The 125,775-nt window shown below is 38.0% G+C and overlaps 1 protein-coding gene across 1 annotated transcript; it reads left to right on the top strand.

Moving 5' to 3' along the window:
- Window positions 1-6,981: 6,981 nt before the first annotated feature.
- Window positions 6,982-118,853, top strand: EFCAB13 (EF-hand calcium binding domain 13). The gene is given in 22 exon segments (XM_044938846.2): window positions 6,982-7,431; window positions 11,392-11,552; window positions 21,556-21,670; window positions 23,717-23,838; window positions 25,059-25,141; window positions 30,382-30,525; window positions 32,267-32,341; window positions 49,583-49,726; window positions 53,207-53,278; window positions 67,266-67,757; window positions 71,235-71,372; window positions 73,239-73,310; window positions 79,873-80,016; window positions 84,112-84,186; window positions 89,115-89,189; window positions 89,192-89,254; window positions 97,272-97,343; window positions 100,858-101,001; window positions 102,242-102,313; window positions 111,147-111,269; window positions 112,080-112,164; window positions 118,717-118,853. Coding segments are annotated over 22 exon segments (2,511 nt in total). The 5' UTR covers window positions 6,982-7,401; the 3' UTR covers window positions 118,727-118,853.
- Window positions 118,854-125,775: the final 6,922 nt, after the last annotated feature.

The raw sequence follows: 125,775 nt of genomic DNA, 5'->3' as shown, positions 1-125,775 counted from the left end.
GACAGATCTGTCTCTAAAGCCCATGATGTTCACCACATGTAAGTAATGGAAAGCTCAGGTTGGATCAATGTGAACAATTTTACCTACATGTTTGTAAAGAAAGATACTTTAAATCGTGGGGTTTTTGGGTTTTTAAAAACACTCTTTGCTTGAAGGCATTTACAACTAGAGTTTAACAAAACTTAAATATGATTAATTTCATCCAATTGGATTTACACAACGTTTTAGGGACTACCTGAGGAAAGCCAGGAACAGAGGACTAACGCTGCTTGCGTCAATTCTTTCACCAATTATCATCTGCAGCCTGCATAAAAAGTTGATTTTCATAGAAAAACAAAGTGTCTCTTCCAAAAGCAGGGTAAGTCCTTTGAAGGCAGGCTGGAACAAACTTCAGTAAGGTTGTGGGACAACGGCTTCGAGCCACTGTCCACTAATAAGTAGTAGAAGCAAAGTTGGATGGAACATTTTAGCAGAAAGGGAGGGCTGGAGGTATTCAAAGGATGGATAGAAGATAACATTGAAATGGGACCAGATGGGGTGGGACAGCATACCAGAAAATGAACGGAACTGCCAGAAGAACAGAGAGCGTGCAGGATGGAGGGAGAAATCCAGGCTTTTGGTGTGCAGAGATGAGCCCCGCCACTCTTGTCCAGGCCGCCGAGCCCTGTCCAGGTGAGGTCACAGGCCCTTATGAAGGTCACAGGCCCTTGTGAGGTGGGGCAGACGGGTGTGGCCGTAGCGCTGTCCTGTCCGCGCTAAGGCGGCGGCGATCAGTCGCTCCCTGGAGCCCCGGAGCCCCTGCAAAGTGGCGGCGGCAGTAGCAGCCGAGGTAGCCTGGGTCCCGCGATTGCTCAGCGCGGGCGTCTCAGTGGACAGAGCATCGAGCGCTGTCAGGTGACCCAGGGGCGGGGCCTCGCTGCAAGGGGCCTCGGGAAGGGAGGCGGAGCTAGAGCGTCGTGCTGAGCTAGGGCTGAGGGGTAGAGGGGTCTGTGTGCGGATGGGCAGACAGCTGAGGGAACGAGGGACAGATTGGGGAGCCATAGAGGGTGATGGTGGGACCTTCAGGTGACAGAGGTGGGGAGAGGAGACCTGCTGAGGCGTTGGGAAGGAAGGGCCTCTGAGGATGAGGGAGAGAAGAGTATCGCGTGGTGTGAGGGACCAAGTAGAACAGTTCCAGAGTTGGGCGAGAGTTCCAGAAAGGGCAGTGAGGGACAAGCCGGACAGTCAAGGTGCAGAGTGAGAGGTGACTGGGCTGGAGCCGGCGGCCCCTCAGCAATGGTGGTGGTTCTGGAAGGGTGGCAGTCACTGTGGTGGGGGACTTTTAATGCTTCTTCTCAGACGGTTCGGCCTCCGTTGGAGCACTTGTTTCCGTCTTGCGGGATGATTTTCTTGTCTACTCGTTTGCTTCCTTTATCCCTGCTGCTGCTAAGTTGCTTCAGTCGTGTCCGACTCTGTGCGATCCCATAGACGGCAGCCTAGAGTAGTAAACTAGAGCAGGGCCTGTTAGAATCCTCTACAGCGCTGGGTTCTGCATGAAGTGGATTTTCACTTAATGTTTGTTATAAACAAAGGCAGCTAGTGGGGGAGGTGTTGATACAAGTTTCATGTTAGTAGCAGCAGATGCAGTGACGTGGTTGTAAGATTGTAGTTAATGTGTGTGTGCCGTCAACAAAACGGAAAGAGTGAGCGAGTGAGAGGCGTCTCGTGAGGGGCGGTGTGAAAGGAAAGAGTGGAAGGTACTATGTGAGGGGTTGACATCCTTAGAAGCAGCCAGTTACTCTGTAAAGATGGTGATAATTCACCAAGGGAGAAGGTGCAACGGTGGAAGCGCAATGTCAACCTAAAGGCACGAAACAAAATTAAGCCTTGTTTTGGACTTTCGGAGTCAGAATCTCTTTGTTTTCTGCCTCAGCTCTGCTTCTTGGTTTACTGAGAAGCAATGGAATTTTGTAGAACTATCCCTGGACGTTGGTTTCCTGGGTGGCTCAGTGGCAAAGAACCTGCCTGGCGATGCAAGAAATGCGGGTTTGATATCTGGGTGGGCAAGAGCCCCTGGCTCTTTGCTAGTATGTATTTTCTTCTGTACTTTGTGTGGGCAAATCAGTCTCTCTCTGTGTTAGTTTTATCATGTGTAATTAATAATTAAGAGGCTTTGTCTGGGAAAGGCACTGGCCCACACTGGCTCTGAACAAAAGAGTTGGACACCACGTAGTGGCTAAATAACAACACAATATTCATGACCTTGCGAGTCAGAGATCTGAAGTTTGCTAGTATGTATTTTCTTCTGTACTTTGTGTGGGCAAATCAATCTCTCTCTGTGTTAGTTTCATCATGTGTAATTGATAATTAAGGGGTTAGACTGGAAAGGTTTGTTCATTCTAGCAGTGTTAGGGATTCTGTGATTTCATGTAACATTACCTGCCCCCAAGCCCTTAATCATATGTGTTTCCCCCCCAAATTCCATTAAAATATTTATTTAATTGACAATATTTCACAGAAATAAGAGCAGTTTTTCTTTAATACAGATAGGTATATTTATTCATATATTTATATTTCTCTTTTTACAAAATTGAAGCATATCAAATTGTTTTCCCTAAAACTAGTGCAAAAAGGAATACTAGGAAAGAAATAAATACTGAAATATGTTCATCATTAAGTTATAACCAAGGGCCTTCTGAATCTCAGCAAGGTATATGATTTGGAGAAAGAACATGAGGTTTGGAGCCAGGAGACCTGGCCTGCACTGTTTACTTGCTTTGTGTCATAGGCATGTTTCTCAATAACTCTGAATCTCAGTTCTCCACCTTGAAAACAGGAATGATATTCATTAGTGTTTTGATTTTCTTAGGACGCATACCCAGCAGTGGAATTGCTGTATTGTGTTATATTTTTATGTGGGGAACTTCATATTGTTTTCCATAGTGGCTGTACCAGTTTACAATCCCAGGAACAGTGTACTTGGGTACCCTTTTCTCCACATGCTCACCAACATTTGTTATTTGTAAACTTTGATGATAGTCATTCTGACAGGTATGAGGTGTCTGGGCTAGAATCACTTCTTCCACTCTCCTAAATTACTGTTTTATAATAATGCCACTCTGCAAACCTCCAGCTCACCGTCTCATCTTCATTCTCTGTTGATTACCTTGCTTCCTGTTTCACTAAGAAGACGAAAACAGAGATGATTTCCACAAGCTCCCATTACCAGATCTACTCACCTATTCTACGTGCAATTATGCTCAATTACTCTGCGTTGTCTTGTATTATTATGAATAGTTCTTAGCTAAGGCTAAATCCTCCCTTATGTCCTAAATCCTGTTTCTTTTCTTCTACTTGAGAATATTGTTCCAGTAATTCCCCCCTCCTATATGATCAGTTTTTGCTTCTCTGCTAGGTTATTTCCATCAGCATATGAACATGCCTTTATTTTTCCCCATCTTAAAACCTCATAGCTGTGCTTACCCCTCAGCTGCTACCTCATTTCTCTTTCCTTTTATAGAATAACTCCTAGAGTTGTCTCATATTTCTGTCCCTCATTCTCTCTTTCAACTCACTCCAAGGATATTATTTCCTTATCATAACACCCAGATGGCTCCTCTTAGGGTAGTTGGTGTCCTCTATGTTACAGGATCTAGTGAATCATTCAGTACTCATCTTACTTGACTTAGTGGCAACATTTGTCACAGCTGATTACTCATTCTTCTTTTGGACTACTTTTTTTCACTTGGCTTTCAGGAACCCAAGACCCACCGGATTTTCTTGTAGAATCCAGAGTGATCCTTTCAGAAAGGACTTTAGGTCATGTTATTTCTCTGGTCAAAATTCTCCTATGGCTTCCTGTCTTCTCAGAGTACAGGCCAAAGTTCCTGCTATAATCCAGGAGCCCTTCATGATCTGCCTCCCTTCCTTCACCACTCTGATCCCCTCTCTCCCCCATTTCTTTCCCCTTTGCAGTGTTTTAGCCTCATGGGTCTTCCTACCATTTCAGAACATTCAAACTCCTTCTGGCTTTGGAGCCTTTGTACTTACTTTTTTCTCTGACTGAAATGCACTTCCCTAAGTTATGCATTGGCTCCCCACTTTAACTCCTTCAGGTGTGTACTCTTTAAGTCTCCTGCTCAGTAAGGTCTTCCTTGGCTATCACATCTGTTCTTTGCAGCTCTTCCCCAACACTGCATTTAATATTCCTCTCACTGTTTTGCATTTTCCCCCTTAGTACTTGTCACAGATAGTATGCTATATATTTTATTGTTTCTCTCCCTGGTTAGAATGTAAGCTCCGTGAGGGCAGTTTTTGTTTTTCTGTTTTGTTCACTGCTGTATCCCCAGAGCCTGGAAGAAAGCCTTGCACATAGAAAGTGTGCAATGTATGTGTGCTGAATTTATGGATGGAGGGATGGAATGGATTGGAGAAAAGGGATACAATGTTTTAAATTTTTCTTGGTTTGCCCTTGCAAGTTCACATATCTGTCATAAGATTCAGAGTTGAGAAACAATTGTGTTGTCACAGTTATGGGGAAGAGACTTCCTGTGCTATCTTTTCTCTTAGTTTGGAGAGGGTTATGTGGTATCCAGTTTATACAGCAGATTGAGACCTGCTAACTTTTTGATAATGTGATCAATATGAAACAGTTCTTCCTTTCAAAGTTTATTTGTCATGCTTACTCTGCTTAATTAAGTACCTTGGTGACCCAAGAGTTCTTGGTATGTAAACTCAGAAGGGACTGAATTCCTTCCTTGCTCCCTCTCTCCTTCCATTTCCTACCTCCCTCCTTCTCTCCCTCCCTTCTTTCACTCTTTCTTTCCTCCTTCCTCCCCTCCCTTTCTTCTTCTCTGCTTCTCTCCTTCCCTCCCTTCTTTCCTACCACCCTTTTTTCTTTCCTTCTTTTCCAATGCCTTTATAGCACTGTTCTTGGTTCTGTGAGAAATAATTCAAAGAATGATGAGATACCAGCCCATTCCTTAGAAATTTAGACTTTAATTGGTGTAAGAGTTATACATATGATAATTAAATAAAAATACAAGGCAAATGATTAATGCAAGTTGAATAATTAAGACAATAAGAATACTGAAGACAGTAAGTGCTATGCTAAGAAATTTAAAGGTGAAGATTGAACTGGTTAGAGAAGTTTTAGAAGAGGTTACGTAGAGTGGTTTGCTGGGGAGACCTATAAAACCTCTAATGTCTTCTGAGATGCATATTTTTAATGTGAATTTATTTTTAACATGCTTTTAACAAGGAATTTTGGACATACCACATTCAACAGTAATTATAATTACATATTATAGAAATATTTTAAAATACTGTCTGCTGTTGCTGCTGCTAAGTCGCTTCAATCGTGTCTGACTCTGTGCGACCCCATAGACGGCAGCCCACTAGGCTCCTCTGTCACTGGGATTCTCCAGGCAAGAATACTGGAGTGGGTTGCCATTTCCTTCTCCAATGCATGAAAGTGAAAAGTGAAAGTGAAGTTGCTCAGTTGTGCCCGACCCTCAGCAACCCCATGGACTGCAGCCTACCAGGCTCCTCTGTCCATGGGATTTTCCAGGCAAGAGTACTGGAGTGGGTTGCCATTGCCTTCTCCGAAAATACTATTAGAGTATTAATACTTACAGTTAAACTTAACAGTATGAAAAAGACACTAATATTTGCAACTAACAATATAATGTAGCTAGCAATGTAATAAACCATGACTCAGATAGGAGTATTGGGTTGGTGGCTCAGACAGTAAAGAACCTGCCTGCAATGCAAGAGACCTGGGCTCAAACCCTGGGTCGGGAAGATCCCCTGGATAAGAGAATGGCTACCCACTCAAGTATTTTTGTCCACAGAATTCCATGGACAGAGGAGCCTGGTGGGTTACAGTTCATGGGGTCACAAAGAGTCGGGCATGACTGAGCTACTAACACACTTGGATCAGATATGATTAAAATATGTTGTGAAAAATTTGGGAAATTTCTAAAGTTGGTTATCACATTTACATAGTGTGGAACTGGATAAAACATTTTTTGTTTGCAATAGTATTGTTTTGAGAGTCAGTGTTGTGTGATGCTGAAGACTTCAGGCTGTTAGGCTGCCTGAATTCAAAATCTGATACTACTATTTGTTGGCTGTGGAATCTTGGGCAATTTGATCTAAGTTTTTATTTTCCTCATTTGTAAAATAGAGATAATGGTAATTCTTTGAAAGGTAATCGTGAGGAATAAGTGAAATAATGCAGGTTGAAGTGTTTATCATAATTTCTAATAGACAGTAAATATTAAATAATGTTAGCAATTACTACCTATGTTAATTCTACTTAACTGGGTTTATTTGAATAAATAAATATTATTGAACTTTCTGCTTTTCATGCCATTCAAATTTGGATTTCTCTACTTGATGAAAGTGAAAGAGGAGACTGAAAAATTTGGCTTAAAGCTCAACATTCAGAAAATTAAGATCATGGCATCTGGTCCCATCACTTCATGGGAAATAGATGGGGAAACAGTGGAAACAGTGTCAGACTTTATTTTTGGGGCTCCAAAATCACTGTAGATAGTGATTGCAGCCATGAAATTAAAAGACACTTACTCCTTGGAAGGAAAGTCATGCCCAACCTAGATAGCATATTCAAAAGCAGAGACATTACTTTGCCAACAAAGGTCCGTCTAGTCAAGGCTATGGTTTTTCCAGTGGTCATGTATGGATGTGAGAGTTGGACTGTGAAGACAGCTGAGTGCCGAAGAATTGATGCTTTTGAACTGTGGTGTTGGAGAAGACTCTTGAGAGTCCCTTGGACTGCAAGGAGATCCAACCAGTCCATTCTAAAGGAGATCAGTCCTGGGTGTTCGTTGGAAGGACTGATGCTAGCTGAAACTCCAATACTTTGGCCACCTGATGCGAAGAATTGACTCATTAGAAAAGACCCTGAGGCTGGGAGGGATGGAGGGCAGGAGGAGAAGGGGATGACAGAGGATGAGACTGTGGGATGGCATCACCGACTCGATGGACATGAGTTTGAGTGAACTCTGGGAGTTGGTGATGGACAAGGAGGCCTGGCGTGCTGCAATTCATGGGGTCGCAAAGAGTTGGACACGACTGAGCGACTGAACTGAACTGAGCTCCTCCTTATACCACAAAGTTAAGAGATTGGATGATCTCCTGTGATTTATGATATATTATCTGCTTTTTCTAGCTTTTGTATATGTATCTGAGTTAGGAAATGTCTATTAGGTTTTGTGCTATAAGTGAGTATTACATTGGAATAATAGCTTCAGGTAGTTTACTTACATCTCCTAAACAAGGATATGATTTTTTATTTTTCTTTTTTTGGCAGGAAATCATTTTGTGCTACTGTTCATTCATACTTGTTCATCAAGTTCTTTGAGTCTTCAAGGGCAGAATTTACCTCTAAACAGAAAGATGGAAACTAAAGGTCATTTATTTTGCCAGGTATTTTCCAAAACGGTTTGTAAAGATTCCTTCCTTTTATTCCTTAAAAATTTGTTTAAATTACTTCACATCTATAATCAGTAAGCAGATTCATAGCAACATAGTCATAGTCATATGCTTAAAAACTGAGGTGACTTTTGAACTGTTTTAGTGGAAATATATTGAACTCTCATCGCAGCAACCCATGTAGTATCAAGAGATCTGAAATGTATGATAAAACTAATTTGGGGGGGAAAGGACAGACACAATTTTTCTGGAGACCAAAGGATTTAAACCTATGTGAGAGATTGTAAACAATGTAATTAATAACACGGCAGTCTAACCAAAAGCTAAAAGATAATTTAAAACATGGGGCTTCGCTGGTGGCTCAGTGGTAAAGAATCTGCCTGCCAAAGCAGGAGATGCAGATTTGACCCCTGGGTAGGGGAGATCCCCTGGAGCAGGAAATTGCAACCCACTCCAGTATTCTTGCCTGGAAGATTCCACAGACAGAGGAGCCTGGTGGGCTACAGTCCACGGAGTCGCAAAAGAGTCAAATGTGACTTAGGCACTAAACAACAACAACAATTTAAAAGATACCAAGTGTCTCTAGTCTTCTTATCTGTGATTCGGGGGATATTCTAATCTACTGGCCAGTATCATGTCAATAAAAAACCAAATCTGGACTTATTATTGAAAGACTTTGTCCAAAGGGATTATTATAAGGGAGGAAAGAGACTACGAAATAGAAGGAGGGGGGACTAACTGAAATAGGGACCACAAGATCTGCAAGCATCCCAAGGACTAGGCAAAAATTTTCCTTTTTAAGTTTTATTTTATTATTTAAAAATGTTATTGTGTATTGGAGTATAGTTGATTGATGTTCTATTAGTTTCAGGTGTACAACAAAGTGATTAAAAGAATGTTCTTTTATTGAGAGTGTGAACAAGGCTAGGTGCTAGAGGTAAAGAATCCACCTGCCAATGCAGGAGAATCAGGTTTAATCCCTGGGTTGGGAAGGGGATCCCTGGAGAAGGAAATGGCAGCCTTCCCCAGTATTCTTGCCTGGAAAATTACATGGACAGAGGAACCTGGCAGGCTACAGTCCATGGAGTCACAAACAGTTTGACACTACTGAGTGAGCACGAAGAAAGCTAGGAAGAATTGGTTATGGGGAAATGGGATGATAGAGTAGCATGATCAGATAAAGATCAGAGAAAGGGGCCATCCTGTTCTCTAGAGGGTCTGCCTGCTCACTGGCTCAGGGTGGTGGTGGTGGTGGTGTTCATTCGCTCAGTTGTATCCAACTCTTTGTGACCCCATGGACTGCAGCATGCCAGGCTTCCCTGTCCTTCACCATCTCCCAGAGCTTGTTCAGACTCATGTCCATTGAGTCGGTGATGCCATCCAACCATCTCATCCTCTGTCGAGATGCTTCAGGGTGAGGGTAGGCCAAAATTCAGGGGCTTGGAGGAAGTAGAGAAGCTTAACCAAACCTTGCTTAGTAAGTGTTTTGTCCTGATAAATTTTGGGGGATAAGACAGTTCAGCTAATCATTTATGAGGCAAAGAAAGAAAAATTTGAAGATGTTTGGCCTTGTCATAGGTAAATGAGGGGTAAATGAGGGGTATGTGGTAAGTCTTATCTAAATCATTTGAGGAAGGGTGGTTCTTTGCAGCCAGCTGTTATCCAGAGCACAAAGGAGTGAGGGAATTCTTTTAAACTTCACTTTTTTCAGAAGCACAAGGCTCAGGTGAAATTTAACATTGTCAATTGAGAGTCTTAATCTTTTAAATTTATTGTCTTAGTGCATGTACCTATACAGTAATCCAAAATATAATTTCAGAACTTCTTGCTCATTACTGAAGGGTGGATATGTCTAGACTTTTAGGCTCAGATGGTAAAGGATCTGCCTGTAATGTGGGAGACATTACATTCAATCTTTGAGTAGGGAAGATCCCCTGGAGAAGGAAATGGCAACCCACTCCAGTATTCTTGCCTGGAGAATTCCATGGACAGAGGAGCCTGGTGGGCTACAGGACAGTCCGTGTGGTTGAAAAGAGTCAGACACAACTGAGCGACTAACATTTCACTTTGGCTAATTACTGAGACATGTAATATATACATTGTTGATGGTTCCCTTGTAAACTGATTTTGAAGATAAATTCTTAAATATTAAAAATTAATAATATTAAAATATCATACCAGTTTATTTCTTTAAGCTATATAGTTTGTATTTTACAGGTGGTTCACCTTTAACAGTAACGTTTTAGAGATTCTTTTCTTCCTCTGTTAAAGTTTCTACTCACTATCTCTTTCAGTTCATCCGAACTTTGATAACAGATTTTTGTTCCCCTCCATCTTAAAATTTTTTTTTAATTAATTTCTGGCTATGCTGGGTCTTCATTGCTGCCTGAGGGCTTCCCCTAGCTGTGGCGAGCAGGGGCTACTCTCCAGTTGTGGTGTGCAGGTTTCTCGTTACAGTGCTTCTGTTGTGGAGCATGCGCTCTAGGCGCTCAGGCTCGGTGGTTGTAGCACGTGGGCTCGAGTGTGGAGGCTTCAGTAGTTGTGGCACACAGGTTTAGTTGCCCTGTGGCATATGGTATCTTCCCAGACCAGGGATTGAAACCATGTCCCCTGCCCTGGCAGGCAGAACCCATATCCCCACACTGAACCGCCAGGGAAGTGCTAGAATTGTTTCTTGGTGTTGTACATTCTATGGGATTGGACAAATGTGTGATGACGTGTAGCCACTATTAAAATGTTATATAGAGTATTAATAGTTTCATTGCCCTAAAATCCTCTGTGCTTTGCCCTATTTATCTCTTCTCCCCCAACCTACTCCCACTAGCAACCACTGATCTTTTCATTGTCCCCAAAGTTTTGCCTTTTCCATAACGTCATATAGTTGGAATCATACAGTTATGTAGCTTTTACAGATTGGCTGCTTTCACTTAGAAGTATACATTTAAGATTCCGCCATGTCTTTTCATGGCTTGCTAGCTCATTTCTTTTTAGCACTGAATAGTATTCCATGATCTGAGTGTACCACAGTTTATCTATCCTTTGATGTACTGAAGAACATCTTAGTTTCTTTTACAAGTTTTGGCCATTATGAACAAAGCTATAAATGTCTATGTTCAGGATTTTGTGTGGGTATACGTTTTCACTCCTCAGGGTAAATATGGAAAAGTACAATTGCTGAATTCTATGGTAAGAGTATGTTTAGTTTTGTAAGACACTGTCAAATTGTCTTTCAAAATAGCTATGCCAATTTACATTCCCACCAGCAATGAATGGGAGTTCCTCTTGCTTCACATTCTTGTCATCACTTGGTATGGTCTATGTTTTTGATTTTGGCCATTCTGATAGATGTGCAGTGGTATCTTGATGTTTCAATTTGTGATTCCCTAATGACGTGATGTTGAACATCTTTTCATGTGCTTGTTTGCCATCTGTATATCTTCTTTGGTGAGGTGTCTGTTAAGAACTTTTGCCTATTTTTTAATTGAGTTATTCTTTTTGTTGTTGAGCTTTAAGAGTTCTTTGTATAGTTTTCAGTATACAAAATAAACATACTTTGAATACAGTCCCTTATCAGATATGTCTTTTGCAAATATTTTCTCCCAGCCTATGGCTTGTCCTTTCATCCTCTTGACAGTGTCTTTTGCAAAGCAGAAGTTTTAATTAATGAAGTTAAGTTTAATGGTGCCATAAGAACTAGATTCAGTGAGTGTTAGATATATTCATGAATGCTACACATTTGTAGCTGCATAGTGCACTAAGGAAAGTTGGAATCATTTAGAATATATATCTAATCCAGATTAATGCATTAATTAGCTCTTTTCAACAAAATTCTTTTTGGTAGCACCATTTTGGAGAGAGTATTGATCTAGAGTGAATGATTTGACTCAGAATATCATATTTAATTTATGTATGCAAAGAGAACATGGCTGACAGTGGTTTTTGATTGCTCTCCAGGGGGAAGAAAATACTGATTCATCAGATGATGACTGTAATTCTGTTGCAGCTGACTTATTATCAAGAGATATTGACAGCAAAAAGTACATCAAGTTTTCTAAAACAACAGAGAAGACAATTTCACCTGAAATTAGGGGTTTGAGCCCAGAACACACAAAAAAGTAAGTTGAACTGTGAACTTACTTAATTTAATTATACTTTTGCCAGTTTAAGAGAACCAAAAATGTAACTCATGTGCTCTTGTAATGTACTAAGTATAGAGGATCATGCATATTGCTGACCATTCTTTTAGGAGCATGGTTTTAATTCCTAATTAACTTCTCATATTTTTCTCACTTCTCTCACAGCCATGTGGAGGCCTATAAGCTATCATAGTTTTCCAGTAATGAGACCATTATCCACATATCTGTTTTCTTTTTTTTACAAAATTGTAATTTATTTAAATATATGGTGTGGTGATTTAATGTATGTATACATTGTGAAATGATTACCCCCATTGAATTAGTTAACACATTCATCACCTCACATATTTATATCATCATCATCATCATTATTATTTTGGTGAGAACAGAAGTTCTGATCTCAGCAAATTTTAGTTATACAGTACAGGATTACTAACTAGTCACCTTGTGACTTTTTAAAAAAAATAATGTATAAGTGACATAGCATTTGTCTTTCTGTTTGACTTATTTCACTTTGCATAATGCCATCAAGGTCCATCCATGTTATTTCCTTCTTTCTCATGGCTAAATGGTATTCCATTGTTTATATTTACCACATCTTCTTTATTTGGAGAAGGAAGTGGCAATCCACTCCAGTACTCTTGCCTGGAGAATTTCAAGGACAGAGGAGTCTGGCGGGCTATAGTCCATGGGATCTCAAAGAGTCGTACATGACTGTGCAACTAACTTTCACTTTCACTTTTCTTTAACTTTTTTTTCCCTTTATTTATTTTTTTAAATTTTATTTTATTTTTAAACTTTACAATATTGTATTGGTTTTGCCAAATATCGAAATGAATCCGCCACAGGTATACATGTGTTCCCCATCCTGAACCTTCCTCCCTCCTCCCTCCCCATACCATCCCTCTGGGTCGTCCCAGTGCACCAGCCCCAAGCATCCAGTATCGTGCATCGAACCTGGACTGGCGACTTGTTCCATATATGATATTATACGTATTTCAATGCCATTCTCCCAAATCATCCCACCCTCTCCCACTCCCACAGAGTCCAAAAGACTGTTCTATACATCAGTGTCTGTTTTGCTGTCTCGTACACAGGGTTATTGTTACCATCTTTTTAAATTCTATACATATGCGTTAGTATACTGTATTGGTGTTTTTCTTTCTGGCTTACTTCACTCTGTATAATAGGCTCCAGTTTCATCCACCTTATTAGAACTGATTCAAATGTATTCTTTTTAATGGCTGAGTAATACTCCATTGTGTATATGTACCACAGCTTTCTTATCCATTCATCTGTTGATGGGCATCTAGGTTGCTTCCATGTCCTGGCTATTATAAACAGTATCTTTAACTATTAATCTGTTGACAGACACTTATATAATTTTAATATCTTAGCTATTGTGGATAATACTGCAATGAACATGGGAATGCATATATCTCTTTGAGATCTTGTTTTCATTTCTTTTGGATATATACCCAGAAATAGAATTGTTAGATCATTTTATAGTTCTGTGTTTAATTTTTTTAAAATTTTATTTATTATTTATTTCTGTCTGTACTGGGTCTTCGTTGGTGCATGGGCTTTTCTCTAGTTGCAGTGTGTGGGTTTCTATTTAGAATGGCTTTTCTTGTTGTGGAACATGCATTCTAAAATATGTGGGCTTCAGTAGTTGTAGCACGTGGGCTCAGTGGTTGTGGTTCCCTGGCTCTAGAGCACAGGCTTAATAGTTGTGGCACATGAACTTAATTGCTCTGTGGCATGTGGGATCTTCCTGACCCAGGAATCAAACTCCTGTCTCCAGCATTGGCAGGCAGATTCTTTACTGCTGAGCCACCAGGGAAGCCCTGTGTTTAAATTTTTTTAAGGAACCTCTCCATACTGTTTTCTATAGTGACTGTACCAACTAATATTCCCACCAACAGTGTACAAGGTTCTCATTTATCCACATCCTTGCCAACTCTAGTTATCGCCTGTGATGACCATTCTAACAGGTGTGAGGTGATACCTCACAGTGATTTTGATGTTAATTTCCCTGATGATGAGTGATGTTGAGCACCTTTTCATGTATTTGTTGGTCATAGGTATGTCTTCTTTGGAGAAATATCTATTCAAGTCTTTGCCCATTTTTAATTGGGTCATTTCTTCATTTGCTTTTGGGTTATATGAGTTGCTTATGTATTTTGAACTCATCAGATATATGGTTTGCAAATATTTTCTCTCATTCCCTAGGTTACCTTTTCATTTTGCTAATATTTTCCTTTGCTGAGGAGAAACTTTTTAGTTTGATATAGTCCCACTTGTTTATTTTGCTTCTTTTGCTTTTGTTTTTGGTATCAATTAAAAAATCATTGCTAAGACTGATGTCAAAGACATTTGTTTTCTTCTAGGAGTTACCCAGTTTCTTTACCAAGATTGTTTTAGCTTTTTGAAGTCTTCTGTAGTTCCATACAGATTTTAGGATTGTTTGTTTTATTTCTGTGAAAAGTGGCATTGGAATTTGGATGAGAATTGCCTCAAATTCATAGTTCATTTTAGATAGTAATGACATTTTAACAATATTGGTACTTCCAAACCATGAACACAGAATATCTTGCTATTATTTGTAATCTTCTTCAATGTCTTTCATCAGTGTTTATAGTTTTCAGTGTACAGATCTTTCACCTCCTTGGTTAAATTTATTCCTAAGTGTTTCATTCCTTTTGATTACGTAAATAGGGTTGTTTTCTTTATTTCTCTTTCTGATACTTCATTGTTAGTGGATAGAAGTGCAATTGATTTTGTATATTAATTTTATATTTTGCAACTTTATTGAATTTGTGTGTTAGTTATAGCAGTTTTGTTTTTGATGGAGTCTTTAAGGTTTTTCTGTGTATAAAATCATGCTGTCTGAAAACACAATTTAACTTCCTTTTCTGATTTGAATATATTTCTTTTTTTTCTTGCCAAATTGCTCTGGCTAGGACTTCCAGTTAAATAAAAGTGGTGAGACAGGGCACTTTTGTCTTGTTTCTGATCTTAGAGCAAAAGCTTTCAACTTTTCACTTTCAACATCACAGTATGATGTTAGCTCTGGGCTTGTCATATATGGCTTTATTATGTTGAGGTACATTCCTTCTAAACCTATTTTGTTGAGAGTTTTTTTTTTATCATAAATGAATATTCAGTTTTGTCAAATTTCTACATCCATTGAGATGATCATGTAATTATTATCCTTCATTTTATTAATGTGGTTGTGTTAGGAAAAGCCTAAGTTCTGTTTATCTCCTTTACTTTCAGGCTACCACACTAACACTTCTGACACCAGATGTGTGGATTTCCCCCCCCACACCAAGAAATTCTGTGACACCAGCTGGGTATCCTACAATTTAACTCAATTCTGATGCCATCTCCCTGTAGATAGTGCCAGATCCCACAGGTTAAGGGTTCAGAGCCATGAGACTGCCCCACCCCCTTTTCATCTTACAGTCTCAAGTGGTAGGTCCTCAGGTTACTTCTGTCTGACTTGGCTATAAATCAGAGGTCCTTATGACCCCTCCTCAGGTTTGATTAATTTCTAGAACAGCTCAGAAAGCTCAGGGAAACACTTAACTTACATTTACCAGTTTATTAAAGTTTATTTAAAAAACGTGATCGAAGATACAGATGAATAGTCAGATAAAGAGATACATTGGAAGAGGTCTGGAGCATCTCAGATGAAGGAGCTCTGTCCTCATGGAGTTGGAGTGAATCATCTTCCCAGTATGTGGATATGTTCAAGAACCTATAAAGCTCTCCAGAAAGGGTAGAGGACTGTAAATGGAGTTAATAATTGATCATGCCTACATGGTGGAGGCCTCTAAAAAACTCCCAATAGTATGGAGTTCAGAGATCTTTCAGGTTGGTGAACACATCCACATACCAGAAAGGGTAATGCACCCTAACTCCATGGGAACTTAATTTCCTGCACCTATGATCCTTCAAGACCTTATCTTATATATCTCTTCATCTGGCTATTCATCTGTATCATTTTTTCATGTCCTTTAATAAACTAGTAAGCATATAAACTGTTCTGAGTTCTTGAGTCCCTCAAGCAAAATAATGAAACCTAAGGAATGGCTTGTGAGAACCTCTGATTTATAGCCAGTTGGTCAGAAGCACAGGTGAAAAATGGGCCTGCAGTTGATATCTGAGGTAGGGTGGGGCAGTCTTGTGGAACTGAGCCCTTACCCTGTGGAATCTGAAAGTATTTCCAGGTACTTAGTGTCAGGATTGAGTTAACTTATAGGACACTATCTGGTGTCACAGAGAATTGCTTGGTGGGGGCAAATCCCACACACATTTGGGGTCAGATGTGAGTATAATGGTAGTGTGAGAATAAAGGAAAAACAGAAGATTGATTTTTCCCTACATAGTTGTGTATCACATTTATTGATTTTCCTATCTTGAACCATCCTTGTGTCCTGGGAATAAATCCCATTGATCATGGTGTCTCATCTTTTTAATGTACAGTTGAATGTGGTTTACAGATACTTTATTGAGAGTTTTTGCATCTGTGTTCATCAGGAATATTAGCCTGATATTATTTTCTTGTAGTGTCCTTGTTTGGCTTTGACATTGGTAATGCATGCTCCATTGCTTCAGTTGTGTCCTACTCTTTGCGACCCTATGAATTGTAGCCTGCCAGGCTCCTCTGTCCATGGGATTTTCCAAGCAAGAATACTGGAGTGGGTTGTCATACCTTTCTCCAGGGAATCTTCCCTGACTTAGGGATCGAATCCACATCTCCAGCTTCTTCTGCATTGCAGATGGATTCTTTACTGCTGAGCCACTGGGGAAGCCCATTGGTAATGCTGTCTTCATAAAATGAGTTTGAAAGTATTCCCCCATCTTTAGTTTTTGGAAAGAGTTTGAGAAGAATTGGCATTAATTCTTCTTTAAATCTTTCATAGAATGCACGAGGAACACTAACTGATTCTGGACTTTGTTGAAAGGTTTTTGATTACTGATTTAATATCTTTACTAATAATTGGTCTGTTCAGATTTTGTACTTCTTCATAATTCAATCTTGGTAAGCTGTATTATTTTAGGAATTTATCTATTTCTTCTAGATTATCTAATTTATTGATATATAATTGTTCATAGTAGTTTCTTGTTCATAGTAGTTTCTTACGATCTTTACTATTTCTCTGTTATCAGTTGTGATACCTCCTTTTTCGTTTCTTATTTCACTTATTTGAATTTATCTCTCAGCAGCCCTAACCCCATTTTGTTTTTGATGTCACAGTTTACATCTTTTTATATTATATATCTATAAGCAAATTGTTATGGATATAATTATTAATACTTTTGTTGTTTAACATTTATACTAAAATTGTATGTGATTTACCTCCACCATTACAATAGAGGTACACCATTAGACACTGCGGATTTCCCAGGTGGCTCAGTGGTAAAGAATCCACTTGCCAGTGTAGGAGATGCAGGAGACCTGGGTTCAGTCCCTGGGTTGTGAAGATTCCCCGGAGGAGGAAATGGCAACCCACTACAGTATTCTTGCCTGGAGCATCCCATGGACAGAGGAGTCTGGTGGGCTACAGTCCATAGGGTTGCAAAGAGTCAGATGTGAATGAGTGACTGAAAGAAGTCAGAAAGTGAAGTCACTCAGTCATGTCTGACTCTTTGTGACCCCATGGACTGTAGCCCACCAGGCTCCTCCACCCATGGGACTTTCCAGGCAAGAGTACTGGAGTGGATTGCTATTTCCTTCTCCAGGGGATCTTCCCAACCCAGGGATCGAACCCGGGTCTCCTGCACTGTAGGCAGATGCTTTACCGTGTGAGCCACCAGGAAAGATGAGTGACTGAGTACATTACAATATTAGAATATTCTGAATTTGACTATATATATATATATATATATATGTATATTTACCTTTACCAGTAAAATTTATATTTTCATATGTTTTCATGGTACTAATTAGCATACTTTCTTATTAGCTTGCAGAACTCCGTTCAACATTTCTTATAAGGTCAGTCTAGTGGTGATGAACTCCTTCAGCTTCTGTTTGCCTATAAAATTCTTTATCTCTCCTTCAGTTCTGAATACAGCTTTTATGGGGTAGAGTATTCTTGTTTTTTTTTTTTTTTTTCAGCACTTTGAATATATCATCTCTCTCCTTCCTGGCCTGCAAGATTCTTGCTGACAAATTTGCTGATAATTATGTGGGAGTTCCCACTATTCCACTGAGTTAGAGGAAAAAGATGAGACAGTCATTTCTAGGGCACCACAATAAGGGGCTTCCCAGGTGCTGCTAGTGGTAAAGAATCTACCTGCCAATACAGGAGACCTAAGAGATGCAGGTTCAATCTCTGGGTTAGGATGGTCCCCTGGAGGAGGGCATGGCAACCCACTCCAGTATTTTTGCCTGGAGAATCCCATGGACAGAAAATCCTGGTGGGTTACAGTCCATAGGGTCGCAAAGAGTCAGATGTGACTGAGGTGATCTAGCATGCGTGCGCAGCACACCACAGTAAAGCTTGTTACCTAGGAAGAAATGGAACGTAGTAGGAGTGTTTCTTTCCTTTCTTTCATTAGTATTGTTTAAAATGGTTAATACCTGGGGAGACACAGTGCACCTAAGGAATGCAATATGAAACAAACGTTTTTAGTTATTTGTTATTTATATCAAATCATTCCTAGTCCCTAAAATATTTGAGTTATCCTGTAATTAAAATAACACAGTTATACTTTTAAAAATGATGAAACGTAAAAGGTGATGTAATGAGGTAGAAGTTATAATTATTCTAGCAATATGAAAATCAGTTTCAGTAAGGATATATAGAAGGGGATGGGGGATATAAAGCAGCAGTATGCTGTAGGTTGTGATTAATTCATGTGTCATGAAATCAACTTAAGAGGTAGCTACTAGTAGTTTTCTAAAAAGAAATTAGAATAGAATCGAAGACATTATAGTGCTTTTCATATAATAAGGATAAGTATTCTTTTGTGAAATTGTTTCATTTCTCTCTCTCTTTGTATATGGGTGTTACATGTCAATAGAAAATGTATTTTATACTCTGGGACATAGTCAAAGTAAAGTTATTGCCTTGTGAGGGGAGGACTGTGGAGGGGACTGACCACAGGGCATCTTCAGTGGGGATAAGAGCAAGGTAATAGGGCTCTCAGGATAGAAGTTTAGGGATTGGATTTAAAGGGGTATAATGTAAAAAGGGGGCTTCCCACCTGGTGCAGTGTAAAGAATCTGCCTGCCAATGCAGGAGATTCAGGAGACATCAGTTTGATCCCTGGGTCTGGAAGATCCTTTGGAGGAGGAAGTGGCAACCCACTGCAGTATTATTGCCTGGAAAATTGCTTGGACAGAGGAGCCTGATGGGCTGTAGTCCATGGGGTCACAAAGAGTAGGACACAATTGGGTGACTGAGCTTGCTCTCAATGTCAAAAGACCAAGGTACCTACTAAGAAAGGGGAGTAGGCTGCATGATAAAAATTTCCCTTATTTCACAGTTTTGCTTAGTGCTAAGTTTATCTAAAGATGTTGTAGACTCAATCCAGTCATTTTTCTATGTATCACCTAAGTAGCCCTTGCATAGCAGATTACTCTAAAAGGAAGGAATCATTTCTGCTAAAGAGTTTTTAGTTTTACATACAAGGAAGAATAGGTGTTACTTCTAAAGTACTAGATTACAGCTCAATTGGTATGAGTTCTGGGTAGAAACAAGCCAATGAGGTATTGCCATAGTGATTCTCAATTTATTCTCTGTGTTAGAATCTAGTATCTTAAAAAAAAAAAAAAACAACCTAGTGTCTTTAAAAAATTCCAAATATCAGCTCAGTCTCCAAAATAATTAAATCACAATTTTGGGGGATTGGATGCAGGCATCAGAATTTTTTGAAGCTCTCAAGTGATTCCATTGTGCAGACAAGTTTGGGATCTAGTTTATCTCAGAATCATTCTTAGTCTACAAGATCCCAGAGCACAAAATAATTTTAGGATTGTTCTTGAAATTTAGATCTTCTTTGGATTACTTAAAGCAAAGTATGAAATTTCCAAAAGCTCTCTTTTTTTAAAATTCATTTCAGGGTTATTTTATTGATCTCACTATTATATAGTTTATGGAGTATATATTTGTGTTACAAAAGTTCTTGACAGTTTAATAAGAAGAGGAGGGAAAGAGGCATAAACAGAGAAAACCAAGAAACAAGAAAGCAGTGTAATTGCTAAAAAGTAGTTCAGAATCTAGCTTGGACTTTAAAGTACCATTTCTTATTGAAAGGAACCATTTCTTTGGAGAAATGTATGATAGCAGGTCTAGGAAGGGAAGTGTACAGATAAGCTTGAAGCATCTTGTCTTCCAGAAATGAGGAAACTAACAAAGACTGCTACCAGAGATGGATCAAGAGCCCACTTGAAAAGGCTCTCACCCCTTCTCAACCCACATTAGAAAATTAAAGCATCAATAAGGATAAAATTGCAGGGAATTAAAGTGAATTTAATATATTTAAATTAGTGTGTTCACAATGATATAAAAATCATTTTGTCATTGTTGAAGGTTCAGTTCAGTTCAGTCACTCAGTCATGTCTGACTCTTTGGGACCCCATGGACTGCAGCACGCCAGGCCTCCCTGTCCATCACCAACTCCCAGAGTTTACCCAAACTCATGTCCATTGAGTCACTGATGCCATCCAACCATCTCATCCTCTGTTGTCTCCTTCTCCTCCTGCCAGCATCAGGGTCTTTTCAAATGAGTCCGTTTTTCTCATCAAGTGGCCAAGGTATTGGAGTTTCATCTTCAGCCTTGGTCCTTCCAATGAACACTCAGGACTGATCTCGTTTAGGTTGGATCTCCTTGCAGTCCAAGGGACTCTCAAGAGTCTTCTCCAACACCACAGTTCAAAAGTATCAATTCTTTGGCACTCTGCTTTCTTTATAATCCAACTCTCACATCCATACATGACTACTGGCAAAACTATAGCCTTGACTAGACGGACCTTTGTTGGCAAAGTAATGTCTCTGCTTTTTAATGTTGAAGGTTACAGGTGAGCAAAGTCACTGTTACGGAAAATGATAAGTAAGGGAAAAGCAATGAATGATCTTGCCTTTCTGAACTGTACTAAAGGGTAAGAAAATAGTACGTGAGAGAAAGTTTCTGTTTATGGAAATATTTTAGCTAATGAGTGAAGAAGGAATGATATTAGATTTAGAATGTAACCATTTGCAGTCCCTGATGATTTACTGCAGATAGTTATTAATAAGTAGCTGCTAATATCACAAATAGAGAGTCACTTGGACATTATATGCTTCCTGATGGGAAAATACCATCACCTATATAACCCCTTCCAACTACCCTCAAAAAAGTAGAATGTTAATCACATCAGGTCTTTAAACTCCTACAATCTTGGCAATAAAATCAGCAAAATCTAGACTGTGAAAAATCTATAAGACAACTGGCAATAATGACGATAATGATAATAAAAGACATGGGGGAAGAAACTATCGGTGGAAAAACATCTAAAAGACATGTCATCCAACTGTAATGTGGGGACCTTATTGAATCCTGATGTAAAGTGTTAAAAAATTTTGACACTTATGAGACAATTGGAAATTTGAATACAGGTTCGGATGTATTTGATGATATTAAGACATTGTTGGGGATTTTTGGTTTCATAACTGTGTTTTAAATATGTTTTTAAAAGAAAAAACACCTGGAAGAAATGCATATAAAAATCCTATGGATGAAACAATATGATACTGGAATTTGTTTTAAAGTCATAAGAAATAAGAGCAGGGATAAGAATATAGATGAAATAAGATTGTTCATTATTGAAGCTGGGTGATGGGTCATTACTGAAACCTGGGGAGATCATCACATTATTCTATCTACTTTTGTCTGTGTTTGAAAATTTCCATAAATAAATGACAAAAGAAGAAGAATCAAGAAAAAAATCAATTCAGGAATTACTCCAATTTTCTGTGCAATTTAGGTATGAAACATCAATATTCCTACTCGGAGAAGAAAAATCCTCTAATTTTTCAGGAGAAAAAAAAGGCAGGAGGAAGAAGAGTTTACAAGTACAATTGTGTACTAAAAGAACTGAGGTAAATAAAGATTTGCAAATATTTTTGCTTTGCTTTCAAGTATTTTCTTTAGCCCTCAAATATTCCATTACATTTTAGTCCAAGTATTGAAATGTCTTAATCTTAAATATTTCTTCTTCTTCCAGCTCCTTTACCCTATTCCTCCTGCATCTTCGCCTCTTTCTTCTCTTCCTCCTTTAAAAATATCAATAGAACATGAAGCCTTTTGAGAAGAATATTAATTTTTCCCCTTCTTTATCCATCAGACCAGTATTTTTGATTAATATGCTCTCTGTTAACGTTTCTGCTGTTGTAGCAATGACTCTGGCATTCCTTGGCATTTGGCAGCATAAATTCAGTCTTGGCCTTCATGTTGTTCTTCATATGGCCTTCTCCCCCTTGTCTATAGTTCAAAGTTTTCTCTTATAAGTACATCATTGTATATTTCATCTTGAAGTCTTTAACTTGAGATTACACTGTAAAGATGATTTCTGCAGATAAGGTCACATTCACATTTTCCAGGGATTAGGATATAGACATCTCTTGGTGGGGTTATGCGACTTACTACATTCACTGTGTATGATATATTTAAGGATATATGCCTTTGTTTCGATATTTGTTTGCTTCCTGAGGCTGAGAAAATTTGTAAAACTCAGCAGTGGCCACAGGAATTTGGTGATGGAGAGGGAGGCCTGGCATGCTGTGGTCCATGGGGTTGCGAAGAGTCGGACACGACTGAGCGACTGAACTGAATGAACTGAGGATGAGAACACATGTCTTCAACTCTGGAAAATTTGAATCCATTATCTTTAGACTATTTTTCCCCCTCCAATCTCTTTATTTTGTTCTTCTGTATCTTCTATTAGATATATGTTAGATCTTATCATTTTGTTTTCTGTGTTTTTTAACCTTGCTTCATATTTTTGATCTTTTTCTATTTTGTTCTGAGTAATTTCTCCCATCTACTTTGTTTACTTTTCTTTATAATCTGCAATTTAACCTATCTATTGAAATTTTAATGTCTATACATTTTACTTTTTGAAGTTTTATTTAGTTCTTAAATTTTGCCTTATATTATTTGCTTATGTCCCATAATTATTTCAGGATTGATATTTGGTAAATCTGGATATGAAGTCATTGGGGGATTGAAATCTTCTGTTTGTTGTTTTGTTTAATTCTCACTCATTAACTCATATTCCTGTCAGTCTTGTATGGTTTGAGAGTCCTCTCTGGATCCTGCATGGTCTTTAAAAGTCAGTGCTCTAGTGAATTCCTTGGGGGTCCAGTGGTTAGTAATTGGGCTTACACTGCAGTGGGCCTGAGATTCCAATCCCGATTGGGGAACTAAGATCCTGTAACCTGAACAGCGCAGCCAAAAAAAAAAAAAAAGGTCAAGGCTCTAGGTTCCTTCCATAGAGCCATGTGAAATTGAAGACACCTAGAATTCAGTTCTTATTTTCTAAAGTGACATTTTTCTATCTACCTAAGCTGTTTACCATTTTTGAACTAGTTTATACATGCAGTCTTATTTTTATCAATGTTTATGGTAGTTTTCTTAACCATAAGAATAATTTAAAGCAAACTTACCTGTAGTATTTAAATAACTGTGTTGATTCTTCACATTACTTTACTTATATAGTCAAAACTTGTATATGTAGCCTAGAGATTGATAGTCTTGTCTTCACTATACCATAGATTTGCCATCTTTTGTAAAACACATTACTATAAATTGACACAGTATTAATTATGAGATGATGTTGCATACTTAAGAAAAATGTGGCTTTGCCAAAGAATATGATGTATTTTATTAATTAAATAGTTTATTTAAAATTTTAGATTTTAAGATTAAATAGTTTATTTAAAATTTTAGATTTTTAAGATTAAATAGTTTATTTAAAGTTTTAGTATTATAAGCTGTAATTTAATTACAAGAGGTAATTTTATATTAGAAGTATAGTTAAGTGAGGAGCCTAGGTATGATTAATTATCTTTTAAGGGGTTTATTGTTCAAGAATGCCAGTTTACCAATGTGATCTGAGACACAGATATGCTTGCATTTGGCTCTAGGTTGCTCCTTTGTCTGTGAAGGAGAAGATGACTAGAAAAGAAAGCTCTTTATGCAAGTTGCCAAGTCAGTGCAGCGTTCACAAGACTCTGTCACCTCTTGATAGATCTTCCTCAGTTATTCGGTATTTAAATCATTGTATTCTTTTTAAATGTTGGATTCGGATTTGGGATTTTTCTACAACATTCATTTCTCCCTTCTACAGAAAGTACGCCAAATAGTTTGTGCTAACCAAGACTGCTGTTAGGAAGGATGGTGTGGCACTAAGAGCCCTGCATGTGGAATTGAAAGACTTAGAGTTGAGTCCTGATCAACTTCACATGCTGGTTTAAACTCTTATAGAATTCACTTTGTATTTCTGGGCCTCAGTTTCCACATCTGTGTAAGAATCTTGTACTAGATGGACTCTTAACATTTTTTCCAACACCAACATCCTGTGATTTCCATGTTATGGAATCAGATGAATCATCTTTTTAAGATGTTTTTATCAACAGGTTATGGGATCTGAGATTCTTTGACTGTTTAAAGATATTCTTATATATCTTATAATGTTGTTGTTAAATCATGTCTGACTCTTTTGTGGCCCCATGGACTGTAGCCCACCAAGCTCCTCTGTCCTTGGAATTTCCTAGGGAATAATACTGGATTGGTTTGCCATTTCCTTCTCCAGGAGATCTTCCCCACACAGGGATTGAACTTGCATTTCCTGTGTCACCTGCATTACAGGCAGATTCTTTACCTGCTGAGCCACCTGGGAAATCTTATAATAACTTTCTATAAATTTTGCTGTAAGTTGAATTCAGTTCAGTTCAGTTCAGTTCAGTCGCTCAGTCGTGTCCGACTCTTTGCAACCCCATGAATCGCAGCACACCAGGCCTCCCTGTCCATCACCAACTCCCGGAGTTCACTCAGACTCACGTCCATCAGGTCAGTGATGCCATCCAGCCATCTCATCCTCTGTTGTCCCCTTCTCCTCCTGCCCCCAATCCCTCCCAGCATCAGAGTCTTTTCCAATGAGTCAGCTCTTCACATGAGGTGGCCAAAGTACTGGAGTTTGGGAATAGGAAAAAGTGGACCACAGCCAAGAGATATTATATATTGACTAAGGTAAATCTGCTCCATAGAGATATACCTAAAACAAATACGTGAGAATTCTAGGGTAAAGAATATGTAATAACTGATTATCACTTGGACAGTTTTTAAAGAAAGGTTCCTATGGAGTGTAAGAGACTGGAGAATTTCAGGCTAAATTTTAATGGCAAAATATTATATATCGCAAAGTGACATAAATGTTTTGTGGGGTTTTTGTTTTATTGCTTTCTGATATGGCTGTTTCTTTGACAGGAAAGATGAAAGACCTTCTAACCTTTACCAGACACTATATGATGAAGTACCTGAAGGACGCTTTTACTCAGAAGAATTAAGTGGTAATAATAGGTTTCAGAATTTTTTGAATAAATTTCCTGATTATATGTTCTGTGTTCTCAAAGAGACAATCTAAGTTTTTTCTTTCCAATTTTGATGGCTTTCTAAAGGGATGTGTTTTTTTTGCTTGATAGTTTTTGTTTTTTTTTTCTTTCAGTATTTTGAGTATATCATCACATTCTCTCCTGGTCTGAAAAGTTTCTGTTGAAAAATTTGCCAGTGGCCTTATGGGATTCTCTTGTCTCTTTTCTCTCCTTGCTTTCAAAGTTCTTTCTTTCTTCTTGACTTTTGACAGTTTAATTATAAAGTGTCTTTGTGTAACCTTATTTGGGTTCAAACTTTTTTGGGATCCTTTAGGCCTCTTGGATTTGATGTCCATTTATCTTCCTAAGTTTGGGATGTTTTCAGCCATTGTTGTTTTAAATATATTTTCTGTTTCTTTCTTTTTGTCTTCTCTTCCTGGAATTCCTGTAATGCAGATATTGTTTCTTCTGATTGTGTCCTATAAGTCCTATAGTATCTCTTTGCTCTTTTTCCCTTTTTTTGCCTGGGTAATTTTAAATGTTCTTTCTTTTAGATTCTTTCTTCTATGTGGTTCAGTTTGTTTTTAAAGCTATTTAATTTTCCCATTCAATTGGCTGTATTTTTCAGTTCTAGGATTTCTTTTTCTTTTCTTTTTTTCTTTTTTTAATATTTTCTGTTTCTTTGTTGAGCTTCTTGTTTTTTGGCTGACACTTAATAGATTTCCATTTCTTTAGGGCCAGTTATTGAAACTTTATTAGTTTTCTTTGGTAGTGTCACATTTATGTAATTTTTCATTATCTTTGATTCCTTATGTTGGCATCTGCATTTGAGTAAGTGACCTCCCTTTCCAGATATTACTGGTTTGCTTTAGCAGAGACAGTTTTTCACCAGTCAGCTTAGTTTCTGTTTCTGGATGTGTTAACTGGCAATGTCCTTGGGAAGGTGGGTCTTGCTATCAGAGTCTATTTTGGGGTTAGGCCACACTGCTCATGTTCTAAGATTGGGAAGGGGATGCACTAGTTGAGAACAGCTGGCTAGAACTTCTGGTTCGTCCCCTAAATGAAGCTATAGGAAAGGTTCTGTGTTGCCTGGGTTCTCTGGTCATTCAGGATTGGGTACTATACTCAGTAGTAGGCAGGGCTATGAATTAACTTCTGAGTTTTGCAGGGCAGTAGAACTGGTCCTAAAGGAATGCACTGCTTATTGTTTAGAAATCCGAATCAGGCTAGACAGCACTGAGTTTCCTAGTTAGATGCCCCAGTTTTGCTCTGTAGACAGGGAAAACCCTGGGCTGGTCTATCTGTTCAACTGTTACTGTAAAGAGGGCTATAGGATGGGTTATACAGCTCCCCATATGCTCTGGTTAAGCCCCCTGGTTTGGCAGGTTAAAGGCTGTGTTCAGCAGTGTGTTGTGACTATGAATTAGGTTCCTTGCTGAGCAAGGTACCATACAGACCCTAAGACCTGCAAGGTTTTTTTGGGTATCAAATTGGGCAGATATATGCACCAAGTTCCCTGGTCTACTGATCTACCATCCTGTCGCAGACAGGTAGGACCAGCAGTGGGGTTCTCCACTCAAGTGCCATTGTAATTGGAGTTGCAAAATGGTGTATACAGATTCTCAGGAGTTATGGTTAGGTTTCTTGGTCAAATTGGACTGGAGCCTTTATTCAGTTTTCGATGGGGCTATAAATTATTTTCCTTCCTGGTTGGGACTGAATGATAGGTCCCCAGGGCTGGCAAAGCTCTTCATTTGGGAATCAAATCAGACAGATCTCTGCACCAAACTCCCTGGACAGACAAGGCCACCATCTTGGCTTTGCAGATGCAGAGTTGCTGGTTGGGTTTTCTGATCAAATGCCAATGTAATAGAGACTTCAGGGTGGGCTACTGAGATTCCCAGGAGCTCTGTTTAGGATTCCTAGTTAATAGGATTGGAGTTTATATTCAATAGAACAGGCTCCAAGGCTGATAAGACTCTTGTTTGGGGAGTTAATCAGGTAGATCTGTGTACCCTGGCCAGATGCAGTTGCTGGCTTGTTTCTGCAAGCAGACAGACCCACTAGCCAGGCTGTCTGCTCAAGTACTGCTGGACCAAGTCATTTCCCAGGTGTTCAGGCCAGGCTTCCTGGTCAGGCGGGGCCAGAAGCTCCATTCAGCAGTGCACTGGGCTGTGAATTACTTCCTCTATCTGGGTAAGCAGGAGAACCAGCTCCAAGGCTGGAAAGGCTTTTTGTTTGTGGTCTTGACTCAAGCAGACCTGTGCCCCAAGTTCCCTGGCTAAAGTAGGGCACTGACTTTTTCTGTGGATGATCAGTTCTGCTTGCTGGACTCTCCATTCGAGGATTGCTGGGCTGCATAGCTTCCTGGGTGTTTTGGCCAGGCTTTCTGGTCAGGCAGAACCAAGAGCTACAACTCGGCATTTAATGGAGATGTGAATTAGCTCCCTTGTCTAGATGGAGTATTAGAACTGACTCCAAGTAGCTTTCCAGGTATTCTGGTCAGTCTTTCTTGAGAGGCAGGGCCACCTATCTTTAATGTCTTTAAAGACATCTTTAGTGTCCAAGTGGTTGATTAATGTAATACTCATACAATACTTTTTTAAAACTAATTATTTTACTTCAATTTCTCTCACCAACCCTGATGTCCACAATTTGATCATTGTTATAATGTTGAAACCTCAGACTTTAATGTCTTGTTCTCTGTTCACAGTCTCTAATACTTGCAGTTGTTTTTATTTTACAATTTTATTTCATAGACTACCTCATTTGGTGCCCCTGTGAATATGTGATTTCCAACCTGAGCTGCCTTTAGCACCAGTTGGTATTCCCTTTTGTTTTGATCAGATCCCTCTCCTGTTTCTTCCTGTACTTATTTCACATCTTCATTGCTCTCTTCAAATCCTATCACCTAGTCCTTCAGTTCTTAAGAGATGATATTGCTTTTTCATAGAGAGTTAATAAAGACAGTTTGGCAGAATCTTCCTGAACTCCTTGACTATAAACAAAATCCATAGCCTTCTGTATTGTCTCATTGAGAAAGAGTCGCTTTCACAAGACCAATCCTTTCACTTCTCTTTTTTCAATTTTATTTTCTTCTGCTTCCTTAGGGATGATGCTCTGTCAGCTTTATACTCTTTCAGAGAAGCTTATTGAAAGAGCTGTTTTCATTAATTACTGTTTACTTCCTGTTATTGTTCAGTCACCCAGTTGTGTCTGATTCTTTGCAACCCCGTGGACAGTAGCACGCCAGGCCTCCCTGTCCTTCACCATCTCCCGAAGTTTGCCCAAGTTTATGTCCATGGCATTGGTTATTACTTCATCCAGGCTGAAGTAATGGAACTGGATGCCGTAATGTTAGTTTTTTTAATATTTAGTTTTAAACCAACTCTTTCACTCTCCTCCTTCACACTTATCAAGAGGCTCTTTAGTTCCTCTTCATTTTCTGCCATTGAGTGGTATTGTCTGCATATCTGAAGTTGTTGATGTTTCTCCTGTCTATGTTGATTCCAGCTTGTAACTCAACCAGCCCGGCATTTCTCATGATGTACTTAGTGAAAGTGAAGTCGCTCAGTCGTGTCTGACTCTTAGTGACCCCATGGACTACAGTCCACCAGGCCCTCCGTCCATAGGATTTTCCAGGCAAGAGTACTGGAGTGGGGTGTCATTGCCTTCTCTGTTAACAGCGGCTAGGCATATTATATTTACTTGGAGCTGGTATACTTGGTGGCAGCCTTAGTGCCCTCGGACACGGCGTGCTTGGCCAGCTCCCCAGGTAGCAGCAAGCACACGGTAGTCTGGATCTCCCTGGATGTGATAGTCAAGTGCTTGTTGTAATGCACCAGGCACGATGCCTCGCCAGCGATGTGCTCGGAAATGTCGTTGACGAAGGAGTTCATGATTCCCATGGCCTTGGACGAGATGCCAGTGTCCAGATGGACTTGCTTCAGCACCTTGTACACATACACGGAGTAGCTCTCCTTGCGGCTGCGCTTGCGCTTCTTGCCGTCCTTCTTCTGGGCCTTGGTCACAGCTTTTTTAGAGCCCTTTTTAGGGGCAGGAGCAGACTTAGCGGGTTCAGGCATGTCTATAATGACAACACCCAACAACACAGAAAGATCTTGAAATGCCTATGATGTACTTAGCTTATAGTTAAATAAACAGCAGACAGCCCTGTCATAGTCCTTTCTCAGTTTGGAACCAGTTTGTTGTTCCATGTCCATTTCTGACTGTTGCTTCTTGACCCGCATACAGATTTCTCAGGAGACAGATAAGATGGTCTGGTATTCCCATCTCTTTAAGAGCTTTCCATAGTTTGTTATGATCCACATAATCAAAGGCTTTAGCACCATCAGTGACCAGAGGTAGATATTTTTCTGGAATTCCCTTGCTTTCTCTATGATGCAGCAAATGTTGGCAATTTGCTGTCTGGTTCCTCTGCCTTTTCTAAACTCAGCTTGGACATCTGAAAGTTCTTGGTTCATGTAATGCTGAAGCCTAGCATGCAAGATTTTAAGCATGATGTTACTAACCCAGGAGATGAGTGCAAATGTCCAAAGGTTTGAACATTCTTTAGTACTGCTTTAGTATTTACTTCCTACTTCACTGAAATCTGGTTTCTACCTCCAATACTTTGGTGGAACTTCTATTAGTAAAGTCATTAGTGTCTTTTTAAAAGTCTTTTTCTGGTATTTATCACTGTTATCTATTGCCTCTTTTTCTGAAAACAAGGTGAATTCAACCCAATTTAGTTCAGTAGACATTTTTTGAGAATCTGTTCTGAAGTAGATTCTGGGACTTGAAGAAGGAAAAATCTTGCCCTCTATTAGCTGACTGTTTAACTGAAGGATACTGACATGCAAGTAGTCAGAATAGCAAGAGCTTTGACTGATACACACACAAGTTATAAGGCAGCAGAGAAAGGTTTAACATGCTCAGGAAAAGTTGTGGAAGCCTTTGCTTATGTGAGCCTTGCATGAGTTTTCTGGTAGTTTCTGAGAATTCTTTAGAAACTCATAGGTTTAGAGGTCACTGGCTCCAGACATACCTAATTAAGTAACAAGACTGATGTTAAAGCAGAGTTGAAATACAAAGATTTGCTCCTCTGTTTTCTTTAGTGACTGTCCCCCACCTGCCCCTCAGCCCCGACCCCGAAGAGGATGGGGAGAATAAATGATTATTCCCTTGAATTAATTAACTGTTTTGTTATGTGTATTCAGCATTTCAGAAAGCCTGTAAAATTTTTAGTAAAATTCGAGGTGGTAAGATTTATGTGAATGATCTGCCAATGATCCATCGCATCTTGAAGATCTCTATAAGTGACACAGAAATGCGAAAGGCACTGAAGACTATTGATATTGCTGGTAAGTTTTTATGTTTTCATTATTAGTTTAGGGGTGTACAGTCATGGACATAAGTTATATGTTGTTTTTGGTTCAGTCACTCAGTCATGTCCAACTCTTTGTGACCCCATGGACTGCAGCACACCAGGCTTCCCTGTCTTTCACCATATCCCCAAGTTTGCTCAAACTCATGTCCATTGAGTCAGTGGTGCCATCCAACCATCTTGTCCTCTGTCATCCCCTTCTCCTTCTGCCTTCAATCTTTCCCAGCCTTAGGGTCTTTTCTAATGAGCCAGCTCTTCGTATCAGGTGGCCAAAGTATTGGAGCTTCAGCATCAGTCCTTCAAGGAATATTCAGGACTGATTTCCTTTAGGATTGACTGGTTTGATCTCTTTGTAGTCCAAGGGACTCTCAAGAGTCTTCTCCAGCACCACAATTTAAAGGCATAAATTCTTCAGCATTCAGCCTTCTTCTCAACTCTCACATCCATGCATGACTATTGGAAAAACCATAGCTTTGACTATATGGACCTTTGTCAGCAACGTAATGTCTCTGCTTTTTAATACACTGTCTAGGTTTGCCATGGTCAGATTAATTACAAATGATAGAAAAGCTAAACTTTAAAATGTTATAAAAAACATCTGTGCACATTTACAATAATGATATTAAAAAATTGGGCCTCAGATACACATGACTGGATTGATTGATTGCTAGGTTGGGTTATGACATGCTGTCATCAACATTTGATATTTTTAGACTTTTAATTTTTGCTAATTGCCTTAGTATGAAATGGCATGGGATAGGGAAAGTTTCTTAAGGCAAAAAATGTTTGAGATTAATATATTTGATATATTTAATTATATTAGAATTTGTTGCCTGGGTTGGGAAGATCCCCTGGAGTAGGGCATGGCAACTCACTCCAATATTCTTGCTTGGAGAATCCCATGGACAGAGGAGCCTGGTAGGCTACAGTCCATTGGGTTGCAAAGAGTTGGATATGACCGAAGCAACTTAGCATGCATATTTAAAAAGATACCTGAAAGTGAAAAGACAGGTTACAAACTTGGGGATATTTGCAGTTCACACAATTGACAAATGATTAGTTTACAAAATGTGTAAAGAATTCATACAAATCGATAACAAATAATGAAATAGAAAAGAGGGCAAAACACATGGACAAGTATTTCACATAAAATATAACACATATAGTCAATAATTATATATGAATAGGTTCAACATCACTCTTGTTTAAGGACAAAAATAAAACCATAAAAATTACACTTTAAGTAGCTAGAGAAATTGGATATGACTGGACTATTGAACAACAACAGAAACCTAGAAAAAAATATATTTTTGCACTCAATGTTTGATACTTGAATCAAAGAAGTAGATAATAGAGAAGGCATTACATTTACAGACCATTCAAAGCTTGTTATTAAGGGATCCACAGGTCATAATAGCCATCATCAAAAAGTGCATAAACAATAAATGCTGGATAAGATGTGGAAAAATGGAACCCTCCTACACCATTGATGGGAATGTAAATTGGTATAACCACTATGGAGAACAGTATGGAGGTTCCTTAAAAACTAAAGATAGAACTACCACATGACTGCTCTTGTGTATAGACTATGGTATTCTAATGTCAGTTAATTCTAGTTACATTTTTAGTTTGTATTTTTATCTTATATGCTTAGTGAATCTGCTGATAAATTTGCTAATGGAGTTTTTTTCTTTATTTTTCTGAATCATTTCTTATAGTTAATGGAATGCTGGATTTTTCAGATTTCCTTAAGGCTGTGAATGATGTCTGTTACTTGGTCTCTCAGGATCCAGGTAAAAATATTTTCTTCAGAATTATAGAAGAAAATTATTTTTGATAGTAACTGATTTTAGGGTGGGGTGGTTATACGAATTTATGTTTTTTCAGAATTTCTTAACTCCTTTTTGCCCTAGTAGTCCAGGTTGAGAAAAATTAGGATGGGCTATTCTATAAAAGGCACTAAAAAACCTGGATCACTGCCATGGTATCCTAATTTTCTGTCCCCAGTCTCCACTTTTTCCTGTACACAACTACAAGACCAATTTTCTTAAAACACAGTTTTTGTCATGTCATTATCTCAAAAATTTAGCTGCTCTTCTTAGGCCAAACTCTTATGCTTCTGGTCCTCACTTCTTCATAATTTTGCTTGCTGCTCTTCCTTTCTCCATAAATCTTTCCCAGGCAAGAACCCCATGCTCCAGTTCAGTTCAGTCACTTAGTTGTGTCTGACTCTTTGCGACCCCATGGACTTCAGGCTTCCCTGTCCATCACCAACTCCCAGGGCTTACTCAAACTCATGTCCATGGAGTCGGTGATGCCATCCCACAGTCTCATCCTCTGTCATCCCCTTCTCCTCCTGCCTTCAATGTTTCCCAGCACCAGGGTCTTTTCTTATGAACCAACTCTTCACATCAGGTGGCCGAAGTATTGGAATTTCAGCTTCAGCATCAGTTCTTCCAATGAATATTCATGGCTGATTTCCTTTAGGATGGACTGGTTGGATCTCCTTGCAGTCCAAGGGACTCTCAAGAGTCTTCTCCAACACCACAGTTCAAAAGCATCAATTCTTCTGTGCTCAGCTTTCTTTATAGTCCAACTCTCACATCCATACATGCCTATTGGAAAAACCATAGCTTTGACTAGACGGACCTTTGTTGGCGAAGTAATGTCTCTGCTTTTCAATATGCTATCTAGGTTGGTCATAGCTTTCTTCCCAGGAGCAAGCATCTTTTAATTTCATGGCTGTAGTCACCATCTGCAGTGATTCTGGAGCTCAAGAAAATAGTCTCTCACTGTTTCCATTGTTTCCCCATCTATTTGCCATGAAGTGATGGGACCAGATGCCATGATCTTAGTTTTCTGAATGTTGAGCTTTAAGCCAACTTTTTCACTCTCCTTTTTCACTTTCATCAAGAGGCTCTTTAGTTCTTCTTCGCTTTCTGCCATAAGGGTGGTGTCATCTGCATATCTGAGGTTATTGATATTTCCTGGCAATCTTGATTCCAGCTTGTGCTTGTTTCTTGACCTGCATACAGATTTCTCAGGAGGCAGGTCAGGTGGTCTGGTATTCCAGTCTCTTTTCAGAATCTTCCACAATTTATTGTCATCCCCACAGTCAAAGACTTTGGCATAGTCAATGAAGCAGAAATAGATGTTTTTCTGCAATTCTCTTGCTTTTTTGATGATCCAACAGATGTTGGCAATTTGATCTCTGGCTCCTCTGCCTTTTCTAAATCCAGCTTGAACATCTGGAAGTTCACGGTTCACCTACTGTTGAAGCCTGGCTTGGAGGATTTTGAGCCATTACTTTACTAGCATGTGAGATGAGTGCAATTGTGTGATAGTTTGAACATTTGACATTGCCTTTCTTTGGGATTGGAATGAAAACTGACCTTTTCCAGTCCTGTGGCCACTGTTGAGTTTTCCAAATGTGCTGACATATTGTGTGCAACACTTTAACAGCATCATCTTTTAGGATTTGAAATAGCTTAGCTTAGCTGGAATTTCATCACCTCCACTAGCTTTGTTCATAGTGATGCTTCCTAAGGCCCACTTGACTTCACATTCCAGGATGTCTGGCTCTAGGTGAGTGATCACACCATCATGATTATCTGGGTCGTGAAGATCTTTTTTGTACAGTTCTTCTGTGCATTCTTGCCACCTCTTCTTAATATCTTCTGGTTCTGTTAGGTCGATAACATTTCTGTCCTTTATTGAGCCCATCTTTGCATGAAATGTTCCCTTGGTATCTCTAATGTTCTTGAAGAGATTTCTAGTCTTTCCCATTCTATTGCTTTCCTCTATTTCTTTGCATTGATCACTGTGGAAGGCTTTTTATCTCTTCTCGCTATTCTTTGGAACTCTGCATTCAAATGGGTATATCTTTCCTTTTCTCCTTTGCCTTTAGCTTCTATTCTTTTCTCAGTTATTTGTAAGGCCTCCTCAGACAACCATTTTGCCTTTTTCCCGCAGGCTCCAGTTAATCATAAATCTCCATACCTGCCAATTGCATTCTTACTTCATGCCTTAGTTCATTTCTTCCCCCTTCTGTTGAAGACTCATATCTGTTTTCTTGTCTACCCTTGACAGTTCTTTTCCCATTGCCTGGAATCTGCATGAATTTCTACCTCAAGTTTTCAGATACTGAATTGTCTCCTAATAGCTTTTAACTTGCACTGCATATAAATTGTAAAGAAAATAGTTGAAAGGACTATTCATGTTAATGATAGAAACAGTGCTTCCAAAGGCCTGCAATCTCTAGTGTTCATGATCTAATTTTAGCAGTCCTTTTGTTTTTCCCTTAGGCAAAATCAAGTTTCTGTGCTTATAGAAGATTACATATATTGGGATTATATATATTTATTGTCAGCCAAACTGTATTCTCTTAGAATCAAGGATAAATGAATGTGATAGTCAATATTCCCGAGTAAGCAAACAAGAGACAAGAAAAACTCTTCAGAGTTTACTGATTCATTAATGTAATAAATGTTATTAAATGCCCACCATATGAAGCCATGATTAATATAGACATGGTGCTTGGTTTGCTTTTCCTTTTTTAATTCCTTACTTCCTACTTGGCATTTTGATTAACTCTTGTGGCGATTGGGATTCTCCTTTGTCTCTTTGGTTTTTGACTTACAGCCTTTTCCTGACCACAGATTTATATGTTTGTTTGGACTTCTAGGTACTGCCTACTTGTTGTACCACAGTTAAGAATAGCTTACTTGCTCTCTTACATTCCTTGGTTTTCAATTCCTGGTTTCCTATTTTGACCTTATTTCTGTTTATTGCCACATGTTCTGAGACTAATCAGGAAGTCCCAGGCTTCTTTTTTTCCTTTTAAATCAACATACATAATTCTTGAATGTTATTTTTATAAAAATATCCAAGAAATATTTAAGTGTATAAAGATGTGAAAGACACTCTTTAATTCCTCCTATAATTTAATGTTGACCTTAGAATCCATTTTGTATTCAATTATGAATATATATCTGTGTGTTTTGTAAGATGAGATAAGTTACCAATTTTTAGGCAGAGGGTTGATTGAACCCAGGTCTCCCACATTACAGGTGGATTCTTTACCAGTTGAGCCACAAGGGAAGCCTTTTGATCTCACAGAAGCTAGTAAAAAGACGAAGAATACATTTAGGAATCAAGACCCTCTAAAAAAGGGAAAAATAGAAATAATCTACTTTAAGAGAAAAGAGTCATGCTATATACATTGTTTTCTAGTATGATTTTAAAAAAATAAGTAATATATCTTGAAAAGTTTTCCATGTCAGTAGATACAGGTCAGCCTTTTATTTTTTTTAATTAAAACTTAAAAAAAATTTATTTATTTTAGCCTTTCATTTTCAAATAGCTACATGGTATCTGAAAATGTAGATATACTGTAATTAACCCTATAATGTTGAATATTTAATTGGTTTTAATTAACTTACTATTGTAAACAATTCCACAAGGATTGTAACTTTTCTTATATTTTTATATTATATATTTATTTGATATTATATTTACATATATATGTGTGCATGTGTCTTTATCATACCTTTATAAGGAAAAATGAGTTATAAATTATTAGGTAGAGGAGAGCCAGTGTGTACATTGGGACATGCCTTCAATACCTAGCCAGATAGTTTCTCAACTCTGCCTTAGCCTTCACTTCCTTCCTGTGTATCTCCTCAAGATAAGCCAGTGGTAAGAGTTTGTTGTTGTTCAGTTGCTCAGTCATTTCTGACTCTTTGCTATTCCATGGACTATATAGCACACCAGGCTTCCCTGTCCTTCACTATCTCCCAGAGTTTGCTCAAACTCATGTTCATTGGAGTCAATGTTGCCATTCAACCATCTCATCCTCTGTCATCCCCTTCTCCTCCTGCTTTCAGTCTTTCCCAGCATTAGGGTCTTTTCCAGTAGGTCAGCTCTTTGCATCAGATGGCCAAAGTACTGGAGCTTCAGCTTCAACATCAGTCCTTCCAGTGAACGTGCTAAGTGCTAAGTCACTTCAGTTGTGTCTGACTCTTTGTGACCCCATGGACTGTAGCCCACCAGGCTCCTCTGTCCATGGGATTCTCCAGGCAAGAACACTGGAGTGGGTTGCCATGCCCTTCTCCACTGCCAGTGAATATTAAGGATTTATTTCCCTTAGGATTGACTGGTTTGATCTTGCTGCTCAAGGGACTTTCAAGAGCCTTTTTCAGCACCAGAGTTCAAAAGCATCAATTCTTCAGTGCTCAGCCTTCTTTCTGGTCCAACTCTCACATCCATGCATGACTACTAGAAAAACCATAGCTTTAACTAGGTAGACCTTTGTTGGCAAAGTGATGTCTCTGCTTTTTAATATTCTGTCTGGGTTTGTCATAGCTTTTCTTCCAAGGAACAAGAGTCTTTTAATTTCATGGCTGCAGTCACTATCTGCAGTGATTTTGGAGCCCAAGAAAATAAACTCTGTCACTGTTTCCATTGTTTCCCCATCTATTTCCCATGAAATGATGGGACTGGACGCCATGATCTTCATTTTTTGAATGCTGAGTTTTAAGTCAGGTTTTTCACTCTCCTCTTACACCTTCATCAAGAGGCTCTTTAGTTCCTCTTCAGTTCTACTGTTAAGGTGGTATCATCTGCATATCTGAGGCTATTGATATTTCTCCTGGCAATGTTGATTCCAGCTTGTGCTTCATCCAGCCCAGCATTTTGCATGATTTACTCTGCATATAAGTTAAGTAAGCAAGGTGATAGTATACAGCCTTGATATACTCCTTTCCCAATTTTGAACCAGTTTTTCCATGTCTAGTTTGAACTATTGTTTCATGACCTGCATACATTTTTCTCAGGAGAGTTTAGGATGTTCTCAAGTCTTTCCTGAGTATCTGTACAGCCCAACCCTTGTGTGTAGCCATCTAGATTTCTAGGAGTATGTTGGAGATTTTCAAAGCCACCTATGGAAATATCATTTCCCAGATTTTCCTCTTAAGTTTGTTTGTTAGCCTATTGTTTGCTCCGTTTCCATTACTACTGGCAGTTGTGATGGTAAACAGTTATCTCTCTTTTTGGTGAATTCTCCCAGGGAAAAATCTGTTTGTACTGGGAAAGCTTTGAGTCAGTTTATATAAGAACAGATTTGAAAGTAGGGTCTTCCAGAGAACCACCAGACAGGTCTAATAACAGCAGTTCTCAGGGAATGGCACTTTGAGGAAGTTCCAACCTCTTTTTTCTCCACTGGATTTTTGATTGCTGGTTTTCATTGCAGTTTTCAACTCTTGGTTTTCAAGGCTCCTGGTAGCCCCTGGGAAGGGAAGGTGGGAATACAGCAAGTTAAAATGCCACAAAGCTCAGTGTTCTTAAGGAGAGTCAGACATTTTTTTTTAAAAAACATTCCTTGGGTTGTTGTAAACCTTTGGTTGATTTCCAGAGTGTTGAAAAAGTTGACTTTGACACTTTTGCCAGTGTTCTCATTGTTTTATAGCATAGAGGATTCTCAGAGGTCCTTCCTCTGCTATTTTTTTTTTTATTGAAGGATAATTACTTTACAGAATTTTTTTGTTTTCTGTCAAACCTCAACATGAATCAGCCATAGGTATACATATATCCCTACCCTTTTGAAACTTCCTCCTATCTCCCTCCCCATCCCACCCCTCTAGGTTGATACAGAGCCCCTGTTTGAGTTTCCTGAGCCATACAGCAAATTCCTGTTGGCTATCTATTTTACATATGCTAATATAAGTTTCCATGTTACTCTTTCCATACATCTCACCCTCTCCTCCTCTCTCCCCATGTCCATAAGTCTGTTCTTTATTTCTGTTTCTCCATTGTTGCCAGTACCATTTTCCTAGATTCTGTATATATACATTAGAATATGGTATTTATCTTTCTCTTTCTGACTCACTTCACCCTGTATAATAGGTTCTAGATTCATCCACCTCATTAGAACGGACTCAAATGCATTCCTTTTTATGGCTGAGTAATATTTCATTGTGTATATGTATCCTAATTTTTTTATCCATTTCATCTGTCAGTGGATATCTAGGTTGCTTCCATGTTCTAGCTATTGTAAATAGTGCTGCAATGAACAATGGGAAACATATGTCTTTCAGTTTTGGTTTCCTCAGGGTATATGTCTAGGAGTGGGATTTCTGGGTTGTATGGTGGTTTTATTCCTAGTTTTTTAAGGAATCTCCATACTGTCTTCCATAGTGGCTGTATCAATTTACATTCCCACCAACAGTGCAAGAGTGATCCCTTTTCTCCACACCCTCTTCAGCATTTATTGTTTGTAGACTTTTTGATGAGGGCCATTCTGACCTGTGTGAGGTGATATCTCATTGTAGTTTTGATTTGCATTTCTCTAATAATGAACAATGTTGAACATCTTTTTATGTGTTTGTTAGCCATCTGTATGTCTTCTTTGGAGAAATGTCTATTTAGGTCTTTTATCCACTTTTTGATTGGGTTGTTTGTTTTTCGGGTATTGTATGAGCTGCTTGTATATTTTGGAAATTAATCCTTTGTCAGTTGTTTCATTTGCTATTATTTTCTTCCATTCTGAGGGTTGTCTTTTCACCTTGCTTATAGTTTCCTTTGCTGTGCAAACGCTTTTAAGTTTAATCAGGTCCTGCTTGTTTACTTTTGCTTTTATTTCCATTACTCTAGGAGGTGGGTCATAGAGGATCTTGCTTTGACTTATGTCATCAAGTGTTCTGCCTTTGTTTTCCTCTAAGAGCTTTATAGTTTCTGGTCTTACATTTAGGTATTTAATCCATTTTGAATTTATCTTTATGTTTGGTGTTAGAAAGTGTTTTAATTTCATTCTTTTACATGTAATCTGTCCAGTTTTCCCAGCACCATTTATTGAAGAAGCTATCTTTGCCCCATTGTATATTCTTGCCTCCTTTGTCAAAAATAAGGTACCCATAGGTGCATGGGTTTATATCTGGGCTTTCTATCTTGTTCCATTGGTCTATATTTCTGTTTTTGTGCCAGTACCATACTGTCTTGATGACTGTAGCTTTGTAGCATAATCTGAAGTCAGGAAGGTTGATTCCTCCAGCTCCATTCTTCTTTCTCAAGACTGCTTTGGCTATTTGGGGTCTTTTGTGTCTGCATATGAATTGTCAAATTTTTTGTTCTAGTTTTGTGAAAAATGCCATTGGTAATTTGATAGGGATTGCATTAAATCTGTAGATTGTGTTTGGTAGTATAGTCATTTTCACAATATTGACTCTTCCTACCCAGTAACATGGAATATCTCTCCATCTGTTTATGTCATCTTTGATTTCTTTCATTAGTGTCCTACAATTTTCTGTGTGCAGTTCTTTTGTCTCCTTAGGTAGGTTTATTTCTAGATATTAAGTTCTTTTTGTTGCAATGGTGAATAGGATTGATTCCTTAATTTCTCTTTCTGGTTTTTTATTGTTAGTATATAGAAATGCCAGTGATTTCTGTGTACTGATTTTGTATCCTGCAACTTTGCTAAATTCACTGATTAGCTCTAGTAATTTTCTGATACTATCTTTAGGGTTTTCTATGTACAGTATCATGTCATCTGCAAACAGTGAGAGCTTTACTTCTTCTTTTCCAGTCTGGATTCCTTTTATTTCTTTTTCTTCTCTGATTGCTGTAGCTAGGAATTCCAGAGCTATGTTGAATAATAGTGGCAGAAGTGGATGCCCCTGTCTTGTTCCTGATCTTAGGGGGAATGCTTTCAGTTTTTCACCATTGAGAATAATGTTTGATGTAGGTTTATCATATATGGATGGCCTTTACTATGTTGAGGTTGGTTCCTTCCATGCCCATTTTTTGAAAAGTTTTAATCATAAATGGGTGCTGAATTTTGTCAAAGGCTTTTTCTGCATCTGTTGAGATTATCATACATAGTTTTTATCTTTCAGTTTGTTAATATGGTGTGTCACATTGATTGATTTGCATATATTGAAGAATCTTTGCATCCCTGGAATAAACCCAACTTGATCATGGTGTATGAGTTTTCTGATGTGTTACTGAATTCTGTTTGCTAGAATTTTGTTGAGGATTTTTGCATCTATGTGCATCAGTGTTATTGGCCTGTAGTTTTCTTTTTGTGTGTTGTCTTTGTCTGGTTTTGGTATCAGGGTGATGGTTACCCTGATACCTCATAGAATGAGTTTGGAAGTGTTCCTTCCTCTGCAATTTTTTGAAAGAATTTTAGAAGGATAGGCATTAGCTCTTCTCTAAATGTTTGATAGAATTCTTCTGTGAAGCCATTTGGTCCTGGGCTTTTGTGTTTTGGGAGATTTTTGATCCCAGCTTCAATTTCAGTGCTTGTAATTGGGTTGTTCATAATTTCTATTTCTTCCTGGTTCAGTCTTGGAAGATTGAACTTTTCTAAGAACCTGTCCATTTTTTCCAGATTATCTATTTTATTGCCATATAGTTGTTCATAATAGTCTCTTATAATCCTTTGTATTTCTGCATTGTCTGTTGTAACTTCTTTTTCATTTCTAATTTTGTTGATTTGATTCTTATTTCTTTCTTGATGAGTCTGACTAAAGGTTTGTCAATTTTGTTTATCTTCTCAAAGAACCAGCTTTTAGTTTTATTAATCTGTACTATTGTTTCTTTAATTTCTTTTTCATTTATTTCTGCTTGGATCTTTATGAGTTCTTTTCTTCTACTAATTATGTTTTTTTGTTGTTGTTCTTCTTCTTTTTCCAGTTGTTTTAGGTGTAAAGTTAGGTTGTCTATTCGATGTTTTTCTTGTTTCTTGAAGTATGATTGTGTTGCTATAAACTTCCCTCTTAGAACTGCTTGGGATGCTTGGGGCTAGTGCACTGGGACGACCCAGAGGGATGGTATGGGGAGGGAGGAGGGAGGAGAGTTCAGGATGGGGAACACATGTTTACCTGTGGCAGATTCATTTTGATATTTGGCAAAACTAATACAATTTTGTAAAGTTTAAAAATAAAATAAAATTAAAAGAAACAAAAAACAAAAAAAACTGCGTTTTCTGCATCCCATAGGTTTTGAGTTGTGTTTTCATTGTCATTTGTTTCTAGAAATTTTTTGATTTCCCTTTTGATTTCTTCAGTAAACTGTTTGTTATTTAGAAACGTGTTGTTTAATCTACATGTGTTTGTGTTTCTTACACTTTTTTTTTCTTGTAATTAATATCCAGTCTCATAGCATTGTGGTCAAAGAAGATGCTTGATACAATTTCAATTTTCTTAAATTTACTGAGGTTTGATTTGTGACCCAAGATGTGGTCTATCCTAGAGAATGTTCCATGTGCTCTTGAGAAGAAAGTGTATTCTTCTGCATTTGGATGGAATGTCTTGAAGATATCAATGAGATCCATCTCATCTAATGTATCATTTAAGACTTGTGTTTCCTTATTAATTTTCTGTTTTGATGATCTGTCCATGGTGTGAGTGGGGTGTTTAAGTCTCCTACTATTATTGTGTTACTGTCAGTTTCTCCTTTTATGTCTGTTAGTGTTTGTCTTATGTATTGAGGTGCTTCTATGTTGGGTGCATAGATACTTACATTGTTATGTCTTCCTCCTGGATTGATCCCTTGATCATTAGGTAGTGTCCTTCCTTATCTCTTGTAATCTTCTTTATTTTAAGGTGTATTTTTTTCTGATATGAGGATTGCTACTCCAGCTTTTTTTTGCTTCTCATTTGCATGGAATATATTTTTCTATCCTCTCACTTTCTGTCTATATGTGTCTTAGGTCTGAAGTGGGTTTCTTGTAGACAGCATAGATATTGGTCTTGTTTTTGTATACATTCAGCCAGTCTGTGTCTTTTGGTTGGAGCATTTAACCCATTTACATTTAAAGTAATTATTGATATATATGTTCCTATTGCCATTTTCTTAATTGTTTGGAATTGATTTTGTAGATCTTTTCTTTTCTCCCATTGTATTTCTTGACTATATAAGTCCCTTTAACTTTTGTTGTAAAGCCAGTTTGGTGGTACTGAATTCACTTAACTTTTGCTTGTCTGAAAAGCTTTTTATTTCTCCATCAATTTTGAATGAGATTCTTGCTGGGTACAGTAGTCTTGATTGTAGATTTTTCTCTTTCAGTACTTTAATATATCCTGCCATTCCCTTCTGGCCTGCAGTTTCTGCTGAAAGATCAGCTGTTAAGTGTATGGGGTTTCCCTTTTATGTTACTTGTTGCTACTCCCTTGCTGCTTTTAATATTCTTTATTTGTGTTTATTTTTTGTTTGTTTGATTAGTATGTGTCTTGGTGTGTTTTTCCTTGGGTTTATTCTGTATGGGACTCTTTGTGCCTCTTGGACTTCATTGACTATTTCCTTTTCCATGTTGGGGAAGTTTTCAACTATAATCTCATCAAAAATTTTCTCATACCCTTTTTTTTCTCTTCTTCTTCTGGAACCCCTATAATTTGAATGTTGGTGCATTTGATATGGTCCCAGAGGTCTCTGAGACTGTCCTTGGCTCTTTTCATTCTTTTTACTTTATTCTGTTCTTCAGAAGTTATTTCCACCATTTCATCTTCCAGCTCACTGATTCATTCTGCTTCAGATATTCTGCTATTGATTCCTTCCAGAGTATTTTTAATTTCAGTAATTGTGTTGTTTGTCTCTATATGTTTATTGTTTAATTCTTCTAGATCTTTGTTAATTGATTCTTGCAATTTCTCCATTTTGTTTTCAAGGTTTTTGAACATCTTTACTATCATTATTCTGAATTCTTTTTCAGGTAGTGTGCCTATTTCCTCCTCATTTATTTGGACTTCAGTGCTTCTAGTTTGTTCTTTTATTTGTGCCATATTTCTCTACCTTTTCATTATTATTATTATTATTTTAGGTTATTGTGTTTGAGGTCTCCTTTCCCAGGCTTCAAGGGAAGTTGAATTTTTTCCTTGAAGAAGGTTGAATTCTTTCTTCCTTTTGGTTTCTGCACTCCTAAGATTGGTCCTGTGGTTTCTGTGAGATTTGTGCTGAGTTTTTGTTTGTTTGTTTGTTTTTCCTCTGATGGGCAAGGCTAAGTGAGGTGGTAATCCTGTCTGCTGATGATTGGGTTTGTATTTTTGTGTTGTTTGTTGTTTAGATGAGGCGTCCTGCACAGGGTGCTACTGGTGGTTGGGTGGTGCCAGGTCTTGTATTCCAGTGGTTTCCTTTGTGTGAGTTCTCACTATTTGATACTCCCTAGGGTTAGTTCTTAGGTAGTCTAGGTCTTGGAGTCAGTGCTCCTACTCCAAAGGCCCAGGGCTTGATCTGTGGTCAGGAATGAAGATTCCACAAATGCATGAGGTGAGATTAAAGCAAATATCCAAAAACAAGAAACCAAAGATGAACCCCAGACAAATATCAGTTACAAAATCAGGCAAATAATAACTAAAACAATGGAATATACACATATACATATACACCCATGAGCAAAGTGAAAACAGTCCAACAAAAATAAAGTACAGTAGACTGATCTGGTGAACAAAGGAAATAAAAAATTATATTTACCAGTTAAGAACAAAACTAAAGTACAAATTGGAAAACAAAACTAAAACAAGGTGCCAAGTGGAGAATAAAGCAATGAAAACAAAATGAACAAATATATTGGGAGAAAAGGAAAGAAAGAAAAGAAAGAAATAATAGATATACAAAGTTAAATAGAGGTAGATGAAGAAGATTTATAGACATTAAAGATTAACTTCAAGGGGAAAGAACAATAGGGAAGGCAAACAAAGGAGTAAATGTAGAAAAATATAATAGGTTTTTTAAAAATTAAAATTATAAAAAAGAAAAGAAAAAAACAGAAGAAGAAAGAAAAAAGGAAAACTCCACAGAACTGCAAAAGCCCAATGTAGAAGCAGAAGTTTATAACAACAATAGAATGTGTGACTGAATATACACATATACATATACACCCATAAGCAAAATCAAAACAGTCCAACAAAAATAAAGTCCAATAGATTGACCTGGCAAACAAAGGAAAACAAAAATTATATCTACCAGAACAAAACTAATTAAAGCACAAACTGGAAAACAAAACTAAAGCAAGGTGCCAATTAGGGAATAAAGCAATGAAAATAAAACTAACAAATATGTTGAGAGGGAAGGAGAGAAAGAAAAGAAAGAAAGAATAGATATGCAAAATTAAATAGAGGTAGATGAAGAAGATATATATATATATACATTAAAGAGTAACTGCAAGGGGATAAAACAGTAGAAAAAGCAAACAAAGGAATATATGTAGAAAAAATAAAAATAGGTTTAAAAAATTAAAAATAAAAAAAGAGAAAACAAAAAAAGGAGGAAAACTCCACAGAACTGCAAAAGCCCAATGTAGAGGCAGAGGTTTATGACAACAATAAAAAATGAGAGTGAGAAAAAAAAAGCTCAAAAGCTTAATTGGATTTCTTAGTGCCAACAAAACCAACAACTACAACAGAGGAAGGAAAAAAGGAAAAAAAAAAAAAACACAACAAAATCCACAAGTATCTACAGAAAAAGTAAAAAAAAATAAGAATAATAAATGTTTTTCTTGAGCCACTGCTGTCAAGAGTCCTTTCCCTCGCTGGGCGTCGCAGTCTACCTTACCTCCCTAGGATGCCCTCCAACACTGCTGACCTCTGGACCAGCAGTGGGGGCCCCTCAGATTCTAATCTGGTCCTACTCCTGTGTGTTCTTGCCTCCAGTGTCGACAGCTATCAGAACCAGTGCATTTTTTTTTTTAATGGGAGCTCTCAGTGGCCTCTTACATATTCCATTGACACAGAGTCTGCTTAGTTGATCTTGTAGATTTAATCTGCAGCTTGTACAGATGGTGGGAAGGTTTGGGGTCTTCTTCCTTAGCCACACTGCCTCTGGGTTTCAACTGTGGTTTTATTTCTACCTCTACATGTGGGTCATCCACTGGGGTTTAGCTCCTGAGGCTACCCTGGAGAGCTTGGGTTTGCTCCCGTGAGGGCCAGGTGTGGAAGTGGTGCAACTGCTTGGGTCACAGGGGTTCTGGCAGCACTAGGTCCTCAGGGGGGTTGGTGGCTAGGGCAGCAGGAAATATAGTGCTCTAGAAGGGTATGGCAACCAGTATTGGCCAATATGCTGCAGTATTCTTGCCTGGAGAACCCCCTCTCTGATAGAGAAGCCTGCCAGGCCACAGTCTACAGGGTCGCAAGAGTCAGACATGACCGAAGCGACCCTGTGTGCATAGACGCAAGACTTTTTTTGCCCATGGTAGCTCTGCCCCAGTGAGACTTGATTGTGAAGGTGGCGCAGCTGCTTGGCTTGCGGGGACCCTGGCAGCACCAAGTGTGCAGGGACACAGACTGCCTCTGCCGCAGGAGTTACGGCCCTATCAGAGTCTTTTTTTTCCAAAGCCTCTTGTAGCTGGTAATCAGAAGGCCTTTTTGGCTAGTCTTTCTCTGTAGCTACCCCCATTCAGACACTTAGAGGGCTCCCTTGCCTGGAGTCCTTCTCTGTTGTTTGGCGTGTCAGGCAAATAGAGGGGCCCCCCTGGCTGGGGTCCTATTCTGTAGATAGGTGTGTCAAGCACTTAAAGGGGCACCCTGGGTGGGGTCCTACTCTGTAGTTCAGTGCATTAGGCATTTGATGGGCCAGCCTCTCTATTGTTCAACTGTCAATGCTGGCCTGTGTGGGGAGAGAGGCTATGGTGATGGCTCCACCCACTACACGTGATTCAGGTGTATTGCGTTGCTTCCATGGTTGCCTCGGTTTCCTTCATTGGCATTTCCCACCACCATTTCCCTCACATCCCCTCAATCTATCTCTCAGAAGTCAATAGCAGCCCTCACCCTGGGATTGCTCCACAATCCCTAAACTCCAGCTCCCAGCTGCTGCGCCTTCCAGGAGACCAGTGTTCCTGCCTGGGGTGTGTATGGCTGTGGCAAGGACCATCTGATTCTCATTCCGTTTAGGCTGTCACTGATCAGCTGTTTCACTCTCAGCCTTAAATGTTTCTTCTCTGACTCAGACAGTTGCCCCACTGTAGGGATCATACCCCTGCTTCAGTTCCCCGATCTGCTGAAGGCAGGTCCAGTCCTGCTAACACTCCTGTTTTTCCCCCTAGATCCTTCATCCTATCGAGTTTTGCATGGTTCTATATATTCTTTTCCACTGGTCAGGTACTCCTGTCGGTTCTCAGCTGGAGTTCTGCATGCACTTCTATGTCTGAAGGTGTATTCCTGATGTATCCTTGGAGAGAGGTGTACTCCACGGTCCACCTACTCCTCCGCCATCTAGTTCTCTTTCCTCTGCTGTTTTTGCTCACTTGACTAATAACTACTTGTTGAATGAATATTGTCAGTTCTTCCTCTTCTACTGTGCTTATCTAGAGACTTGTAGATCATTATGTTTACTATATTGCTGAATTCCAGGGAAATCTAGTCTGACTACAAAGTGGTTTGCCCTCTGGAATTATTTGAATTGTGTTTCCTTATCAAGGTAAATTAAGGGATATAGTGGTCTAAGTTACACATAAATACGTTAAATGTAGCATTTGGATACAGATAACTGTTTAGGATCAATGCAAGGAAATAGAGGAAAACAACAGGATGGGAAAGACTAGAGATCTCTTCAAGAAAATTAGAGATACCAAGGGAACATTTCATGCAATATGGGCTCGATAAAGGACAGAAATGGTAGGGACCTAACAGAAGCAGAAGATATTAAGAAGAGGTGGCAAGAATACACAGAAGAACTGTACAAAAAAGATCTTCACAACCCAGATAATCACGATGGTGTGATCACTCACCTAGAGCCAGACATCCTGGAATGTGAGGTCAAGTGGGCTTTGGGAAGCATCACTACGAATAAAGCTAGAGGAGGTGATGGAATTCCAGTTGAGCTATTTCAAATCCTGGAAGATGATGCTGTGAAAGTGCTTCACTCAATATGCCAGCAAATTTGGAAAACTCAGCAGTGGCCACAGGACTGGAAAAGGTCAGTTTTCATTCCAATCCCAAAGAAAGGCAATGCCAAAGAATGCTCAAACTGCCACACAATTGCACTCATCTCACATGCTAGTAAAGTAATGCTCAAAATTCTCCAAGCCAGGCTTTAGCAATACGTGAACCGTGAACTTCCAGATGTTCAAGCTGGTTTTAGAAAAGGCAGAGGAACCAGAGATCAAATCGCCAATATCTGCTGGATCATCAAAAAAGCAAGAGAGTTCCAGAAAACCATCTACTTCTGCTTTATTGACTATGCCAAAGCCTTTGACTGTGTGGATCACAATAAACTGGAAGATTCTGAAAAGAGATGGGAATACTAGACCACCTGACCTGCCTCTTGAGAAACCTGTATGCAGGTCAGGAAGCAACAGTTAGAACTGGACATGGAACAACAGACTGGTTCCAAATAGGAAAAGGAGTACGTCAAGGCTGTATATTGTCACCCTGCTTATTTAACTTATATGCAGAGTACGTCATGAGAAATGCTGGGCTGGAAGAAGCACAAGCTGGAATCAAGATTGCCGGGAGAAATATCAATAACCTCAGATATGCAGATGACACCACCCTTATGGCAGAAAGTGAAGAGGAACTAAAAAGCCTCTTGATGAAAGTGAAAGAGGAGAGTGAAAAAGTTGGCTTAAAGCTCAACATTCAGAAAACGAAGATCATGGCATCTGGTCCCATCACTTCATGGGAAATAGATGGGGAAACAATGAAAACAGTGTCAGACTTTATTTTTTGGGGCTCCAAAATCACTGCAGATAGTGATTGCAGCTATGAAATTAAAAGACGATTACTCCTTGGAAAGAAAGTTATGACCAACCTAGATAGCATATTCAAAAGCAGAGACATTACTTTGCCAACAAAGGTCTGTCTAGTCAAGGCTATGGTTTTTCCAGTAGTCATGTATGGATGTGAGAGTTGGACTGTGAAGAAAGCTGAGTGCCGAAGAATTGATGCTTTTGAACTGTGGTGTTGGAGAAGACTCTTGAGAGTCCCTTGGACTGCAAGGAGATCCAACCAGTCCATCCTAAAGGAGATCAGTCCTGGGTGTTCATTGGAAGGACTGATGCTGAAGCTGAAACTCCAATACTTTGGCCACCTCATGTGAAGTGTTGACTCATTGGAAAAGACCCTGATGCTGGGAGGGATTGGGGGCAGGAGGAGAAGGGGATGACAGAAGATGAGATGGCTGGATGGCATCACTGACTCAATGCACATGAGTTTGAGTGAACTCTGGGAGTTGGTGATGGACAGGGAGGACTGGCGTGCTGCAATTCATGGGATTGCAAAGAGTCGGACACGACTGAGCAACTGAACTGAACTGTTTAGGTTTTAAGGAAGCCTTCTTTTGGGGCGAAATTCTCTTCATTATTATGTTTACTTTCTTTTAACCATGTTCTTCCCAGTTCACTTTTGATATCAAGGACAGTTAAGAGATTTCTATGGATAAATAGACATTTTAATGGTGGTTAAACCATTGTCAAATTCTGTGTAGTATATAAAAAATCTGAAGAAAAATTCTGTATTTACACCATTCTTATCTCTTTTACAATATCTTTCCTAAATTACACTTTAAAGTAATTAATATCTGGCCCCAATTTTGGATCAAGGTGTTTTGCTGTTGTAGATTATACCACTGGTAAGAAGTTGTTATAGCTAAAAGTTTTAACTAAGAGGTGCGTATAATATGATGATTAAGAGCAAACATTTTGGATTAGAATTCTGGCTTTTCCATATACTTAAAGTACAATCACAAGGGACTTTCTGAGCTTTAGTTTCCTTATCTGTAATGTAGGGATAATGAAAAATTTTATTTTATAGGCCTATTGTGATAATGGAATTATATAGCCCATAATTTTCAGCACAGTTCCTGGCACATAGACAGCATTCAATAAAAACCAGTTATTATTGATAATATTTTTTTAGCAGTATAATAACATAATAGCAAACATTACATTTTAGGCTAAGAATATGGCTAGAATTGGGCAAATGCGTACTTGCAGGTAAATTTTTAGAAATCCTTAAATTTATTTTTCCCAGATCAAATCTGCTCTTCCAGGGAAAGATGTTGATTGTCATTGTACAGTAATTTCTTTGTTTATTGTACTTTTGCAGCATTTCAGAATGCCTTGAAGATTTTTCACAGGATAAAAGGTGGTCGAGTTCCAGTTTCTGAAGTGGATAAAGTGTTGGATAGCATGGATATCTTGGTAGTCCCTGAAACTTTGCAGGAAGTGATAAAATGTGCTGATATCAACAGTGAGTTATTTGAATTGATGTATACGTATTTCTTTCTTGGCTACCAATTTTTCTGTTTCATTCTTTACTTCTCCTTTTCCTACTTGATTCTTGCCCTTTGCCATGACACTGCTTACTGGTGTCTATGATAAAAGGTAGTCTGGAAAAATTAAGTGAGAAATTTCTAACTGTTATATTTTGGTATGTTTGGCAAAAATATAAGAGAAAAATGGAATTTTTTTCTTTTCAATGTTATCTGTCTTTTCCAATAGTCATTTCTTGTCTTTGTGGAGAGATAGTTTCTGTGGTATCAAGAGCATTGACTCCACAAGTTAGGAGAGCTAAATTTCTTAAATTTCCAACTTTGTTTTGTAGCTTTGATTACAAAAGCTTCCTGTGCTGTACAATTACATTCTCTTTAAATACTATCTTTAGCATATATTTTATATTAGGTGTTTACATGTGACCAAGAGATGTCCTATAATAATGGATTGATTAGTGATTGATTAATTGATTTATCCATTCATTTAGTGAGTCAGATAGTCATTTAATATCTACTGTGCCTGAAACTGGCAGGTGATAGATACACAGATGAATAAAACATATTTATTGTTCTGAAGGAGCTCACATTCTGATGTAGAAAAGGTGAATAAACTGAAAATTATGATAACATATGTAGCAAATACTATTATAGAGTGTATATATGCATATTGGAAGCACTAGAGAAAGATTATTAGAGGAGGTGATGTCTGAGCTGAATGTTGAAGGATTTGTAGGAGTTAGTTGCAGATGGTGGTAGAGGGTGAAACTTTTTAGACTGAGGGAGCAGTTTGTGTAAATATGGCAGGAAAAGAATGAGACATGGCATCCTTTCTGGTGGGATTCTACTGGATTTTGTCATTTGGTAGTGGTAGCTTTATAGTGGGCCTTTGGTTGGTGAAGTGTAGTCTGGAGGTAGAAGCAGGCTGCATGCAGTTTCAGTAGGTGGTCATTTATGGTGGGCTCTTGGGTAATAGACATGAGTGGAGAGTTATATGTATTGGAATGTGAAGATGTATATAAATAGGAATTTTAAAGACTAATCTCAAGTCATATTATTAAATAGCCTTCAGGGCATGCTCTACCAGGAGCAACAGAAATCATATGTGAAACGACTGCAGTGCCTTGCATTTTGGCTTATGGAATTCTAGTTTGGGCTTCTAGATCACCCTCTTTATTTGGAACCACGGTTTAGACAAATAATACTACTTACATAGGATTATTGTAGGATACAGATATAAAAATTTATCATTGTTTGGCACCTAGAACAGGCTCAAGAAATGTGAAGCAGAAACCTAAGAATCATCCTTGACAGCTATGTTCTCTATGTTTTCCTTGTGAAATTATTACGAAGTACTATTATTTTAAAATCCTACATATCTCTTAAATCTTTCTGTTTTCCAGTATTACTACATTTTTCCTTAGGACAATGGGAAGTCTACCCATATTCTAACAAGTCTACCCATACCTGGGCTTCCCTGATAGCTCAGTTGGTAAAGAAGCTGCCTGCAGTGCAGGAGACCCTGGTTCAATTCCTGGGTCTAGAAGATCCCCTGGAGAAGGGACAGGCTGCCCACTCCAGTATTCTTGGCCTTCCCTTGTGGCTCAGCTGGTAAAGAATCTGCCTGCAACGTGAGAGACCTGGGAGACCTTGATCCCTGGGTTCGGATGCTCTCCTGGAGAAGGGAAAGGCTACCTACTCCAGTATTCTGGCCTGGAATTCCATGGAGTCACAAAGAGTTGGACATGACTGAGCGACTTTCACTTTTCACTTTCACCCATATCTAGTCTTAATCTCCCTTTACACTGTAGCCAGAAAGATCTTTTCAAAAGAAGCATCTGGTCATGTTACCTTCTTTGTATAAAATCTAATAATACCTCTTTAATGGACAAGACTTTGCAAAGTCTGACCTTTACCTGGATCTTAGTTTTATCTCAGACCACATTCTCCCTTACTGTCTGTGCCTTTTTAGAGTTTCAACCTTATACTGCTCTCCTCCTGTGACAGCCATTACACATATTCTGTTCTTTTCCTGGAATATTCCTCTCCACCTAGTTACTCCTGCTTATATGTGAAAAGTGAAAGTGAAAGTTGCTCAGTCATGTCTGACTCTTTGTGACCCCATGGACTATACAGTCCATGAAATCCTCCAGCCCAGAATACTGGAGTGGGTAGCCTTTCCCTTCTCCAGGGGATCAACCCAATCCAGGGGTTGAACCCAGGTCTCCCGCATTGCAGGCAGATTCTTTACCAGCTGAGCTATCAGGGAATTATTTATTTATTTTTTAAAAATTTTATTTATTTTTAATTGAAGGATAATTGCTTTATAATATTGTGTTGGTTCTTGCCATACATCAACATGAATCAGCCATAAGTGTACATATGTCTACTCCCTGTGAACGCCCCTCCCACCCCCACCCCACCCCACCTCTCTAGGTTGTCACAGAGCACAGGTTTGAGCTCCCTGAGTCATACAGCAAATTCCCACTGGCTATCTGTTTTACATGTGGTAATGTTTCCATGCTACTCTCTCCATTTGTCCCACCCTTTCTTTCAACCCATGTCCACAAGTCTGTTCTCTGTGTCTGCATCTCCACCGCTACCCTGCATATACATTCATCAGTACCATCTTTCTAGATTCCATTTATGTGCGTTAGTATATGATATTTGTTTTTCTCTTTCTGACTTACTTCATTTTATATAATAGGCTGTAGATTTGTCCATGTCATGTGAGCCAACACAAGTACATTCCTTTTAATAGCTGAGTAATATTCCATTGTGTATATGTACCACAACTTCTTTATCTGTTCATCTCTCGATGAACATCTAGGTTGTTTCCATGTTTTAGCTACTATTGTAAATGATACTGCAATGAACATTGGGGTACATATATCTTTTTAAATTATGGTTTCCTCAGAGTCCTTCTTAATACTTTAAATCTAAACTACACTCTGTTTTTTAGAGATGTTTCCCTGACCTCTCTGAGTAGGTCATATTCTCATATTGTACACTTTCACAGGATTGATCTCAGTTGCAATTTATATTTTAAACTGTTTGATTAAGGTTTGTGTATTATTTAAGACTAGTTAAGCACCAGGAGAGCAGATATCGTGTCTACTTTTGCTCAATATTGTATCCTCAGTATGTAACACAGTGAATATGGCAGATATTAACTGCTGAAACAATGTTGAAAGAATTAATAATTCTCACTCCTTATTCCATCTCCCCCAGTCAGGAAGAACAAGATTTCTTCATTTTGTCATACTAATGAAGTCTTATGTTTCAGTGTATACTGAATTACTAATTCATAATTCCAGATATTGTTCAAAGCCCATAATAGCTGGTCCTTTGTTCCTACTTGCACATATTTATGTGGTGTTGTAATTTTAGAATAGGATAGTAGCCGTATTGTGTTCAAAAGGAAATACAGTATCTAAACTAAGGAATTCTTTGTATTACAGGTAATCAAATGGTGGATATTGGGGATATCATATTTACTTTGGATGAACTACAGCAAGAGTATGAGAATATTTGTAAGTGATCTCTTGTTGCTATAGCAAGTTTTGTTTATAAATTATCTTTAAGTACTAATTTATAGATTTTATTATATGAGTTTTGAAAGACTTCTTTAAACTCTTTACTCTCTTAAATCAGAGAGATAAAAATTTAATATCAGTCAGTTCAGTTCAGTTCAGTCGCTCAGTTGTGTCCGACTCTTTGTGACCCCATGAATCTCAGCATGCCAGGTCTCCCTGCCCATCACCAACTCCCGGAGTTTACCCAAACTCATGTCCATTGAGTCGGTGATGCCTTCCAACCATCTCATCCTCTGTCGTCCCCTTATCCTCCTGCCCTCAATCTTTCCCAGCATGAGGGTCTTTTCCAATGAGTCAGCTCTTCACATCAGGTGGCCAAAGTATTGGAATTTCGGCTTCAACATCAGTCCTTCCAATGAACACCCAGGACTGATCTCCTTTAGGATGGACTGGTTGGATCTCCTTGCAGTCCAAGGGACTCTCAAGAGTCTTCTCCAACACCACAGTTCAAAAGCATCAATTCTTTGGCGTTCAGCCTTCTTCACAGTCCAACTCTCACATCCATACATGACCACAGGAAAAACCATAGCCTTGACTAGACGGACCTTTGTTGGCAATGTAATGTCTCTGCTTTTGAATATGCTGTCTAGGTTGGTCATAACTTTCCTTCCAAGGAGTAAGCATGTTTTAATTTCATGGCTGCAGTCAAAGTAGTAACACTAAAAAAAAGGGAATATTTAATTTGCAATTTGTGGTCATTCTGATATCCTGACATTGACTGTTTAAAAAACCATAGTATGTTTTTCTCTATCACTCATTGTTTAGTTTTTCTTCATTAAGTGCGTTGTTTTTTTTTTCTGTTCAGTTCAGTTGCTTGCTCGTGTCCGATCTTTGCTACCCCATGAACCGCAGTATGGCAGACCTCCCTGTCCATCACCAACTCCTGGAGTCTACCCAAACCCATGTCCATTGTGTTGGTGATGCCATCCAACCATCTCATCCTCTGTCATCCCCTTCTCCTCCTGCCCTCAATCTTTCCCAGCATCAGGATCTTTTCAGATGAGTCAGCTCTCCACATCAGGTGGCCAAAGTCTTGGAGTTTCAGCTTCAACATCAGTCCCTCCAATGAACACCCAGGACTGATCTCTTTTAGGATGGACTGGTTGGATCTCCTTGCAGTCCAAGGGACTCTCAAGAGTCTTCTCCAATGCCACAGTTCAAAAGCATCAAATACATTGTCATTCTTTACTCTTTGTCTCATTTATCCAAATGTCATTTGATGAAGATTATCTATGTACATAATTTTAAGGATTATATAGCTCTATAAAGCTTGCTAGAAAAAAAAAAGCAGCCTCTTGTCTAATCCTCCTCTCAGCTTCTCCAGAGGCAAAAATTTCAAATGTTTTAGCTGATTACTTGATATTTACCTTCATGACTGAAAATAGCATGTTTATATTGCTACTTGTTAATTTCTAAAATTTTAGGTAGACAAAGTAAACTTCCTACTATTGATGCTGAAAGCTTGGCTTCTCTGCACCCATGCTGGATTGAATCTCAGAAACAGAGTTTTGAGTGAAGTAGAAAAGAAAGCTTTATTGATTTGTCAGGCAAAGGGGAACACAGTGGACTCCTGTCCTGAAAAACTATGTGTCCCAACCCAGGGGAGTTTGGTCAGAGCTTTTATAATAATGGTCCAAGAGTAGGGTCTCTGACAAAATTAGGGTGTGTATAGATGCTTTCAAATTGTGGTGCTGGAGAAGACTCTTGAGAGTTCCTTGGACAGCAAGGAGATCAAACCAGTGAATCCTAAAGGAAATCAGTCCTGAATATTCATTGGACAGACTGATGGTGAAGCTGAAGTTCTAATACTTTGGCCACCTGATGCAAAGAGCCGACTCATTGGAAAACACCCTGATGCTGGCAAAGATTGAGGGCAGGAGGAGAAGGGGATGACAGAGGATGAGATGGTTGGATGGCATCACTGACTCAATGGACATGAGTTTGAGCAAACTCTCAAACTCTCTAAGTCCAGGGAGGCCTGGACTTGGCGACTGGGCAACAAACACCAGCAGGGCTTGCACTCCCTTAACCTTGTCTCAGGTGGTTGGTCTCCTATCTTGATTAGTTTCTATGATCCCTTTAGTCTTGCCTCTGATAGTTACTTGGCTGCTTCTCCCTTGATTGTTGTTGTTCAGTCGCTCAGTCATGTCTAACTCTTTGCAACCCCATGAACTGCAGCATACCAGGCTTCCATGTCCTTCACCATCTCCCAGAGTTTGCTCAAACTCATGTCCATCAGGTCCATGATGCCATCCAACAATCTCATCCTCTGTTGTCCCCTTCTCCTGCCTTCAATCTTTCCCAGAATCAGGGTCTTTTCCAATGAGTCAGTGCTTTGCATCAGGTGACCAAGTACTGGAGCTTCAGCTTCAGCATCACTTCTTCCAGTGAATATTCAAGGTTGATTTTCTTTAGGATTGACTGGTTGGATCTCCTTGCTGTCCAAGAGACTCTCAAGAGTCTTTTCCAGCATCACAGTTTGAAGGCATCAATTCTTTGGCACTTAGCCTTTTTTATCCCTGGCTCTTACATCTGTACATGATTACTGCAAAAACCATAGCTTAGACTATACAGACCTTTGTCAGCAAAGTAACGTCTCTGCTTTTTAATACACTGTCTAGGTTTCAGGGTAGGTCATGGAGGCTGGAGTTTTGCCTGTGAGAAACCGGGGACACAAGGACTTCCATGCCTGGGGGGCCCACAGAGCCTCATTTGGTTTTACTATTGAAAATAAGAATTTAGTTCTGTTTCATTTTCCCTGTCTACACCACATCCACCTACTCTTCTTGAACCTATTAAGAAGAGATGGGAAGAATACACAGAAGAACTCTGCAAAAAAGATCTTCATAACCCAGATAACCACAAATGGGCAATTATTCATCTAGACCCAGACAGCCTGGAGTGCAAAGTCAAGTGGGCCTTAGGAAGCATCACTACGAACAAAGCTAGTGGAGGTGATGGAATTCCAGTTGAGCTATTTCAAATCCTAAAAGATGATGCTGTGAAAGTGCTGCATTCAATATGCCAGCAAATTTGGAAAACTCAGCAGTGGCCACAGGACAGGAAAAGGTCAGATTTCATTCCAATCCCAAAGAAAGGCAATCCCAAAGAATGCTCAAACTACCTCACAATTGCACTCATCTCACACACTAGCAAAGTAATGCTGAAAATTCTCCAAGCAAGTCTTCAATAGTACGTGAACTGAGAACTTGCAGATGTTCAAGCTGGATTTAGAAAAGGCAGAGGAACAAGAGATCAAATTGCCAACATCCATTGGATTATATAAAAAGCAAGAGAATTCCAGAAAAAAACATCTACTTCTGCTTCACTGACTACTCTAAATTCTTTGACTGTGTGGACCACAACAAATTGTGGAAAATTCTTAAAGAGACAGGATTACCAGACTGCCTTACCTACCTCCTGAGAAATCTGTATACAGGTAAAGAAGCAACAGTTAGAACTGGACATGGAACAATAGACTGGTTCTAAATCGGGAAAGGAGTATGTCAAGGCTGTATATTGTCACCCTGCTTATTTAACTTATATGCAGAATACATCATGCAAAGTGCTGGGTTGCATGAACCACAATCTGGAATCAGGACTGCCGGGAGAAATATCAGTAACCTCAGATGTGCAGATGACACCAGGGTTATGACAGAAAGTGAAGAGGAATTAAAAAGCCTCTTGATGAAAGTGAAAGATGACACTGAAAAATTGACTTAAAACTCAACATTCAAAAAATGAAGATCATGGCATTTTGTCCCACCACTTCATGGCAAATAAATGGGGAAACAGTGACAGACTTTATTTTCTTGGGCTCCAAAATCACTGTAGATGGTGACTGCAGCCATGAAATTAAAAGATGCTTGTTCCTTGGAAGAAAAGACCAACCTAGACAGCATATTAAAAAGCAGAGACATCACTTTGCTGACAATGGTCCATCTAGTTAAAGCTATGGTTTTTCCAGTAGTCATGTAGTATGTGAGAGTTGGACCACGAAGAAAGCTGAGTGCCAAAGAATTGATGCTTTTGAACTGTGCTGTTGAAGAAGACTCTTGAGAGTCCCTTTGACTGCAAGGAGATCCAACCAGTCAATCCTAAAGGAAATCAGTCCTGAATATTCATTGGAAGAACTGATGCTGAAACTGAAGCTCCAGTACTTAATCACCTGATGCAAAGAACTGATTCATTGGAAAAGACCCTGATGCTGGGAAAAATTGAAGGTGGGAGGGGAAGGGGACAACAGAGGATGAGATTGTTGGATGGCATCACAGACTTGATGGTCATGAGTCTGAGAAAGCTCCAGGAGTTGGTGATAGACAGGGAAGCCTGGCATGCTGCAGTCCATGGGATTGCAAAGAGTCGGACAAGACTGAGTGACTGAACTGAACTGAACATTTTATGTGTAGTTATATTCCTGGAATCTCTCTTCATTAACATTCTGAAAGAAGAATTTTCACTTCTTTCCCCGTATCAGATTCTGTACTCATGTTTGATTGGCAGTTTAAGTAGAGAATTCTAGGTTGGAAATACATTTCCTTAGAATTTTTCTGTTTTCCAGTTTTCAGTGTTGCTGTCAAATCCACAATTCTTTTGATTCCTGACTTTTTGTATGTAACTGATTTTTTTCTTTGAAATTTTGTAGAATAATTTCTTTACCTTTAGTGTTCTGAAATTTCATGATTATGTGCCTTGAAATAGATTGTTTTGGGAACAATTGTGTTGGGTACAGTATAATGTGATTCTGAGAAATTTAAGCAATTTGTTGATGATTTCCTTTCCTCTCTGAAACATTTATTACTTGGATACTTGACATCCTGGATGGATTCTCTGTCATTTTTTGGTGAGATGTACTTAACTTTATCTTCCAATGCATGTGTTTAGGCTTTCATTTGTACTTTCAAGATTTCCAAGAATTTTTTTTCCCTTCTGAAAGTATGTTCTTTTAACATCTTCTTGTTACATGGATATTCCTATTGTTCCATGAACATAATATCTTCTGTTGTGCTAAGGATGATGTTTAAAAATTTTTCTTTTTCATTCATAGTGTTTTCTCCAAGTTATTTTTCTCTTATTTGGCCTTCATTTTAGAGGCATTCTCCAAATGTCTGGTGATCTTTGGTTGTCTGCTTATGTTCCAAAAGCTGTTTGGAAACTCTGAGACTGGAAGTGGAACTGGTTGACTATGGACTGAACACTCTAGAGTAGTGGTTCTTAACCAGAAGTGATTTTGGTTATCACTCTCCCACAGGAACATTTGGCAACATGTGGAGATGCTTTTTGGTCATTAAAACATGTGTAACTGGCATTAAGTGATTAGAGGCCAGGGATGCTTTTGTTGACTTAAAAAAAAAAAAAGCACAACCTAAAAGTTGAGAATTGTGTTTTATTTGGGGCATTAATGAGGACTTAAGCCTGGGATACAGCCCCTCAGAAAGCTCTGAGGGACTATTCCAAAGAGATAAGGGAGGAGCCAGGATATACAGGAGTTTTTGCAAAACTCCTATAGAATTCATGTAATCAAATATCAAAATATTACTGCTCATTAAAGAAAATCCAGACATCTAAAGTTAATGAGTCTATTGCTTTTCTATGTATGGGAAGATGCAAGAGTCTGGGCTTAATGAAATTATTCCTTTGACATGCACTTTAACTATGTAGAGCCAATATTCTGTTTTTCTCCATCCTGAACCCACTCAGGATGCACCATGGGGGTGGCTGCAGTGGCTGATGGTTTGATGGCCTCAACAGATTTTGTTTACTGATATGGTGGGTGATATTCTTTGTGTGCACTTTTACTCTTTTTTTTTTTTTGGCTGTGTGACATGTGGGATCCTAGTTCCCTGATCAGCAATCGAACCCATGCCCCCTGCTTTGGAAGTTCAGAGTCTTCCAAAGTCTTCAAAGTCCACTGGACCTTCAGGGAAGTCCCTGCACACATTTCTAGATATCCACTTCTCCCCCTCTTAATAAGGAATTGAAGTGAAGTGAAATTGCTCAGTCGTGTCTGACTCTTTGCAACCCCATCAACTGCAGGCTTCTCCATGCATGGGATTTCCCAGGCAAGAGTGAGGAATCGTGTGTCCCCAGATGCCAATACTGCTGAGGTCAGGGCATCATGCTATAGGCAATCTGGCTGGATTTTTGCCTCGAAGACCCTTGACATCAGCATCTTTAGGGTGTTTTTCCTTTCAAAATTGTCAGTGTTTTCAAAGAAGCAGCTTCTAGTTTCCTTCTTGGAGGCTGTAAGTTATCTTGCCAGAGTTTCAGGTGTTTAATGAGACAAAAGAACTGGAGTTCTCTTTATTCAGTGGTAATTGTCATGTAACCCTCCCTTTTCATTATAATACCCTTACTCTCTTCTATGTTTTGTATTCCCTGACACAGAGACCTTGTGTTTAACCCTCTCTGGTGAATTGTTAGTCTTCTGCTGGAAGGGGAGATCAGTACATGGCCATGAGAAAATATATGGGTGTGTGAAGGTTATCTAGATATCTGATTACTGCTTAAACAGACTTTTAAACAATCCTTTATTTCCAGTTTTACTCTTTCCTTCACTTTCAGAAGTAACTAGATGCCGCTAATTTAGGAGGTTTTGTGTTATGAATTGGGTTGTTGGCTTTTTCCTTCTGGTTTAGAATTCAGCCTTTTCCCATCTACTAAATTCATGCAGTTGTTTCTTTTCCTGTTCTTCTTCTTATGGATTTATGATATTTTAAGAATAATTTTAATGGGATTTTTGAAAGCTGTTCAATTTGCCATCATTACCTGAAAGTTTCAAAGTTTATTTTGAATTCTAATTTTGTCTCTGGTTTTACATTTATTTTTCTTTTCCTGCATAGATATTACTGATAATCACATACCCACTCCCATGCATGATTCTCATCATTTATAATTTTTTATGAATCTTTGCTGATTTTCTATTAGTTCTATTACTGTGAAAGGAGAATAGTATTGAAATATACAATTGTGGATTTGTCTGTTTCTCCCTTCATTTTTTTGGGCTTTGATTCATGCATCTTGAAGCTCTGTTAGTTTCATTCACATTTAGGATAGTTGTATCTTCTTGGCAAACTGGCTCTTTTATCATTATGTAATGTGTATGTAATCAATGGTAATTTTCTTTGCTCTGCAATTTACTTTTTAAAATATTAATAAAACTACTTCAGCTTTCTTTTAATTAGTGTTTACATGTATAGATTTTCTATCCTTTTCTTTTTACCTTCTTATATCATCATATCTGGGCTTCCCAGGTGGCTCAGTGGTAAAGAATCCACCTACCAAGCAGGAGCTGTGAGTTCGATCCCTGGATCGGGAACATCCCCTGGAGAAAAAAATGGCAACCCACTCCAATATCTTTGCTGGAAATCCCATGGATAGAGGAGCCTGGCAGTCTTTAGTCCATGGGGTTGCAAAAGAGTCAGACACGACTTAGTGACTAGCAACAACAACTCTCCTCATATTTCAGGTATTTTGTAAACCACGTAGGGTTGGGTGAACGTGAACGTGAAAGTTGCTCAGTCGTGTCCGACTCTTTGCAACCCCATGGACTATACAATCCATGGAATTCTCCAGGCCAGAATACTGGAATGGGTAGTCTTTGACTTCTCAAGGGAATCTTCCCAACCCAGGGATCGAACCCAGGTCTCCCGCATTGCAAGTGGATTCTTTACCATCTGAGCCACAAGGGAAGTCCAAGAATATTGGAATGGGTAGCCTATCCCTTCTCCAGCAGATCTTCCTGATGCAGGAATTGAGCTGGGGTCTCCTGCATTGTAGGTGGATTCTTTACCAACTGAGCTATCAGAGAAACCCCGTAGAATTGGGTGATGCTTTTATATTCATTCTTTTAATTCCTGTTTTTTAATTGGAGTGTCTAGGTCATTTTTGGAGAAGGCAATGGCACCCCACTCCAGTACTCTTGCCTGGAAAATCCCATGGATGGAGGAGCCTAGTAGGCTGCAGTCCATGGGGTCGCTAAGAGTCGGACACGACTGAGCGACTTCACTTTCACTTTTCACTTTCATGCATCGGAGAAGGAAATGGCAACCCACTCCAGTGTTCTTGCCTGGAGAATCCCAGGGACGAGGGAGCCTGGTGGGCTGCCGTCTATGGGGTCGCACAGAGTCGGACACGACTGAAGTAGCAGTAGCAGGTCATTTTTACTTAATGTGATTAATTATATCAGATATAGGTAACCATGTTATTTCTTTTCTATTTTTTCCTTTCTTTTTCAACCTTTTCTACCTTCTTTTTTGGAAGTTTTTAAAAAATTCTTTAAAAAAATTTACCTATATATTTTTTTCACCATATGTCTGCATTTTTCAGTAATTATTCTAAGGATTATAACATACATATTTAACCTTCAGTTTAGTCAGTCAGTTCAGTCCCTCAGTCATGTCCAACTCTTTGCAACCCCATGGACTGCAGCACGCCAGGCTTCCCTGTCCACCAACTCCTGGAGCTTACTCAAACTCATGTCCATCGAGTCGGTGATGCCATCCAACCATCTCATCCTCTGTTGTCCCCTTCTCTTCCCGTCTTCAATCTTTCCCAGCATCAGGGTCTTTTCCAATGAGTCAGTTCTTTGCATCAGATGACCAAAGTATTGGAGTTTCAGCTTCAGCATCAGTCCTTCCAATAAATATTCAGGACTGATTTCCTTTAGGATTGACTGGTTGGATCTCCTTGCAGTCCAAGGGAATCTCAAGAGTCTTCTCCAACACCACAGTTCAAAAGCATCAATTCTTCTGTGCTCAGCTTTCTTTTCTTTTTTTTTTTTTTTTAATTTTATTTTATTTTTAAACTTAACATAACTGTATTAGATTTGCCAAATATCAAAATGAATCCGCCACAGGTATACATGTGTTCCCCATCCTGAACCCTCCTCCCTCCTCCCTCCCCATTCCATCCCTCTGGGTCGTCCCAGTGCACCAGCCCCAAGCATCCAGTATCGTGCATCGAACCTGGACTGGCAACTCATTTCATACATGATATTTTACATGTTTCAATGCCATTCCCCCAAATCTTCCCACCCTCTCCCTCTCCCACAGAGTCCATAAGACTGTTCTATACATCAGTGTCTCTTTTGCTGTCTCGTACACAGGGTTATTGTTACCATCTTTCTAAATTCCATATATATGCGTTAGTATACTGTATTGGTGTTTTTCTTTCTGGCTTACTTCACTCTGTATAATAGGCTCCAGTTTCATCCACCTCATTAGAACTGATTCAAATGTATTCTTTTTAATGGCTGAATAATACTCCATTGTGTATATGTACCACAGCTTTCTTATCCATTCATCTGCTGATGGACATCTAGGTTGCTTCCGTGTCCTGGCTATTATAAACAGTGCTGCAATGAACATTGGGGTACTCGTGTCTCTTTCCCTTCTGGTTTTCTCAGTGTGTATGCCCAGCAGTGGGATTGCTGGATCATAAGGCAGGTCTATTTCCAGTTTTTTAAGGAATCTCCACACTGTTCTCCATAGTGGCTGTACTAGTTTGCATTCCCACCAACAGTGTAAGAGGGTTCCCTTTTCTCCACACCCTCTCCAGCATTTATTACTTGTAGACTTTTGGATCGCAGCCATTCTGACTGGTGTGAAATGGTACCTCATAGTGGTTTTGATTTGCATTTCTCTGATAATGAGTGATGTTGAGCATCTTTTCATGTGTTTGTTAGCCATCTGTATGTTTTCTTTGGAGAAATGTCTATTTAGTTCTTTGGCCCATTTTTTGATTGGGTCATTTATTTTTCTGGAGTTGAGCTGTAGGAGTTGCTTGTATATCCTCGAGATTAGTTGTTTGTCAGCTTTCTTTATAGTCCAACTCTCACATCCATACTTAACTACTGGGAAAACCATAGTTTTGACTAGATGGACCTTTGTTGACAAAGTAATGTCTCTGCTTTTTAACTTGCTAAGTTAGTCATTGTTTTTCTTCCAAGAAACAAGCATCTTTTAATTTCATGGCTGCAATCACCAGCTGCAGTAATTTTGGAGCCCAAGAAAATAAAGTCTGTCACTGTTTCCATTGTTTCCCCATCTATTTGCCATGAAGTGATGGGACTGGATGCCATGATCTTAGTTTTCTGAATGTTGAGTTTTAAGCCAACTTTTTCACTTTCCTCTTTCACTTTCATCAAGAGGCTCTTTAGTTCTTTGCTTTCTGCCATAAGGGTGGTGTCATGTGCATATCTGAGGTTGTTGATATTTCTCCCGGCAGTCCTGATTCCAGCTTGTGCTTCATCCAGCCTGGCATTTCACATGATGTACTCTGCATATAAGTTAAATAAGCAGGGTATTTTATTTAACCTTTAAGTATATGAAAATAAATATTTTACCACTTTCAAGTAAAATATAGAAATTTTATCAATGTGTTCTTTTTACTTTTGACTTCCACAGTTTCTGAAAAGAAATCTGATGTTATCCAAATAATAAAATACACTGTTTTTCTCTGACTGCTTTCAAGATACTTTCTTTTTTCTTTAGTTTTTAGCCATTTGATTATGATGCATTGGGAGTGTGTTTTTTTGAGTTTATCCTTTTGGGGTTCACTGAGCTTCTTGGATCTATCTTGCCAAACTTGCAATCTTCTGTCATTGTAACTTCAAATATTTGTTCTGCACCACATTTTCTCCCGTCTTCTTGAGACTGCAAAGACACAAATGTTAGCCCTCTTTGATGTTGTCACACAGATCCTTGACACTTTGTTAATTTTGTTTTCATTCTTATTTACGTCTACTGTTTAAATTGAATAATTTCAATTAATGTGTCTTCAGTTTCAAAAACTATCCCTCTGACATCTCCATTATGTTGTTGAACCTATCTGATTAATTTTTTTTACTTTAATTATTATATTTTTAAGTTTTAAATTTCCAAATTTGGTTCTTCTTTATATCTTTTGTTTTCTGAGACTTTCTATCCTTCTATTTTGAGTGTTGGTTTTTTTTCACTGTAATTTGGAGCATTTTTAGAATAGATGCTTAGAAGTTTATTTATTTATTTGGCTGTGTTGGGTCTTAGTTGCAGCATGCAAGAACTTCATTGCATCATGCAGGATCTTTCATTGTGGTGCATGGGCTCTCTAATTATGATGCTTAGGCTCAGTAGTTGTGGTGCCTGGGCTTAGTTGCTCTGGTGTATGTGGGATCTTAGTTCTCAGGGATTGAACCTGTGTCCCCTGCATTGCAAGGCAGATTCTTAACTCCTGGACCACCTGGGAGCTCCTTGCTTGAAAGTTTTTATAAGGCAATTTCAATGTCTTTTTAACTTGGCCTTGACATCAGTTGCTTGTCTTTCCCCATGACATCAGTTGGTTGTCTTTTCCCATGCAAACTGAGATTTTCTTTGTTCTTCACATGTGAAGTGGTTTTGAATTATATCTTGGACATTTTGAAGATTAAGTTGTGAGACTGTGGGTCTAAAATTCTTTGGAAATTCTTTGGAAAATGTTGAAATCTTGTTTTGGTAGGAATTTGACTCAATTTGGTTTAGGCCACAAATTTCAATTAATTGTCTGTGTTTTTCAGTTTCAATATCAGTTTGTTTTTCATAGCCTTTGCAGTGCTATTCAAATCTGTGTGTCATCCAGAGCCAAAGTGGAACTTGGGTAGTGGTCTATCCTGAAGTTTAGTTCTCAGAGTTATGGTGTATTGTTTAGGGCCAAATTCATGCATGTGCAGATCAGGGGTGAGTGCAGGAGTTTATAAGCAGCTTTATGAGATCATTTTCCTGAGCTACTCCCTCTCCACAATCTATTTAGTACTTTTTAATCTCTGAGAGTTCTCATTTTGTTTCTCTAGCTGAAAACAGTGATTTACTTAACAACACCCTGCTACATAGTTCTATATCAATGCCCATGTCTAAGGCCAAGTGGCCAAAGGACACAGAGAGAATAAAAGCAACTTGCTAATATATTCCTCTACTTTTTTGAATATATAAAATATGCTAATAATTACTGTGTTAATGTATTTGTATGATAGTTTTATGAGCTCTTCCATTTCTGAACCAGTTTCTATCAATTGATTTTTCTGCTCATTGTGGCTTATATTTTCCTATTATTTTGGATGCCTAGTAGTTTTTGATGGGATACTATACATTGTGAAGTTTATGTTATTTGCTGACTTTTGTAGCATTCCTTTAAATAGTGTTGGATTTTGTCCTGATGCAGTTTAGGTAGTTGGAATCAGTTAGGTCCTTTGGAAGCTTGTTTTCTAAAGTTTTTTAAGGGTGATCTCAGAGCAGCTTTTAATGCTAATTTAGCTCCACTACTAAGGTAGCATTCTTCAGATGATTCTACTAGATGTCCCATATATTATAAGATCTTTCTGCTTTGGTTGGTGAGATCATAAATTATTCTTAGGAATTGTTCTACCTATAATTTTCTGGTAATTCTTTCCTTGTTATTAGGTCATGCTCTCTCATGTATGTACAGATCAGTACTCAGCCAAAGTGTCAAGCAGACCCCTTCACTGATCTCCAGAGCTCAGCAGTTCTGTTTTCTCTTTGCTCTCATATTCTAGCCTCTTTGGCCTTCCTAATCTCTTCTCTCTACTCATTCAGACCAGTGGGCTCTACTTAGGTTTTACTTTCCTGTGCTGTGGAAACTGTCCAGACAGTAAGCTAGTGCAGTGGTAGGGCTCAGCTCATTTGTTACCCTTCTTTAAAGGATTACTGTCCTATGCTACCTCTTGTCCAGTGTCTGAAAATTGTTCTTTATCACATATCTTGTCCAGTTTTTTAGTTGCTTAAAGTTGGAGGGTAAAGTTAGTTCCTATTATGGTGTCTTGGCCAATAGCAGAAATGTCAAAGATTTTATTTTTTTACCCTATTCCTTTTTGAGAGGTAGCACTTAGAGGTCAATGTCTTTATCTTCAAGGATTTCTAGACTTTTTATACATAAAACTAATAAAATGTTATATGTCAATTAAAAAATAATAATAATAAAAAAATAATTTTAAGTTTCTAAATTTTTAAAGGAGAAGACAGTGGCACCCCACTCCAGTACTGTTGCCTGGGAAATCCTATGGATGGAGGAGCCTGGTAGGCTACAGTCCATGGGGTCGCTAAGAGTCGGACACGACTGAGCGACTTCACTTTCACTTTTCACTTAAAATCCAAACACTTTCCTTCAATTGTTCATTGTAATACACCCTAAGCTAAGAAACTTTTTTTTTCTCTAAATGAAATGTCTTCATAATCAATATTGTATTGCTACTCTATTGGAAGTCTCTTGTTTTCTTTGGTTTTATAGGAACTTGATGCTCTCATGGAATTATTTTGAGGGTCAAGTGTTATAACATTTGATATATTTTTAAATGTGTTATTCAAATGCAAGGTACTATTCTGAGCCATGAGATGGATTTTGTAAATGAAGCCCCAACTGGGATATTAATATTTTTATAAAAACTTTATTTTATGTATGAAGTTACTAACCTCCTGCAAATGCTGCAAATTTTTAAGAGGGTTATTATTTTACTGTCTTACTTTAGGAGAGTATCATTTTATTTATAAAGTGTTCTAGCTTTGTAAATATTTAAAAATTTCCCTTTACAACTTCTTAATATTTCTGCACCCTCGTAACTAAGGGATTTGTATCTATATTGGTTTATTAGTCTATTATCTTTCTGAATTGGGAAAGAGTAAGGAATGAGAACCATGTACTTCAGTAGGCTTTTGCTTTAGATTCAGTGTTGCTATGAATAGTGTTGGATGGAAGTATTTAACTATATTAAACCAGTAGATTATATTTAACCTAGTCAACCTTTTGGTCATCAGCTTTATTAGTTATTAACTTCATCTGATGTATCTGAGCAAATGATAATGTCTTGAAAAGTTTTCATGAGGACGTAAGTATTGTTTTTTAAAAGGCTTTACAAATTGTACAGGTAAATGAATTAATGGATGTTTCTTTTGCTTAGCAATTATGGAAGGAACAGCCTTGGATGAAGCTACTTCAAGAAAGTTATCAAATGTGTCAGGATGCTATCCACAATATAGGAAGAAAAGCATTTTATCTTCTGGACTGTCTGAATCATCATTATTCCAAAAGTTAAATACAAAGAGCCTCCAAAATCATAAAATTATGAGTGAGAATGATGACTATGAATTTAAAAGACCAAAAAATATTTTGCAAATAAGAAAATTCCAGGATGAGGTTGATAGCAGTGATATAGAATTCCAGGAACCATATTCAAAGGATGGCATGAACTTTAAGAAAAGTTCAGAGAAAGTTGAAATTCATGACTCAAAGTCTAAACCACAAGACTTGAAGCATGTTTCAGGGCTCAAAAAGTCCCTGGATAAAAGTGATATTTTTAGTATCCCAAAACTTCAGAAGCCAGCTGTGAGAAGGAGCTCTAGTCTTCTAAAACAAGTTTCATCTCAGGAAAAAACTGCAATTAATGCTCTGGGTCAGTATCATATATGTAAGACAACATCTGGGCCCTTTAGTTATTATAGAAATGAGCTGAAGTAAGCAATTATTAGATAGTTGTAGGCATTTCAATTGTCAATACTCTGGATAACCATCACTTTTGGAATTCAGGCCAGGGATACAATACTGTGGTTTTGATAGGAGTTCCTTTCCAGATGCTCCCTTTTTGAGGGGAGCATGAGTTTGAGTGAACTCTGGGAGTTGGTGATGGACAGGGAGGCCTGGCGTGCTGCAATTCATGGGGTTGCAAAGAGTCGGACACAACTGAGCGACTGAACTGAACTGAACTGAACTTGGGCTGAGAAGTTTATTCAGCGATTAATTGGAATCACTCAAGTTCAGAGGATGAGATGGTTGGATGGCATCACTGACTCAATGGACATGAGTTTGAGTAAATTCCAGGAGATGGTGAAGGACAGGGAAGCCTGGTGTGCTGCAGTCCGTGGGGTTGCAGAGAGTCAGACATGACTTAGCAACTGAACAAGTTCCCGAGAAAGTAGAGGGCCTATTTTCCTTTGGAAATGCTTTTTTTTTGGTCATTTATTTAACCAATTATATATGAAGTCTATGTGAAATTTTTGCTCAGAGTTCCATAATTTAAATTTAGGATATCCATAGTACTTCAGATATTCTTTTTTTTTTTTAAATTTTAATTGGAAGGTAATTACAATATTGTGATTTTTTGCCATACATTCACATGAATCAGCCATGGGTGTACAGTGTGCTCCCATCCTGAATCCCCCTCCCACGTCCCTCCCTATCCCATCCCTCAGGGTCATCCCAGTGCACTAGCCCTGAGCACCCTGTCTCCTGAATCGAACCTGGACTGGATATCTATTTCACACATGATAATATACATGTTTCAATGCTATTCTCTCAAATCATCCCACCCTTGCCTTCTCCCAGAGTCCAAAAGTCTGTTCTTTACATCTGTGTCTCTTTTGCTGTCTTGCATATATGGTCATCATTACCATCTTTCTAAATTCCATATATATGCGTTAATATACTGTATTGGTGTTTCTTTCTGACTTACTTCGCTCTGTATAATAGGCTCCAGTTTCATCCACCTCATTAGAAGTGATTCAAATGCATTCTTTTTAATAGCTGAGTAATATTCCATTGTGTATATGTACCACAACTTTGTTATCCATTTGTCTGCTGATGGGCATCTAGTTTGCTTCCATGTCCTGGCTATTGTAAACAGTGCTGTGATGAACATTGGGGTATACGTGTCTCTTTCAGTTCTGGTTTCCTCCGTGTGTATGCCCAGCAGTGGGATTGCTGGGTTGTATGGCAGTTCTATTTCCAGATTTTTAAGGAATCTCCACACTGTTCAGGTATTATTTCTTATGGATGTGGGAATATCAAGAGAAAATAATTAATAGTATACATCTCAGATCCCTAAGGCTTTATGATATTCCTCAAAGATGAGCAGTGACTTCCCAACCAGAGTATGTTTTTCTCTTATGTACTACTTATATCATGGAAGTATTGTGTATGTGCATGCATGCTTAGTCACTTCAGTCATGTCCAACTCTTTGCAACACTATGGACCATAATCCACCAGGCTTCTCTGTCCATGGGCTTCTCCAAGGAAGAATGCTGGAGTGGGTTGCCATGTCTTTCTCCAGGGACATATTGTGTAAGGAACCCAATTAAACACTCCTTTCTATAGGCCTCAGCTGGAGTTAATTTATATTTGTTTTATTTCAAGAAATTTACCAGCCTTTAAAAATTATATTTTGTACTGAGTGATGTTGTTAAGATGAATGCTTTGTGAATCATTAGTGATTCTTATTCCCTGGTGGCTCAGATGTTAACAAATCTGCCTGCAGTGCCGGAGACCTGGGTTCAATCCCTGGGTCAAAAAGATCCCCTGGAGAAGGGAATGGCAACCCACTCCAGTATTCTTGCTTGGAGAACTCCATGGACAGAGGAGTCTGGTGGGCTACCATCCACAGGGTCGCAAAGAGTTAGACACGATGGAGTGACTAACACACATACATGCATGCTTCTAATAACTCAGTTGAAAAAGGAGTGTGATCTATTAAGGAGGCATAAAGATGTTTATTCTGATTCCTTTACTGATGCACTGCTTTTATGCCATGCCTCATTTCTGTCTCTGAGGTTTTTTGTATTTCATTAAGAATTAAAGCTCTGATTAAAGAAATAATGGAGTAGTAGGCATTTAGCCAGTGGGTAGAACAGGATTGTGGTAGAAAGTGGTTATCTACCTTGCTGGTATCACTAAAATCAAATGATTTCACCTACCACTGTCATACTTAGCATTCTGTATTTGGAAAAGGATAAAATAGTTTGTCTCATACAACTTCTCCAAATAAACTGATGATGATTGAGCATCTGTGAAATGTGACTGCCACTTGATTTACATTTAAAAAACATTTAACATTTTTCATTATTAAATAATTTTAAATTCATAAGAGTTACACAGAAATGAAAACATTTCTACATACTCTTCATCTAATGTTCTGACCTATTAATATCTTATATAACCACAGTATAACAAAAAACTGGAAAATTAACACTGATACAACAATATTTACTAACATAGGACCTTATTAAAAATTTGACTGTTTTTCTATGAATGTCCTGTTTCTGATCCAGAATCTCATTCAGAATCACATGTTATACTTAGTTGTCATGTGTCCTAGTCTCCTTCAATCTGGGATGGTTTTTCAATATTTCATGACCTTGATACTTTGGAAGAGCATTGACTAGTTGTTTTGTGTAACGTCCCTCATTTTGGGTTTTCTTGTATTTCTTCATGAATAAATTCAGGGTATACATTTTTGCCAGAATACAACAGAGGTGATATTTTTCCCATTTCAGTACATTATATTAGGAAGCTCATTACGGTCAGGTGTGTCTGCTAGAATTTTATAATTTTGAAGGTTGTGAACTGAAAAATGGTAGGTAAAGTGATAGGATGGGAGATAACTCTCAATTTTTGTCTGAAATCTTGAAATTTAAACATGACACATTGATGTTTTGATCTCTTGGACTCCTTCATTATATTTTAATCAGAAACAATCTGCAGGGAATTCCTTGGCAGTCCAGTGGTTGGGACTCTGTGCTTTCACAGCTAAATGTCTGGGTTCAGTCCCTGTTTGGGGAATTAAGATCTACAAGCTGTGTGATATGCCCCCCACACCAAAAAAAGAATCAAACCTCATTGGCTGGGCCACTGGAACAGATTGATCCTCCAAACAAATAGTTTATAAATGTTCATAGAATTTCAAGACACTTTTGTGTTTGAGCTGTAAGAGAAACATTAGGTATAATGTAAGATACAACATAAATATGAAGAGTTTTAAGGTGGTATTAAGTAAGTAAAACTTGATTTCTGATTATAAGAAAAAGACTTTAGCTGCCAATTATTGCTAAGACACATAAATTATGTTGCTGAATAGTCTTCCACATTTTGTATATTTAGGAAATGTCTGTGAAACTATCAAAAAACTCCAAGAAAATTACATAGATGCAGAAGAACTTCAGTCCATTTTGCCTTCACTAGGAATTACTTTATCAGATAAAGAATTCAAGAAGATTGTGACCGACACTGCTAGAAACGGTGAGAGACTGATAACATCAAACTTTTTGAAAAAAAAATTAGATACTTTTACATGATATTAAATGTTGGAGTAAGATCTCTCAACTGGGAATGGAATGGGTCATTATAAAGAAGATTCAGAAAGAACAAACAAAAATTGGAAGTAGTTATATATAAAATAGGTAACTAATAAGGACTAACTGTATAGCACAGAGAACTTCACTCAGTACTCTGTAATGACCTATATGGGAAAATAATCTAAAAAAAAGTGGATATATGTATTACTAATTCATCTTGCTGTAGAGCAAAAACTATTAATAACACAAGGTTGTAAATCAACTATACACCAATATATACATATATTTTAAAATTGAGAGTAGTAAAAAACGATTTCTGGGAAGTTTGATGTAATAGATTGATTTGGAGGGTCTAGGTAGGTCTTTTGTATTTCAGAATTCTTTCTGTAAGGTTCTTCATCACTATTCCTAGCTGTGTCTTCTAGTGTGGGACAGATCCTGGGGAAAGCTTATCTAGTTATAGAAGAGAGGTTCAAGTAGCAAGACTGCGATATCCCAGAGGTTCAAAAGTCTCTCAGTAAATAGCCTAGGGAGTCCACGGAGAAATAATTGGAGATTCTAAAATGTAGAGGGAGTACTGTAGCTAGGAATTTAGGGCTAGTGATACTTAATCAAGGCAAGCAGTTATTAAATAGCATCTAGGAATAAAATAGCATATCTTACTCACCAGCCTAAGTTTAGGGCAGAGTTTGAGTTTCTAAGAAAGATTTTTGTGTTAGAGAAGTTGCTTTATCATTAAGTAAGAATTTTCCACAGCAAAAGTTCAGTTGAAAAGAGGGCATAGGCAACATTTTGGGAAAAGACTGACAGAAATAACATTAGGAGTGAATTATTAGACCCTGAGCAAAACTGTTAGGTAAGGCAAATAAGAAAGAAGGTTTGATTTTTTAAAAAAATCTAAGGAGTAGAGATCAGAGTAAATGGTTACCAGGGGTAAGTGTTGGGGGTGGAACAAAATGGGTAAAAGGGATCAATTGTATGATAACAGATGGAAACTAAATTTTTGGTAGTGAGTATACTGTAGCGTATATTGAGGTAGAAATATACATGCAATGATATAGATGAATATTACCTTAATACAAAATAATTTTAAAAAATCTAAAGGGTAGAAGCCACTAAATTTTTTCAGCCTTTTTTCTGATAATCAGGATTAGTATGAACACTGTGGAAGGTTTGTACCTAAAATAGGTGTTGTTTGGACTAGCTGGATACTGGGGGTAGGGATTGGGGATATGTGGGTCTGTTAGGGCTGGTTAGCATTGTCAAGGTATCAATGGATAGCATATTGGTTGACTGGGTTTTCATAATTATGTGAAATAGACTCATTAGCTTTCTCATGGTCCATCTCTTTGGGCACCTTTCCTTTTTCCTGTATCTATCAAGAACTGAGTACCTAACCCTGTCCTTTGCACTTTATAATAAACATTGAAAAAGCAGGGACTGTGTCTAACTTACTTTTGTGTCCTTGGTGCCTAGCATAGTTCTTGGCACTAATATACTCTCAGTGATTGTTGAAATCAACAGACCTAATTTAGAAAGACTCATCTAGGGAGACAGGCTATGTAGAAGAAATAAGCTGATGATTAAGTGAAGGTAAGTGTTTTTTTTTCATAGTTGTATTAAAATGTGAATTTGCCTTTTACACAAAAGTATGGCAGCCTACTCCAGTGTTATTGCCTGGAGAATCCTAGGGACGGGGGAGCCTGGTGGGCTGCTGTCTATGGGGTCGCACAGAGTTGGACATGGCTGAAGTGACTTAGCAGCAGCAGCAGCATAATAGAATGTATCATCTCAACTTTTTATTTTACAGAAAATGGAATGGTGAAATTAGATGACTTTGTGAGTGCTGTCTCTAAAGAGCAAAATCTTCCTGAATATGATGGTAGGTAGGACATTTATTTTAAAGTCATTTGAGGAAAGAGCAGTTAGGTTGAGGAGAATTAGGTTCAACGAACTGAATTTGCTTTTTTATGTACTAATAGTTCCAAAACCCTTGACAAGCCATTGGCAGTTTTTTAAAAACTTTATGTATCAGGGTACTAAGAACTAACTTGCTTACTTCATAGAATTGTTATGTGGATTTTATGAACTGGAGAGTGCTATACCCATGTACAGTAATGGTAATGACAATGAGGAGGTCAAATAGGTAATTAGCTCCATTATTAGCTATTGATGAATGATTTACTTTTTTAAGGAGGAACTTGTTTGAATCAAATACTTTGGTTTATCTTTGTTTTAGAACATTAAAAAAGAAACAGTTCTATTGAGGTAAAATTTACATACATAGAATCTCCCATGCACTGATTTACAAATTTATAGTCACACCACAATCTAGTTTTTTATTATTTGCAATGTTTTAATGTTTTATATAAATAATTAATTTTTTCTGTGAGATTAAAAAGCAATGAAAGTTATGAAGGCATGCTGTTTTATTTCCTTCTGTTTATTCATATGCTTAAAAAGAAGTTAACTTTCTGTCTCTTCCTAAAAGACTTCTCAGATAAGAAAAAGTTAATCCAAAGGAAGAAACTTCCTTTTATACCTAGACGAAGAATCTCATGTTAAAAGCTATATTATCATTTGTCATTTCTGGTTAATATAAGTGCTTAAATCTCTGGATTCCTTCAAGATGCTAGTAGTAAATCGATGTCTTGAATGCTTCACCATGCAATCATTCATTCACAAATTCAATCATTCTTTCATTGCTATTTTGTGAAGTAGTGTCTGTCTTGGTCACAGCTGACTCTTTGCTCTGGGTCTTTGTTGTGGTGCACAGGCTTTTTTTAGTTGTGACGAGTGGGCTTTTGTTGTGGCACGTAGGCTTTTTCTAGTTGCAGTGCACGTGGGTTTAGTTGCTCCACAGCATATGGGATCTTAGTTCCCTGACCAGGGATTGAACCTGTATCTCCTGCACTGGAAGGCAGATTCTTAGCCACTGGACCACCAGGCAAGTCTCACCATCTTAGCCATTTTTAAATGTACATTTCAGTAATTTTAGTTTTAAGTGCATTCACATTGTTGTGCAACCAGTTTCCAAAGCTTTTTATCTTACAAAATTGAAACTCTATCAGTTCAGTTCAGTTCAGCTCAGTTGCTCAGTCGTGTCCGACTCTTTGCAACCCCATGGACTGCAGCATGCCAGGCTTCCCTGTCCATCACTATCTCATGGCATTTGCCTCCCTGTTCATCACCAACTCCCAGAGTTTACTCACTCATGTCCATGGAGTCAGTGATGTCATCCAACCATCTCATCCTCTGTTGTCCCCTTCTCCTCCTGCCTTCAGTCTTTCCCAACATCAGGGTCTTTTCAAATCAATCAGTTCTTTGCATCAGGTGGCCAAAGTATTGGAGTTTCAGCTTCAGCATCAGTCCTTTCAATGAATATTCAGGACTGGTTTACTTTAGGATGGACTGGTTGGATCTCCTTGCAGTCCAAGGGAATCTCAAGAGTCTTCTCCAACACCACAGTTCAAAAGCATCAATTCTTTGGTGCTCAGCTTTCTTTATAGTCCAACTCTTACATCCATACATGACTACTGGAAAAACCAGAGCTTTTACCAGATGGACCTTTGTTGGCAAAGTAATGTCTCTGCTTTTTAATATGTTGTCTAGGTTGGTCACAACTTTTCTTCCAAGAAACAAGCGTCTTTTAATTTCATGGCTGCAGTGACCATCTGCAGTGATTTTGGAGCACCCCCCCAACCCAAATAAACTCTGTCACTGTTTCCATTGTTTCTCCATCTATTTGCCATGAAGTGATGGGACTGGATGCCATGATCTTCGTTTTCTGAATGTTGAGTTTTAAGCCAACTTTTTCACTCTCCTCTTTCACTTTCATCAAGAGGCTCTGTAATTCTTCTTCACTTTCTGCCGTAAGAGTGGTAACATCTGCACATATGAGGTTATTGATATTTCTCCCAGCAATCTTGATTCCAGCTTGTGCTTAATCTGTATACCAGTTATATCTATATACCTATACCAGTTAAATAAAAATTACCCATCCTTGACCCTCCATCTCTGGAAATCATCATTCTACAATACTTTCTGTTTCTGTGAATTTGCTCACTTGAGATACCCTAGTAGAATCATACAGCATTTGTCTTTCTGTGACTGGCTTATTTTGTTTATCATAATGCACTCAAGATCTGTGTTGTAGCATGTGTCGGAATTTCCATCCTTTTTCATGTTGAATAATATTCCACTGTGGACCTAACAGAAGCAGAAGATATTTTTTTTTCTTTTTTTAAATTTTATTTTATTTTTAAACTTTACATAATTGTATTAGTTTTGCCAAATATCAAAATGAATCCGCCACAGGTATACATGTGTTCCCCATCCTGAACCCTCCTCCCTCCTCCCTCCCCATACCATCCCTCTGGGTCGTCCCAGTGTACCAGCCCCAAGCATCCAGTATCGTGCATCGAACCTGGACTGGCTACTCGTTTCATACATGATATTTTACATGTTTCAATGCCATTCTCCCAAATCTTCCCACCTTCTCCCTCTCCCACAGAGTCCATAAGACTGTTCTATACATCAGTGTCTCTTTTGCTGTCTCGTACACAAGGTTATTGTTACCATCTTTCTAAATTCCATATATATGCGTTAGTATACTGTATTGGTGTTTTTCTTTCTGGCTTACTTCACTCTGTATAATAGGCTCCAGTTTCATCCACCTCATTAGAACTGATTCAAATGTATTCTTTTTAATGGCTGAGTAATACTCCATTGTGTATATATACCATAGCTTTCTTATCCATTCATCTGAGAAGCAGAAGATATTAAGAAGAGATGGCAAGAATACACAGAAGAACTGTACAAAAAGATCTTCATGACCCAGATAATCACGATGGTGTGATCACTGACCTAGAGCCAGATATGCTGGAATGTGAAGTCAAGTGGGCCTTAGAAAACATCACTACGAACAAAGCTAGTGGAGGTGATGGAATTCCAGTTGAGCTATTCCAAATCCTGAAAGATGATGCTGTGAAAGTGCTGCACTCAATATGCCAGCAAATTTGGAAAACTCAGCAGTGGCCACAGGAGTGGAAAAGGTCAGTTTTCATTCCAATCCCAAAGAAAGGCAATGCCAAAGAATGCTCAAACTACCGCACAATTGCACTCATCTCACACACTAGTAAAGTAATGCTCAAAATTCTCCAAGCCAGGCTTCAGCAATATGTGAACCGTGAACTTCCAGATGTTCAAGCTGGTTTTAGAAAAGGCAGAGGAACCAGAGATCAAATTGCCAACATCCGCTGGGTCATGGAAAAAGCAAGAGAGTTCCAGAAAAACATCTATTTCTGCTTTATTGACTATGCCAAAGCCTTTGACTGTGTGGATCACAATAAACTGTGGAAAATTCTGAAAGAGATGGGAATACCAGACCACCTGATCTGCCTCTTGAGAAATTTGTATGCAGGTCAGGAAGCAACAGTTAGAACTGGACATGGAACAACAGACTGGTTCCAAATAGGAAAAGGAGTTCATCAAGGCTGTATATTGTCACCCTGTTTATTTAACTTATACTCAGAGTACATCATGAGAAACACTGGACTGGAAGAAACACAAGCTGGAATAAAGATTGCTGGGAGAAATATCAATAACCTCAGATATGCAGATGGTACCACCCTTATGGCAGAAAGTGAAGAGGAACTAAAAAGCCTCTTGATGAAAGTGAAAGAGGAGAGTGAAAAAGTTGGCTTAAAGCTCAACATTCAGAAATCGAAGATCATGGCATCCGGTCCCATCACTTCATGGCAAATAGATGGGGAAACAGTGGAAACAGTGGCAGACTTTATTTTTCTGGGCTCCAAAATCACTGCAGATGGTGACTGCAGCCATGAAATTAAAAGACGCTTGCTCCTTGGAAGGAAAGTTATGACCAACCTAGATAGCATATTCAAAAGCAGAGACATTACTTTGCCAACAAAGGTCTGTTTAGTCAAGGCTATGGTTTTTCCTGTGGTCATGTATGGATGTGAGAGTTGGACTGTTAAGAAGGCTGAGCGCCGAAGAATTGATGCTTTTGAACTGTGGTGTTGGAGAAGACTCTTGAGAGTCCCTTGGACTGCAAGGAGATCCAACCAGTCCATTCTGAAGGAGATCAGCCCTGGGATTTCTTTGGAAGGATTGATGCTAAAGCTGAAACTCCAGTACTTTGCCCACCTCATGCCAAGAGTTGACTCATTGGAAAAGACTCTGATGCTGGGAGGGATTGGGTGCAGGAGGAGAAGGGGACGACAGAGGATGAGATGGCTGGATGGCATCACTGACTCGATGGACGTGAGTCTGAGTGTACTCTGGGAGTTGGTGAGGGACAGGGAGGCCTGGCGTGCTGCGATTCATGGGGTCGCAAAGAGTCGGACATGACTGAGCGACGGATCTGATCTGATCTGATACACCACATTTTGCTTATTCATTTGTCAGTGCACACATGTGTTTCTTCCACCACTTGGCTGTTGTGAATAGTACTGCTATACAGATGGGCATGCAGATATCTCTTTAGGCTGCTACTTTGATTCTTTTAGCTATATACCCAGAAGTAGACACAATCCAGTTTGTAACATTTCTATCAGTCCTGAAAATTCTCTCATGCCCATTTTAATTAATCTTCACCCAATCCCTAGACAACCACTAATTTGCTTTCAGGCTCTATGATTGGGCCTTTTTTTTTTTTGACAGTTAATACAAATTAAATCATACAACATGTCTTTCATACTTGGCTTCCTTCATTTTGCATAATGTTTTTAAGGTTAATTCACGTTGCAGTAAGTATCAATAGTTCATTCCTTTTTATGGACAAATTCGTATTACAGTTTATAGATATACTCTGTTTTGTTGATGGGTGGCAAGTTCATAGACATTTGACTTTTTCAATTTGTGACTTTTATCAGTAGTAATGAAATTAATATTTGCATACATGTCTTTCTGTGGACATATGCTTTTATTTCTCATGGGTAAATCCCTAGGAGAAAGATTGTTAGTCTGTATAGTAAATTTTTGTTTAGGTCTTTAACAAGTTGCCAAACTGTTTTCCAAAGTAGCTATAACATTTTCTTTCTCAACAGCAATGTATAAAGATTCTAGGTTCTTTACACCTTTGTCAATGCTTGGTTTTTTAAAATTTTAACTGTTATAATAAGTGTCTAGTGATATCTTATTTTGCTTTTAATTTTCATTTCCCTCATGGCTAATAATGTTGAGTATTTTTGTATATGCTTGCTAGCCATTCAGGTGTCTTTGGTGAAATATATATTCAAATATTTTGCCCATTTTTAGAATTCCATTTTGATTTATCTATATTATTTTAGAGTGTATCTCTTTTTGGTGGTTGCTTCAGGTATTATATATATATATATAAAACTTATCACAGTCTACTGCTGTCATTATTTTACCAGTTCAAATGAAGTATAGAAATATTGTCTATCCTTATGTCCCTTTACCCTCCCCTATGTATGATATAATTGTCTTAAATATATCCTTTACATATATTTAAAAGCATATTGGACAGTTTTATAATTTTTGCCTCAACCATCAAATGTGATTTAAAAATTAAGAGAAGGAAAGCCTACTATATTTACCTATATTTTGGCTTACCACTTTTTATTCTTCCTTCCTGATACTCCAAAGTTCTTTGTTTTATCCTTTTCTTTCTGTTTAAACATCTTCCATTTAACCATTCGTTGGTTTACTGTCAACAGATTCTCTTCATTTTCTTTCATCTGAGAACATCTTGATTTTCCCTTCATTCCTGAAGGATATTTTTTTTCTAAGTATGAATTTGGGTTGGCAGTTCTTTTCTTTCAGCACTTGAAAAATCTGGTGCCACTTTTTTATGGTGTCCATGGTTTCTGAGGGAAATTTTCATTAGTTTTTTTTCCCCCCATAGGTAAAGTGTCATTTTTTAAAAACTACTTAAAATTTTTTATCTCTGTGTTTAATTATGATGTGTCTTGACATGGATTTCTTTGGCTTTATCCTGTTTGAGTTTCATTTATTTTCTTGGATCTGTAGGTTCATATCTGTTGCTAAAAATTTGGAAATTGTTTAGCCATTATTTCTTTGAGTACCTTTTTAGCCATGCTGTCTCTCTTTTCTTCTGAGACTCTGATTTTACAATATTAGATCATTTTTTTTATACTACCACAGGTCCCTGAGACTCTATTCTTTTTTATTTCAACCCATTTTCTTTGTGTTGTTCATTGAGTGAGTTTGCTATCTTTCAGTTCATTGATTCTTCTCTTCTCTCCACATATTTCATACTGTGATTTTATAACTTATTAATGTTCATATTATTAAAGATTCTGACAATACTTTTCATATATAACATCTGTGAAATTTTTAGTATTTCATTGGTATGTTAAAACCAAAATTCATCTTACTATTGGTGTTTTCTTTTTGACGTATATTTAATACTTATTTGCACACTGCTTTATTTTCAGTGTTGACTGATGTCATTAAAGCTATTGATAAAATTAAAGATGAAAATATTGATTATGGGGATCTGAACACTTGTCTTCAAAATTTAGGAGTTTACCTTTCTAAGCCAGAATTTCAGAAGATCACAGAGTTAACTGAAGTTGGTGGTAAGTGACATATTTTCAGGAAAACTGGGTTGATATATCTGAAAAGAGGATCAGTTTGCTATTCTTTTCTTCAGGGTGATGACTTTACAGTTTTTATTGGAAAAAAAGTCCATTAAAGTTAAGCCAATACAGAAAAGTACAAAAATACTCAAAAGTACAAGACTCTCAAAATCTCATTGTCCAGAAATAAGCAGTCTTAAAAAGCCTCTTAATGAAAGTGAAAGAGGAGAGTGAAAAAGTTGGCTTAAAGCTCAATATTCAGAAAACTAAGATCATGGCATCTGGTCCCATCACTTCATGGGAAATAGATGGGGAAACAGTGGAAGCAGTGTCAGACTTTATTTTGGGGGGCTCCAAAATCACTGCAGATGGTGACTGCAGCCATGAAATTAAAAGATGCCCACTCCTTGGAAGGAAAGTTATGACCAACCTAGATAGCATATTCAAAAGCAGAGACATTACTTTGCCAACAAAGGTCTGTTTAGTCAAGGCTATGGTTTTTCCTGTGGTCATATATGGATGTAAGAGTTGGACTGTGAAGAAAGCTGAGTGCTGAAGAATTGATGCTTTTGAACTGTGGTATTGGAGAAGACTCTTGAGAGTCCCTTGGACTGCAAGGATATCCAGCCAGTCCATCCTAAAGGAGATCAGTCCTGGGTGTTCATTGGAAGGACTGATGCTGAAGTTGAAACTCCAGTGTTTTGGCCACCTCATGCGAAGGGTTGACTCATTGGAAAAGACCTTGATGCTGGGAGGAATTGGGGGCAGGAGGAGAAGGGGACGACGGAGGATGAGATGGCTGGATGGCATCACCGACTCAATGGACATGAGTTTGGGTAAACTCCGGGAGTTGGTGATGCACAGGGAGGCCTGGCATGCTGCGATTCATGGGGTCGCAAAGAGTCTGACACGAATGAGTGACTGAACTGAACTGAACAGTCGTTCAGACATTTTTTCCCCCTAGGTAAAAATGTAAACAAAAAGAAAGTAGTGTTTGTGATTTTACTCTCTGATTGACAGAAGTCAGGACTAAAGGCATGAAGGGGGGCAAAGAATGACTGTTTATTATGTCAAAGCCCACAGTTCATAATAAAGGTACCAATTCTTTTAGGTGCCCCTAGAACATAGCAGCAACTTTCCTAAAGAGAAAGGTTGAGAGTGAGGTAAAGGAGTGTATATAGTCATAGATAAAATAATAATGACCATGAGTTGATAATATTTGCATCTAGGGAGTGTACATGGTGTTCATTGCCATTTACTTTCTATTTGAATATATTTACAATTTTTCATAATAAAAAGTAAAAAGAAATAGAGACAAATCTATTATAAGTTATACAAGACCTATGTGGATAAAATGATAAAACTTTTAAAAGACATTACAAATACCTAAATAAATGGTAATATACCCCATATCATGGATTCAGAGACCCAAGACTGTCAAATCTGATTACTGTTTATCCAAAACAATACTAATAAAACCCTAACTTTTTTGATGAGCTAATTCTAATATTTGTATGTGTGAGTAAAGGCCAAGAAGAAGAAAAATGTATGTAGTTGTTTGTGTGTGTGTGTGTGTGTGTGTGTGTGTGTATGGTGTTGACTGAGACATGCTTTCTGGATTATCAAGGCTCATTATAAAGCTATAGTAATTTAAACAGTGTGAGAATGGCACAGGGATAGAGAAATTGACCAATAAGACAATAGAAGGAACTTCCAAGTCTATCTACACACATATATGGAAATATATATAATGAGGTGGTAGATCATAAGGGGAAAAAGAAGCACCATTTAATAAATGGTGCTGGAGTAATTAACTCTTCAAACTGAAAAAAAGGAATTGAATCCCTATTTATATGCTATATTCAGTAATACTTTCCAGATGTGAACAGTAAAAGTTTTAGGAAAAAAAGAGGAAAAATTTTCTGACTTAGTGTTAGGAGGGACTTTTCAAAAAAAATACAAAATCACTAAGCAGAAAAGATTGATAAATTTTGCTATATTAGAATGAAGAACTTCTCTTTACTAAAAGATAATACAAATAGGACAAGCAACAAACGGAGTAAAGATTATTTGCAACACATAGCAGCAGATGATTATTTTAGAGTATTTGTAGGGAGCCCCTATAAAATAACCATCTAATAGAAAAAATGTCTATAACAGTCATTTCCAGGTGAACAAACACAAATTTCTAATAATCATATAAAAAGATTTGCAACAGCATGGGCACCCCACTCCAGTACTCTTGCCTGGAAAATCCCATGGATGGAGGAGCCTGGTGGGCTGCATGGGGTCGCACAGAGTGGGACACAACTGAGCGACTTCACTTTCACTTTTCACTTTCATGCATTGGATAAGGAAATGGCTACCCACTCCAGTGTTCTTGCCTGGAGAATCCCAGGGATGGGGGAGCCTGGTGGGCTGCCGTCTATGGGGTCACACAGAGTTGGACATGACTGAAGCGACTTAGCAGCAGCAGCAGCAGCAGCAGTAGGAATCAGGGAAATGCAAAATTTAGGTCACAGTGAGATAACTTTTTATATCCACCTACTTGGCAAAAATTAAGATTTCTGTTAATAAAAGTGTTGCTAAATATGGTGAAAGTGGTTTAAAAATCTTTGAAAGGCATTATGTAGTATTTTTTAAAGTTTTCATATCCCTATGGCTTAGAAAAATTCACTTTCAGCTATAAATCCAAGAAAATCATTTGCACTGATGTACAAGCAGACATGTTCAAGGCAGCATTGATTTTAATGTGTGCCCAGTCACTCAGTCGTGTCTGACTGTGACACTATGGGACTGTATTCCTCTAGGCTCCTCTGTCCATGGAATTCTCTAGGCAAGAATACTGAATGGGTAGCCATTCCCTTCTGGGGATCTTCCCGACCCAGGGATCAAACCTGGGTCTCTCATATTGCAGGCAGATTCTTCACCATCTGAACCACCAGGGAAGACTTTCATAATGAATATATATCTCCAATATTCTTTTTTGTATGTATGTGTATATGCTTAGTTGCTCAGTTGGGTCCAACTCTTTGTGACCCTAGGGACTGGAGCTTGCCAGGCATCTCTGTCCATGGGGATTCTCCAGTCTAGAATACTGGAGTGGGTTGCCGTGCCCTCCTCCAGGGGATCTTCCCAACCTAGGGATCGAACCCAGGTCTCCTGCATTGCAGGTGGATTCTTTACCATCTGAGCTACCAGGGTATCAAATATAATAAAATAAAAGAGCAGAATTTATTGCTTTAGAAAATTTATATGTTCCTGTCAGGGAATGTAAATCTTAACTCTGAATTCCCCCAGAATTTTTCAAGGTCTCACTGCTTTTGTCTCAAAATATTTGGCTAAGAATATAAAGTGATTTGGTGCTTTTTGAAGTAAACTACTCAAGGATATTTAGTCTTGAAAATAGAAAGTATATTGTGCTGTATTTTTTATAGTGTATTAGTTTTTAATAGTGTATCAGTGGGGTAAGGAAAGGACTAGGATTATAAAAAACTCACCATATTTATGTAAAACCTTTATATCTGGCCTTGGAAAATTCTTAGAAATGTTTTATTCATTATAATTGGGATATTATGAAGAATTTTTAAGGTATAAAGTGACTATTGAAGTATTGAATTGTTTCAGTAACATACTTGAGTAAAGATATTAGTATGAATGTTAGCCTGATGTAGAAGAAGCCAAGAGTCAAGAGAACTCTCTTCTAATTCCTGATTTTGTATTATCTGTTGTGAAATCATATCATATATGCATGTTTTTTAAACCTGTATAAATAGTATATTAATTCTTTGCCTATGTATTTACTGAATTGTTGCAAGGTCAAGTCAAGATAATATAAGTTTAAAGTTAAAAACGTTGTACACTTGTGACTAGGAGGATTTTTGTTAAGTTTTCTTGGTGTTTTCAGGGCTTAGTTTTTGCCTATAAATTGAACTGCTTTCCCCCCTTATACCCATGTATTTTTAGTGGTTAGAATTAGCTGATGGATGTAATTATGTTATCTCCCTGAGTATATAACTTATTTTACATAATTTAGTATTTATCACAATAAATCTTCAAGTTAATACTGAAGAAAGTGTGTTCTTTTCCCTTTAGAAACAAAAAAAGTGAATTTTAAACAATTTGTTGATACTATGATGAGTAACACAGAATGCTTCTCTGAACAATTAGGTAAGAATTTGTACTTTTTGTGGACTAAATAGTTTGACAGATTTTAGAAAAATGTAATACACTAAAAGAACTAGGCATCCTGAAGATCATCAGGCAAATAAATAGTTGGCTTACTGCTATGTTTGACCTTAATCATCTCCATTACTGATTCCTAAATCTAGAAGACCTTCTATATGCAAATGAATTGAAAGCTATCATAATCTTACTACTCAACCTCAAACTTCATTATATAGAGCTAGAATCATATATATGAAATCCATATTTTGGGAAGATTTTAAATGTTTTATTACTTTGGGAAAGTGATGCCATCTAGTGATCATAGCTGAGTACTATAATAAAAATTTCTGGTTTCAGCTGTTCATATTTTTTTCATCTTCCAATTTATTTGATAACATTGTTGAGCCATTACTATGTATCAGATTATATGTTAAGCTGTGAGAGTGCTAAAGACACTGTTTGAAAATGAAAAAGACAGTCTTTGTCACTAAGAAGCTCACTGTAAAAACATGTAAGGTCATATCAGTTCAGTTCAGTCTCTCAGTCATGTCTGACTCTTTGCGACCCCATGAATTGCAGCATGCCAGGCCTCCCTGTCCATCACCAACTCCTGGAGTCCACCCAAACCCATGTCTGTTGAGTCGGTGATGCCATCCAACCATCTCACCCTCTGTCGTCCCCTTCTCCTCCTGCCCTCAATCTTTCCCAGCATCAGAGTCTTTTCCAATGAGTCAGTTCTTCGCATCAGGGGGCCAAAATATTGGAGTTTCAGCTTCAACATCAGTCCTTCCAATGAACACCCAGGACTGATCTCCTTTAGGATGGACTGGTTAGATCTCCTTGCAGTCCAAGGGACTCTCAAGAGTCTTCTCCAACACCACAGTTCAAAAGCATCAATTCTTCAGTGCTCAGCTTTCTTTATAGTCCAACTCTCATATCCATACATGACTACTGGAAAAACTATAGCTCTGACTAGATGGACCTTTATTGGCAAAGTAATGTCTCTGCTTTTTAATAAGCTGTCTAGGTTGGTCATAATTTTCCTTCCAAGGAGTAAGTGTCTTTTAATTTCATGGCTGCAGTCACCATCTGCAGTGATTTTGGAGCCCCCCAAAATAAAGTCTGCCACTGTTTCCCCATCTATTTGCCATGAAGTGATGGGACCAGATGCCATGATCTTAGTTTTCTGAATATTGAGCTTTAAGCCAACTTTTTCACTTTTCTCTTTCACTTTCATCAAGAGGCTCCTTAGTTCTTCACTTTCTTCCATAAGGGTGGTGTCGTCTGCATATCTGAGGTTATTGTTATTTCTCCTGGCAATCTTGATTTCAGCTTGTGCGTCTTCCAGCCCAGCGTTTTTCATGATGTACTCTGCATAGAAGTTGAATAAGCAGGGTGACAATATACAGCCTTGACGTACTCCTTTTCCTATTTGGAACCAGTCTGTTGTTCAATATCCATTTCTAACTGTTGCTTCCTTACCTGCATACAGATTTCTCAGGAGGCAGGGCAGGTGGTCTGGTATTTTCATCTCTTTCAGAATTTCCCACAGTTTATTGTGATCCACACAGTCAAAAAGGTTTTGGCATGGTCAATAAAGCAGAAATAGATGTTTTCTGGAACTCTCTTGCTTTTTCGATGATCCAGCAGATGTTGGCAATTTGATCTCTGCCTTTTCTAAAACTAGCTTGAACATCTGGAAGCTCATGGTTCACGTATTGCTGAAGCCTGGCTTGGAGAACTTTAAGCATTACTTTACTAGCGTGTGAGATGAGTGCAATTGTGTGGTAGTTTGAGCATTCTTTGGCATTGCCTTTCTTTGGGATTGGAATGAAAACTGACCTTTTCCAGTCCTGTGGCCACTGCTGAGTTTTCCAAATTTGCTGGCATATTGAGTGCAGCACTTTCACAGCATCATCTTTCAGGATTTGGAATAGCTCAACTGGAATTCCGTCACCTCCACTAGCTTTGTTCGTAGTGATGCTTCCTAAGGCCCACTTGACTTCACGTTCCAGGATGTCTGGCTCTAGGTGAATGATCACACCATTGTGATTATCTGGGCCATGAAGATCTTTTTTGCACAGTTCTGCTGTGTATTCTTGCCACCTCTTCTTAATATCTTCTGCTTCTGTTAGGTCCCTACCATTTCTGTCCTTTATTGAGCCCATCTTTGCATGAAATATTCCCTTGGTACCTCTAGTTTTTCCCATTCTATTGTTTTCCTCTATTTCTTTACATTGATCTCTGAGGAAGGCTTTCTTATTTCTCCTTTCTAGTCTTTGGAACTCTGCATTCAAGTGGGTATATCTTTCCTTTTCCCCTTTGCTTTATGCGTCCCTTCTTTTCACAGCTATTTGTAAGGCCTCCCTAGACAGCCATTTTGCTTTTTTGCATTTCTTTTTCTTGGGGATGGTCTTGATTCCTCTCTCCTGTACAAAGTCACTAACCTCCATCCATAGTTCATCAGGCATTCTGCTATCAGATCTAGTCCTTAAATCTATTTCTTACTTCCACTGTGTAGTCATAAGGGATTTGATTTATGTCACACCTGAATAGTCTAGTGGTTCTCTCCACTTTTTTCAACTTCAGTCTGAATTTGGCAATAAGGAGTTCATGATCTGAGCCACAGTCAGCTCCCGGTCTTGTTTTTGCTAACTGTATAGAGCTTCTCCATCTTAAGGTCATATATGTATATTTTAAATCGAATGAAATTAGTACCTTAAAAATTGGTGCTAAAAGTAGGATTGTGTTATTTTGTGGCATATATTAGGAAATAGTGCACTTTAAATAACAGCCATTTTTACCTTATGTATCAATTTAATTTGTTTTTTATACAAGGAAGCACAATTGATTAGTTGGGTGAAAGGATTATTTGCTTGTCAGTCACTTTTCCTAGGAATTTCATTTTTAGATTATTTCCTTTCTAATTCTTTTTCTTCAAGTAATTTTAAAATTAAAGTCAATGCCAAGAGAAAATAATTTTAGTAAAACCATTTGAAGCACATTCAGTGACTGGATGTATATTTTTACATTGTGTACTCATTCAGATTTTATGTAAGCCACTTGATTATTCTATGTGGTTGCTGTTGAATTTATTTTAGTTTTTATTCTTTTATCTTGATTTTTATTTGTTTATTTTTTGTATTTTACAAGATAATGGCTATAACTACCTGTACTATACAGTGTATCTTTGTTGCTGTCTAGTTTATGCATAGAAGTTTGTATCTCTTAATCCCATACAGCCATTTTGTCCCTTCCCTCTGTTCTTTCCTCTCCTCACTGGTAACCACTAATTTGTTTTCTCTATAGGTGAGTCTGGTTCTGTTTACTGTATACATTCATTTATTTTCTTAGATTCCACATAAAAGTGATATCATACAGTATTTTTCTTTATCTGACTTATTTCACTAAGCATAGTATTCTCTGCTACTGCTGCTGCTAAGTCACTTCAGTCGTGTCCGACTCTGTGTGACCCCATAGACAGCAGCCCCAGGCTCCCCCGTCCCTGGGATTCTCCAGGCAAGAACACTGGAGTGGGTAGCCATTTCCTTCTCCAATGCATGAAAGTGAAAAGTGAAAGTGAAGTCACTCAGTCGTTCCCGACTCTTCATGACCCCATGGACTGCAGCCTACCAGGCTCCTCTGTCCATGGATTTTCCAGGCAAAAGTACTGGAGTGGGGTGACATTGCCTTTTCCATCTGTGTCTATGAGCTTTTTTAGATTTCACATATAAGTGAGATCTTCTAGTATTTGTCTTTCCCTGTCTGACTTACCTCACTTAATACCCTCAAGGTTGCAAATGGCAGAATTCTCTAGTCGCTGAATAATATTCCATTATATATGTCCCTTCCTCTTTTGTTTTGTTTGCTGGCTGCTTCTTTTCTGGCTGACTTTTAAATGTTAGTGTGATCTCAGATTCCATTCTGAGTCTCATTCTCTAAGGCTTTCCCTGAGTGATCCTACTACTTTAAATAATACCTGTATCCTTTTGACTCCCTATTTATCTCAAACTTAATGTGTATGGAAAAGAATTCTTGTTTTCCAACAAGCTTATTCTTTTCCTAGTCTTTCCTATCTCAGCTACTGACCCTACTCTCCACCCAGCTGCTCAGGTCTCAAACCTAGAAGTTCTTCATGGTCCCAGTCCCCCTAGACTGTCATTCAGTTCATCATTAAATGCTCTCTCAGCTTTATGCTCAAAATACATCCTACGTTTGTTCACTTCTTAGCATCTCCATCGTTTTCACCCTTGTTGATGCCACTGTCATTTTTTCTGTGAACTGCTACCACTGACATTTTTCAAAAGCTTCCTAACTGCCTGGTCTTCAGAAAGTTCATGGTCTACATAGCAATAGAATAATCTTTATACTTTTGTAATAAGATAATTTCACTTCCCTGTTAAAACCTTACAAAGGTTTTCTGTTGGAGTTTTAATAAAACAAAATTTCCTTCCATAGTCTGCAGTGGTATCGTGAAGAGGAAATAGTTATCCAGAAAAGGATTTTGTGGGGAGATACAGAGAAAAAGATATTTAATGCATGGTTTTATCAGTTGGACATGTTTGTGAATTCAGGCTATTGTATGGCAAAACCAATACAATATTGTAAAGTTAAAAAATAAAATAAAAGAAAATCTATAGTTCAATGAAAGTTATTCTTTATAATGATTATTTAGGGGTGCTTAGTTATTTTTAAGTTTCCTTATATATGGAACTATAAGTTCTTGAAATATTTTACAATCTTCAAAGATATACTTAATTTTATGTTATTTTATTACATTTTAATATTTGGAAGTTGGCAATTAATTTATCTCTATTTGTTATTCTTCTTAACCATAAAAATCTCAATTCATAACTATTCCAGATAATAGTTTGCTGTATTAATTTCTTGAACAAGAATGTTGTAAAACATGTGTTTTATGTACCCTTTAGTATTGCCTGATACTATTGAAAACTTCCACAATCTCAGCAAAGATAAGATGAGTGCTCCTGATCTGTGTAATACTCTAATTTGAACAATAATTTAAACAAAGATGAATTCATGACTGCCCTGAAATTGGCAACAGCTGATGGTGAGTATTCCAAATACTAAAATTAAAAGATATATGGTTTTATCTTCTGCCAATCTTTATTTATCCTTATATCTTGTATTTGGTTGATATGCCAGGATATACATTTAGGAAATGTAAAGAAAGCTCATATTGTTTGACTGTCCTATAGAAAATAATTAGTATCTAATATATTACTGCTCTACATTGATCAAATATGCATTGACTGTAACCGGATGAGGCCAAACTGAATCCAAGTTTGGCTACTTGTTGCTTGAAAGGCCAATACTCAGGAGAAAAGTATTGGTGGAAATGGAGAAAGTTGCTTTATTCAGGCCAGCAACCTGGAAAGATGGTAGACCAATGTCCTAAGACCATTTCCAAGTTGCCAGTTAGGAGTAAAGGTTTTAATGCCAGTGTGAGGGAGGGACCTACATGGTGCATGAACAGCTTGTGCACAATTCTTGGATTGGTTGGTATTGATTGATTAGTTTAACTTTATCAGCATAACTTTTCAGGTATCATCAACCCTCTGACTTTAACCCATCTGGAGTCTACATGCTTATGGTCAGCAGTTTTCATCTGGTGAAGTCTACTTCCTGTAGAAACAACTTGAGAATGTGTGTTAGACCCTGATCTATTAACAAATCTTTCTGGGAACTGGGAATTCAGTGACTCTGCTGTGTAACTGGTTTGTGGTTTAGATTTGTTACCAGTTTCCTGGCCCAACAGCTAGCTATGCTTTGTTTTTTGTATTTTCACATTTCATAATCATTTACTCTTGAGCCAGCCTTTTGGGACTCTCGGGAGGCCTAAGAGAGTAAAAGCTTTTCTATACGTAAAAGGCAGGTGGAAGATATGTAGGTGGTGGTCTGTCCTGGGAAGACAGAAGGCCTGATAGAGTCCTGCTTGGTTACTTGACTACTTTTAAGTTTCATAATATGTTAATGGAAAATGGAATATCCCAGTGAACACAGGGAGTTAGGAAAATGGTTTATATCCCAGTTTTATTAATACTTCTTGGGATAGTCGTGTTGTTTGGTTGAAACAGGCTTTTATTTAATTTGTTAGGAAAACACATTTGCTGGTGGCTACCACCTGTGCCTCGTTAGGAAATAAAAAAAGATTCACACAAAACAAAAAAAAGTTCACAAAAATACTATAAAAAAAGACAATAGAATAAAATTTTAAAAATAAATACTCCATTATATACTGCTGATATTCTGCATTTAGGAAAGAAAGAATCCATAGCTACATGTGATCATTTCTACTCTCTCATATTCTTAGTACCCTGAAGTTACGAATGTATTTTTATACTCTTTTGTGTGGAATGTTTATGCAGGACTAGCCTAGTAACATAAGCATGCTGTCTGGGGTCTTTATCAAAAATTGTCATCCTCTGTGAGTGTTATTATCCCCCTTTTCTCCTTTAATTGAGGCTGGTAATTTTAGACTTTAATCGTGTGGATTGTTTTATTTATTGGGATATATGAGGTAAGAAGGGTTGATTTAAACAAAAGGGTAATTTTCTGGTAGTAGGGATTTCCTCCCCCCCACCCCCCCCCACCCCCGCCCCTCTTTTCCTCTGTGGCAAAGTTTCAGGTTCTTTTGATACAGTGAATGGAAGTTGTGGGCAACATGTGCCAGAGAAAATATCATATAGCATTTATTTTAATCAGACCAATAAAACATTTTATGCATTATGAAAATAACTCAGCTGTCTATAAAACCTCTTACTGTGGTAATAAAGCCGGTCAAATGGTATCCTGCTGCTGCTGCTGCTGCTGCTGCTAAGTCGCTTCAGTTGTGTTGGACTCTGTGCGACCCCATAGACGGCAGCCCACCAGGCTCTCCCGTCCCTGGGATTCTCCAGGCAAGAACACTGGAATGGGTTGCCATTTCCTTCTCCAATGCATGAAAGTGAAAAGTGAAAGTGAAGTCCTATTCATTATTATATACTTGTGAAGCAAAAATGTACTATGTAAAATGTGGATTATTTTACCATCTAAATCTGAATATATACAAGATATTGAAAACTATATGTGGACTTCATCTGTCATACTATTTCTTCTTTTAACTTTAATCCTTTCATACAAAGTGATTTGGTTCTTATTTTAGTGTACATGGGTGCTCAGTCGCTTCAGTTGTGTCGGACTCTTTTGACCCTGTGGACTGTAGCCTGAGAGGCTTCTCTCCCATGGGATTCTCTAGGCCAAAGTACTGGAGGAGATTGCTGTGCACTTCTCCAGGGGATCTTCTCAGCCCAGGGATTGAACCTGCGTCTAGAAGCTTACGTCTCCTGCATTGGCAGACGTTCTTTACCACTAGTGCCATCTAGGAAGCCCCATTTTATTGCCGTGGTTTGCAAAGTTTTGAAATTCTTTATTTTTGGTTTTTGTTTATATTTGGTGCTGTTAAATCAGTAGAATTCTTTTGTTCCAAATGAAATCTTGTAGAGTACCCCAATGTATAAAAAATAAAAGTTGAGTTCTTATGACCAAAGTAGGTAACATGACCAAGTGAACTGATAAAGCATCTCAACACATCTTTAGAAATATGAGAAAGAACTCAAGAATTATTGTCCTGAAATAATCATTTGACCAGGTTATGTTAAAAAGAAAAAAAAAACAACAGATTTAGGTTCCCTCTACGTGAATTACTTCCTGGCTGTTGATGGTATTCCATATTGACTCCTCAGTATTTTAAAGTATATTTAAAATGAAAAAATTAATTTTATGATGATTAGAAAAATGCATTGACAAGTAAAAAAGGTGTGTATCATTTGGAAAATTCAGAAATACTTCCCAAATATCAACTTATATACCTTTTGAGTCCCTCCCTGTTTCTGATGAAAGATCTAAATGAAGAGAGTTGAGGTTGAGCCAAACTATGTCAGGATGATGTGGAAATACTTAAGGGGGATGTGAGAGGCTGAATCCATAGACTAGGAATTATATGGAGGAAATCATTATAGTTTCATAAAGTTTCATAAAGACTTCAGATACTCTCTTCTCTTCTGGTTTCTCCAGATTTACTTGTTTTAGGTTTTTAAACTTAAACTGAGATGTATTTGTTCTCTTTCTCCTGACTCTGACCTCTGATGGAATTGAAATTAGCTAAATAACTTTTTTCTTTTGGGTTTGACAACCTGATTCAGAACTTGTCTTTGTGATATTGCTATTTTTGTTTATACTTGTTAAAGTTAAGTCTGAATATTTATTTCAGGCTCTAACTTTGAAACCTGGTATTTGTTGTGGTTAACCTTGTGTTGGTGGTTTAGCAAAGAATGAGTGCCAAATTCTAAAATCTCTGTCTACCCACATGTCTTTTCATAGAACATATTTAAATGTACCCAAGGAATCTTTTCTAAAACCTGTGGTTGCTTTTCTGTTTCAGCATATGTAAGAACTTAAGGACCAAATGGAATTATAGGTCACAGAGATTTGTGTCCGTGTAAACAGGCCCAACCCTAGATGCAGATTTTGTTAAAGCACCTGCTAGTGTTATTGGCACCTGGTGACCTCAGATGCTCCTTGTTTGTTTGCTTTTTTCCTTTCTTTCTTTTAGAATTCTAAATAGCTGAATTTAGTTGTGTTTGAATATATGTGCTGGATTCAGAGGAATCTCCACTTAGGTGACTGAGCTGCAATGCCTACTGCTTACTTTAAGCTGGTCTTTGAAAGTGAAAAGTGAAGTAGCTCAGTCGTGTTGGACTCTTTGTGACCCCGTAGACTGTAGCCTATCAGGCTCCTTGCTCCATGGGATTCTCTAGGCAAGAATACTGGAGTGGGTTGCCATTTCCTTCCCCAGGGGATCTTCCCGACTCAGGGATCAAACCTGGGTCTCCCACATTGCAGGCAGACGCTTTAACCTCTGAGCCACCAGGGAAGCCCCTTAAAGCTGGTCTTGAGAAGGTCTTTTTGTAACCAGTCTTAGAAAATTTTATTATCTTGCTTTGCTGGTTGATATGAGGCTGGTAGGAGATTATCCAGAGTAACAGAATATAAAATAATCATGGGAAATGGGATACAGAAACTCTTTGTATCCTTTTCTACCCTTTGTCCCCACATCAGAGAGATACCTGACGTATTTAAGGCAGAGCTCTTATAGTTAGGGAGATGTAGGGCCCTACTAAGGGGCTTCCCTGGTGGCTCAGAGATAAAGAATCTGCCTACAATGTGGGAGCCACAGGAGACGTGGGTTTGATCCCTAGGTCAGGAAGAACCCGTGGAGAAGGGCATGGCAACCCACTCCAGTATTCTTGCCTAGAGAATCCCATGGATGGGCTACAGTTCATAGGGACACAAAGAGTTGCACATGACTGAAGCGACTTAGTATGGCTCAACAGGGCAAAGTGAAAGTGAAGTCGCTCAGTCGTGTCCGACTCTTCATGACCCCATGGACTGTAGCCTACCATGCTTTTCTGTCCATGGGGTTTTCCAGGCGAGAGTACTAGAGTGGGTTGCCATTTGCTTCCCCAGGGGATCTTCCCGACCCAGGGATCGAACCCGGGTCTCCTGCATTGTAGGCAGATGCTTTACCATCTGCACCACCAGGAAGTCAACAGGGCAGGGTCCTACTAAAAGACAGAAGCTGGAAAAATGCAATAAAGATACATGCTCTTACTAGACAGTATGGTTCCTAAAAATCCAAGTGTTAATTTGAAAGCCAAGGAAAGATAAAAGATAAGACACTGTTGGTTGTAGCTATATGTGTATATATATTTCCAGTTTTATTGTATCAGGTCAGATCAGTCGCTCAGTTGTGTCCGACTCTTTGCGACCCCATGAATCGCAGCACGCCAGGCCTCCCTGTCCATCACCAACTCCCAGGGTTCACCCAGACTCACGTCCATCGAGTCAGTGATGCCATCCAGCCATCTCATCCTCTGTCGTCCCCTTCTCCTCCTGCCCCCAATCCCTCCCAGCATCAGAGTCTTTTCCAATGAGTCAACTCTTCGCATGAGGTGGCCAAAGTACTGGACTTTCAGCTTTAGCATCATTCCTTCCAAAGAAATCCCAGGGCTGATCTCCTTCAGAATGGACTGGTTGGATCTCCTTGCAATCCAAGGGACTCTCAAGAGTCTTCTCCAACACCACAGTTCAAAAGCATCAATTCTTCGGCACTCAGCCTTCTTCACAGTCCAACTCTCACATCCATACATGACCACAGGAAAAACCATAGCCTTGACTAGATGAATCTTTGTTGGTAAAGTAATGTCTCTGTTTTTGAATATGCTATCTAGGTTGGTCATAACTTTCTTTCCAAGGAGTAAGCATCTTTTAATTTCATGGCTGCAGTCACCATCTGCAGTGATTTTGGAGCCCAGAAAAATAAAGTCTGACGCTGTTTCCACTGTTTCCCCATCTATTTGCCATGAAGTGATGGGACCGGATGCCATGATCTTCGTTTTCTGAATGTTGAGCTTTAAGCCAACTTTTTCACTCTCCTCTTTCACTTTCATCAAGAGGCTTTTTAGTTCCTCTTCACTTTCTGCCATAAGGGTGGGGTCATCTGCATATCTGAGGTTATTGATATTTCTCCTGGCAATCTGGATTCCAGCTTGTGTTTCTTCCAGTCCAGCATTTCTCATGATGTACTCTGCATATAAGTTAAATAAACAGGGTGACAATATACAGCCTTGACGTACTCCTTTTCCTATTTGGAACCAGTCTGTTGTTCCATGTCCAGTTCTAACTGTTGCTTCCTGACCTGCATACAAATTTCTCAAGAGGCAGATCAGGTGGTCTGGTATTCCCATCTCTTTCAGAATTTTCCACAGTTTATTGTGATCCACACAGTCAAAGGCTTTGGCATAGTCAATAAAGCAGAAATAGATGTTTTTCTGGAACTCTCTTGCTTTTTCCATGACCCAGCAGATGTTGGCAATTTGATCTCTGTTTCCTCTGCCTTTTCTAAAACCAGCTTGAACATCAGGAAGTTCACGGTTCACATATTGCTGAAGCCTGGCTTGGAGAATTTTGAGCATTACTTTACTAGCGTGTGAGATGAGTGCAATTGTGCGGTAGTTTGAGCATTCTTTGGCATTGCGTTTCTTTGGGATTAGAATGAAAACTGACCTTTTCCAGTCCTGTGGCCACTGCTGAGTTTTCCAAATTTGCTGGCATATTGAGTGCAGCACTTTCACAGCATCATCTTTCAGGATTTGGAATAGCTCAACTGGAATTCCGTCACCTCCACTAGCTTTGTTCGTAGTGATGTTTTCTAAGGCCCACTTGACTTCACATTCCAGCATATCTGGCTCTAGGTCAGTGATCACACCATCATGATTATCTGGGTCGTGAAGATCTTTTTTGTACAGTTCTTCTGTGTATTCTTGCCACCTCTTCTTAATATCTTCTGCTTCTGTTAGGTCCATACCATTTCTGTCCTTTATCGAGCCCATCTTTGCATGAAATGTTCCTTTGGTATCTGATTTTCTTGAAGAGATCCCTAGTCTTTCCCATTCTGTTGTTTTCTTCTATTTCTTTGCATTGATTGCTGAAGAAGGCTTTCTTATCTCTTCTTGCTATTCTTTGGAACTCTGCATTCAGATGTTTATATCTTTCCTTTTCTCCTTTGCTTTTGGCTTCTCTTCTTTTCACAGCTATTTGTAAGGCCTCCCCAGACAGCCATTTTGCTTTTTTTCATTTCTTTTCCATAGGGATGGTCTTGATCATAATTGTATATAAAATGTATACTATTAGGATTGAAAGATGTAGTGGAAGGATTAACAAGATCAAGATAATTAACACATTTACACCCATTACCTCATATATTTAATTTTGTGTGTGTGTGAATGATAAGAATGCTTAACATCTAATCTCAGCAACTTTCAAGTGTAAATTGCCATATTTTCAACTATAATCACCATGTTGTACATTAGATTCTCTGAATTTATTATTCTTTTTCTTTTATTGAACCTCTTTTTCTTATAACTGAAAGTTTGTGCCCTTTGACCTATGCTTCTCCATTTCCCCTTCTCCCAGTCCCTATCTACTTTATGTTTCTATTAAACTGGTTTTGTTTTTTTTAAATTCCACATATAAGTAATACCATACAGTACTTGTCTTTCTCTGTTTGGCTTATTTCGCATAATGAAATGCATAATGCCCTGCAGGCTTATCTATATTGTCACAAATGGCAGAATTTCCTTTTTTTTATGGCTAAATAATAGTCCATCATGTATATATAATTAAAAAAAAGGGGGGATGATTGGATCATGTGGTAGTTCTATATTTAATTTTTTGAGGAACCACTATATTTTAAAAATAATGACTGTACCCATTTACATTCCAATCAACAGTGTATAAGGGTTCCTTTTCCTCTATATCCTCACAAGTATCTGTTATTTATTTTTGGTAATAGCCACCCTAACAGATGTGAGATGATATCTCGTTGTGGTTTTGATTTGTATTTCCTTGATGATTAGTGATATTAAACACCTTTTCATATACTTTTTGGCCTTTGTAGCTATATATTTAAGCTCTAGGCAAGGTTTTATCTGCTGTCGATACACTTTCTGCTTATACTGTATTCTAGTCTATGATCATAAACTATAGTAATTCTAAATCCTTGAATTAATTTTCCCTGTTTCAGATTCAGAAAACAAAGCGCTTGTCACTTTGACTTTGTAATCTAATACTTATGTATTTTTGTGTAAGAAATAGGTGTAAACATCAATCAGAAATTCTAGCTATAGAACCATCTGAGTTTGGAAAAAGTTTTACATCTGCTACAGTATTTTTATCTTCAAACATTTGAAAGGCTAAAATTAAATTGAGATTTGTCTCTTAGTTTTATTTCTAGTGATATGGATTGCATAGTTTCTCTTGACTATTGGAAATGAAAATCTCAGCCTGATTTCTGCAGCCATAAGGTTTATTCATTCCATAAAATTAATCTTTTGGCCACTCAACAATATACAAAGAAAATATAACTCTTACGAGTACATCAAGTAATTTACATTTTCAAAGATTTCTTTATTGAATCCAACTTTTGCTTCAGTGAGGCTGATTTATTTAAAATGTTTTTCTTACAGAAGGTGACAAAGTACAAATTGAAGAATTTGCAAAAGTGGTAAAGGAAATGCATGATACCTCCAAGTTAGAAGGTAAGTATTGGATTACTTGTGACTATTAAATTTATTTTTATTGAAGGGATGCCTTTGGTTTTGCTTTTTACCTTTTCTAGTTGTGCTAATTTCTGATTAACATATTGACATTGATCTATTTATAGGTAGGCAGAACTTGGTTTTGATTAAAAGTTGACAGGTTTCTTAATGAAAGAAAAAAGGTTTTTTTGTAGAAAGGGACCTGCTTAAACCTATTTTTAACTCTTTTTGTTTTTAGGACTTTATATGTAGAGTCAGCTACTGGCCTTAAAATTTTTCCAGATATGAAAATTGTATATATCATTTTAAGCCTCAGACTTAGGACTCCATCCTGTGTATAGGCTTCTATATTATATAATTTCTCATAAATCTTTTGCTTCTTTAATAGACACTTATCATGTTCCTTTTGCTTCTTTAATAGACACTTATCATGTTTTTGTTAAATATCAGAGAGACCATGTGCAGTTCAGTGGCACAGGTTTTCTATTATTTGACTTCCATTTTGGTTTAAAAGTTAAAGATGTAGGACTGAAACCAATGAAGATAGTGCTTGTGGGGTTTGTGCACTTTCTTGTTTGGAAAATATGTTTAAAACAGTATTACTGGTGATTTATTTGAATAACCATTCAAATGACTATTTGATCAGTGAGCACTCTTGAAAAGAATGACAACTCAGACAAATGTTAGGAAAAACAATGCAGAGTCATTTCTGTGTGCAAAGAAGTACACAATATACTTTATAGATTTTCAATACATAGGCTTTCTTGGCATATGAAATACCCACCACTGGAGCTCTCTGAAGGAGATCAGCCCTGGTATTTCTTTGGAGGGAATGATGCTGAAGCTGAAACTCCAGTACTTTGGCCACCTCATGCGAAGAGTTGACTCATTGGAAAAGACTCTGATGCTGGGAGGGATTGGGGGCAGGAGGAGAAGGGAACAATAGAGGATGAGATGGCTGGATGGCATCACTGACTCGATGGATGTGAGTCTGAGTGAACTCTGGGAGTTGGTGATGGACAGGGAGGCCTGGCGTGCTGCGATTCATGGGGTTGCAAAGAGTCCGACACGACTGAGCGACTTGAACTGAACTGAACTGAACTGAGAGCTCTCTTTTAGGTTAAGAAATGTATTTAATATTTTCTGGTTTACATATAAAAGTATTTTACCTGGGTCATAACATAATTAGCATCAACATAGTATAGTAGTTAATTAGATTAGCTAAGGAATAGGAAACAGGGCATAGTAGTAGAAAAGAGCATGGGCTATGGAGTATGATAAGAGATGGGGGTGTGGTTCTTTGACTTATTAGCTGCCTACTCACTCTAGGCCATTCTGATTTCTTCATCTTTAAAACAAGGATGCTAAAAACATCGTGTTTCTCATACAGTTGCCAGGATCAACTGCAAAAATACATATAAAGCATAGTTATTAGGTACATATTATCTGCTTAGCAAATGATAGTTAACTTTGAAATCAGAGAGCAGAGCTCAGATGGTAAGAAAAAAAATGTTGAAATTAAGCCATTGAGAAAGGAGAACAGGTTAGGCACCTGAATCTTGGGCATGGTCACAGGGACTAGGGAGATGGATTGGAATCTGCCGGTCAGTGCAATATAAGACCAATAACTGCAGGGAAGAGTAAACAAGGGCTACCCAAGAAGGAAGGAGTTAGCATAGCAGGCCCTGCATTATAACTGATCAGGCTAGTTCACTGTGTCTCCACTGTCCACTGGAGAAATTGGAGGGGCCTGGAGAGGAGGCATAATGTGCAAAGTTCTGTACTTCCCTTCAACAAAGACACATATAGTCTTAAAGGATTATGGTCAGTGTCTGATCTGGTAGTTTAGGATATTAGGGATGAGACAGGCAATGCTGGGTAATGATGAGGATTAAGAATAGCCATTGGTATGGATGACTTTGGAAAGAAAGTGAAGACTTGTTGGCAGTTAAGAAGTCAACGTGCTCTGAGGTTAGGATCATCCTTATTATCATTGGATGATAATAGGATATAGAGTTGAGGGAAGATCATGATCAATGTGCCAAAATCCTTAGAGACTAGTGACCAGGCTTGAACCTTAAAGGGGAGCGATACATTTTGATTGAAGTTGGACTAAAATAGGCTCAAAATAGGCTCAATAGGCAGCAGAAAACCAGGAGAATGGTGCTTTGTTTCCTGGTCCTATGGTATATGGAACATGGGAGGATGAATAGACTACTCAAGATGATTATGCAAGTAAACAGTATTTTAAAGGAAACCAAATTTTAGTTAAGACAAAGAAGAGCTGATACAGGTTTTTAGGTGTTGGCAAAACTCAAATTGCCATCTGCAGTTGTCTCCTAATAATGTTAGGGGAACAGGAAGTGAGGCAGGATCTAAGACACTAAGAAGCTGTGATTACCATTTGTAGCTAGTTCTTGTTGGTTTTAATAATTATAATAAAAATGACAATTATTTTATTGCTAGTAATAATGACACTTAATAAACCCTTAGTATATGGTTGGATGGCATCACCGACTCAATGGACATGAGTTTGAGCAAGCTCTGGGAGTTGGTGATGGACAGGGAAGCCTGGCATGCTGTAGTCCATGGGGTCACAGAGAGTCAGACATGACTGAGTGACTGAACTGACTGAACTGATATGTCTAACATTGTTTTAAATGTTTTTCATTATATTTTCATATTTAATCTCCATATCAACCTTGTGAGGTAGATACTATTATAATTTCATTTTATATATAAGACAACTGAGATTTATAATGGGGTTAAGTAGTAAAAATTTGCTCAAGGTCACAGAGTTCCACGTCACAAATTCCAGGGTCAGGATTTGAATGCAGATCTATCTGACTTAACACTGCCTCCTTTGAAAAGGCTGGATATGAAGCAAAATTCCAGATGCTAGAATACAAGAGTCTTGGTGGAATTGAAGAGAAAAGATGAATGAGCCCTTGTGATACTGTGTTTCATATTTTACAGTTTTCATGATTTTAAAATTTATTTCACCTCAATAAATAAAGTTAATTTTGCTTGCTACTATTAGAACTCCATATGTCTGACTCTTTGCGACCCCATGGACTGTAGCCCACCAGGCTCCTCTTTCCAGGCAAGAATACTGGAGTGGGTCGCCATTCCCTTCTCCAGGGGATCTTCCTGGCCCAGGGATTGAATCCAGGTCACATGCATTGCAGGCAGATTCTTTTACACTGAGCCACCAGGGAAGCCCAATAAAATAACTCTTCTGTGTAACTGTAGTGAAAAATTCAGCTATATGAATCATCTTGGTTATGCCAATTTTATATTAGCACCAGAGAAATGTGATAAAGAACTCTTTGTATATTATACTGGTGGACATAGCATTTCCTGAGGTCTGTATTCTTCACTGAGATTTCTTATTCCTCAATTCAGGATGTGATAATAAACCATGGGTTGCCACTGACAAAAGCCTTTAGTGATGGCTACTGCTTTTAAATTCAGAGGCTAGATCAGTTACTAAATAATTTCTTTTTATTTCTAGAATCACAGGAGACTGTCTTAGCTGTTAATTTGCCTGAAGATGACATGATACCTGGGAAGAACTTGGAAGGTTTTCTAGGAGATATTGGAATTAAGTCACCTAAAGAAGAGGTAGAGAAAATTCTTCAGTCAGATTTTGTTTCTGGTAAGCATTTAAATACTTCTATCAGGTAGTCCATCCTAAAGGAGATCAGTCCTGGGTGTTCATTGGAAGGACTGATGCTGAAGCTGAAACTCCAATACTCTGGCCACTTCATGCAAAGAATTGACTCATTGGAAAAGACCCTGATGCTGGGACAGATTGGGGGCAGGAGGAGAAGGGGACGACAGAGGATGAGATGGCTGGATGGCATCAGTGACTCAATGGACATGAGTTGGGGTAAACTCCGGGAGTTGGTGATGGACAGGGAGGCCTAGGCGTGCTGTGATTCATGGGATTGCAAAGAGTTGGACATGACTGAGCGGCTGAACTGAATATTTTGTTTTCTGTAGGGCTAGTCTTTATAAGTATTCTTTATAAAGAAAGTGCGAGGTCTTTGTTGAAGTAAATTCAATTCCTTTGTTGAGCAAATATCTGTAGGTATTTGCTTGTTATTTTAAATATTGTCTTTGAAAAAGAATCTTTCTTCATTTGCAGTTATGAGAATAATTTTAACAAGCAGGTTGAAATTTTGTGGAGAGTGGGCTTGTTGTAATCCTCTCTCCTCAGATATATCTTAATTTAGTGACTGAAGAGTAGTTTGAATTCAGAACTTGTGAGTAGAAATCCTAGGTTTGTTGCTTTGGGCAGAGTGAAGTTACTGGACTTTAAAAGTTTCTTGGTGTTTTTAGTTTTTTTGCACAGAGCTCATATATCTACAATCTTATCACAAGGCATTTTGGATGAAAATGAATTCAAAGTATCTGGTAAATAAAACTTTCAAGAATAAATTAAAGCTTTAAAATTTTCAATATAAAAGTGGTATGCTGATTTTGATACTATATACACTTAATTTATTTATTTTTGGCTGAACTGGGTCTTGGTTGCTGTGCCTAGGCTTTTTGTAGTTGCATCGAGCAGGGGCTACCTTCTAGGAGCAGTGTACAGGCTTCTCATTGCAGTCGCTTCTCTTGCTGTAGAGCATGGGCTAAAGGCTCTCAGGCTTCAGTAGTTGTGGTGTGGGGGCTCAGTAGCTGCAGCTGGTGGGCTCTAGTGTGCAGACTCAGTAGTTGTGGTGCATGGGCTTAGTCGTCCCACATCTTGTGGAATCTTCCCAGATCAGGGATCCCCTGCATTGGCAAGTGGATTCTTAACCATTGGACAACCAGAGAAATCTGATGCTGTATTTTTAATATTATTTTGTCCACAAATTCTTTCTTGTGACCTCTCTTTCTTTTCCTTGCAGAAGACAACATGGTGAATGTTAAAGACTATATGAAGACTCTGAGTGACACCCAGAAATTTTCCAATTTTATTGGTAAGATCTTTACGGTAAACTGTTAAAAAGCAACTCAGGACTCATTCAGAGGTCATCTAGTCAAACACTATATTGGATGCTTAATCTTCTCTGTGGTATCTGTGACAGATGTTTGTTTCATCTATATTTGAGCACTTCCAATTATGGTAAATTTTACTATTTTCTTTTTCATTCAAGAATTGTGCATTTGTGATGGAAAAGACTGGGAAAAAATAAGGTCTTGATCTTTTTCATAGTCAAAATAAGAAAATTATATTATATGCTATAGGCAATATTTTAAATGTTATAAAAATTTTAATGACCAGAAATGTAAGAAATACAAAATGTAGCCTCTGTAATGTCACTGTCTGGAAAACTCCTGTTAATATTTGGTAAATATCCTTTTAGGCTTTTTCCTTTAGATCAATGAATAGTGGTGTATTCCAAATTATTATTTTAAAATTAGATCACTTTGCTCCAGTATTCTTGGGCTTCTCTGGTGGCTCAGATGGTAAAGAATCTGCCTGCAGTGTGGGAGACCTGGGTTCAATCTCGTGCCCATAATATTCCATGTGCATGTGTACTAAGTCGCTTCAGTTGTGTCCAACTCTTTGCGACCCCATGAACTGTAGCCCACCAGTCTCCCCTGTCTATGGGGATTCTCCAGGCGAGAATACTGGAGTGGGTTGCTATGCCCTCACAAGGGGATCTTCCCTACCCAGGGATTGAACCCAGCTCTCCTGCATTGGTAGGTGGGCTCTTCACTACTTGCATCCCATGGGAAGCCCATAATATTCCATAATTGGCTTTAAAAACTTAACAGCGTGTCTTAGATACTGTTCCATGTTTTATTATATTCTATAAGCTACCTCATTCTTTTTTTCTTCTGGTTTTATAGAGATATAATTGATATACAGCACTATGTAAGTTTAAGGTGTATTGCATAGTGATTTAATTTATATACATCAAGTAATTATCACTGTAAGTTTAGTGAACATCTATCTCTCATATAGACACAAAATTAAAGAAATAGAAATAATACTTTTTTTTGTGATGAGAGCTCTTAGGCTCTACTCTCAATAACTTTCATATATAACATACAGCATTAATTATATTTATCATGATGCACATCCCATCCCTAGTGCTTATTAATCTTGTACCTGGAAGTTTGTACCTTTTAACCACCCTCTGTCCTCCATCTCTGGTAACCTCAAATCTGATATCTTTTTCTATGAGTTTGCTTTTATGTATAATTGACCTGCAACACAATGTTAATTCCTATTATGTGACATGGTGATTTGATATTTCTAAACATTTCAAACTGATCACCACAATGATTCTATTATCAAACTGATCACCACAATTACTCTATGTCACCACACAAAGACACTACATAGTTACTATGTTCCACTCACTGTACATTTCATACCCATGACTCATTTCTTTGATAACTGTAAGTTTGCACCTCTTAATTCCCCTCACCTATTTTCTTCTCTTCCCAAAACTTTCCCCTCTGGAAAATACTTATTTGTTCCCTGTATCTAAAAATCTGTTTATATTTTTGTTATTTTTGTTTATTTCTCTCTTTTTTTTTTAGATTTCACATATAATTAAAATCATATAGTTTTGTATTTCTCTGTATGACTTAGTTCATTTGGCATAATACCATTTAGGTCCATCCATATTGCAGCAAATTACAAGGGTTTATTCTTTTTTATGGCTGAATAATATTGCATTGTATGTGTACACCACATCTGCTTTGTCTATTCATATACTGATGGGCACTTAGGGTGCTTCCATATCTTGGATATTATAAATAATGCTCCAGTAAACAAAGGGATGACTATCTCTTTTCTAATTCAAACAAAAAACAAATGTTTTTGTTTTCTTTGGATATATGCCCAGGAGTGGAATTGCTGAGTCATAATGGTAGCACTGTTTTCAGTTTTTTGAGAAACCTCCAACTGTTTTCCATAGTGGTTGCACCAAATTACATACTGACAGTACAGATTTCTCTTTTCTCCACATCTTGCCAAAACTTGTTATTTGTTGTCTTTTTAAAAAAATAATATTTGGTTTTTATTTTTTATTATTTATTTATTTTTTGGCTGTGCTGGGTCTTCGTTGCTGGGGGGGCTTTTCTCTAGTTGCAGCAAGCAGGGGCTACTCTTTGTTGTAGTGCGTTGGCTTCTCATTGTGGTGGCTTCTCGTGTTGCAGAGCACAGGCTCTAGGGCATACAGGCTTCAGCAGTTTCCACATGTGGGCTCAGTAGTTGTGGTTCCTGAGCTATGGAGCACAGGCTCAATATTTGTGGTGCATGGCTTAGTTGCTCCACAGCATCTGGACCAGGGATTGAGCCTGTGTCTCCTGCATTGGATGGATTCTTTACCACTGTGCCACCAGGGAAGCCCCTATTTGTTGTCTTTTTGATAACAGCCATTCTGACAGGTGTGAGGTGATATCTCATTGTGGGTTTGATTTGCATTTCCCTGATGATTAGTGATGTTGAGCATCTTTTCATGTACCTGTTGGTCATCTGTATGTCTTCTGTGGAAAAATATGTATTGATATCCTCTGCTTGTTCTTTAATGTGTTTGCTTATTTTTTTGGCATTGAGTCATACCAGTTCTTTGTATATTTTGGATACCCTTATTGGATACATTAATATTACTTGCAAATATCACTTGACATTCAGTAGGTAGCTTCTTCATTTTGTTGATAGCTTCCTTCACTGTGCAAAAAGATTTTAGTTTAGTTTGAGTTAGTCCCATTTGCTTATTTTTGCTTTCGTTTCCCTTGCCTAAGGAGACATGTCCAAAAAAATATTACAAAGACTTATGTCAAAGAACATCCTGCCTATGTTTTTTCTAGAAGTTTCATGGGTTTGGGTCTTACATTTAAGTATTTAATTCATTTTGAATTTATTTTTTTGCGTCATGTGAAAGGGGAGTCCAGTTTGATTTCTTGCATGTAGCTTCCCAGTTTTCACACCATTTAGTGAAGAAGGTGTCTTTTCCCTATTGTGTATTCTCCCACCTTTGTCATAGATTAATTGCCCACATAAGTGTGGGTTCATTTTTGGGCTCTCTATTATGTTGCATTGAATTGTGTGTCTGTTTTGTACCAGTACCATACTATTTTGATTACTATTACTTTGTAGTATAGTTTAAAATCAGAAATTATGATGTCTCCAGTTTTATTCTTCTTTCTCAGGATGTTTGGCTATTTGAAGGGTCTTTTGTATTTCCACACAAATTTTAGAATTATTTGTTTTAGTTCTGTGAAAAATTCCATTGGTAGTTTGATAAGAATTACACTGAATCTCTTTTTCTCGTTTTGTTATCAGGGCAATGGTGGCTATATAGAATGAGTTTGGTAGAGTTACATCCTCTGAAATATTTTGAAATAGTGATAGGTATTAACTCTTCTCTAACTGTTCAGTAGAATTCACCTGTGAAGCCATCTAATTTTGGACTTTGTTGGGAGTTTTTAAAATTACAGATTCAATTTTTTTTAATTTTCTTTTATTTTTAAACTTTACATAATTGTATTAGTTTTGCCAATTATCAAAATGAATCTGCCACAGGTATACATTACTGGTAATAGGTGTGTTCATATTTTCCATTTCTTCCTCATTCAGTCTTGGGAGATTATAGATTTCTAGAAATGTACACAGTTCTTCTAGGTTGCCAATTTATTGGCATATAATTGTCCATACAGTAAAATCATGATCCTTTATATTGCTGCAGCTTCAGTTGTAACTTCTCCTTTTACATTTCTGATTTTATTGATTTGGGCCTTCTCCCCCATTTTTTTCCCTTGATGAGTTTAGAAATGGAAAGACTGGTATTTATTGGCATTTATTTTGGAATATTATGAATCTGTGAATAGCTAAGACCATTTTGAAAATAGAATAATATGGGTTGCTTTGCATATTAATTACTATTGAATGTGTGTAATGAAGTGTTAGAAGTAGTCCAATGCATCACAGTATAGATATCCCTATTTAGAAAAACTTGACACATGATAGAGATGACATCAAGATCGTGAGGGATAGAGCAGCCTGGAGTGCTGCAGTACGTGGGACTGCAAAGAGTCACACATGACTGGGCGACTGAACAACAACATGGGAAAATTGGCTCACTGTATGGAAGAAAATGAAGTTGGATTACGACTTCATACAATATACAAAAACAATCTTCAAATGAATTAATTTAAAAGGTAATACATTAAAGCTGATGGAGAAAATATTCTGCCTGTGGCTGTGAATAATTTATTATAAATAATATTCCCAAAAGTATAGCCTAAAAAAGATTTGATTATATCATGATTAAGCATTTGTGATAATAAAATGAAGGACTGTAAACAATTACCAGATATGTAATAGGTTGGAAGAAGATAATTACAACTTTTAGGACTAACAAAAGATTAATATCTTGAATATATAAGAAATCCTGCAACTCAGTATTAGAAAGAAAAATATTCATTGGAAAATAAGGATATAAGAAGTCAGTACACAGAAGAAGAAACCCCAGTGGCTAAATATGTATATGAAGAGAGGTGGGAATACTCAAGAATTGCTGTTGGGTAGGTAAAATAGTGTATAGAGAGTCATTCTGCAGAGCAAGCTGGAAATACTTGTCAAATTAAGTATGGATATTTCTTAGGACTTGATAATTATGTCTTAGGTAAATAGTCCAGAGAAGTCTCTTGTAGAGAGATGTACAAGAATGCTCATTGTAACATTGTTTATGGGAGGAAAAATGAAAGTAACTTAGTGTCCATCAGTAGGGGTTTGGTTAAGTAAAATATAGCCTATACAAACAGCAAATCATAAACGATAAATTAGATTTATATTCATACCATAAAAAGATAAAGAAAGAAGAAATACAATAAATTTGTAGCATAAAATACTTCATGTAAGTTAGACTTATTATAATCCCTGTAGGACACCACCATATGTATATACACATACACTTTCAGCTGAACACATAAATCTTCAGTGAAAGATGAGATATAGATTGAAAGAGATTGATATTAAAGTAACAATATTAACAAACTTTAGGAAACAGACATAGTACTTTATATACTAAACACATTCTTCAAGTGCCTATGGAATATTCATGAAAATAGATGATATTTAAGCCACAAAGAAAAATTTGTATGAATTCTAAATATCAGAAGTCATTCAGACCACATAGACTCACCATTCAGTTCAGTTCAGTCACTCAGTCGTGTCCGACTCTTTGCGACCCCACGAACCACAGCATGCCAGGCCTCCCTGTCCATCCAACTCCCGGAGTCTACCCAAACCCATGTCCATCGAGTCGGTGATGCCATCCAACCATCTCATCCTCTGTTGTCCCCTTCTCTTCCTGCCCTCAATCTTTCCCAGCATCAGGGTCTTTCAGATGTGTCAGCTCTTCGCATCAGGTGGCCAAAGTATTGGAGTTTCAGCTTCAACATCAGTCCTTCCAATGAACACCCAGGACTGATCTTCTTTAGATGGACAGGTTGGATCTCCTTGCAGTCCAAGGGTCTCGCAAGAGTCTTCTCCAACACCACAGTTCAAAAGCATCAATTCTTCAGCACTCAGCTTTCTTTATAGTCCAACTCTCATATCCATACATGACCACTGGAAAAACCATAGCCTTGACCAGACGGACCTTTGTTGGCAAAGTAATGTCTCTGCTTTTTATTTTTTATTTATTTATTTTTTTATTTTTTTTTTTTAAATTTTATTTTAGTAATATGCTGTCTAGGTTGGTCATAACTTTCCTGCCAAGGAGTAAGCGTCTTTTAATTTCATGGCTGCAATCACCATCAGCAGTGATTTTGGAGCCCAGAAAAATAAAGTCAGCCATTGTTTCCACTGTTTCCCCATCTATTTGCTATGAAGTGATGGGACCAGATGCCATGATCTTCGTTTTCTGAATGTTGAGCTTTAAGCCAACTTTTTCACTTTTCTCTTTCATTTTCATCAAGAGGCTCTTTAGTTCTTCTTCACTTTCTGCCATAAGGTGGTGTCATCTGCATATCTGAGGTTATTGTTATTTCTCCCGGCAATGTTGATTCCAGCTTGTACTTCCTCCAGCCCAGCGTTTCTCACGATGTACTCTGCATATAAGTTAAATAAGCAGGGTGACAATATACAGCCTTGATATCCTCCTTTTTTTTGTGGAACCAGTCTGTTGTTCCATGTCCAGTTCTAACTGTTGCTTCCTGATCTGCATACAGGTTTCTCAAGAGGCAGTTCACGTGGTCTGGTATTCTCATCTCTTTCAGAATTTTCCACAGTTTATTGTGATCCACACAGTCAAAGGCTTTGACATAGTCAATAAAGCAGAAATAGATGTTTTTCTGGAACTCTCTTGCTTTTTCCATGATCCAGCGGATGTTGGCAATTTGATCTCTGGTTCCTCTGCCTTTTCTAAAACCAGCTTGAACATCTGGAAGTTCACGGTTCACGTATTGCTGAAGCCTGGCTTGGAGAATTTTGAGCATTACTTTACTAGTGTGTGAGATGAGTGCAATTGTGCAGTAGTTTGAGCATTCTTTGGCATTGCCTTTCTTTGGGATTGGAATGAAAACTGACCTTTTCCTGTCCTGTGGCCACTGCTGAGTTTTCCAAATTTGCTGGCATACTGAGTGCAGCACATTCACAGCATCATCTTTCAGGATTTGAAATAGCTCCACTGGAATTCCATCACATCCACTAGCTTTGTTTGTAGTGATGCTTCCCAAGGCCCACTTGACCTCACATTCCAGGATGTCTGGCTCTAGGTGAGTGATCACACCATCGTGATTATCTGGGTCATGAAGATCTTTTTTGCACAGTTCTTCTGTGTATTCTTGCCACCTCTTCTTAGTATCTTCTGCTTCTGTTAGGTCCATACCATCTCTGTCCTTTATTGAGCCCATCTTTGCATCAAATGTTCCCTTGGTATCTCTAATTTTCTTGAAGAGATCTTTAGCCTTCCCTATTCTGTTGTTTTCCTCTATTTCTTTGCATTGATCTCTGAGGAAGGCTTCCTTATCTCTCCTTGCTATTCTTTGGAACTCTGCATTCAAATGGGTATATCTTTCCTTTTCTCCTTTGCTTTTCACTCCCTTCTCTTCACAGCTATTTGTAAGGTCTCCTCAGACAGCCTTTTTGATTTTTTGCATTTCTTTTTCTTGGGGATGGTCTTGATTCCTGTCTCCTGTACAATGTCACTTACCTCTATCCATAGTTCATCAGGCACTGTGTCTATTACCATTCAGTTCAGTTCAGTTCAGTCACTCAGTCATGTCTGACTCTTTGCGACCCCATGAATCGCAGCACGCCAGGCCTCCCTGTCCATCACCAACTCCCAGAGTTCACTCAGACTCACATCCATCGAGTCAGTGATGCCATCCAGCCATCTCATCCTCTGTCGTCCCCTTCTCCTCCTGCCCCCAATCCCTCCCAGCATCAGAGTCTTTTCCAATGAGTCAACTCTTCACATGAGGTGGCCAAAGTACTGGAGTTTCAGCTTTAGCATCATTCCTTCCAAAGATATTACCATTAGTAGTAACAAACATTATTTATGAAAGAATATGGAAAATTTTTGCTTTAAAGTCTGAAAACAAATGTTCTAAGTAATACTTTGGTTAAAAAATAAATGTATGTGTGCTCAGTCACATCCAACTCTTTGCAACCCCATGGACATAAACTGCCACACTCCTCTGTCCATGGGATTATCCCAGCAAGAAACTGGAGTGGGCTGCCATTTTCTCCTCCAGAGGATCTTCCTGACCCAAGGATCAAACCCATGTTCTGCATTGGCAGGTAGGTTCTTTACCGTTGAGCCACCTGGGAAGCTCAAAGGTGGCTTTGGGCTAAATAAATTAAAGTAGAAATTTAAAAAATTTTAGAAATGAATGACAGTGAAAACAAAATATATCAAAATACAAAATGTGATAAAAACAGTCTTGCAGGAAATTTTATAGCATTAAATGCTTTTAATAAAAAACAAGAAAATTAAAAATAATTTATCTTAAATGTTCAACCCATGTAGCTAACCAGCAGCATAAACAAAACAGCAAAACAATCACCCTCTCCCTAATATAGTAGTCAGACACTAATGAAACTGAAAATATAAGTTAGCAATATAGAACACACTCATACACAGATTATTCACATAACCAAAACCGTGAATAATACTTTAATAAAATATCAATTTATTAGCATCTTACCAGTATCACTGTTATTCTTTCCACTGTTATTCTGGATAAGGAGAAAAAGGGGTTCCCTCCCCCAATTGTAGCATTACTTTTCTTGGGTTCACTTTGCTGTTGTGTTGTTTTTATTGTTTAGCTTCATGGGTTGAACTAAAAAGGTGAAGTACTGCAGTGTTTCTTGTTTTCTAATATAAACATGTAGACCTGTATATACATTTTGTGGAGCTTTCGGTTTGGAGGATATTGCAGACAGAAAAAACCTCAACAGGATTTCTAGAAAGTGAATACATTTTACCCAAATCAAGTTGTTATGTGCTTATTTGAACGGACTAACCAATTAAATGGAGAAGGCAATGGCACCCCACTCCAGTACTCTTGCCTGGAAAATCCCATGGACGGAGGAGCCTAGTAGGCTACAGTCCATGGGGTTGCTAAGAGTCGGACACAACTGAGCAACTTCACTTTCACTTTTCACTTTCATGCATTGGAGAAGGAAATGGCAACCCACTCCAGTGTTCTTGCCTGGAGAATCCCAGGGACGGGGGAGCCTGGTGGGCTGCCATCTATGGGGTCGCACAGAGTCGGACACAACTGAAGTGACTCAGCAGCAACCAACTAAGTATGTTCACATTTTGTCATCTTTCTCTCTAGGAACAGAAGATCCTTGGAACATTGTTAATAGTGTCTCTGATGGGAAAGTTGCAGTTAAAGACTTTTTATCTACCTTGGAGAAACCTTTGAGTAAAGAACAACTTAGAAACTCTGCAACAGATGGTGAGTACTTCAGTTACCTCTCAGGTTTCCTCTTTAGAGTATACCTGTTCACACTGACTAAATTTTTTAAAAAGGAATGAGAATACTGTAAGTTTAGGAAGGTTGTTATGAAACTATATTGATATATTGGTCACTGTGAATTGGAACTTTTTTGGAAAGTATATGGATATTCTTTGTTATTTGGAGAAGACTAACAGAAACAAGTAATCTTGTCCATGTTTTAAAAGCAGATGCTCATTTATTGGGGTGAATGGTCACAATAATACATAAGATAGAACCTTACTCTTCTACTTCCCCAACCTTGAATTCCAGAGATAGGATATTTCTTACAGAAAGAGCTTCACAAACAAGTGTGAATTTGGTGTGGATTTTTCATAAATACCATTTACCAGTCTAAGGAAATTGCCTTATATTCCTTTTTTGCTAAAAAGATTGAATTTATATTTGTTTATTTGGTTTATCATGAATTTTCCAAACAATTCTTATGTATCTCTTAAGGTAGGTCATCTGAGTTTTCTCTTTTAATCTGTTAGTGTGGTGAGTTACAAGAGTTGAATTTTATAATATTAAATGAAACCTGGATTTTTGGATTAAACCCAACTTGGTCATGATATATTATTCTTTTAATTTTTCTAATAAAATAGAAATAGAAAAAATTATTTTTGTACACTTGGTTTATAATTTATTAATCTCTGTTTATGAGTGAGACTAATGATAGCTTTGTTTTCTTGTACTGGCATTGTCAGGCTTCAATGTCAAATTATCCTTGTAATTTGAAAGTATTCTTTCTTTTTCTAAATCCTAAAATAGCTTATATAACATTGGAATTGCATATTCCTTTGATGTCTAGTGGTATTCACAAAAGAAGCCATCTGAGCCTTATAGTTCTTTTTGGGTAAGTTTTTGATTACTAATTAATCTTTCATATTATATGATTATTAGTTTTTCTTTTATTCTTGAAGTCAATTTTGGTAAATTTTTCCCTAGGAGTTTGTCTTTTTATATAAAAATTTGTTGCTATAATGGTATAAAGTTTTTAACAATAAATTCTTAGTATTTTTGTAGTTATTTATAACATCTACAGTAATACTTCCATTTCATTCTTCATTTTGGTTATTTTTATGTTTTCCTTTTTAAAATCATTTATGCTAGTGGTTTCCCAAAAGAATTGAAAAAAATATTTTTTCTCTTCCTTTGTCGTTTTTGTTCAGTATAACATCTCTGTTGAGCAGTCATGTCAGACTCTTTGCAACCCTGTGAACTACAGCACACACAGATGGTAAAGACTCTGCCTTTACCATCTAAAGGTAAAGGTATGCCTTTACCAACTAAACTACCAAAAGAATGCAGAAGACATGGGTTCCACTTCCTAACTCATTTCACAGAGCCAAGATTACCCTGATACCCAAACCAGATAAGACCAGTTCAGTTCAGTCGCTCAGTCATGTCCGACTCTTTGTGACCCCATGGACTGCAGCACGCCAGGCATCCCTGTCCATCACCAACTCCCGGAACTTGCTCAAACTGATATCCATAGAGTCGGTTATGCCATCCAACAATCTCATCCTCTGTTGTCCCCTTCTCCTCTGGCCGTCAATCTTTCCCAGCATCAGAGTCTTTTCCAATGAGTCAGTCCTTCGCATCAGCAGGTGAAAGTATTGGAGCTTCAGTTTCAGCATCAGTCCTTCCAGTGAATATTCAGGACTGATTTCCTTTAGGATGGACTAGTTGGATATCCTTGCAGTCCAAGGGACTCTCAAGAGTCTTCTCCAACACCACAGTTCAAAAGCATCAATTCTTTGGCACTCAGCTTTCTTTATGGTGCAACACTTGCATCCATGCATGACTACTGGAAAAACCGTAGCTTTGACTAGACAGACCATTGTTAGCAAAGTAATATCTCTATTTTTTAATATTCTTTCTAGGTTTGTCATAGCTTTTCTTCCAGGGAACAAATGTCTTTTAATTTCATGGCAAAAATCACCATCTGCAGTTATTTCGCAGCCCCCAAAATAAAGTCTGTCACTGTTTCCATTGTTTCCCCATCTATTTGCCATGAAGTGATAAGACCAGATGCCATGATCTTAATTCTTTGACTGTTGAGTTTTAAGCCAGCTTTTTCACTCTCCTCTTTCAGTTTCATCAAGAGCTCTTCAGTTTCTCATCACTTTCTGCCGTAAGGGTAGTGTCATCTGCATATCTGAGGTTATTGATATTTCTCCTGGCAACTTGCTTCCAGCTTGTGATTCATCCAGCCCAGCATTTCACATGATGTACTTTGCATATAAGTTAAATAAGCAGGGTGACAATATACAGCTTTGATGTACTCCTTTCCCAATTTGGAACCAGTCCATTGTTCCTTGTTCGATTCTAACTGTTGCTTCTTGACCTGCATACAGATTTCTTAGGAGGCAAGTCAGGTGGTCTGGTATTCCCATCTCTTTAAGAATTTCCCACAGTTTGTTGTGTACCACACAGAGGCTTTGGCGTAGTCAGTAAAGCAGAAGTAGATGTTTTTCTGGAACTCTCTTGCTTTTCCTATCACCCAACAGATGTTGGCAATTTGATCTCTGGTTTCTCTGCCTTTTCTGAAACTAGCTTGAACATCTGGAAGTTCAAGTTAAGTTGAAGCCTGGCTTGGAGAATTTTGAGCATTACTTTGTCTAGTGTGTGAGATGAGTACAATTGTGCAGTACTTTGAACATTCATTCATGTTGCCTTTCTTTGGGATTGGAATGACAACTGACCTTGTCCAGTCCTGTGGCCACTGCTGAGTTTTCCAAATTTGCTAATATATTGAGTGCAACACTTTCACAGCATCATCTTTTAGGATTTGAAATAGATCAGCTGGAATTCCATCACCTCCACTAGCTTTGTTCCTAGTGATGCTTCCTAAGGCCCACTTGATTTTGCACTATGTCTGGCTCTAGGTGAGTGATCATATCTTTGTGGTTATCTGGGTCATGAAGATCTTTTTTTGTATTGTTCTTCTATATGTTCTTGCCACCTTTTCTTAATATCTTCTGCTTCTGTTAGGTCCATACCATTTCCTTCTTTTTTTTTGTGCCCATCTTTTCATGAAATGTTCCCTTGGTATCTCTAATTTTCTTAAAGAGATCTCTAGTCTTCCCCATTCTATTGTTTTCCTCTATGTCTTTGCATTGATCACTGAGGAAGGCTTTCTTATCTCTCCTTGCTATTCTTTGGAACTCTGTATTCAGATGGGTATATCTTACCTTTTCCCCTTTGCCTTTAGCATCTCTTCTTTTCTCAGTTATTTGTAAGCCCTCCTTAGACAACCATTTTCCCTTGTTGCACTGAGGAAGGGAATGGCAAACCACTTCAGTGTTCTTGCCTTGAGAACCCCATGAACCGTATGAAAAGGCAAAAAACCAGACAAAGATACCACAAAATAGAAAATTATAGTCCAATATCTGTGAGAAATATAAATGCAAAAACCCTCAACCCAATATTAGCAAAATGAATACAACAATATATTAAAAGGATCATTCACCATGACCAAGTGAAATTTATTCCAGGGATTCAAGGATGGTTAAATGTCTGCAAGTCAATCAACATGATACACTACCTTGCATGCTGTGCTGTGCTAAGTCGCTTCAGTCATGTCCGACTCTGTGATCCCATGGACTGTAGCCCGCCAGGCTCCTCTGTCCATGGGATTCTCCAGGCAAGAATACTGGAGTGGGTGCCATGCTCTCCTCCAGGGGATCTTCCCAACCCAGGGATCAAACCTTCATCTCATGTCTCCTGCATTGGTAGGGGTTTTGTTTTGTTTTGTTTTTTTTTTACCACTAGCACCACCTGGGAAAACCTGATACACCACCTTAACGAAGGATAAAAAAGTATGTGGGCATCTCAATAGATACAGAAAAAGCATTTGTAAAGTCAGTGATGATTTATGATAATAACTCTTAGTAAAGTGAGCATAGAAGGAATGTGCCTCAACATAATGTTCCCTTGGTATCTCTAATTTTCTTAAAGAGATCTCTAGTCTTTCCCATTCTATTGTGTTCCTTTATTTCTTTGCACTGATAATGAAGGCTATATATGAGAAACCCACAGCTTTTTATCATACTCGATGGTGAAAAACTAAAAACTATTCCTTTAAAATCAGGAATAAGATAATGATGCCACTCTTATTCAACACAGTATTGGAAATCTTAGCTACAGCAATTCAGTTCAGTTCAATTCAGTTGCTCAGTTGTGTCTGACTCTTTGCGGCCCCATGGACTGTAGCATGCCAGGCTTCCCTGTCTATCACCAACTCCTGGAGTTTACCCAAACTCATGTCCATTGAGTCAGTGATGCCATCCAACCATCTCATCCTCTGTCATCCCCTTCTCCTCCCACCTTCAATCTTTCTCAGCATCAGGGTCTTTTCAAATGAATCAGTTCTTCACATCAGGTGGCCAAAGTATTGGATTTTCAGCTTCAGCATCAGTCCTTCCAATGAATATTCAGGTCTGATTTCCTTTAGGATGGACTGGTTGGATCTCCTTGCAGTCCAAGGGACTCTCAAGAGTCTTCTCCAACACCACACTTCAAAAGCATCAATTCTTTGGTGCTCAGCTTTCTTTGTAGTCCAACTCTCACATCCATACATGGACTACTGGAAAAGCCATAGCTTTTACCAGATGGACCTTTGTTGGCAAAGTAATTCTCTGCTTTTTAATATGCTGTCTAGGTTGGTCATAACTTTTCTTACAAGGAGTAAGTGTCTTTTAATTTCATGGCTGCAGTCACCATCTGCAGTGATTTTGGAGCCCAAGAAAATAAAGTCTCTCACTGTTTCTATTGTTTCTCCATCTATTTGCCATGAAGTGATGGGACCAGATGCCATGATCTTAGTTTTCTGAATGTTGAGTTTTTTTATTTTATTTTATTTTTAAACTTTACATAATTGTATTAGTTTTGCCAAATATCAAAATGAATCCGCCACAGGTATACATGAATGTTGAGTTTTAAGCCAACTTTTTCACTCTCCTCTTTCACTTTCATCAAGAGGCTCTTTAGTTCTTCTTTGCTTTCTGTGATAAGAGTGGTATCATTTGCATTTTGATATTTTTCCCGGCAATGTTGATTCCAGCTTGTACTTCATCCAGCCCAGCTTTTCTCATGATGTACTCTGCATATAAGTTAAATAATCAGGACGACAATATACAGCCTTGACATACTCCTTTCCCTATTTGAAATCAGTCTGTTTTTCCATGTCCATTTCTAACTGTTGCTTCTTGACCTGCATACAGATTTCTCAGGAGGCAGGTCAGGTGGTCTGGTATTCCCATCTCTTTAAGAATTTTCCATAGTTTGTTGTGACCCACACAGTCAAAGGTTTTGCATACTCAAGAAAGCTATAGCAATTAGGCAAGAAATAAATAAAAGGCATCCATATTGGAAAGAAAGAACTAAAACAGTCACTATTTGAGGATGATATGATTTTATATGTAGAAAACCCTACTCTATCAAAAAGCTATTAGAAACAATAAACAAATTGGCAGGGTACAAAACCAATATGAAAAAAGTCTAAAATTTTCAAACCCAGGAGTCCAACTCTACACAGTGATCTAGTAACATTGGTCACAAACAGAGAAGAACAAAGGAGTAAGAACATATATTGGAGAATGAATAGTTTCCTCTTCAATAAATGCCGTTGGAAAAACTGGGCAGCCACACACACACACACACACAAATAAAACTAGACAACTATCTCACACAACAGACAAACATGATTTTAAGTCCTGAAGCTATAAAAACTCCTAGAAACAAACATAGGCAGTTCATTCTTTGAAATGTCTTAGCAATATCTTTTTGGATATTTGTTCCTAGGCAAGAAAAACAAAAGCAAAAATGAACTAATAGGATAACATCAGACTAAAAAGATTCTTCACAGCAAAGGAAACCATCAACAAAACAAAAAGACAACCTACCAAATGGGAGTAGATATTTGCCCATGCTACATCTGATAAAGAGTTAATATCCAAAATATATAAGTAACTTACACAACTCAACAACAATAACAAAAACTGATTTAAAAAATGGGAGAGAAGTCTAATAGACATTTTCCCAAAGAAGACAGACAAATAGCCAAGAGGTACATGAAAAAAATGTTCAGCATCACTAATTTTTAGGAAAATGTAAATCTAAACCTCCCACCTGTTAGAATACCCATTATAAAAAAGACAAGAAATAAAAGGAGTTGGTGAGAAAGTGGTGAAATATTGGTGGTGCAGCCACTGTGGAAAAAAAGTATGAAGATTCCTCAAAAAAATTAATAATGGAACTACTATACGATTCAGCTGTACCACTTATGGGTATTTATTCAAAGTGTATAAAAACTAATTCTCAAAGGTATATGCACCCCCTAAGTTCATCAGAACATTATTTAAATCAGCCAAGATATGAAAACAACTCAAATGCACATCAATGGATAAATGGATAAAGAACGTGTGATACACACACACACACACACTGGAATACTACTCAGCCATAAAAAAGAAAAAATAATGCCATTTTGCAGCAACATGGGTGGACCTTGAGATTATCATACTAAGTGAAGTAAGTCAGAAAGAGAAAGACTAATATCACATGATATCACTTATATTTGGAAGCTAAAAAATAATACAAAATAAACTTATTTACAAAAGTTAAATAAATTCACAGACATAGAAAGCAAGCATGGTTACTGAAGAGGAGGTGGGCGATAAATTAGGAGTTTTAGATTAAAATACGCCCACTGCTATATATAAAATAGATCACCAACAAGGATCTACTGTATAGTATAGGGAACTAAACTCAATATCTTATAATAACCTATAAGGGAAAAGAATGTATAAAAGCAATGTATGTATATATATTGAATAATAGTGGGTTTTTACAAAAATTTTGCAGAAACCAAACTTTTGCCCAACTAGTGATGCTGGGCTTTCCTGTTAGCCCAGCTGGTAAAGAATCTTACTGCAATGCAGGAGATCCCACTTTGATTCCTGGGTCAAGAAGATGCCCTGGAGAAGGGATAGGTTACCCACTCCAGTATTCTTGGGCTTTCCAGGTGGCTCAGATGGTAAAGAATCCACCTGCAATGTGGGAGACCTGGGTTCAGTCCCTGGGTTGGGATAATCCTCTGGAGGAGGGCATGGCATCCCACTCCAGTATTCTTGCCTGGAGAATCCCCATGGACAGAGGAGCCTGGCAGGCTACAGTCCATGGGGTCATAGAGTCGGATACGACTGAGTGACTGAGCACAGCACAGTGATGTTAAATTTTGCTTATTGATTAATTGGCTTCTAAAAGCAAAGCCCATTGATATGTTTTAAAAACTTTTAAACTCAGAACTCCTTCTGTAATACACCTAAGCTATGTGCAAGCTAGGATGTTAACTTTTTATGCAAACTTCATTATCTGTTCTCTGTTCTTCATGTGTTTACAGATTTATATAAAGAGATTACAACTCTTGAAAAGATCAGAAATGATAAGATGCCTATAAATGAACTGAGCTCCCAACTCTTGAGTGCTGGAGTTCCATTAAGCAACAAGGCATTCCAGGAGATTCTGAATGAAACATCTACTGATGGTGAGTTTTTTGAAAGAACAGTCTGTACTGTTCTGAGCTTTATGAAACCTTAGTTTTACTGTGTACATGGAATATCTGTTGTGTATGTGTATATTTTAGACAAACTAGTTCTTAGAAATATAATGAGAACATAGGCATATTGAAAACTAATTAAAATTAACTTTTTCTGGAAATATTTTAAAGATATATCTGTTTATTTGGCATCAAATCTGTAAAATGTATATATCAATATTTAATTATTTAAGCTGAATAAGTTAATATAATTAGATTTTCCCCCTTCCTTTGAGAGAACAGATTATGGGTAAAAGTATACAGCATATTAAAAAGCAGAGACATTACTTTGCCAACAAAGGTCCGTCTAGTCAAGGCTATGATTTTTCCAGTAGTCATGTATGGATGTGAGAGTTGGACTATAAAGAAAGCTGAGCACTGAAGAATTGATGCTTTTGAACTGTGTTTTTGGAGAAACTCTTGAGAATCCCTTGGACTACAAGGAGATCCAACCAGTCCATCCTAAAGGAGATCAGTCCTGGGTGTTCATTGGAAGGACTGATGTTGAAGCTGAAACTCCAGTACTTTGGCCACCTGAAGCAAAGAGCTGACTCATTTGAAAAGACCCTGATGCTGGGAAAGACTGAGGGCTGGAGGAGAAGGGACGACAGAGGATGAGATGGTTGGATGGCATCACCGACTCGATGGACATGGGTTTGGGTGAACTCCGGGAGTTGGTGATGGACAGGGAAGCCTGGCGTGCTGTGGTTCATGGGGTCGCAAAGAGTCAGACACGACTGAGTGACTGAACTGACATATTTTAAATTAATTGGTTTTTATCCAACTACTTTTCAGAAATTATAAAATTTGCTCACCCACCTCTCTCTGTTATGATTATTTAATAATTATTAGCATTTACAACTTGCCATTTCATAACCCTTATACTTTACTTTTTAGAAACTGGTGAAGTAAATCTCAAACAAATTTTGGAAACTTTTAACACAAGTAAGCCAGTTTCTGAATTTAAAGGTGAGTCAATAACTCTTTCCTTTTAGATATTTGTCATAGTTTGCATTGTATTTTGTCATTATCATTATTTTTAAGTGTTGTTGTGGGTTATAAATGGCATACAAATCAATTGTATATTTTTATGATTAAAGTGCACAATTTGATAAGTTTTGACATACACATATACTTATGAAACTGTCATCACAATCAGTAATGAGCACATTTAACCCCTAAATTTCCTCATGTCACTTTGTAATCTCTCCTGCCTTTCCATATCCTTCTTTTCCCATCCCCAGGCAAGCACTGGTGTACTCTCTGTCAGTAGAGATTTGTTAGCATACCCAAAGTTTTATACAAATGGAGTACTCATTTTTTAAAAAATTTTATTTATTTATTTATTTTGGCTGCTCTGGGTCTTTGTTGCTGCTTGCAGCCCTTCTCTAGTTGCCGTAAGTAGGGGCTACTCTTTGTTGTGTTTCAAGGGCTTCTCATTGTGGGGGCTTCTCTTGTTGCTGAGTATGAGCTCTGGGGCATGCAGACTTCAGTAGTTGCAGCGTGTGGCTCAGTAATTGCGGTTCCTGGGCTTTAGAGCACAGGTTCAGTAGTTGTGGTGCATGGGCTTACTTGTTCCATAGCATGTAGGATCTTTCTGGGCCAGAGTGATAACCCTTGTCTCCTGTGTTGGCAGGCATATTCTTTACCACGTAGCTATCAGGGAAGACCAATGGTTGTACTTTTTTTTTTTTCCCTGGATTCTTTCACTAAGAATAATTATTTTGAGATTAATTCATGTTGTACCATGTATCAATAGTTATTCTTATTTATGACTAAATTGTACTCCATTTTATAGATATACCATAATTTATTTACTTACCTACTGAAACACATTAGGTTGTTTCCAATTTTTGCCTATTACAAATAAAGTTTCTATTTGTATAAGTTGTTATATAGGCATATGCTTTAATTCTCTTGGGTAATTGCCAATTATTGATTGGATACAAGGTATGTATTTAACTTTTTAAGAAACTGCCAATTTCCAAAGTGTTTACACCATTTTACATTCCCACCAGCAATGTAAGAGAGTTCCACTTCTTCCAGATTTTTGCCAATGCTGGATATAGTCTGTCTTTTAAATTTTAATCATTCTAATAAGTGTACAGCTGTATCCATTGTGGTTTTAGTTTGAATTTCCTTAATGACTAATGCTGGTGAGCATCTTCTCTTGTGCTTATTTTTTAGCTGTGTGTCTTCTTTGGTAAAGTATCTGTTCAGAGCTTTTCCCCACTTTTTAAGTTGGATTTTTAAAAAATGTCTGTGAATATTCTGGGTACAAGTCTAATATATGATGTATACCTAGCAAATGAGTCTTTTGCCTGTCTCTGTATTTTCATTTTCTTAACTGTCTTTAGAAGAGCATTAATTTTGATGAAGTCTAATCAAGTTTTTTCTTTTATGCATTGTGCTTTTGGTTTTATATATATGAAATCTTTGCCTTACCAGAGGTTAAAAAGGCGTTTTGGTATGTTTTAGTCTAAAATTTTATGGGTTTTCGTTTTGCATATTAGGCATATGATCTAGTTTTAGTTAAATTTTGTGTATGAAGTAAAGTTTGAATCAAAGGTCTTTTATTTTTTAAATATGGATATCCATTTGTTCCAGTACCATTGTTGAAAAGACTATACTTTTTCCACTTATTTGTCTTTGTACTTTTATAGAAAATCTCACACACACACACACACATATATATATACACACAGTTGACCATCAAGCAACACAGATTTGAATGGGTTGGGTCCACTTATACATGGATTATTTTGAATAAATGTGTGCTATAGCAGTATACAATCCAAAGTTGATTGAATTTGCAGATGTAGAACTGTGAATATGGGAGACCAACCATAAAGTTATATGTGGATTTTTGACTGTACAGAGGTCAGTACCTCAAACCTCACATTGTTCAAAAGTCAACTGTATATAAATGTGTGTGTATATGGCTTTCCTGGTGGCTCAGATGGCAAAGGATATGCCTGCAATGCAGAAGGTCTGAGTTTGATCCCTAGGTCGGGAAGATCCCCTGGAGAAGGGAATGCTTTACCCACTCCAGTATTATTGCCTGGAGAATTCCATGGACAGAGGAGCCTAGCGGGTTACAGTCCATGGGGTTGCAAAGAATCAGATATAACTGAGCAACTAACACGCACACACACACCACAAATATAAACATGTGTGTGTGTGTATATATATATCAGATCAGATCAGATCAGTCGCTCAGTCGTGTCTGACTCTTTGCGACCCCATGAATTGCAGCACGCCAGGCCTCCCTGTCCATCACCAACTCCTGGAGTTCACTGAGACTCACGTCCATTGAGTCAGTGATGCCATCCAGCCATCTCATCCTCTGGCGTCCCCTTCTCCTCCTGCCCCCAATCCCTCCCAGCATCAGAGTCTTTTCCAATGAGTCAACTCTTGGCATGAGGTGGCCAAAGTACTGGAGTTTCAGCTTTAGCATCATTCCTTCCAAAGAAATCCCAGGGCTGATCTCCTTCAGAATGGACTGGTTGGATCTCCTTGCAGTCCAAGGGACTCTCAAGAGTCTTCTCCAACACCACAGTTCAAAAGCATCAATTCTTCGGCGCTCAGCCTTCTTCACGGTCCAACTCTCACATCCATACATGACCACAGGAAAAACCATAGCCTTGACTAGACGAACCTTTGTTGGCAAAGTAATGTCTCTGCTTTTGAATATGCTATCTAGTTTGGTCATAACTTTCCTTCCAAGGAGTAAGCGTCTTTTAATTTCATACACACATATATATATATATATATTCCCAGATTCTCTGTTCGGTTTTATTGGTCTTTTTTCTATCTTTACACTAATAACAACATTGCCTAATTACTATAACTTTCTAATAAACATTGAATTCCATTAGGTTGTATCAGTTCTCCAACTTTTCAAAAGTTGTTTTGGCTACTGTAGGTCTTTTTATATCGCCATACGAATTTTAGAACCAGTTTGTAAATTTCTACAAAAAAGCCTACTGGAATTTATTGGAGAAATTAAGGAGCTCATGAATTATGATTTGTTGGAAATTTTTCTTATCTAATAAATTAATCCTGTAACTTTTTTATGTATTTGTATTTTGCCTCCTTGAAAAATTTTTTTCTATAGTCTCTTAGGAAACTAGGGATTCTGATCCAAATAGTGACTTTGAGTGTATGATGATTTGTATAACTTGGTGATAAAGCAGTTAGGGACATGGGTCTAATCCTGAGGATCCTGTTTAGAGGAGAAAACTCCTAGAGGTTTAGCTAAGACCCAGAGAAGGCAATGGCACCCCACTCCAGTACTCCTGCCTGGAAAATCCCATGGATGGAGGAGCCTGGTAGGCTGCAGTCCATGGCATTGCTAAGAGTCGGACACGACTGGGCGACTTCACTTTCACTTTCATGCCTTGGAGAAGGCAATGGCAAGCCACTCCAGTGTTCTTGCCTGGAGAATCCTAGGGACGGGGGTGCCTGGTGGGCTGCCGTCTATGAGGTTGCACAGAGTCGGACATGACTGAAGTGACTTAGCAGCAGAGGAATGCAGAGTGCTTCAGCTTGAAAGAACCTCTAGCATGTTTATTTTCCTCAGAGAAAAACCCTTTTATCTATTTCCTATAATCTTGAAACTTTTCAGTCTGTATTTCATCTACATTTGTGGCATTTGACCCTTGTATATAGATATCTTTTAGTAAAGGCCATTTCTGCTTTTAGGCAAAATATATTTCTAAAAACACTACTCTCACAGTTTTGGGGTACTTTTAAAAGAGTAAAAGTTATGAGGACTAAGCAAAAAAAAAGGCAGGAAAATATTTTTATTTTATTTTTTTTTGCCTTTTTTTAAAATTTTATTTCATTTTTAAACTTTACATAATTGTATTAGTTTTGCCAAATATCAAAATGAATCCGCCACAGGTATACATGTGTTCCCCATCCTGAACCCTCCTCCCTCCTCCCTCCCCATACCATCCCTCTGGGTCGTCCCCAGTGCACCAGCCCCAAGCATCCAGTATCGTGCATCGAACCTGGACTGGCAACTCGTTTCATACATGATATTTTACATGTTTCAATGCCATTCTCCCAAATCTTCCCACCCTCTCCCTCTCCCATAGAGTCCATAAGACTGTTCTATACATCAGTGTCTCTTTTGCTGTCTCGTACACAGGGTTATTGTTACCATCTTTCTAAATTCCATATATATGCGTTAGTATACTGTATTGGTGTTTTTCTTCAGGGATAATAGCTTTATATTCTGAAATTTGAATAGTTTCTTAGAGATAAGCTCTGGAATCTCTCTCATTGACCAAAAAAAAAAAAAATAATAATTGAACATTTCCTTACAAGATGCAATAATGGCTATATTTAGATTTTTAAAAATTGTTTGTTTTATTCAGCTAAATAAGAAAAACTCAGTCAACTCTTTTTGTATTGAGTCAAAAATAACTGGTTTCTCAGGGAAATTCTTGAAACAAAAGATTGTTTTTGTCTTATTAATTTTGGAATCACAGAGATAAAGTTAATTGAGATACATGTTTGGACAATAGTCTAGAATTTTAGGTACATTATTGTTCAGAAGTTTCCAAAGGATATTAAGTGACTTACAGAATCCCCATTAGCTTTCAGATATACACACTGCCCTCCATACTGTCAGCTCGATGAACTGCAACAGAATTCAAGCTAATGACTTAAAAGATGCTTTAAATGAACTCAGTGTTTCTGTAAAGCCTGAAGAACATCAGATGTTAGAGAAAACCCTTGACATTGATGGTATATATAACAAGTATAAGTTGGTTTTCTGGATAAAATGATATAATTTTTAAAATTTCCCTTCCTTATCTTCCACTCATCACTCCCCAACTCCCCAACAACTTTCTTTTTATTATTCTGATGGGAAAAAAAAAAAAAAAACAGTCTAACAGAGCAACTCTACCGAGGTCATGAATTTATCTTGATAAAAAAGTCTTTGAATAAAATTAGTAAGGTTTTTTAAAGCCTATATAGCCCCATAAAATACTCTGTGTTGACTCCATCAGGGTATATTTATTTGTTTGTGTGATTTTAGCACGTACAACACTATAGAAATCAGGAAAGGTAAAGTAATTGAGAAGGTTGTGCTGATGTGAAACTGCTTTTGGCCAGGAAAATATTAGAAGAGGACTTTACCCCCTCTGCATGAGGTATTTATGGCATAAGGTTGATTGATGTGAATCCTAAGAGATTTCAGAGAAAACTATGTATGATTTTCAATTTTTGGAAATTTTTATGTTTTTAAATTAACTTAAAATCAATTTCTAAAAATATTTTCTTTTTTACATTATTAAATAAGTTTTTGACTTGCTTCATCAGTCAGTATGACTGGGGCTAATGCATGGCACAGCTTCTGGGGCACATTGTCATCTGTGTAAACAGGATTCCTTGGTGTTATACAGTGCGTGACCTGAATGACTAAGTGTGGCAGACTTGATCTTGAGTGCCTATTATATGTAAGGTGTCATGTAATATGTAATCAAACAAATATAAAATATTTATATTTAGGAATCTTTTGGTCTAGCTAGTAAGGCAAGATATAAATAACAAAAGAGTATATTACAATACAGAATATAAAAGTTCAGTGAATGTATAATGTTAATGTGGCAGAATTTGAATAATTGCCAGGGAAATTGATGTGATATTGTGATTTATAATAAGAAATATATATTTAGTCTCTGCCCTCATTTCTGGCACAGAGCTCATAAAACTCTTATAAATTCCTAAGTGATAAGAGCACTAGGAGCATCTTTTGTTCTAATGAGGCAGCTCTGGTGGGGCTCCTGGGTGTGGGCTGAATGGGGGCTGGTTAACCTAAAGACCAAGCCAAGATTAGAAGCTTAGAAT

This window comes from Bubalus bubalis, chromosome 3, assembly GCF_019923935.1.
Source record: "Bubalus bubalis isolate 160015118507 breed Murrah chromosome 3, NDDB_SH_1, whole genome shotgun sequence".
Classification (NCBI taxonomy): domain Eukaryota; kingdom Metazoa; phylum Chordata; class Mammalia; order Artiodactyla; family Bovidae; genus Bubalus; species Bubalus bubalis.
Note: the sequence above shows the minus strand (reverse complement) of the source record. Positions and strands in the feature narration are given on the sequence as shown.